Genomic DNA, 129,503 nt, shown 5'->3' with positions numbered 1-129,503 from the left:
GGGGGGGGGGTGGTCACAGGGAGTAAGGCAAATCAGAATAATCCCCAAGCCTTTTCTGATAGAGATACTGAGAAAAATAGTCTTTTGCTTCACAGCATGTGAAAGAGTGTAAAACTAGAACTGGCCATCTACCTATTTTGCAGTAGGAGAAAATGAAAGACAAACATGGAGAGAGAGAGCAAAGAAAGACCCAGAGTGCTCTCTTGCCAGAGCTGAATCTTAATTTCTAGTCCTGAGTCTCTACTTCCTGTAGCTTTTCCTTCTAATGAACTACTGCAATATTCCTCCCAATAACATCAGCCGATATTTTTTTCTTACTCTACTAGAATTAGGTTGGGGTCACCTAGAAGTAAAAGTGATTAGACATGTTGGTGCTTTCTTATTGGAGCACCCTGTGGAATTAGAGGTGAAGCAGCATCCATGTGGTTAGAGTGGACTGCCACTGGGAGAACACATTTCTAACATGGTGGGGAGTCTGGATGTGTGATTTCTCAGTGAGTCAGTGGAGATACAGAAGCTAATATTTTGATAAACAAAGTTACCTTACAAACCACCTTAACTTTGATCCACTGGCTATCAAAAAGTTTCTTTAACTTTGTTGTCCAATTGCAATTAATTGTTTTGATGCAAAAACACAGCTAAGAAAACAACGATACCACTTCACATCTACTTAGATGGCTATAATTTTTTAAAATACACAAAATAACAAGTGTTGGCAAGGATATAGACAAATTGGAACTCTAGTGCTTTGCTGGTGGGAATGTAAAAATGTAAAACGGTGCATCTGCTGTGGGAATACAGTTTGGTGGTTCCTCAAAAAATTAAACATTAAATAAACACAAAATTTCCAATAACCCAGCAATTCCACTCTTATATACTCAAAAAAAATTGAAAGCAGTGGAACTGGGTAACTCCCTAAGCCTGCTGCAACGAATTACTACAAACTTGGTGACTTAAAACAATAGAAATTTGTTCTCACTGTTGTAGTGGTTAGAAGTCTGGAATCATGGTGTCATTAGGGCCACACTCCCACTGAAGGCTCTAGGGGAGAATCTTTCTTTACCTCTTCCAGTTTGTGGTGGCTGTTGACATCCTTTCTTTAGCTTAACTAGAATAACTCCAATCTATGCCTCCATCTTTACATGGCCTTCTCTGTGTGCCCCTGGGTGTCATTTTCTATCGTTTAGAAGGACACTACCATTGGATTTAGGACCAACCCTAATTTAGGACGCTGTCATCTCAATCCTTGCCTTAATTACATCTGCAAATATCTTATTTCCAATAAGATCAATTCTGAGGCTCCAAGTGGGCATGAATTCAGGGGACACTATTCAACCTTGTACACTAATGAGAGGAATGGGCCGTGGCCTCAGACAGATTTGGATTCAAAGTCCCAAATCTGCCTCTTTCTAACTCTGTGATCTTAGCAAGTCATGCCTCTCTGGGTCTTAACACTGGAAATGTTAATTATATTCTGTCATAATATTTGGATATGGTTTTAAACATGTCTAATAACACACCTAAAAAAGTGAGGAAAATCAAGTAGTGGGAAAGAGAGGACTCTTCATGGTTTAAGATATTCTGAACAGTTTAATATTAAAAGTTGTGATACTTTGGTCCTTAGGTAATTTAGACTAATAAAGATAATGAATATATTGCTGAAATACATACTTGAAGGGGTTAATTTAAATAATAAAACAAAATTTAAAACAATTAATGGCGTTATCAGTGTCATCAAAACTGTTTTTGCTAATCTCTCATTTCAAATCCTGTTGTGAATTTATTTCCTCTAAATAAATAGTAAGTTTGAAATGGTAGTGTCTCATAATCACTTCTGTGAGCTGAACTGTGTCCCTGAAAAATTCATATGTTGAAGCCCTAACCCCCAGTAGCTTAGAATGTGACTGCATTTGAATATAAACCTTTAAAGATGTAATTAAATTAAAATGAGGTCATTAGAGTGGGCTGTAACCCAATATAACTGGTATCCTTATAAGAGGATGAATTTGGACACAGACACACACACAGAAGAAAGACCATGTGAAGACACAGGGAGAAGACAGCCATCAACAAGCCAAGAGAGCCCTCATAAAAAAATCAGTCCTGCTGAGACACTGCACTGATCTTGGACTTTTTGCCTCCAGAATTGTGAGCAAATTAATTTATCTTCTTTAAGCTGACCACTCTGTGCTACTTTGTTATGGCAGCCCTAGCGAACTGATCCATTTGCCATTCGTTTATATATCACCTTAAAATCTGAACATACTCAGATTTTTCTCTTTCCTTAAAATCAAGAACTATTCTCTGTGAAACACTATATGGATTGTAATGTAAGCACAATCTGGATACATGGCTGGTGCTTCATTGAGCCCAGTATACAGAACAAAGTGAATTTTGCCTTAGAGATAAATCTAAGCCTTTGGACCTTTCAGGATGTAGAACACTAGCCTTGACTTTGCATTTTTCTTTCTCAGTCTTTGTTCAGAGAGATTCAAAAAAAATCCCTAGGTCTAATCTCAGGCAGGGTTACACTGTTCTGTTACTATGGAAATTTAGAGAAAGGAGAGCTCACATCTGGTCGGGGGAGGGGGTAGGGAATGTTCCTTTGAGGGGGTGGTATTCAAACAGACTCCTAACAATGAGAGGAACCAGCAGCAATTAATAGGCAGTGTATTCTAGCTGGAAATAAAAGATTAAGAAAATCAATGAAGTCTGGAATATTTGGTGTTTGGAGAACTTGGGATAATCTAATTTCATTAAAGCATGTGTATGTGTAGGAAGGTGATAAGTAAAAAGGGTATTCTAGAAACCAATTATTGAAGATTATAAAGCTAAAGAATTTGGATATTTGTTCAAAGGGTAAGAGCATTTCAACAACTCACCTGGGATATTTGTTAAAAATACAGTTTCCTGAGCCATATTCTTGATTAAATAAATCAGAATCTCCACAAGTGAGTCTCCCACATGTGCATTTGTAGCTATCTCCCCATGTGTTGTCACACTAAAATTTGAGAACCACTGCAATAGGTGGTAGGAAATTATTAAAGGGTTCTAAAATTTTTTGAGCAAGGGAATAACCAAATTATGTCTATACTTTAGAATTAATAACAATAGTAGTATGGCTATAATAAAGGAGATATTATAGACAAGGCAGGAGATAGGTTTAGGAGGCTGATGCAACGGTCTACACAGAAAACAATAAAGGCTGGGATAAGGCTGGATACAAAGGGCTCTATCTTGTCATATGAAATGCATGACAAACATAGAAATACAGAATTTTATAATAATCATATACAGTAGGCCAAGAGAAAGGAAGCATCTAGGAAGACTAAGTTTGCAAGCCTAAGCACTTTAGGTACTGTTTATTAGAGATATGGTAGTCATAAGGAAAAGTTTGTTGGGCATTAACCAGAAATACATGATGGATTCAGACTGGGACATGTTGAGTTTGAGATTCTAGTAGGACACCCAGAGTAAGACATTCAACTGGCAGTGTGAAATATAGAGTCCAGGAGTGAGAAGTAAGAGCTCAAAATACAGATTCAACATTTATCTGGATAAAGATGATGGCTGAAGCAATCTGGGTGGGTAACACCTGTCTGTTGTCTATCCAACACAGGCCCTAGGGGAAAGGCACACAGAACAAGTGCGGTTTTGTTGTTTTTTTTTTTTTTTTATTTGACACAGAGAGAGCAAACACAAGCAGGGGGAGTGGCAGGCAGAGGGAGAGGGAGAAGCAGGTTCCCCACTGAGCAAGGAGTCAGATATGGGGCTCAATCCCAGGACCCTGGGATCATGACCTGAGCTGAAGGTAGATGTTCAACCAACTGAACCACCCAGTCCCCCAGAACCAGTGGGTTTAATGAGAATTTATAAACTGAAATTGTATTAGTGATATACCTTCTTGCATAGTTAAGTTTATGATAGTTTACACTATGATCTGTAACTAAAATTACACCTCTGGGCCTTCTACATAAATTTATTTAAAAACTAAAAACAAACAGCCTTACAATATAATTTTAATGAATACTACAATTTTCAGAGTAGGATCAAGTTAGAGTAACAGCCAAAGAAATGTGTCTCTTGGGACCTACCAATCCTTACTATTTCCAGTATCTTCTGAATTCATCTTTGTAAAAAAAATTTTTTTTGTGGAGTACATTCTCAATTTTCTTCATATGATGTCCATTGGTCACAACTTTTTTAATGTTTTCATTTTGACGATCTATCTTACCTTCGCTTATGTGGCTGGGTATGGATTCTAAGTTCAAAGTCATTTTATCTCATACTTGGAAGGAATTGTCCTGTCTTAGACAGCCCACTATTGTGGATAAGATGTCTGAGCTGATTCTTGTTCCTTTGTAAGGATCTTGTTCTACTATCTGAAAGCTTTTATGATTTCCTTTTTATCCTTAAGAGTTCAGAAAGTGTTATCAAAATGTTTCCAGGTGCATCTTGTCAAATTTCTTCTTCTTGGCTCTTAGGGGATTCTTTCAATCTATTGTCTTCCATTATTTTTTTTTTCTCCTTTCCAGATTCTGCTCCTTCTTCATAGAAAGTCTACTAATGCTTTACCTGCTAAATCTATCTACCATGTCCCTTAAATTTTCTATAATATTTCTCTTTAGTTTACTTATTATCTTTTGGATTGCCAATTGGTTTTTCAACCATGTCCTTTCTATCATTTACCATACCTACCGAATACTTAAATTTCGACCTCTTATTGCCTAACAGCCTTTTTTCTTTTTTCGACAACAGTGATACTTGTTTTATGGATCCAATCTCTTCTTTAATACTTATGAAGACACTAACTAGAATTTTTTTTTTTTTTTTTTTTTTTTTTTTTTTTTTTTTTTTTTTTGCATTTTCTTCTCTCAACATGAATCGTTTCTGTCTCTTGGTTGTTGTGTCAGTTAATCCTGGTCTTTTTCATACTTTTTCTCCCTTCTGTGTGGGTTTCCCCTGCAGTTTGGTTGTGCTGTTTCCCTAGTAATCCTTTCATTTGAAGGGGAGGGTGGGTTTCATGTAGGGGAATGACACTTGTCAATAAGCAGGATTCCTTGCAGGGTGGGTGGTCTGGGAACTAGTCAACAGGCAGACAGGGCTGCCATTTGAAAAAATAAGGACACAATGTATTCAGCATTTTAAGCCATGAGTTCAGCTGCTTATTCTTTTAATTTTCCTCTGTATCTATTTTTGAGGACACAAACTCTGTTCTACTTCTCAGGATCCAATACCCAAACCAGGAACTGCTCAACAATCTGCTTTATTTTGGGGAAAAATAAGGTGCTTAGTCTATTATCTTGAACCAGAAATTCTAAGTTAGTTTCTTAAACCTTATCAATTCTTTTTTAGCTAGTAGGCATGATTAAAGTTAGATAATATTCAGATACTTTGTCTTATATTCAACAGCTACAACAAACTTACCTTGCTGCTGCTGCTTTTCTTATCATCATCATCATGAAGAGAATTTATTCTTTAGTTTTAGATATAGAGAAAAATTAAGTGTGAAGTACAAAAAAATCCCATATGCCCCCTCTCCTGACAGAACAGTTTCCTCTATTATTAATGTTTTACATTAGTGTTACATTTGTTACAGCTGATGAACCATTACCATGCATTTTTTAAATTGAGGTATAATGGACATATATTAGTTTCAGGTGTACCACATAGTGTTTCAATATATGTATGTAGTGCAAAATGATCACAATTAGTCTAGTTAACACCTGTCACCATACAATCTTTTTTCTTGTGATGAGAACTTTTAAGATCTACTCTTAGCAACTTTCAACTATGCAATACAGTATTATTAACTATAGTCACCATGCTACACAATACATCCTCATTACTTATAACTGGAAATTTTTACCTTTTAATCCCTTTCACTCACTTCACCCACCTCCCATCCACCACCTCTGGCAATCACCAATCCGTTCTCTACATCTATGAGCTTGGTTTTGGCTATTTTTGGTTTTTTAGATTCCACTTCTAAGTGAGATCATACGGTATTTCTTTGAAGGTCCATCCATGTTGTCTGTCACAAATGGAAAGATTTTTATTTTTTGCTGAAATATTTCCCATTGTATATGAATGTGTATATATATATATATATATATATATATATATATATATATATATCACATTTTCTTTATCCATTCATCTATCAATGGACATTGTTTTTTCCCCATAACTTAGCTACTATAAATATTGCTGCAATGAATATGAGGGTGCATATCTTTTTGAGTTAGTGTTTTTGTGTTCTTCAGAGAAATACTAAAAGTGGAATTGCTGAATCATATGGTAGTTCTGTTTTTAATCTTTTTAAAGGAAAGTCCATACTGATTTTCCTAGTGGCTGAACTAATTTATATCCCCACCAACAGTATACAGTATACAACGGTATAAGAGTTCCCTTTTCTCCACATCCTTGCCAACATCTATTTCTTGTTTTTTTGAAAACAGCTATCCTAAACGCATGAAGCGATATCTCACTGTAGTTTTGATTTGTACCTCCCTGATGGTTAATGATTTGAGCACCTATTCATGTACCTGTTCACCATCTGTATGTCTTCTTTGGAAAAATGTCTATTCAGATCCTCTGCCCATTTTAATTGGATTATGTGGGTTTTTGCTATTGAGTCATATACCATTACCTTGCATTTTTATAGCATTTTACTGTTTACAAAAAGCTTTACTTATTTAATCATCAGAAAGCAGGTGTCCAGTAAATACTTTTGGATCACTGAATAAATTAAACAGCTGTGTATGAGCTACAATTGGGTTGTAATCAAATGCAGATGGCAGGACAAAAAATATTAAAATAACTATTCTTTTTAAGTTCAGCATCTATCATTTGCTAAATTACATCTTCCAGACTACTACTAATTCCTTGGTATCTTGATAGGGTTGACCTGCCTCACTGGAGTGAGAATTTGGTATCTAGAATATTCCCTCCCTCTGGCTCACCAGGCAACATGACTAAGCATATAATCATAATAAAAAATAAATAAAAAATACCTAAAATCATACTTTATTGAAATATTGTTTTTACAACTCCACTAATTGTAGTAACCTTGTGACACGTTATTAAAACGGTTTTATTAAAAATATATTCTTTATATTACCAATATCTGAATTATGTGAAACACTGCTTTTGAAGACCTACTCTGTGCTAAGAAAAAAGTATATTCTAACTAGCAAATATTTTTGCTAAGATTTTAGGGAGCAACCAGAGGAAGAAAATGCTCAGATATTAAAAGACTAATAAGACATCTTATGCTACGTAAATCCTCCATATAAAAAGCATCAGTGGTTTATAACCTGCATTTTCTGCTCCCGTGTGCAGGACTGAGGGAAAACAAAAAGTATTCACTCATAGAGAGCTGATCTAAAAGCTGATTTTTCATTGGGTAGAAATCCAACTGCAATGACAGCTCAGAGTTTCATAGCCTAACACTTTGTAACTACTATTTGTCTGAGGCCCTTACCTCTGATGAACTTCACGTGACAATGTGGGAAAAGGGTCTTTATCTTGATTGCTGAGGAAAAAACTTTTGCTGTGTTGTGTCCTATTCTCAAGAGACCACTAGAGGAAAAATACAGCAATAGTAAAATAAGGAAACTATCATCCTCTTCTTTTCATATATGTTCTACGTGTTATGGCCTGATTACAAAGTAATAAGGATGCCCAAAAAATAACTACCTATGAGTTCCAGAAAGGCAAGGAATAACAGAATAATACGAAGCCTGGGAAAATTGAAGTAGTAAGTGTGCATAAAAAAGCCCACTCTAACAGCCTTAGAGATTGTTCTCATCTTCATCCATCATAACCTTGGCAAAGGAAAACAAAAAGATTTGGCGGGAAGGAAATGAGTTTGTCAACTTCATATGCCAACTACTATCATAATGTTATGCACTGAGTTTTTACCTATTAAACTTTTTTTTTAACTTTTTTTTTAATGATTTTTTATTATATTGTGTTAGTCACCATACAGTACATCCCCAGTTTATGATGTAAGGCTCGATGATTCATTAGTTGTGTATAACACCCAGTGCACCATGCAATACGTGCCCTCCTTACTACCCATCACCGGTCTATCCCATTCCCCCACCCCCCTCCCCTCTGAGGTCCTCAGTTTGTTTCTCATAGTCCATAGTCTCTCATGTTTCATTTCCCCTTCTGATTACCCACCCCCCCTTTCTTTATCCCTTTCTTCCCCTACCGATCATCCTAGTTCTTATGTTCCATAGGTGAGAGAAATCATATGATAGTTGTCTTTCTCTGCTTGACTTATTTCACTTAGCATTATCTCCTCCAGTGCCATCCATGTTGTAGTAAATGTTGAGAACTCGTTCTTTCTGATAGCTGAGTAATATTCCATTGTATATATGGACCACAACTTCTTAATCCAGTCATCTGTTGAAGGGCATCTCGGCTCCTTCCACGATTTAGCTATTGTGGACATTGCTGTTATGAACATTGGGGTGCATATGGCCCTCCTCTTCACTACGTCTGTATCTTTGGGGTAAACACCCAGTAGTGCAATGGCTGGATCATAGGGTAGCTCAATTTTTAACTTTTTAAGGGACCTCCACACTGTTTTCCAGAGTGGCTGTACCAACTTGCATTCCCACCAACAATGTAGGAGGGATCCCCTTTCTCCACATCCTCTCCAACAATTGTTGTTTCTTGCCTTGTCTATTTTTGCCATTCTAACTGGCGTAAGGTGGTATCTCAGTGTGGTTTTGATTTGAATTTCCTTGATGGCTAATGATTTTGAACATTTTTTCATGTGTCTGTTAGCCATTTGTATGTCTTCATTGGAAAAGTGTCTGTTCATATCTTCTGCCCATTTTTTGATTTGTTTATTTGTTTCTCGTGTATTGAGTTTGAGAAGTTCTTTGTAGATCTTGGATACCAGTCCTTTATCTGTAGTGTCATTTGCAAATATATTCTCCCATTCCGTGGGCTGCCTCTTAGTTTTTCTGACTGTTTCCTTGGCTGTGCAGAAACTTTTAATCTTGATGAAGTCCCATAAATTCATTTTATCTTTTGTTTCTCTTGCCTTTGGGGATGTGTCATGAAAAAGGTTGCTTTGGCCGATGTCATAGAGGTTGCTGCCTATGTTCTCCTCTAGGATTTTGATGGATTCCTGTCTCACATCGAGGTCTTTCATCCATTTGGAGTTTATTTTTGTGTATGGTGTGAGAGAGTGGTCAAGTTTCATTCTTTTGCATGTAGCTGTCCAATTTTCCCAGCACCATTTATTGAAGAGACTGTCTTTTTCCCACCGGATGTTTTTTCCTGCTTTATCAAATATTAGTTGCCCAAAGAGCCGAGGGTCCATTTCTGGGCTCTCTATTCTGTTCCATTGGTCTATGTGTCTGTTTTTGTGCCAGTACCATGCTGTCTTTGTGATCACAGCTTTGTAGTACAGCTCGAAATCCGGCATTGTGATGCCCCCAGCTTTGTTTTTCCTTTTCAACAGTTCCTTGGAGATTCGGGGCCTTTTCTGTTTCCATACAAATTTAAGGACTATTTGTTCCAGTTCTTTGAAAAATGTCATCGGTATTTTGATCGGGATAGCATTGAAAGTGTAGATTGCTCTGGGTAGCATGGACATTTTAACTATGTTAATTCTTCCAATCCATGAGCATGGAATATCTTTCCATCTTTTTATGTCTTCCTCAATGTCTTTCAAGAGTGATTTATAGTTTCTAGAATATAGGTCCTTTACGTCTCTGGTTAAGTTAATTCCAAGGTAACGTATGGTTTTTGGTGCTATTGTAAATGGGATGGATTCCCTAATTTCTCTTTCTTCGGTCTCGTTATTCATGTACAGAAATGCAACTGATTTCTGAGCATTGATTTTGTATCCCGCCACGTTACTGAATTGCTCTATAACTTCTAATAGTTTGGGAGTGGCTTCTTTTGGGTTTTCCATATAGAGTATCATGTCATCTGCGAAGAGAGACATTTTGACTTCTACTTTGCCAATTTGAATACCTTTGATCCCTTTTTGTCATCTGATTGCTATTGCAAGGACTTCTAGTACTATGTTCAATAATAGTGGCGAGAGTGGGCATCCTTGTCGAGTTCCTGATCTTAAGGGAAAGGCTTCCAGCTTTTCCCCATTGAGAATAATATTTGCAGTAGGCTTTTCATAGATGGCTTTTATGAGATTGAGAAATGTACCTTCTATTCCTACACTCTGAAGGGTTTTAATCAGGAAAGGATGCTGTATTTTGTCAAATGCTTTTTCGGCATCGATTGAGAGGATCATATGGTTCCTGAGTCTTTTCTTGTTGATATGATGTATCACGCTGATTGATTTGCGAATATTGAACCAAGCTTGCATCCCAGATATGAATCCCACTTGTTCGTGATGGATAATCCTTTTAATGTACTGTTGGATTCTATTAGCAAGTATCTTGTTGAGGATTTTGGCGTCCATATTCATTAGGGAAATCGGTCTGTAATTCTCCTTTTTGAGGGGGTCTTTGCCTGGTTTGGGGATCAAGGTAATATTGGCCTCATAGAATGAGTTTGGTAGCTTTCCTTCTGTTTCTATTTTTTGAAATAGCTTTAGGAGAATAGGTATTATTTCTTCTTTGAATGTTTGGTAGAATTCCCCAGGAAAACCGTCCGGGCCTGGAGTTTTGTTATTTGGAAGGTTGTTTATCACTGACTCAATTTCTTCATAATTAATTGGCCTGTTTAAGGAATCAATTTCTTCCGGTTTCAATCTTGGTAGTTTATAGGTTTCCAGGAAGGATTCCATCTCTTCCAGATTGCTTAGTTTATTGGCATATAGCTGTTGATAAAAATTTCTAATAATCCTTCCAATTTCAATGGTGCTCGTCGTGACCTCTCCTTTTTCATTCATAATTTTAATAATCTGGGTCCTTTCTCTTTTCTTTTGGATAAGTCTTGCCAGTGGTCTGTCAATTTTATTGATTCTCTCAAAGAACCAGCTTCTAGTCCTGTTGATCTGCTCTACTGTACTTCTGGTTTCTGCTTGATTGATTTCAGCTCTAATTTTGGTCAACTGCTTCCTCGTGCGTGGATTAGGCCTGTCCCTCTGTTGCTGTTCCAGCTTCTTGAGGTGAGAATATAAAAACTGCATTTTAGATTTTTCTATTCTTTTGAGTGAGGCTTGGATGGCTATGTATTTCCCCCTTAGGACTGCCTTTGCAGTATCCCATAGGTTTTGGACTGTTGTATTTTCATTCTCATTGGTCTCCATAAATTGTTTAATTTGATTTTTGATTTCCTGGTTTATCGAGTCATTCCTGAGCAGGATGGTTCTTAGTCTCCAAGTGTTTGAGTTTCTTCCAAATTTTTCCTTGTGGTTGAGTTCCAATTTCAGAGCGTTGTGGTCTGAGAATATGCAGGGGATAATTTCAATCTTTTGGTATTGGTTGAGACCTGTTTTGTGACCCAGAATATGGTCTATTCTTGAGAATGTTCCATGGGCATTAGAATAGAATGAGTATTATTTGGTTCTGGGGTGTAGTGTTCTATATATATCTATGAGGTCCAACTTGTCGAGTATGGCAGTCAAAGTCCTTGTTTCTTTGTCGATTTTTTACATGGGTGTTCTGTCTCTTTCTGAAAGTGGAGTGTTGAGCTCCCCTACTATTAATGTATTTCTATTTATATGTCTCTTTATTCTGGTTAAGAGTTGGCTTGTGTATCTTGCTGCTCCCCTGTTGGGGGCATATATATTTATAATTGTCATATCCACTTGTTGAATACTTCCTTTAAGAATAATATAGTGCCCTTCTGTGTCTCTAACTATAGTCTTTAATTTAAAATCCAAGGTGTCTGATATGAGAATTGCTACCCCAGCTTTCTTTTGAGGTCCATTGGCACGAAAGATGGTATTCCATCCCTTTCCTTTCCTCAGTCTGAATGCATCTTTGGGTTCGAAATGAGTCTCTTGTAGACAGCAAATGGATGGGTCATTTCTTTTTATCCAATTTGCAACCCTGTGGCGTTTATGGGAGAATTTAAGCCATTAACATTAAGACTGAGTACTGAGAGATATGATTTTAATGATGCCATGTTGCCAGTAAAGTCTGTCTTTCTATCGATTGTGACTTTCTGTTCTGTATCACTCTTGGGGCCTTTTTACTTTTATAGAACCCCCCGTAATATCTCCTGTAGGGCTGGTTTCGTGGTTACAAAATTGCTTAGTGACTGGCGATTCTGAAATGTCTTTATTTCTCCATCAATTCTGAATGACAGCCTTGCTGGATAAAGGATCCTTGGCTGCATGTTTTTCTCTGAAAGAGCTTTAAAAATGCTCCCCCAACCCTTTCTCTCATTCCAGGTCTGTGTAGACAGGTCTGACATAATTCTGATACCTTTGCCTTGGTACGTGAGAAATTTCTTTGCCCTGGCCGCTTTCAATACTGTATCCTTGCATCTAATATTTGCGAATTGCACTATGACGTGACGTGGCGTAGGTTTGTCATGGTTGAGCTTGGGAGGGGTCCTCTCTGCCTCTTGGACACGAATGTTTGTTTCCCTTGCTAGATTAGGGAAGTTTTCAGCTACAATTTGTTCAAATATCTCTTCTAGACCTCTGTTTTTCTCCACCCCCTCGGGGATGCCGATGATTCTAACATTGGATCGTTTCATTGAGTCAGTAATCTCCCGTAACCTACATTCGTGGGCGTGGATTTTTTTAAGACCATCTTCTATTTTCATTTTTTCCTCTATTAACCCATCCTCCAATTCACTAACCCGTTCCTCTGCTTCTGCGACCCTGGCCGTCAGAGCCTCTAGTTTTGCCTGCATTTGGCTCATAGAATTTTTAATTTCTGTCAGATTCGCTCTCATTTCTGTCCTTAGGGATTCTATATTCTCAGTAACCTTTTCGTTAATAGTTTTTTCAATTCTACTCATCATTTTGACCATCGTTACTCTGAATTCCATTTCTGATAATTTGGTTACATCCATATCCATTATTTCTGTGGCAGAGGCCACAGACTCACTGTCTTTTCTTTGCTGGGGGTGGGGGGCTTCTCCTTCTTGTCATTCTGATGAGGAGAGGTTGCGGGGTTGTCCAGAGCCCAAATTATTGACTGGGTCCCAGGGGGAGGGGCCTGCCGCGCTGATACTCAGGCAACCCTGTTTGGGTAGAGTCTCCGTGTCCCCTGCGAAGGGGGATGGGGATGGGCACTCTCTGAGCCGGTATTTCCAGGCTTTTGTTCTCTGGCGCCTTTCCCTAGCGGTTTGCTGTGCCCCTTCTGAGACTCAGAGCAGCAACAGCCGAATTTCAGCCTCTGTCACACAACAGAGGGATTGCGGCCCGTTCTCTACTAATGTTCTGGCCACTTTAACTCTGTTACTGTTGGTGCTGCTCAACCCTGCAGCGTCCCGGGATGTGAGCCCCACACCCGGCGTCCCAGCCCTAGCGGTTTGCTGTGCCCCTTCTGAGACTCAGAGCAGCAACAGCCGAATTTCAGCCTCTGTCACACAACAGAGGGATTGCGGCCCGTTCTCTACTAATGTTCTGGCCACTTTAACTCTGTTACTGTTGGTGCTGCTCAACCCTGCAGCGTCCCGGGATGTGAGCCCCACACCCGGCGTCCCAGCCCTCACTTCCAGGGCCAGTGCGTCTCTGTCCTTTGTGTTTCTAACGCGGCCAGCCGCCAGCCACCCCGCACGCACTCCGGAAGCTCCTGGTCTCAGTCTGGATCCAGTGAGCGCACTGGGATTCCGGTGTTTCGCGAGATGCCTGGTGGCACGCACACCCGGCTCACAGTCTCAGTCTGCTGTTTTGCGGGTGCCATCCGCGAGCCCCGTCCGCGAGCCCCGCCCGCTCTCCCGTGCAAGTGGCTACCGCTTCCCGGCGCCCGAACGCGGCGGCTCCCTCCCCCTTCCGTTTATCTTCCGATATCTGTGCACGGTTTCATGGCTCCCCGCTTCGTACCTCAATACTCAGCGCTGGAGATGTTCATTTGTAGAGATCCAGATGCATCTTCCTGCATCTCAGGCTGGTTCCGTGGTTGTTTAGGCTGGTCTGGGACCTATCCAGCTCGACTCGGGGGACCGGCTGAAAAAGGTGCCTCCTACTCCTCCGCCATCTTAACTCCTCCCCCCTTTACCTATTAAACTTCTTAATATAAGCCAAGAAGCTTGACATGATATACGGTTTAGCCCCACTTCCCTCATAAATCTTTAAAATGAAGAACAGAAGAATATTTCTTAACACTGTAAAGAATATTAAGAATAACTATCTTAAACCAGGGTCTTAACAATGTACAACTAGATACATTACTTTTAAAATCAGGGACAAAACTTTGTTCTGATAATTCTGGCCATAGCATTTACATATAAAACCTAATCAAATGTATAACTCTTATAAAAGAGAAAAAAACAGACACAGACACATGCATACACTTCCAAATTCAGTCCAGTGGCAGATCCTGAAATAGTCCATAACCTAGCTATAGCCCCTCTTAGCCACAGAATGAACGAAATTGAGGAAAACACAAATAAATGGAAAGATATTCCTTATTCATGGATTGGAAGAATTAACGTTGTTGAAATGACCATACTACCCAAAGCCATCTATAGATTCAATTCAATCCCTATCAAAATTTCAATGGCATTCTTCACAGAAATAGGAACGACAACCCTAAAATTCATATGGAACTACAAAAGACCTCAGATAGCCAAAACTATCCTGAGAAAGAACAAAGTTGGAGACCTCATACTGATTTCAAGTTGTCTTAAAAAGATACAGTAATCTACACAGTATAGTATTGGCATAAAAATACTCATAATCCAATGGAACAGAACAGGAACCAGGAAATAAACCCATGCATATAAACTCAATTAATCTTTAACAAGGGTACCAAGAATACACAATGGGGAAAAACTGATCTCTTCAATAAATGGTGTTGGGACAACTGAATATCCATGTGCAAAATAATGAAGTTAAAACCTTGTATTACACTATATACAAAAATTAACTCAAAATAAAAACCTAAATGTAAGACCTGAAATCCTGTAACTTCTAGAAGAGAACAGGAAAATCTTCTTGACATTAGTCTCAGCAGCAATTTTTTTTTATTTGACACCAAAAGCACAGGCAACACCAAAAATAAACAAATAGGACTACATCAACCTTAAAAGCTTCTGAACAGCAGAGGAAAAATTCAACAAAATAAAAAGCAACTTACAGAAAAAGTATTCACAAAGAACTCATAAAACTCAATAGCAAAACTAAAAAATAAATAAATAAATTTTTAAATGAGCAAAGGACCTAAAGAGACATTTTTCCAAAAAGACTACAAATGGTAAACAGGTATATGAAAAAGTTCTCAGTATCACCCATCATCAGAGAAATGCAAATCAAAACCAGATATCACTTCACATCTGTTAGGATTGCTATTATTAAAAGATAAGAATTGCCAAGTGTTGGCAAGAATGTGAAGAAAAGGAAATCCTTGTATACTGTTGGTAAGAATATAAAACTGTACAGCTTTTATGGAAAACAGCATGGGGATTCCCAAGGAAATAAAAATAAAACTATCATACAATTCAATAATCCATCTTCTGGGTAAATAGCCAAAGGAAATGAAATCAGATCTCAAAGCAATATCTGCACTCTCATGTACATTGTAGCATAATTCACAGTAGCCAAGATACTGAAACAACCTAAGTATCCACTTATGAATGGGTGGGCAAAAATATTATGGTATACACACCACACACACAAACGGAATATCATTCAGGCACTGAAAAAAAGGAGATCCTGTCACATCTGCAACAACATGAACTTGGAGGACACTGTGCTAAGTGAAATAAACCAGACACAGAAGGACAAATACTGTATGACTCATTTATATGTAGAATCTAAAAAAGTCAAACCCTAGAGAGTAGAATGGTGGTAGCCAGAGGTTGCGGGGGGTGGGGGGGATGAGAAGATGTTGGTCAAAGGGTACAAAATGTCAGTTATAAGATGAATAAGATCTGAAGATCTAATGTACATGATTATAGTTAATAATATTGTATTGTACACTTTAAATCTACTAAGAGAGTAGATCTTAAGTGCTCTTACCATACATCCAAAAGAACAGTAACTATGTGAGGTAATGAATGTGCTAACTTGTCTGGTAATTGCTTCCCAATGTATACATGTTAAATTATCAAGTTGTATACCTTAATAATAAAATAACATGTTTGCTATTAAAAGCATGATCTATAAAAGAAAAAAATCATAAATTAGACTTCATCAAAATTTAAAACTTCACTCTTCAGAAGACCCCATTAAAATGATGAAAATGGATGCCACAGACTAGGAGAAAATATTTGCAAACCACATAGCCAACACATGACTCATATCTAAAATACATTTTTCCAGGGGTGCATGACTGGCTCAGTCAGTACAGCATGCGACTCTTGATGTTGGGGTTTTAAGTTTGAGCCCCACGTTGGGTGTAGAAATTACTTAAAAATACAAAATCTTTGAAAAAAATTTTAGAAATAATACATTTTTCCAGTTTTACTGAGATATAATTGACACATAATATTGTAGTAGTTCTAGGTATACACACACACACACACGTGTGTGTGTGTGTGTGTGTGTATAAAATTTTATTTCTTTGGTGGGGAGAGAGAGAGGGAGAGAGAGCACAAGCAGGGGAGAGGGGCAGAGGGAGAAGCAGACTCCCCGCTGAGCCGGGAACCTGACGCAGGGCTCGATCCCACGACTCTGAGATCATGACCTGAGCCAAAGGCAGAGGCTTAACTGACTGAGGTACACAGGCACCCCTAGGTGTATATATTTTTTAAATGAGAAAAATTCAACATTAAAAAAATCCAAATAGAAAATGGTTAAAAGACATGAAGAGATATTGCACTGAAGATCTACGGATGACAAACATATGAAAAGATGTTCAACATCATTAGAGAAATACAAATAAAAATTATGAGGTATCACTATTTACCCATTAGAATAGCTTAAAAAAAAGTAACAATAGCAAATTCTGGTAATGATGCGAAGAAACTGGTTATCTCATATACTGATTGTGGTAATGTGAAACAGTACAGCCACTTCGGAAAATAGTTAAGCAGTTTCTTAAAAAAACTTATATGTAGGACGCTACTCATGATAGATAGAAATGAACTATTGGTATATATAACAACTTGGATGGCTCTCAAGAGCATTATGCTGAGTGAGAAAAGCCAAAAGTCATATATTCTTCATGATTCCATTGATATAACAATCTGTAGGTGATTGATATAGCGATGAAAACAAATGAGCGGTTACCAGAAATTAAGACTAGAAGACAGGGTGGTGGGAAGAGGGGAGCTGATATAACTATTAAGAGGCAGCATAAAGGAGAGCTTTCTGATGATAGCTCAAATCAAGATTGCAGGGGTGGTTACATGTGATAAAATGATGTGGAATCATACACATTGTACCCATGCAAATTTTGTTTTGGATATTGTACTACAGTTATATAATATGTAACCATTGGGGGAACTGGATGAAAGGTACATCCATTCAGCAAGCGAATGAATAACAAAACTGGAATACTTACTATTAAGCAATAAAAATAATTACAAGCATCATGAGCTTTTGTGGGAGATGGCCATGATGGGTTAATGGATACTGAATTTATTCTCTCTGCACAACTATATACTAGCAAAATATTAAACATAACTATGTGCAGGCATTGGACAACAGTGCAGGGCTGCAATTCTTGAAAGGCATAATAAGGTTAGCTCCACAGTCACCTGGTATCATGCTTAGGGGCACTTTCCAAAACTGAGCACAGAGAGTGGAATTCAAACAGAGCAGCTGTCTCATGGTGCAGAGAAAACACACTATAATATGGGCTGTTGAGAGAGCTGGAATTGCAGTGGGATACCAAAGAGGAAATTGCATTGAAAATAGAGCTCCAGAAACCTGCATGGTGCCCAAGAACAGTGTTGTGCAATAGAACTTTCTATAATGATGAAAATATATTTTTTGTGCAAAAATGGAAATATTTAATGTGCCATCCAGTATGACAGCCACCAGTACCATGTGGCTACTGAGCACTTAAAATGTGGCAAGTGCAAGTAAGGAGCTAAATATTTTGTTTAAATTAAATTTAAACAGCTACAACATGTGGTTTGCCCTAGAGTTTGGCTGAATAAATTGCAAATATGCAGAGCAAAATTCAGTGAGGTCTTTCTGTATCTGGCTTATTTCCCTTAGCATAATATAGTCCAGATTGATCCATGTTTTTGCAAATGGTATGATCTCCTTTTTTAGGACTAATATCTATTCTGTAGATACTAGGACTAATATCTATATGCCACAATTTCTTTATCCATTCATCTGTTGGCAGTATGTTTCTGTATCTCGGCTATTGTGAATTATGCTGCAATGAATATGGGAGTGCAAATAGCTCTGATTTCATTTCCTTTGGATATATACCCAGAGGAGTGATTACCCAATTGCATGGTAGTTCAATTTTTAATTTTTTGAGAAACCTCTATACTGTTTTCCATAAAGGCTGTACCACTTTACATTCCTACCAACAGGGTTCTCTTTTCTCCATCTCCTCATCCACACTTACTTTATCCTTTTGATAACAGCCATCCTAACAGATGTGATAACTCACTGTGGTTTTGATTTGCGTTTCCCTGATTAGTGATATTGAACATCTTTTCATACACCTGGTTGGTCATTTATATGTCTTCTCTGGAAAATTATCTCACTTATATGTGGAATCTAAAAAAGTTGAACTCATAAAACCAGACTACAACAGTGGTTACTGGGGGCAGGGAACTGGAGGAAATCGGGAGATGGCTGCTGAAAAGGTACAAAGGCACAGCTATGTAGGATGAATAAGTTCTGGAGATCTACTGTACAGTATGATGACTACAGTTAATACAGTATTATATACTGGAAATTTGCTAAAAGAGCAGATTCTAGGTGCTCTTGCTACACATGCAAACTTACATGCACAATGGAAACTGAGGAGACAGATATGCTAACTAGCCTGACTACAGTAATTGTTTCACTATATGTATCAAAACACCATGTTATACACTTCAAATATATACAATTTTTATTAAAAGCAAACAAACAAAAAAACTTTGTGAGGCCTGACAGAATCACCAGGAGCTGTGAGCTGAAAGAAGTGGCAAAATGTAGATATGGTTCTCAACAACCAAAGTAGAGAGCCCTTGTTGAACAACCCAGGCTTTTACTTTAGACACAGAAAGGCCACACTTTAGGAAAGCTACTCTGCCTTTAGAACATGGTTTTTCAACCTCAGCATTACTGATAAATTTTAACAGGTAATTATTTGGCATGCAATGTTGGAAGTGAGAGGGTCTGTTCATTGTACTATGTTTACCACCCTTCCTGGCCTCTACATACTAAGTGCCAGTAGCATCCAGTTAAGCGTCTCTTGGTTTCAGCTCAGGTCATGATCTCAGGGTCCTGGGATTGAGCCCCGTGTCAGGCTCTGCACTCAGCGTGGAATCTGCTTAAGATTCTCTTCTCCCTCTGCCCCTTCACCCCCCATTCTCCCTCTCTCTCTCTAATAAATAAATAAAATCTTAAAAAGAAAAACCAAAACCGTTTCCCAACATTGCCAGATGTCCACTGAATCATAAAATCCCTCCTAGGTGAGAATCACTCTCTAGAGTAACAGCCAATCTAAAACTATCCTAACAGACTAAAACAAATTCCCAACAGGATCATGCTGAGCAATAATAAATTAACCCCCTAAAAAAATTTCTTTAAAGGAAGGGAAAAAAAAAAAAAAAGAAACTCAACAATAAAACAAATGAAAGTTTATTTCCAGTAATACAAGTATGAAGGTCAACAATTTCCCTACTTAAAAACAAAAAGTATAAAGCTAGACAAAATGGTCAAAAACTATAATTTCAAGGCACGAGAAACCTAGGGTAAATAATAAGTTGAGAACTATTTATTTCTGAAAAAAACTGCTAGAGCTTTGGGGAAAAAAACAAAAGTTGGAGCTTGTGGGATTCTTGAGTGAGGTTCTCATTCTATCCAAGTTGGTCAGTAAGGATTGTATCTTTAACAGACTATGGCTAACTACAAAAACCAACAACTCTGCCCTAAGAGGGAATGGACCTGATTCAGTGCAGCACTGTAAATCTATAGCTTTGTCAGTCAATGTGGAGGAAACCAGTTAGGTTAGGAATGGCCAGGGAAAACCTGTAGTTACTAGCCAAAAGTTATAGTCCCAGTTCTTAGAGAGCAACACAGCTGCCAGAAATTTACTTAGATGATCCTGGAAACAAGACAGACACAGAAGAGCTAAGATTAGTTCTGTACACAGCCTGTCTAACTCAGAAATGAGGCAAACACAGGAGAGACCAAAGAGAGGATGGCAAAAAGTAAAAGCCAAGGAAGACTTTGAGAACTGGCTGCAATACTGAATGTATCTCCCCCATCCCATACAGGGAGCAATTAACAGAGGGTAGAAGGTTACAGACTCAAAAGTGTTTGATGTCAACCTCTGTTTAAAGATTGGTTGACTACTAAACTATATAGAGATAGAGGCTATCCCTAGGCAGCCAGGATAAAAACTGAAATAAAGAATTTTAAAAACTGAGCGGAGACACCACAGGAGCAATAGATTCCACAGTTTGAGTCCAGGAAAGATCATAAATTAAAGAAAAAAGAAGAAAGAAACCTTATATATAAAACATAACCAAGAACTGTTACAATATATTACCTAAAATGTCTAATTTTCAACCAAAACTTATTAGACATGCAAAAAACAGACAAGTATGAAACATACTAAAGGAAAAAAAAAAAAGCAGTCACTAATGATAACTGAGTCTGTATGGACCTAGATATTAGATTAACAAAGACTTCAATAGGGTATTAAACATGTTTATAGAATTAAAGCTAAGTATGTTAAAAATGAATCAACAAAGGAGGAAATCTATATACACTATAAAAAGAACCAAATTTAAATTCTAGAGTTAATTAGAGGGGGGAAAGAAACATGAGAGACTATGGACTATGAGAAACAAACTGAGGGCCTCAGAGGGGAGGGGGGTGGGGGAATGGGATAGACCGGTGATGGGTAGTAAGGAGGGCACGTATTCCATGATGCACTGGGTGTTATACTCAACTAATGAATCATCGAACTTTACATCGGAAACCGGGGATGTACTGTATGGTGACTAACATAATATAATAAAAAATCATTAAAAAAAAAAAAGCATAATTACTCAAATTAAAAATAAAAATCATTAGATGGGCTCAACAGCAAATATGAGATAGCAGATAATCATTAATTTCAAGGCATATCAATAGAAAGTATCCAAAGAATTAAAAGAAAAAAGATTGAAAAAAAATGAGTCTGAGGAGGAGAGGAAAGAAAAAGGAGAAAAAGCTTTTGAGTAATAGCCCAAAAGTTCCCAAATCTGATTAAAAACATTAATATTCAGATGCAAACAGCTCACCAAATCCCTAATAGAATAAATACAAAGAGAATCTAGAAACACAAGAGTCAAAATGATAAAAGACTAAAAAAGTCTTCAAAGGAGCCAGAGAAAAATGACTTATCACACAGAACAATATAATTAACAATGGACTTATCAGAAATGATGGAGGACAAAGGCCATGGAAAAACAAAGTCAATGTGCTTGAACAACACACAACACACAACAACACACAACACACAACAACAAAAAACAACAAAAAACAAAAAACTTAAACCTAAAATTATCTGTCAAGTGAAACTATCATTCAGAAATGAAGTCAAAATAAAAGCATTCCCAAATACATAAAAATTAAGAGAATATGTTGCTAATAGGCTTAACCTGTAAAAGGCACTAAAGTTCTTCAGGCTGGAAGGAAAAATGCCAGGTAGTAAATTAAATACACAGGAAGGAATGAAGAATACCAAAGACGGTAAATATAAAAGACTGCATATGTTTTCTCTCTTTTCTTAAAAAAGAGGACACTTCAAAACAAAAATTATAACACAAAATTGTTGGAATATATAAATACACATAGTCAAACAGATGCATATTATAATGTAATTTATACAATGATATAGTATAAATTAAAATGGGAAAACAAATGAAGCTAAAGAAATGCAAAACTGCTAAGTTTTACTGAAATGAAGTCAGTAGTAACCTGAAAGAGGCTGAGATAAATATAGATGAATATAGAAATCTCTATAGCAACCACTAAAATAATAACTCGAAATATAACTTCGGAAGATTTAAAATGGTATGCTATAAAGACTGCTAACCCAAAATAAGGCAGGAAGAAACAGTTATAATAAAAACAACAAAACCCCTTAAGACATATAGAACACAAAACAGCAGACACAAATTCAATCTAACAATATTTACATTAAATAAGTGGATTACATATTCCAATCAAAAGGCAGAGCCTATTACACTGGATTTTAAAAACTTAAGATCCAATTATGTGCTTTCTATAAGAGACACATCTTAAAAGACATAATAAATTAATTGTTAAAAGGACAGAAAAAGATACTTATCAAATGGTATACATAAGACAGCTGAGGTAGCTATATTAACATCAGACAAAATAAACTTTAAAATGAAATATATTATTAAAAGATATTTCATAATGATAAGTAGTTCAATACAGCAGTAAAATAACAATAAACGAACATGAATCTAACAATAGAATCAAAACAGATGAAGCAAAAATTGACAGATATAAAAAAGAAATATTTAATAGAATCAGAGATATCAACACTCCTGTATCAGTAATAAAAAGAAAAACTACACAAAAATCAGTAAGATATGGGAGACTTAAACAACACTATCAACCAAGAGACATAGAATACCCCACCCAACAGCAACAGAATACACATTTGTTTCTAACACAAGGAACATTCTAAAGACAGACCATATTGTTGATCATAAAATAGTATCAATAAATGTTAAAGGATTGAAAGTGTACAAAGTATGTTTTCCATATACATCATAGGCTAACAAATCACACCCACAGGCTGAATACAGATCACTGCATTTTGTATATAAAGTTTTATTGCAACATAACCACATCTATTCATTTAGTTATGAATAAGCATCTACTGATGCTTTCATGTTTCAGCTGCAGAACTGAGTTCTGCATATGGCTGGAAAAGTTGAAACTGCAGAAAAACTTAGCAAATCTCCGAATTAGTTCAGAAAAAACAAATCTGGAAAACTCCCAAATATTCACAATTTACAAGAAACACTTCCAAATAACCCACTGGTCAATGAGGACCTTACAAGAAAAAATTTAAAATATCTTGAATTAAATGACATATCAAAGTGAAGCTTTAAATGGCTGAATTAGAAAGGAAGAAAATTCTAAAATAAACAATCTAAACATTCACCTTAAGAAGCTAGGAAAAAAGGGGCAAATCAAACACAAAGTAGAATACACTAAATTATAAAGATTCATTTATTTATGAGAGAGAGAGGAAAGGAAGAGGGAGATGGAGAGAGAGAAGGAGAGAAACAGACACCCAGCTGAGCATGGAGGCCAGCCCAATGAGGAGCTCGATCTACAACCCTGAGATCATGACCTGAGCTGAAACTAAGACTCCCAATGCTGAACCGATTAAGCCACCCAAGTGCCCCAGAATGCACTAAATTATAAAGATCAGATGAAAAATGAATGGAATAGAAATACAGAGAGAAAAATCAATGAAACAAAAGTTAATTATTTTGAAAGAACAAAACTGATAAAACCTTAGCAAAAAATGACCAAAAAAAGAAAAAGAAAAAAAAGAAATAATTATACAGCAAAATTTGTGCTTCGGATACTGTACTATTTTTATATTAATTTATGTATATTTTAAGATTATTTTATGTCAAATCTCAAAATGCTTTTGAAAGAAAATATTATAAATTTCATGCAAACAAGGTGAAAATTTAGAAATAGGCAAATTCTTTAAAAATAAACTTACCAAATAAAGAGACAAGAAATCTGGGTATTCTGGCACTTATTAAAGAAGTTAAAGCCATAATTAAAAATCTTCCCATAAAGAAAACTCCAGACCTGGATGGTTTACTGGTAATTCTTTCTAACATTTAAGAAGGAAATGTTACCAATCTTTTATAAACTTTTCCAGGGATTACAAAAAGAAGGAACAGTGTTCATAGGGAATACTACTCAGAAATAAAATATGGACAACTTATATACATACCACAGTGGATGAAACTTAGATACGGTGTTGAATGAAAGTATATTTTATGAGTCCATTTACATAATGTTCTAGAACAAGCAAAACCTCTCTACCACAATAAAAAATACTGGCCCAAGGGCCTAAGTCAGGTTGACAGGAATTGAATTAGACAGAATAGGAACTTCCTAAAGTGGCATTAAGTTTTGTGGGTTACTTATGTATAAGATGTACTTGCCAAGAACTCATTGAACTGTAAGATCTATGCATTTGATTATTTGTAAGTTACATCAATAAAATAAATGCTTCACTTAAAAAAAAAATAATCAAGCCATTGCAGATGACTGAACAAAACTCTGGCCAGTCTAGGTAAAGAAGCACATCTAGTCCTGTAACTTTTGACCTGGGAAAGCAAATATAACCAGTTTCTCTAGCGATAAAAATTGTATTCAAATTCTGCAACTTCTTATGGAGACCCTGAGAAGTTAATAGACAATGTCTTAGCAAGCCTCACAAGAAAATAAATTTGCACTGATTTTTTTTTTTTTTTAATAAAAGCAACAGTTAACACATACTGTTGAATTACAATGACAAATGAAACTAAGATTTTCGGGTTAGTATGAAAATACTTATTAAAATGACTTCAGGAATAGATGCTAACAATTTGTTTATGACATTCAGCCATTTTCTCTCCTAAATCAACATATTTTTAGTGCATCTGGTAACATTAAGAAGAAAGCCTGAGTTATTTTTTAATGATCTTTCACACTGACTCTCCTTCTAATAAAAAGATGAGCGCTAAGCAGAAGCATTATTGTGAAACCTAAAAGTTTCAGAGAGAACATGGTCCTGCCGACATTTTGATTTCAGAACTATGAAACAAAAAATTTTTGTTTTTAAGCCACCAGTATGTACTATTTTGTTACAAAGCCCTAAGAAAGTAATACAGATATACTATTTATATGTACCACAATTATCTATTATTCAATTATTTTGTTAGTGACTTAAAACATTTGGAAAAGATTCAATGAATGAACATATTAATCAAATATCTTCTAAAAAAAGAAATATCCTACATTTCACTGAGAGAGCAGTGATTCTTTTCATGTTATTAAAATATTATGAATATGGGGATCACTACAGACTGTGAACATTTGGAGAAAAATCAGAACACATGGGCGTTTGAAATGTTTATCAGATAAAAGAACACACAAAGCTGAATAAAATTTTTATTTTAAAATATCACAAATAATTATAAAGATAATGTCTCAACTGCACAAGCTGTTTTATATATATATATGTGTGTGTGTGTGTATGTGTATATATGTATGTGGGCACATATATATACACACACACACATATTTAAACTTTGCTTCATCTTTCACCTTTTTATCTGAGTAAAAAGAAGAACACTTTCCTCATTCAGGAGATTTTTGATGTTGTAATAATTACCTAGAAGTAAAGTGGTAAGAAAAAAAAATTATTTCCATAGGAATCATTTCCTTTTATTAAATGTTTAGCCATCACTAAGGCAGTTACTGTATATAGTACCAAAAAATTTTTAAAATCAGTTCACTTAACCTAAAGTCTTATTTAATTACATGAACTAAAAAATCCAAGAGCTAACCATCATCTGTGATCCATATAAGCTTTGAAAGAAATGAAAATCTCACATCATTCTGATAATGAATGCAAAGGTGAACTAGACAAGGGAAAGAAAGAGAAAATTTCTATATATCAGAAATTGACACATATTAACTGAGTTATAATAAATATAATGTGTTCACAACAATCCTGGTGCACTCTAAGGACTATATAAACACTGCTATTATTATTGTCACCTTTCATTAGAATGTCAGCTCCATGAAGGTGGGGATTTTTTCCCGTTTTGGTCACTTATGTATGCTATACTCTTAGAGCAGTGCTTGACAGACTTCTGATGAATGTTGAATAAATAAATGAACAAATTAAAAGTCCTCTTTCCAGAGGCTTGTGCTCTTTAATAGCCAATGAAACACACTATTCTGTATGTTTAAAATAACCTACTAAAGATTGCTTGACTACATAATGTCTTCTAGATAATATAGCAGAAATAATTTTCCTCCTACCTTGGATACAACTAAATATTTTTACATTTTACGATAAGCAATTCTTGTTCAATTTTTATGTACCCAAATACTAACATACTTACCTAATGATAAAATCAAAATATGTACTGGAATGAGTCACATGACATTTTGACTACAGTGCCTTCCATTAGCATGGTGCTCATGAGCAACTATATAATATTTTAACTATATGAAGGAAGATGTCTTTATTTTTCTTACCTGAAGGAACATAGAACGAATCCCCAGTTGTTATTATATAAGGTGTTTCATGTAAGGTACATAAAAGGTCACCAAAGTTAACATAAAAAACCTGTAAAATTAAAAATTAAAATCTCATTTCAAATTGAACCACCACAACAGCACACTACAAAGAAACTTAAAGGAATGTAGTAAGCAGAATAATGACCCTCCAAAGATCATCCAAAAGATATCCACACTCTCATCTCCAGAATTTGTTTTGTTACATGGGAAAAGGGACCTTGAGATTGGGAGATAGGTAAGTCTGGATTATCTAGTTGCGCCTATTCAAATCACACAAACCCTTAAAAGTGGAGAAACTCCTGGAAGCAGAAGAGAAATGAAGCAGAGGAAAACCAGAGAAATTCAAAGCATGAAAAGGACATAGACTGTTGCTGGCACTGAAGATTAGAGGGCCATGAGCCAGGAAATATAGGCTATTTCTAGAAACTGAGAATGAACTCTGGCCAATAGCCAGCAAGGAAATGGGAGCCTCAGTCCTACAACAACATGGAACTGAATTCTGCCAACAACCTGAATAAACCTGAAAGCAGATTCATCCTAAGAGTCTCCAGAGAGGGATACAGAGCTTCCAACAACTTGATTCCAGCCCTGTGATACTCTAAACAGAATACTCAGCCAAGCTCACCAGGATTCTAAGCAATATAACTGTGAGATAGTAAGTGGGTATTGTTTTTAAGTCAATGAATTTATAGTAATTTGTTAAAACAGCAACAGAAAACTAATACAAGAAGAAATTTCTTTTGTTCTTATTATTTACCAGCTTACGAAAATTCAGAACCACTGTAAATAACATCACTTAGCTATACTACAAAATAGCTAGGTTTTATATACACCTTTTTAAAGGTTACATGGTTGGGAGAAGTAATTCAACCTGACAGATCAAAGAAAGAACAAAAAGCAAAACAAATGATACATTTAAACAAGCATCAACATTAAGAAAGTAAAAGAGGATAAATCTAACTCTCAATCACAAAGGCTTCCACATTCATATTCATGGCAAATTTTGCATTTTATACACAGGTAGCACCATGGCAATGATCTGGTTTTTGGGCAACTAAAAAAACATAAACCCTTCAAACATTCAGATTCAAATTCTGAGATTCAGCCATCAAAAATATTTTGCCTCAGAAAATTACTCCTCCTCTTCCACCTCTTTTTTTTTTCCTTAACACTTTGTAAAATGAGCCTAAAATACCAGAAAAACAATACTCCTTGCCAGCCACTATTCTAAGCACTTAATTTGTATTCATTTAATGTAAGTAGCAGTGAGACAGGTACTGTTTTAATAGCTTTATACAAATGAAGAAAATGAGGCAACAGATGGGTGTAATTTCCCAAGTTCACAACGTAAATGGCAGAAATGAGATTTGAACTCAGGCACTTTGATTCCAGAATCCATGCTCTTAACCACTATGATATGCTAATTCCCTAAATAGGAAAAAAGTTCTTCAAATGGTTCCAAAGGTACTTTATAATTTAATTTAAAAAAATTTTTATTACATCTAAAAAAATTATTACATCTAAAAAAATTTTGCCTCAATTTAAAAGACAAAAAGATAAAAATATACTACCCAGAAAGTCAAGCATATATTTCTAGATTTTTTTTTTATTTATCTATTCTATTTAGCTAAGTACACCTCTTTCCAGTTCTGCAAACATTTTAGTAGGAAGGCTTTTGAAGTACACAAAAATGAATGATGAACTCCCATGAATATCTAATACCAATAACCTTCCCTGTTCCATCTCTTTACTTCCTCCATTCCATGTCATTTTGCAATAAATAACCCAGCATCATACATCATCTGTAAATATTTCAGTGTGTACTAAAAAAATCAAGGTGTTTTTAAAATTTTTATTTATTTTTTAAAGTTCTGTTCATTTTCTTTAGTAATCTCCATACTCAGCATGTGGCTTGAACTCACAACCGGAGATCAAGAGTCACATGCTCTACCAATAGAACCAGCCAGGCACCCCTCAAGGTGCTTTTTAAAAACACGACTACAAGTTTTATCACACCTAAACATAAATGAATATTTAATATCAAATACCCAGTCAGTATTAAAATTTCCAATTGTCACTTAAATGTATTTTTAAGAGTTTGTTTATCCTCTTAAATTGCTCAATGCTACAGTGGTTCTCAATTTGGGGGTGATTTCTCAATTTCAGGAGACAAGAGGCAATGTCTGGGGACATTTCTGATTTTTACAACTAGAGGAGTACTAATAGAATCTAGTTGGCAGAGGCCAGGGGTGCTACCAAACATCCCACAATGCACAGGAAGCCCCTCTACAACAAAGCATTATCGAGTCTAAAATGTCAATAGTGCTATGGTTGAGAAACGCTGAGCTATTAAGTTCTACTTGGTTCTTTTTTATTCCTTGCAACTTATTTACTAAAGAAATCAAGCAAATTTTGCTGTAAAAATCTTTGCGTAGCTGAATTTTGCTGATTACAACCCCAGGGTATCATTTGAAAGGTCATCTATTCTTTATTTCCTATAAATTGGTAGTTAGATATTAAGAGTTTTGACCAAATTCAGGTATTTTTGTTGTTTGCTTTTTTTTTTTTTTTTTTTTGCTTGTTTGTTTTTAAAGGAGATGGGAGAGGCAAGACTATTTCATACATAGTGTGGTATTCTGCCATTAGGAGGCACATAATGTCTGGTTGTCTTTTTTTTTTTCTTTTTTTTTCATTTATTTTTTCATTTATTTTTTAATTAATTAATTTTTAACCCCAGCCTCCCACCCTCCTTCTCTCCAGCAACCCTCAGTTTGTTTCCTATGATTAAGAGTCTCCTATAATTTATCTCCCTGATTTCATCTTATTTTTTCCTCTCTTCCCCTATGATCCTCTGTTTTGTTTCTTAAATTCCACATGAGTGAGCTCATGCAATAATTCTTTCTCTGACTGACCTATTTCACTTAGTATAATACCCTCTAGCTCCATCCACATCATTGCAAATGGCAAGATTTCATTTTTTCGATGGCTGAGTAATATTCCATTGTATGTGTGTGTGTGTGTGTGTGTATGTGTGTATGTACACATACATATATACACATACCACATCTTTATCCATTCATCTGTTGGTGGACACCTGGGCTCTTTTTCCCTAGTTTGGCTATTGTGGACATTGCAGCTATAAACATTGGGGTTAAGGTGCCCCTTCAGATCACTACATTTGTATCTTTGGGGTAAATCCCTAGTAGTGCAATTGCTGGGTCATATGGTCATATGGTAGCTCTATTTTCAACTTTTGGGGTTGTCTTCTTTTTAAAGATTGATACTCAATGCCTAGACAGATCCAACAGTTTATCAGGGGTTGTAAAATGGTAATATTTCATTCTACCATTCCTTTTTCATTTATTAATTGGAATATTTTTTTTAAGATTTAATTTATTTATTTGACAGAGAGAGAGACAGCCAGCGAGAGAGGGAACACAAGCAGGAGGAGTGGGAGAGGAAGAAGCAGGCTTCCCAGTGGAGCAGGGAGCCCAATGTGGGGCTCGATCCCAGGACCCTGGGATCATGTCCTGAGCCGAAGGCAGATGTTTAATGACTGAGCCACCCAGGCGCCCCTATTAATTGGAATATTTTTTAAAAGATTTTATTTGTTTATTTGAGAGAGAGAGCACAAACAGGGGGAGCATCAGAGAGGGAGAAGCAGGCTCCCCACTGAGCAGGGCGCCCGATGTGGGGCTCAATCCCAGCACCCTGGGATCATGACCTGAGCCAAAGGCAGATGCTTAACCAACTGAGCCACCCAGACACCCCTGATTGGAGTCTTTTTTTTTTTTTTTAAGATTTTATTTATTTATATGTCAGAGAGAGAGACAGAGAGAGCACAAGCAGGGGGAGTAGCAGGCAGAAGGCTGATGCAGGACTCGATCCGAGGACTCCAGGATCATGACCTGAGCCAAAGGCAGATGCTTAACTGACTGAGCCACCCAGGCATCCCTGGAATATTTCTTTTTTCTTTTTTTTAAAGATTTTATTTATTTGACAGAAAGAGAGACAGCCAGCGAGAGAGGGAACAAAAACAGGGGGAGTGGGAGAGGAAGAAGCAGGCTCCAAGCAGAGCACGGAGCCTGATGCGGGGCTCGATTCCAGAACCCTGGGATTACGCCCTGAGCCCAAGGCAGACGCTTAACGACTGAGCCACCCAGGCACCCCTGGAATATTTCTAACAAGAACAAACTTCACCTCATTTTTATTTGGTTACATAATAGTAAAGTTTATAAGAAAAGGGCAGAAAAAATGTTTGATTATTTCCCTTTATTTGCCGTATTCGTTGTCAAAATAAGTTAGCCTCCTAGAATTCTCCAAAAGCGGTGAATTAGCTTTTCTCTTTGTAGTAGTCTTTCAAACTCATGAATTTAGATATAAGGGCTATGTATCAATCCACTTGTTATTCTTTATGATTCTCAAGCTGTCACATCTTTGTGCAGTGAGAGCATCTTCAAGTTGGATCCTGAGACCTTATCACCCAATTCTAATGGTCTCTGCTAAGTTTGCTAGCAGTTATGATAAAAAACATTTCAAACTCAGTGGCACCTGGGTGACGCAGTTGAGTAGGCCCTCTGACTCTTGGTTTCGGCTCAGGTCATGGTCTCAGGGTTGTGAGACTGAGCCCCGTGTCAGGCTCCACGCTCAGTGCAGAGTCAGCTTGAGACTCTCTCTCCCTCTCCCTCTGCCCCTCCTCCCCACACTCTCTCTAAAATAAATAAATAAATAAATAAATAAATAAATAAATAAATAAATAAATATCATATATATATATATATATATATATATGTTTCGAGCTCAGCTCCAGGCCTACATTCAGACATTTCTCTAAGAAACTCTGGTTCTTTAAAGTATGTTGCTCTCACTTTTTTGTTTTTTAGTTCCAGAACATTTATTGTCTAATTTTTCAAATATTTCCACCCCTTCACTCATTTGTGTTTTTTCCTCTCTTCTCCTGGTTTTTTTGTTTTTTGCTTTTTGTTTTCTGTTCTCCACATCACTTAACTTTTATATTTTCCATTTCTTAATCTCTTCTTGTTTTTTGGGAGAGCTCCACAAGGAACTTCCACAGTTAATCTGTTAATTCTTCTGTGGTTTGATTTTAACAAATCTACTACTGCTACTATCTCCCTTTCATACAGATTCTTAACACTGACTTTGAAGGAAAGAGTTAACAGCCTGTGCTGTTTCTCCATCTGGTCCCTTTTATTTCTCAAAAGCATATATTCAAAAGTGTGCTTCATATTTTAAAAAATGTAAAAATACTCTGTTATAAAAAAAAACCTTTAATTTTCATTATAAAAAGTTAAAGGCAATATTTAGAAGAAATAAAAACTATAATAACCTGATAACATGTTATTTTTCTGTAGTTCCTTCAATTTTCATTTTTAAATTCTAATCAGAATAAAATAGAGTTTTTTATTTTCCATAAGTTTGCTTAAATATTTATCCTAAAGGTCTTTTTATACAGCTATTCTTCAAAAATAATATGCTGAAACTGATATAAAAATACTTATTGCAGTACCTGGAACATCTAAGTGCTATATAACTGCTTATTATTATATAATGACATCTTATTAAGTCAAAATATAAAATATAACCATTTCTTTCTGCAACACTTTTCAATGGTTTCTAATTTTTGCAGTTTCTATCAATGTTACAATAAACACCTATATATGTCCAGCTTCCCTAACCTTTAAATTATTTTCCAGGGAAAACATTCTGAAATGAGATTCATAAATCAAAAGGTACAAATATTTTTCCAATAATTTCTACTAGCTCAGTAAATATAAAATATTCTTGTTTTTAATGTGGATTCCTTTGAATAGTAGCCAGGTTAAATACTTTCAAACATTCACTATTTAAATTTTCTTTTGTATAATAAAGGCATTACAGTTTAATGGATAACTGCTATTATTTCAATGATGATATTTCACAATGCTTATCTTATTAATTGTTCCTTAATGATTACGCAGAAATCATCAATACTTTAGTTAAATGTGTTATTTTTACTGTTTTAATAGCACCTGGAGATCTTTAACATTTTAAGATTGGATTAAAGCATATTTTAAAGTATTTCAAATCTGATTCTAGTTATAATAATGTATTAATGAATTACTCTGACTTTCATGTGCACCTTCTTTTCTTGCCTCAATTTGCCCTTCTTTGGTAATCTAAACTCAAGGGCCCTGATGTTCTTTTTTTCTTTCTTCAGTTTACTTTAATTTTGTCAATAAAAATAACTGTTTTGAATGCAATACTCCAGTAACCCATGATATCACAGGTTCCTGAAATGTTACTTACTGAAAAATGTGCCTTAGACTCAGTATTTTTAAATGGCAGTAAAAGAGTAAATATTATCAAAATTTGGTGATATTCAAATTCTATAATTTTCAAATACAAAATGTACAAATATAACATATATATATCTCACATCAATGGTGTAGGGGCATGTGTCTCCAATGACAGAGAAAGAAAAAGACTCACCTTGAACCTCATTATAATTTCAGCCAGTAATACTGCCGCATACAGTAATACATTATTTAGTACTTACTGAAGTAACTAGCTCCTACTTCTCAGACAACTGTTAATCACATGATTCTGAAGAAGACTTTTAAAACCTCATTACTGCTAAGCTGCATGATCAGTGAAATGAAATTTAGACTTAATTTTCACCAGCTCTAATGATTTGTTTGCAAACCTACATTCTACGGTTCTTTTAAGTAAAGAATATTCCCTAAACTTTTGAATTTCAAGGTTACACTGCTATGCACAGAACAGGTACTTTTAAATAACCATTGGCTGACTGACTCTAAACAGATTCAACAGAAAAACTCTCTATGCACTACAATAATATCATTTCTGAGAAAAGAGCATTTTTAATGCCTCATCAAGTCCAATAAATCACAGTTATACTAATAGAGAAACATTAACATATGGAGAAATACACTCACCAATATATCTGAGCCAACATGCTGCTTTCCCTTTTCTTGATGTGGTCCTAATATCAATTTTCCAGTAGAAAAAATAGGTGTATCCAGTGTTTTATACACTTTCAAATCACCATGCTCAACAAAAAATTGAAATGTATCTCGTGGCCTTAGAAGATCTAAGGGAAAAACACTAATATAAATATAAAGCAACAACAATAATGTTCAATGATATAATACATACACACACATATATACAATAGAATTATTCCTAGATATAAACCTGCCTTACAAAGACAGAAGTGATTAAGGTTGTTTACTTGAGCTACAATGGTAGAGGTCAAATTTTGTCTGTCTCACAAGCTGTGGGACCAGGCAAGTTACTTCTCTCTCTGTGTCTCTGTTTTCTTTTCTGTAAAATGGGACAATAGTTTATCTATGTTAGAGTTGTGACTATCAAATGAATTAATGTGTATAAAGTATTTAAAATACTGTCTGACACAAAATAAGCATTAGGTAAGTCTTAGCTACTAATAATAACAATGGCAGAATTATTATTATTTCTATTATAGCTCAGCCAGAAAACAAAATTAGCTAAGAAACAAGAATTCCACATCTTTAAAAAGTTTAACATAGCCCACAATTGACAAACGCATCATCATAATAGATTATTTTGTACCTGCTTGACTGATTATTAAATAGCAAGATTTTTATCAAGTAAAGCAAGAGTACTTACTATTGCTCACAAATCACTATCTCTATTTTGAATTTCCCTTTTACTTATAAACCTTTACAAATATATAGTTAATACATTCTTCTGTAAACAACTTCTGTTTCCTTGGATATTTGGGAATGTTAGTAATCTCACAGATTACAGGATATAGAAAATACATAGACTCAAGAAACAGACAAAAAGTTATGAACTCCTGACAACACTCACAACTTTTCTAACCTGATACAATATAGCAATGTTTTTAGTTAAGACACTACACTAAACAAAATTTTCTGTCTACCTGTTTCCAAATAAATAATTTGATTATAAAAATAACTTTACTACTTAAGATGTTAAATGGAACCTATTTCACAGCCAAAATTTTAATTGGGAATACGATTACTGACTCTCTGGTTTGACCTATTTGTTTGGTGACTTAGGATAAATAGTCCTCAGTACTCACCAGTATAGTCAAAACAGCTAAAACATTTAAATATTTCCTGTATGTAAATATTGCCTGTTGGTAAATAGCTAAGTGTCCCCTACTTGCCCTTACCACAGTATAGCCCATCCTTCAGAACCAATCATGGGCTCATGGACAATGTACTTTTAATGCCTATTAGATACAACAGCAGGCCTCTAGAAGCCTCTGCTGGTTAAGCCTGGCATTTGTGTGGCAGATCAATGTCCTTGCTAGTCATCACCCTAAGGGTCCAATTTCCCAGGTACTATTATTGGCATCCCATGGCCCAGAAGGCTGTCTAAATCCTGCCCACAGTCCCTGCCTGGACTCACAGTAAGGGTGTATTCTGGGATCTACTAGGTAAATTGTAACAATTACCCATAAAAACCCCTGTTCCCATGTGTCATCTTGGTTAAAGAAGGCTTAGGCCCTATTGGGGGAGGCAACACTCCTGATGATAGCACCTGTACCCTAGAGGATAAATGCATTGTTCTATGTGTCCCCTAGACATTGTTTGCTATCAAAGCTCTCCCAGAGTAGTCTTCACATAGGCTACTTACTGGATTTAGACACTCTACTGGACTTTGGCTCTAAAAGAGCTGGGAAGAAAAAGAGAAAGTAGATAGGCTAGTCATCAAGCCAGCAATTTGTCCTTACTAATTATTAAATTAAGCATTTTCATTATCCCTAATCTTACCCATGGGAACAATCTCTCTTGTTTCTGGGTCCTTTACCCTTGTTGGCTGCAATGGATCTCCCAGAGGTATACTCAGATTTACCAAGAATTTATTCTCTGCAAAAGAAATATCACTGTAATACAAATCACTTACTTAAAATTCTTCTCAAAAAAAAGTCTAGTATGAAATACAACTATGGACAAGTTGGTTAAAAAAAAAAAAAAGACTGCAACAGGCATAAAAATCTCTTCCTATTTTTCTATTTATAAATGACCACTCTGATAAACAAAAATTCAAAAACCACAATGATTTAATATAGAAGCAAACATACTAAACTTTTTTTCTGTAAACCTGTTATGACAACTTTTGGTACTCTTGCATCATCAAGAATGTTTTGAATATTCTCTCAAGAGAGCTAGAAGTATGTAATATACTTCAGGAAAAAATTCATTACAATGTCTATTATAATCATAATTTGAGCATGGGAAAAGTGAGTTTCAATGACAGGGTAATACTCGTGAGGAAGTGTCTTATATTATGCTATTAATGATTTTTTTAAAGAGCAAAATCTGTTTATTTTCAGAATTTGGACAAAAGAGTGGACATTAAAAAGTGAATTCAAAAAAATAGAAAAAGAAAATACAATATTCTAAAACCTATAGGATGCAGCAAAAGCAGATGTTAAGAGTGAAATTTATGCTATAAATGCCTGTATTGAGAAATAAAGTTCAAAGAAACGACTTAACATTACACCACAAGAACTAGAAAACTTAGCTGAAACTTAGTAGAGGAAGGAAACCACAAAGAAAAATTAGAAATAAATAAAGTAGAGACCAGAATAAACAATAACATAACATTGAAAGTAATAAGCAGTTTTGTCATTTGATTTCTTATTTGGCCCAATGCTTGCTTGTGCAGTGGTGTATTGTTTATTATTTATATACTAAATATTTAATAGTTTACACTGTAGATTTTCAAGCTTTGTTTTATTATTGATCTTTAGTTTTGAACCACTGTGGTTAGAAAACATACTTGGTATGATTTCAGTCTTCGTAAATTTGTAATATTTGTTATGTCTCTTTTTATGTGGTTTAACCAGGGGATTCTTCTGTGTGTACTTGAAGAAAATGTGTATTCTATTTTTCTTGGATGGAATGTTTTATATACTATCTTTTAGAACCATATACTCTGAAATATGCTTCAAGTTAAAAATGTTCTTGTTGAAAAAAATAACTTTCACTGAGAGTACTCATTTAAAACAAAGCATAGTAGAAGGGAGGTGGGTGGGAGGATGGGTGAAGTAGGTGAAGGGAATTAAGAGTACACTTATCTTCGTGAACACTGAGTAATGATGTTTAAAATTGCTGAATTACTATATTGTAAACCTGAAACTAATATAACACTGTATGTTAACTATACTGGAATTAAAATAACTTAATAAAAAATAAAAGAAAGAAAAAAGTGAATTCACTCTAATGTATTACATCTAATGTTTTTATAAATAAATTTCAAAATTTGTACAGAGCTACTTCTCAGAGCACTATGATTTAAAATAAAATCTAAAAGTTACTTTCAGGAATAAGTTCATACTTCTTTCCTCATTATCAAGACAGATCCTTTTCCTATTAACCATTTTGCTGACTGTTCCAATGTTTCCTTTTGACTTCTTTTTAGATGATACTGTGTCTGGGGACAGTATTCCACCAATCACAAATCCTCCTGAAAGTTAAGAACAAAAAAGGTAAAGTATCATACCTGAGAAAGTAAAGATAGTGAAACAAAATTTAAATTACTTTAGCACATTTCCTTTCAGACTACCAAAGAATATTTTACTATTACTATATTCTACAGCCAGGAACTCAAACAACACAAATACCAACCAATTCCACTTATGTTTCAACTACCCTAAATTTAGATGCACTGATGAATGATCTCTGTTGCTTGAAATCAAAAGTCAGGTTGAAAAACAAAGAACACAAAAGCCAGCAATGAAATATTTATAATAATTCACATGTGAGTTTAGTTCTTTGACTTACATATATCCATCACAGAAAGGAAATAACTTTCTTGCCCACTATCTATATTTCTGTATAGAAATATGATGAGCAAATGGGATGAGAATAGTAAAGGGGAATACTTAAATCTTTGCCTCTTATAATTTTCTCATGTTCTGATCTAATGGCTTATTTTATGCAATTAAAAACCTTGTTCAATAGTATGGAATAATAACACTCTCAAGCCACACTCACACCTCAAACTGCTACCAAAGAGAGAAAAAGATAAACATTTCTATAGCAATCAGACAAATCTGTACTTGAATCTATTCTGGCCTCATTTTTGGAGGAGGATGATAAAATGAAATAATTTATGTAAATATGTAAGACAGCGCTTTGCACATAATATACATAAATAAACTGTTGCATCCTCATTATTCTTTATTGTGAGATATTAAAGTGTAGATTGGAATTTACCTGATGGCCTTCCATGATAATCTACTCGCTCTCCCCGCCAATATTCCAAAGGTTTCAATCGTGTTCTCTTGGTCCTGCGAACATTTGGTGTGTTGGAAGGCAATACTGTAAAAATATATTACAGAAAAATGTACACACATAAATGTTTAATTGGATGGTCTTTGTAATGGAAAGACTGATATTACCCTCTACAACACTAATGTTTCTAGACAAAACAGTAGAAAAACAAAATTTTAAAATATATTTGTGCTAATAGTTAAAGAAATGCCAATGAAAAACTGCTAGATTGGCAAAGATTAAAAAACTTGGTAACACCCAGAGTGAATGATATAAAAGGCACACAGAAACTCAAATATATTTAAGTAGAAATGTAAACTGACTGAAGGCAATTTAGCCATAACTTGATTCAGAATTTAATTTATAGGAAACAAATCTGCAAAAATACTCACAAAAAGAGGCAAAGCTAGAGGTGGTCCAAGATGGTAGCATAGGGAAGACCCTGAACTCACATCCTCCATGGACATACTGAACCTGCACCTACATATAGACCAATTCCTTATAAAGAACTGAGAGCTGACTGAACAATTGCTCAACAAAGGACAGAGGGACCACTGAGAGAAAGGTAGGAGAGACAAGACACAGTAGCATCTGAAACTCCACCCCAATATGATGACCAGCAGAAGGGAGGGATGTCACTGAGAAGTGCACAGATTCACCTACCCTGAGGCACAAAAACCCCAACAAACAAACAAAAAACCAGTGGTTTAAAGGGTAACTAGACTATAACTGAAGAAAATCCATTTACTAACCCTAGAGCATCTGCCAAAAAGTGGCACAGCTACTGGAACTCTCTCCAGGTCACAGGTGCTGGCAAGCACCATTGTTTACATTCCTCTACCTTGATAATGCAGATGGGAGCAGAATTCAGGTGCTCTAGCTGGCATGCTAGGGCTACCATAGCCAGACCCAGGACCCAAGCTCCAGCCATCCCCATAGAATAACACCCCACCTGCCTTGCCACATCACACCAGGGTGACCACAGCACACTCCAGGTCTAGCTGGCCACCCAAAACCGCCAAGCACACAGAGTCTACATAGGGAATATTCCTACACAAGTCCACTTCTTCAAGACCAGGAGAGGTAACTGTCCAACTTATTCATAGAAAGAAACAGAACAAAATAAGGAGACATGTTCATGCTCATGTTCCAAATGAAAGAGTAAGATAAAACTCAACAACAACAACAAAAACTAAATGAAATACAGATAAACAGTCCACATGAAAAGGAGTTCAAAGTAATGATCATAAAAATGCTCATCAAACTTGAGAGAATGGATGAACTTAGTGAGAACTTCAATAGACAGAAAATATAAAAAAGAACCAATCAGAGCTAAAGAATACGAAACTGAAAGGAAAAATAGACTAGAGGAATTAACAGCAAATTAGAGGATGTAGAAGAATGGATCAGTGAGATGGAAGAAAACACCTAAGCTGAAAAGCAAAAAAAAAAAAATTTTTTTTAAATGAAGATAGGTTAAGGGAACCCTGGGATAACACCAAGTGTAATAACATAGTACTACAGGGGCTGCAGAAGAAGAAGAAGAAGAAAAAAAGAGAAGGGCACAACACTTAACTGAAGAAATAACTGAAAACTTCCCTAATTAGGGAAAGGAAACAGACATTCAAGTTCAGGAAAAACAGAGAGCACCAAATAATATGAACCCAAGGAGGTCCACACCAACACTCATAATAATTAAAATATCAAAAGTTAAGATAAAGTAGAAATCTTAAAAGCAGCAAGAGAAAGCAGATAGTTTTACACAGGAAAAACCCATAAGGATATCAGCTGATTTTTCAGCAGAAACTTTGCATGCCAGAAGAGAGAGGCAGGATATATTCAAAGTCCTGAAAGGAAAAACAAAACAAAACAAAAAAAACCCAAAACAACAAAACCAAGAATGCTCTTTCCAGGGAAGGTTATCATTCAAAATTGAAGGAGAGATGTGAATTTCCCAAACAAGTTAAAGAAGTTCATCACCACTAAACCAGCCTTACAAGAAATATTAAAAGAATTTCTTTAAGCAGAAAAGAGAAATCCATAACTAGAAGTAAGAAAATTAGGAAAGGAAAATTTTCACTGGTAAAAGCAAACATATGAAAAAGGTAGTACATCAGTCATTTATAAAGCTAGTATGAAGGTTAAAAGACACAAGTAGTAAAAATCAATTATATTTAGAAAAATTATTTATGGGATTCACAAATAAAGATGTAAAATTTTACATCATGTACATAAAATGTGGAGGAGGGAGCAAAAACATAGTGCTTTCAAAATGTGTTGGAACTCAATCAACCATCAACTTAATATAGACTCCTATATACGTAGAATGTATATATGAACCTCATGTTAATACCATAAATAAAAAACCTGTAATGGAAACACAAAACAAAAAAAGAGAGAAAAGAATACAAGCATAACACTAAAGAAAGTCACCGAATCACGAGAGAAAAAAAAAGGAACACAGAACACTACAAAAGCAGCTAGAAAACAATGGAAAAAAATCACAGTAAGTACATACCTATCAATAATTGCTTTAAATGTAAATGGACTGAATGATCTAATCAAAAGACACAGGGTGAGTGAATGGATAAAAAATGACACCCATCAATGTGCCGTCTAGAATAAATTCAGTTCATACCTAACAACACATACAAACTGAAGTTGGGACCAAAAAAGAGCCCATACAAATGGAGGTGAAAAAAAAACCTAGGGTAGCAATAACTACATCAAACCAAAAATAACATTAAAATAAAGACTACAAGAGACAAGGAAGGGAATTACATAATTATGTGGGATCAATCCAACAAGAGGATGTAACAGTTGTAAGTATATATGAACCCAATATAGGAATACTTAAATATATAAAGTAAATATTAAAAGACACAAAAGGAGAAACTGACAGTAATACAACAGCAGTAGACTTCAGGGGTGCCTGGGTGGCTCACGGGGTTAAGCATCTGCCTTTGGCTCAGGTCATGATCACAGACTCCTGGGATCGAGCCCCATGTCGGGCTCACTACTCAGTGGAGAGTCTGCTTCTCCCCTTCCCTCTGCCCTTCCCCCTACTTGTGCATGCATACGCGTGCTCTCTCTCTCTCTTTCTCTCTCTCTCTCAAATAAATAAATCTTTAAAAAAAAAAAAAAAGAATTGTATTAGCAGATAACATGATACTATATGTGGAAAACACAAAAGACTCCACCCCAAAAATTGCTAGAACTCATACAGGAATTCAGTAAAGTGGCAGGATATAAAATCAATAGACAGAAATCATTTGCATTTCTATACACTAACAATGAGACAAAAGAAAGAAATTAAAGAGTTGATACCCATTTACAATTGCACCAAAAACCATAAGATACCTAGGAATAAATCTAACCAAAGAGGCAAAGGATCTGTACTCAGAAAACTATAGAGTACTCATGAAAGAAATGGAGGAAGACACAACGTAATGGAAAAACATTCCATGCTCATGGACTGGAAGAACAAATATTGTTAAAATGCCTATGCTATCTAGAGCAGTCTATACATTCATTGTAATCCCTATCAAAACACCATCAATTTTTATCACAGAACTGGAACAAATCATCCTAAAATTTGTATAAAACCAGAAAAGACCCTGAATAGCCAAAAGAATGTTGAAAAAGAAAACCAAAGCTGGTGGCATCACAATGTACAATGCCAGACTTCAAGCTCTATTACAAAGCTGTAATCATCAAGACAGTATTGTACTGGCACAAAAACAGACACATGATCAATAGAACAGAACAGAGAACCTGGAAATGGACCCTCAACTCAATGGTCAACTAATCTTTAACAAAGCAGGAAAGAATATCCGATGGAAAAAAGTCTCTTCAACAAATGATGTTGGGGAAATTGGACAGCCACATGCAGAAGAATGAAACTGGACTATTCTCTTATACCATGCACAAAAATAAGCTCAAAATGGATGAAAGATCTACATGTGAGATAGGAATCCACCAAAATCCTAGAGGAGAACGTGGGCAGCAACCTCTGTGACCTTGGCTGCATCAACTTCTTGCTAGACATGTCTCCAAAAGCAAGGGAAACAAAGATAAAAATGAACTACTGGGACTTCATCAAGATAAAAAGCTTCTGCACAGCAGAGGAACAGCTGACAAAACCAAAGACAAACAGAATGGGAGAAGATATTTGCAAATGACATATCAGATAAAGGACTAGTATCCAAGATCTATAAAGAACTTGTCAAACACAACACCAAAAGAACAAATAATCTAGTCAAGAAATGGACAGAAGACATGAACAGACATTTCTGCAAAGAAGACATTCAAATGGCCAACAGACACATGAAAAAATGCTCAACATCACTTGGCATCAGGGAAATACAAATCAAAACCACAATGAGATACCACCTCACACCAGTCGGAATGGCTAAAATTAACAAGTCAGGAAATGACATGTTGGTGAAGATGTGGAGAAAGGGGAACCCTCTCACACTGTTGGTGGAAATGCAGGCTGGTCTAGTCACTTCTGGAGTTTCCTCAAGAAGTTAAAAATAGAGCCACCCTACAACCCAACAATTATGCTACTAGGTATTTACCCAAAGTATACAAACATAGTGATCCAAAGATGGACCTGCACCCCAATGTTTATAGCAGCAATGTCCACAAGAGCCAAACTATGGAAAGAGTCCAGATAACCATCGAAAGAGGAATGGATAAAGAAAATGTGGTGTATATATATACAATGGAATATTATGCACACATCAAAAAAATGAAATCTTGCCATTTGCAACAACGTAGATGGAATTAGAGGGTATTATGCTAAGCAAAATAAGTCAATCAGAGAAAGATAATTGTATGATTTCACTCATATGTGGAATTTAAGAAACAAAACAGGACTATAGGGGAAGGGAGGAAAAAATAAAACAAGACAAAATCAGAGAGAGAGACAAACCATAAGAGACTCTTAATCATAGAAAACAAACTGAGAGCTGCTAGTGGAGAGGGGGATGAGGGGATGGGGTAACTGGGTGACGGGCATCTTAGGGTGCTGGAATGAGCACTGGGTATTATATAAGACTGATGAATCACTGACCTCTACCTCTGAAACCAATAATACATTATATGTTAATTAATTGAATTTAAATAAAAAATTTTTAAAAAGACTGATGAATCACTGAACTCTACCTCTGAAACTAATAAAACACTATGTTAATTAATTCAATTTAAGTAAAATAAAATTTAAAAAATAAAGAAAAACGTATTTTTTAAAAAAGCAGCAGCAGCAGCAAAAAAAAAAAAGTAGTATCAACGAACTGAAACTCTCATAATCATTACAACTTTGGCTGTAAAATACTTTGGTTGTTACAGTTTATCATAACCATCTAGCTGATTTTCTGTTGGAAGTATTTCTCCTGGATTCTCAAGAGCTAGTTTTTGGAGTCAAATATACATACTAACTTTACCATGCACTAGTTGTGAAACATCACAGAAGCTAAAGCCACTCAACCTCTCTAAAGTGAACTGCAGTTTTTTCCATCTGCCTAATAAAAAATAACAAATAAATAACAGAACCCACCTCATGGAGTTTTGTGAGACGTAAATTAATATAATGTTGTAAAATGCCTGATATATAGCAATTCATTAAACATTAGCTATTACTGTTTTTTTAACTTTATTTAACTTACTTACTTATTTAAGTAATCTCTGCACCCAACATGGGGCTCGAACTCATGACCCCAAGACCAAGAGTCACATGTTCTTCTGACTGAGCCAGCCAGGTGCCCCACTATTACTGTTTTTTTAAAAAAAATGGATAAAGCTGTATTTATAAGAATGTTCATGGTAGTACTATTTATATTTAGAAAACAAAAACCAAATTGAACACCATCTAAATGCTTCACAATAGAAAACTTACAATCGGGGTAGTTATATGTGCATGTGTTTGTGTGAATACACATAAACCCACTCATTTTATCTGAACAATGCAAAGTTCTATATACTAAGCTGACCTTGTTGGCTATATAATCAAATTCCTATGCTTTTACTATTTCTGTTTGCTAGAAGTTTCCAATTCTGAAAGTAATTTATTAAAATCTCCCAGTCTAACTACTGTTTAAGTGCAAATCTTGTTTTTTTAGTTTTTCCTTTATACATTTTATAAGCATTTATGATTTTTCTAACTACTTCATTAATTTTTTATCACATGTCCTTCTTTATTCTGTTCAGCACTTTCATTTTTACCTTAAATTCCACTTTGCCTAATATTAAAATCACACTATTTTCAGTAGTCTACCTAATTTTTTGACAATCTTTTATTTTTTAACCTGTTTTAAGTGTTTCTTATAAACACATATATCAATTTGTACTATTTAACCAAATCTGAGATTCCCTACCTTATTAGAGGAATTCAATCCATTATTTAGTGTAACAAGTAACACATTTCCTTTTATTCCTTCCATCTTACTTTGTATTTAACTAGTTATTTTACATCAGTACCTCTTCTTTCTCATTTGAGCAAATGACCATATGTTTTTCCTCCCCTCCCTTGGTCATTTCAAAATTTTGCTGTGCTTTTTCACTCTAATATTGGTCACATTTCCATTCTTGACATTCAAAAATCAAACTCTCATTTCTCCATGATTATATTAAAAACTATATTCCTTACCAAGATATGCTATCTCTCCTTTTCTCATTCAATAAAATAAAACTTTTAGACTACTTTTACTACCACTCTTCTGCCCCTACTCTTTTCCCTACCATATGAAGTTTTAATTAAAGATAGTATGGATTTCAAGGTTTTTGTTTTTTTTTAAAGATTTTATTTTGTTTATTTGACAGAAACAGCCAGCGAGAGAGGGAACACAAGCAGGGGAAGTGGGAGAGGAAGAAGCAGGCTCTTAGTGGAGGAGGAGCCTGATGTGGGGCTCGATCCCAGAACGCTGGGATCACACCCTGAGCTGAAGGCAGACGCTCAACGACTGCGCCACCCAAGGCGCCCCGGATTTCAAGGTATTATTACAAAAGTCATTATTTAGCACCTATAAATTCCCATTCACATTAGCATTAGGTAGTAGTTACACCCTAAGGTAATCAGCAATGATTCACATCCTTGTGTAATAATCCCCTCCCCTAAGATGGATGTGGGAACTGTGACTTTTTTCTCATCTGCAGAATATGGCAACAGTGACAGGGAATCACTATGATTACATCATAATTATATATATGACAATATATGACATTATACATATAAGACATGATCTAGCAGAAGCAGAGAGAAATTCTTCCTTGCTGACTCTGAAGAACCAAGGGGCCATACTAGGAAGGAGCCTATGGAAAGGGTCATGTGGCAAGGAACTGCAAGTAGCCTTTAGAAGCTGAAAGTAATGGCCCATGGCTGACAGACAGCAAGAAAACAGGTAACTCAGTCCCACAGTTTCAAGAAACTGAATTCTAACAACCATATGAGCTTGGAATAAGACCTCAAACCTCATGAGACCACAACCCAGGCTGACACTGTTGATTGCAGCCTGTGACTCTTGATCAGAGGACCCAGCTAATCTGTGCCTGGGCTTCTGACCCAAAGAAAATATGGATAACAAATAAATGTGTGCTGTCTAAGCCATTAAATTGTGGTAATTTAATACATAGCAACAGAAAAAAATACACATTATTTAAATTTAACCACATACATTACAAGAATTATTCCTCACCACTGTTTCCTCTTTGGAGTCAGTTTTGTTTATACACTTGATTAGACAGAATACCTTACATGAGTATTTTACCAGGAGGATTTAGAGTCAACTCAATTTTTGCATTATCTGCAAAGTAAAATTCACTTATCAGAAAGGAAACTATCTTGGACTGGACTGTAATACATTTCTTAAAATAGACTAAAGATGTTATTTTATTCTTCCAATATTACACAGATCAACAGTACTAGTCATTTTTTCTCCCTTATATATTATTTTTTCTGTCTAGAAGGTTCTCTATATTCTTGAAATTTAGGAATTTTATTCACTGATGTCTAGAAGTTTATGTTTTTCAATAATTTTGACTGGCCATTGGCAAACTCATTCAAATTGCGGATTTAAGCCATCTTTAATACAGGGAAGTTTTCTTTAACATACTTCTTTTAACTCTTTTCCCTCCTTCACCTGTTTCTCTTTTTTGGAAATCCTATTATTTGCAGGTTTTCTCAGCTGTCTCCATATTATTTCCACTGTATACCTTTTTTCCTAACGATATCCAGCTTTTCATATTTCGTCTCTGAGGAATTTTTTCCGTATCAACACCAGCTACTAATTCAGCTCTCAGCAAGTGATTACTGTTTACTTTCACTTCATCTACTAACTTTTTAAATTAAAAAATTGGATTTTTCAGTCCCAGAAAGTTTTCTATGCTATAACTGAAACTCTGAAAATGCTCATATTTCTTTTATTGTTAAAATTGTTACGCATCTACTACAAAAATTCTAGCTCACCAGCAGTTGACTACTGTTCATAGGCATGATGCTTGATTTTCCTGTCTCTAGTTGCTAAAGCCGCTGCTCAGGAACATTTTTATTTCTGTTTCCCTACTTCTGACTAGTTATCATTCCACTTCAAGAAGGCATTAAGCACTAAGGTAGAACAGTCTTTCTTCATATGGGCCCACAAAATATTGACAAAATGTGAGTTTTTGGTTGAAGCAATTTGAGGAAGCTTCACTCCTAGTGGTTCTCTTCAGGTACAAGTGCAGGAGCACTCACAACTTCAGGCACAGAGAGAAACATAAAAGGCCACTGCAATCCCACATAGGTGAGAGGTCCCATGAATCCTGACTGGCAAATATACCATTGGGAACCAGAGAGTTTTAATCCTCCACGGCCTCTCCATGGCTTCCCTAGCTCCCATCTTTGCCCACTTATTCCAGCTACTGCTTGTTTACAAGTGAACTGGATAAAAATGGGAGTTGTCAGGGATGTTATGTACCTAGCAGTTATTATTTACAGAATTCTCCACCCTGACTTCTTACTCTAGGTGAAATCATGCTCCTTAATATGGGGCAAAGAGTGAGAGGGACACAGATTTATAAATGAACAATAAAGATCATCATTGGCCTGTGATGACTTACTGTGAAATTCATAAGAACTAAACAAATAGTTTTAATTTATCTGCCAATTAATCCAAATACTTCCTCCCTATGTGAGAAAAATTAAGTCCTATTTAGTAACAGAGGTTTTATAATATGAAGATATTAAAAGAGAGAAATAATCTTACCTAACTTGTGATGTATTTTATTCTCTGGTATTACTGTAGATATTTTTACTCTTGAGTCACCTGCAAAATACAAATGATAATACCATGAGCAAAGTTTGCTAATTCCACAATGAATTAAACTGTGTTAGTTCTCAGTTTCAATGTAAGTATTTTAATTAAGTTTAACCTGACAATCATGTTATTACTTCTTTTACTTTTTACTGCTGAGGAATAAAGACTAATGAAAAACAGTGTAACATTTCTCTAGATCTTGCTACAATGTGTATGTCTAAAGAGTCTAACAGTTAAAAATAACAAAAAAAATTAGCAAGTTTTCCGGACTTCAGGTGAAATAAGCCACTTAGATTTAAAATGTAGGTTGTAATACAGAACAATCAATATGCTAATAATGTAATATATGATCTTTCAAGTTCTAAAATAGTACAAGTATACTAAATTTAGCAGTGTGCCAATTAGGCCAATTTTTCAACTTTCTTATTGAAACAGCATCTAAACATAGCTGCCATTAATTCTTTTTCTTCCTCTGCACAAATGTCGTTCTTTATCAAGAAGCAGAGTCTAATTCCCTTTTCTCTGAATTCCTTAATTCCCTGAATCTCTGCTGATCTTAATGGCTTGTTTGACTATCAGAACACAACAGAAATGACATTCTGGGACTTTAAATGCTAAGTCCTAAGACGATATGCAGGTTCCACCTGGGTCTCTTAGAACTTCACTCTGGAGAAAAACACCCTGTATGAAGTCTGACCACCCCAAGACTGCCATGCTGTGAGGAAACCCAAGCTAACCACATGGAAAGGCCATGTGGAGAAAAAAGATACTCTTGGCCAGCCCTCAGTTGTTCCAGCCACCCCAGCTTAGTAGTAAATATGTAAGAAAAAAGTCACCCTGGACTTCCAACCCAGTTGAGCTTTCAAATGACTCCAGCCCCAGCAGCTTGCATTTAAGTTGAATGCATGAGAGAGAGCCCAAGTGAGAATTACGCAACTAAGGCAAGTCAACCCACATAACGATTAGAGATAAATCAATTGTACTAAGCCACTAAGTTTTGGGTGTTTGTTATGGAGCAACATGGAACTGGGATACTTAACGTCCATAAATGACCTAAAACTTCTGACACAATTTTACATGTAATATACATTTCCTGAAAAGTAAGTCTAAGCTTTCATTATATTCTCAAATCAGTCCATAATAGCAAAAGACTGCTTATTTTTTATTTTTTTATTATGTTATGTTAGTCACCATTCAGTACTTCATTAGTTTTTGATGTAGTGTTCCATGATTCATTATTTGCATGTAACACCCAGTGCTCACTGCAATACGTGCCCTCTTTAATACCCATAACCAGACTAACCCATCCTCCCACCCCTCTCCCCTCTGAAACCCTCAGTTTGTTTCCCGGAGTCCATAGTCTCTCATGGTTCATCTCCCCCTCTGATTCCACCCCCCCCTTCATTTTTCTCTTCCTTCCCTTCCTAATGTCCTCCATGCTATTCCTTATGTTCCACATATGAGTGAAGCCATATGATAATTGTCTTTCTCTGCTTGACTTATTTCTCTTAGCATAATCCCCTCCATTTCTATCCCTGTCGATGCAAATGGTGGGTATTCATCCTTTCCGATGGCTGAGTAATATTCCATTGTATGTATGAACCACATCTTCTTTATCCATTCGTCTGTGAAGGGCATCCGGCTCCTTCCACAGTCTACCTATTGTGGACATTGCTGCTATGAACACTGAGGTGCATGTGCCCCTTCTTTTCACTACTTCTGTATCTTTGGGGTAAATACCCAGTGGTGAAATTGCTGGGTCATAGTGTAGCTCTATTTTTAATGTCTTCAGGAACCTCCATATTGTCTTCCAAAGTGGCTATACCAACTTGCATTCCCAACAACAGTGTAAGAGGGTTCCCCTTTCTCCACATCTTCTCCAACATTTGTTGTTTCCTGCCTTGTCAATTTTTGCCATTCTAACTGGCGTAAGGTGGTATCTCAGTGTGGTTTTGATGTGAATTTCCCTGATGGCTAATGATTTTGAACATTTTTTCATGTGTCTGATAGCCACTCATATGTCTTCATTGAAAAAGTGTCTGTTCATGCCTTCTGCCCATTTGACTTATTTGTTTTTTGGGTGTTGAGTTTGAGAAGCTCTTTATAGATCTTGGATACCAGCCCTTTATCTGTAGTAGCATTTGCAAATACCTTCTTCCATTCCATGGGTTGCCTCTTTATGTTGTTGACTGTTTCCCTTGCTGTGCAGAAGTTTTTTTATCTTGATGAAGTCCCAAAAGTTCATTTTTGCTTTTGTTTCCCTTGCCTTTAGAGACGTGTCTTGAAAGAAGTTGCTGTGGCCGATGTCGAAGACGTTACTGCCTATGTTCTCTAGAATTTTGATGGATTCCTATCTCACATCAAGGTCACTTATCCTTTTAGAGCTTATCTTTGTGTATGGTGTAAAAGAATGGTCTAGTTTCATTCTTCTGTATAAAGCTGTCCAATTTTCCCAGCACCATTTATTGAAGAGACTGTCTTTTTTCCGTTGGATATTTTTTCCTGCTTTATCAAAAATTAGTTGACCATAGAGCTGAGGATCCAAATCTGGGCTCTCTATTCTGTTCCATTGATCTATATGTCTGTTTTTGTGCCAGTATGATGCTGTCTTGGTGATCACAGCTTTGTAATATAGCTTGAAATCAGGCAACGTGATGCCCCCAGCTTTTTCTTTTTCAACATTTCCTCGGTGATTTGGGGTCTTTTCTGGTTCCATACAAATTTTAGGATTGTTTGTTGCGGCTCTTTGAAAAATGCCATTGGTATTTTGATCAGGATGGTGAACCACCCTTGCATCCCAGGAATAAATCCCACCTGGTCGTGGTGGATAATCCTTTTAACGTACTGTTGGATCGTATTGGCTAGGATCTTGTTGAGAATTTTGGCATCCATATTCATCAAGGATATTGGTCTGTAATTCTCCTTTTTGATGGGGTCTTTGCCTAGTTTTGGGATCAAGGTAATGCTGGCCTCATAGGATGGGTTTGGAAGTTTTCCTTCTGTTTCTATTTTCTGAAACAGTTTCAGGAGAATAGGTATTAGTTCTTTAAATGTTTGGTGGAATTCCCCTAGGAATCCATCAAGCTCTGGACTCTTGCTTTTTGGGAGATTTTTGATCACTGCTTCAATTTCATTACTGGTTATTGGTCTATTCAGATTGTCAATTTCTTCCTGTTTCAGTCCTGGTAGTTTATAGGCTTCCAGGAAGGCATCCAGTTCTTCCAGGTTGCTTAATTTATTGGCATATAGTTGCTGATAATAATTTGTAATAATTGTTTCTATTTCCTTGGTGTTAGTCATGATCTCTCCCCTTTCATTCTTAATTTTATTAGTTTGGGTCCTTTCTCTTTTCTTTTGGATAAGTCTGTCTGGTGGTTTATCGATCTTATTAATTTTTTTAAAGTACCAGCTTCTAGTTTCGTTCATCTGTTCTACTGTATTTCTGGTTTCTAAATCATTGATCTCTGCTCTAATCTTTATTATTTCTCTTCTCCTGCTTGGTTTAGGTTTTATTTGCTGTTTTTTATCCAGTTCCTTTAGGTTTAAGGTTAGTCTGTGTATTTGGGATTTTTCTACTTTTTTTGAATGAGGCTTGGATGGCTATGTATTCCCCCTTTAGGACCACCTTTGCAAATCCCATAGGTTTTGGACCAATGTGTTTTCATTCTCATTGGTTTCCATGAATTGTTTAAGTTCTTCTTTAATTTCCTGGTTGACCCAAACATTCTTTAGCAGGATGGTCTTTGGCTTCCAAGTGTTTGAATTCCTTCCGAATTTTTTGTGATTGAGTTCGTTTCCAAAGCTGTGGTTTGAAAATATGCAGGGAATATTTTTTGGTCTTGGTGGAGACCTGATTTGTGACCCAGTATGTGGTTTACTCTGGAGAATGTTCCATGTGCGTTCAAGAAGAATGAGTATTCTTGTTTTAGGGTGGAGTATCTATGAAGTCCGTCTGGTCCAGTGTGTCATTCAAAGCTCTTGTTTTTTGTTGATCTTCTGCTCAGATGATCTCTCTGTTGCTGAGAGTGGAGTGTTGAGGTCTCCTACTATTAAAGTATTATTATCAGTATGTTTCTTTATTTTGGTTAACAGTTGCCTTATGTAGCTGGCTGCTCCCATGTTGGGGGCATAGATACTTACAATTGTTAGATCTTCTTGTTGGATAGACCCTTTAAGAATGATATAGTGTCCGGGGCACCTGGGTGGCACAGCGGTTAAGCGTCTGCCTTCGGCTCAGGGCGTGATCCCGGCGTTATGGGATTGAGCCCCACATCAGGCTCCTCCACTAGGAGCCTGCTTCTTCCTCTCCCACTCCCCCTGCTTGTGTTCCCTCTCTCACTGGCTGTCCCTATCTCTGTCAAATAAATAAATAATATCTTTAAAAAAAAAAAAAAAAGAATGATATAGTGTCCTTCTGTATCTCTTACTATAGTCTTTAGCTTAAAATCTAATTTGTCTGATATAAGAATTCCTATCCCCTCTTTATTTTGAGGTCCGTTGGCATGAAAAATGGTTCTCGATCCCCTCACTTTCAGTCTGGATGTATCTTTAGGTTCAAAATGAGTCTCTTGTAGACAGCATATCGAGGGGTCATGTCTCTTTATCCAATCTGCATCCCTGTGCCACTCCATGAGACCATTTTGGCCATTCGCGTTGAGAATGATTATTCAAAGATACGATTCTAGTGCCATGATGTTGTTTCTATAGATTGTCTTGATTCTATAGATTGTCTCTGTAAATTTCTGGTCTGTATTACTCTTGGGGTCCTTATTCTTTTATAGGAACCCCCTTAATATTTCTTGCAGGGCCGGTTGGTGGTCACATATTGTTTCAGTTTCTGCTGGTCTTGGAAGCTCTTCATCACTCCCTCCATTCTGAATGACAGTCTTACTGGATAAAGTATCCTTGGCTGCAAGTTCTTCTGATTTAGTACCCTGAAAATGTCTTGCCAGCCCTTTCTGGCTTGCCAGGTCTCTGTGGACAGGTGTGACCTCATTCTGATGTTCCTCCCTCTGCGCGTAAGAAATCTCTTTCCCCCTTGCCACTTTCAGAATTGTTTCCTTGGATCTAAGATTTGCGAGTTCTACTATTATATGTTGGGGTGTTGGTCTGTTCTCATTGATCTTGGGAGGGGTCCCCTCTGCCTCTTGGACATGAATGCTTTTTTTTTTTCCCCAGATTAGGGAAGTTCTCAGCTCTGATTTGCTCAAATACATCTTCTAGACATCTCTCTCTCTCCACCCCCTCAGGGATCCTAATCATTCTGACATTGGAACGTTTCATGGCGTCATTAATCTCTCAGTCTGATCTCTTGGGCTTTAAGCTGTTTTTCCCAGGCCTCCTTGGTTTCTTTTCTATCTTCTTATCTTCTAGCTCACTAATTCGTTCTTCTGCCTCGTTTACCCTGGCAGTCAGAGAATCCAGTTTAGACTGCATTTCATTCATAGCATTTTTAAGTCTGGCCTGATAGATCTCATTTCTGTCCCCTTAGAGAGTCTATATTGTCACTAATATTTTTCTCAAGCCTAAATCTCAACTTCATAATTTTTACTCTGCAGCCTATTTCTAACATCTTGCTTATAACCATATCCATTAGGTCTATGGCAGAGGCCACAGTCTCTGATTCTTTTCTTTGTTGGGGATTCCTCCTCTTAATCATTCTATTGGGAGGTGGTTGAGGGAATGTAGAGTCCGAAGTATTAACTACGACCCAAGTAAGATGCATCTGTTTTATAGGGACCCTAGGGTTGTTGTCCTCTTGTTCTTCCAGCCTTTCTTCTGGGGGAGGGCCCTGCCACGCTGTTACTCAGGCAGCCCTGCTTGAGCAGAGTTGCCCTGCCCCCTATTGCGGGGGCTCACTGAAAACCAGTTTTTTGGGCTTTTGCTGTCTGGCGGCTTTCCATGTCCCTTCCGAGAGTCAGAGTAGAAGTGACCGTATCCAAACCTCTATCTCAGAACAGAGAAATAGTAGTTTGCTTTTCACTGAGCTCTCCAGGACATACAGTCTCCATTTCTGTCTACGCTGCTAAAAACTGGAGCCTCCCTGGTTGTGCACTCCACACCAACACTCCCTGAGGTTGATCCCAGGGCTGGGCACATCTGTACTTACCCTTTATGCTTCTAAAACCGCGAGCCGTCCCCGGTTTACATGTGCCCACCCGCAGCTCCTAGATCCTGTCAAGGGGCTGGACTAAAGTCCTTTCCCCGCCGCTTCGGGTCTGCGAGTCTGTGCCTGATCCCCAGTGCAGCATACTTTTGCACTCCAGTGTTATATCACCTTCCCAGTGCCAGCTTATGACGGCTCCCTCCCCCTTCTGTTTATCTTCCAATATCTGCCTGAAGAATCATGGTTCCACCCTTCATACCTCAAGACCGTAGAAGGTATTCTGTTTGTAGAGATCCAGCTATATATTCTTACATCTCAGGCTGATTTCATGGGTGTTCAGAATGGTTTGGGAGAGATCCAGCTAAATTCAGGAGACCGGTTGAAACAGGATCCCTTACTACTCCGCCATCTTCCTCCCTCTCACAAAAGACTGTTTGAAATGACTGAACCGGGGTACCTGGGTGGCAGGCTCAGTCAGTTAAGCATCCAACTCTTGATTTCAGCTCAGGTCATGATCTCTAGGTCATGATACTGAGCCCCGAGTTGGGCACCATTCTGAGCATGGGGCCTCCTTTAGACTTTCTCTCTCTCTCTCCCTCTGCCCTTCCCCACCCTGCTTGTGCATGCATGTACTCTCTCTCTAAAAAAAAAAAAAAAAAAAAAAAATTAAAATTAAATGACTGAATTAGATACATTATAAAATTGCTGGCTAAGAAGAAACTTCAGTGATCATAAAATCTAATTTCCCTGTCCAGAACTGGCAAATCTATAGAGATCTATACAAATTAAAAGTAGATTAGTGGATGCTGTAGGCATAGGAGGTATGAGAGGTGAGGGAATGAAAGGTGCCTGCTAAAGATAAAGAATATGGGGTTTCTTCTGGGGATGATAGAAATGTTCTAAAATTTATTGTGGTGATGGTTATACACCATTGAATCATATCCCACTAAGGGGTAAATTTTATGGTATGTGAGTATCTCAATATATATCTCAATAAAGCTGTTACCAAAAAACACCTAATTTCTCATGCAATCCCCACTAGAAAAAGTATAGGGCTAGTCACTGCTTGAAAATTCTCCCATAGCACTGAGCTGTGGGAAGCAGCTGATGGGATCAGAGAAGGAATGAAGCAAGTAAGTAAATATACAAAGGACAGTCCACTGAGAGAGCCTAGAAGCAATGATTTCCCAGTAACAGTGAGCACACCAAGCACCCAGATCTCAGTTTCTAAATGCCATTCTCCACTAAAAAGAACCAGGTTCCTTAGAAGTAAGTGATTCGAGAATGGAAACTGGGGAAGTAGACCAGAACGTCTTAAGCCAAAAAAAAAGAGAGAATATTCAAAAAATGGCAGAAATATAATAAAAAGACATAAGGACCAGTTGAAAGGACCAAATCTGGCACAATTTGAGTAGCAGAATAAATGAAAGAGATTACAACCATCAAATAAACAGGAACCCAGTAGCAGCCCATAATTATATAAATAAACAAATGAGAGAAGGGGTAAGAAAAGCTATTTCTTACAGAATGCCACTAATTAATAGGCAGGAATTACGAAAATAGAACAGCACAATTTGGTATCATCATTAGGGGCCGATGATTCGAGTGCGAGTCTTTAAAAGATGCCAAGATTGGTGTGAAGGTTTGAAAAGGAACACATTATTTTATAGCATCAGAATATCACACCACAAATTACCAAATTATAAAATTATATAATTTTATAATTTACCAATTATAAAAGAGAATAACCATCTCTTTAGAGTAGAGATAATAACTTAAACAGGTAATCAAGATTAACATCACCAGCAGGAGATGGGTAAATACTGTGTCTCCTGATGTGATGCACAAAACACAGCATCATTTCTGTACTACTTCTGTCACATGTGCATGGCTGGCATCTGATCAGGAGGAAACATCAGAAAGCCTCAAGTAGAAAGTTATTCTAAAGAATAAAATCTGTACTCTCTCAAAAAAATATAAAGGTCAGGAAAGTTAGAAAATGCCTAATGAACTGTTCCTTATTGAAGGAAACTTAACGGACAGGAGAGCTAAATGCAATCTATGATCCTTAATTGGATCCTGAACCAGAACACTAATGGAACTGCTGGTGAAATCTGCATGGATCAGTGAAGGAATATTAGTGTTATATTAATGCTGATTTGGTTAAAGTGTCCAAGTGTCCCAACACTGTATGTTCTTGTCTTACATTATATCTGCATACACTTACACATAACACTATGTCTGCAACTTGTTCTCAAAGAGTACAGAAAAGGCTAATACTAATAGCCAAAGCAATCTTGAGAAAGAACAAAGCTGGAGGTATCACAATACCAGATTTCAAGATATACTACAAAGCTGTAGTACACCAAAACAGTATGATACTGGCACAAAAACAGACACACGGATCAATAGAATAAAAGAGAGAACCCAGCTATAAACTCATCCTTATATAATCAATTAATCTATGACAAAGGAAGCAAGAATATACAACAGGGAAAAGATAGCATATTCAATCAATGGTGTTGGAAAAAATGGAGAGCTACATGCAAAAAAATAAATAAAAAAGAAAAGACCACACTTTCTTATACTTTACACAAAAAATAAACTCAAAATGGATTACCGACCTGAAAGTAAGACCTGAAACCATAAAACTCCTAGAAGAAAACAGAGGCAGTAATCTCACTGACATTGGCTGTAGCAACATTTTTCTAGATATGTTTCCTTGGGCAAGGGAAACAAAAGCAAAAATAAACTATTAGGACTACATCAAAATAAAAAGCTTTTGCACAGCAAAGGAAACCAACAACAAAATGAAAAGGCAACCTACTGAATGGGAGCAGATTATTTGCAAATGATATATCCAGCAAGGGGTTAATATTCAAAATATGTAAAGAACTTAACGCAATACCAAATAATCCGATTTAAAAATGGGCAGAGGACCCGAATAGACATTTTTCCAAAGAAGACATCCAGGTGGGCAGCAGACACACGAAAAGATGCTCAACATCAGTCATCAGGGAAATGCAAATAATGCATAATGAACTACCACCATATACCTGGCAGAATGGCTAGAATCAAAAAGATAAGAAACATGTTGGTGAGGATATAGAGGAAAATGAACCTTCATGAGTATTGGCAGAAATGCAAATTGGTGTGCCACTGTGGAAAACAGCATGGAAGTTCCTCAAAAAAGTTAAAAATAGAACTATCATGTAATCTAGTAATTCCACTACTCAGTGTTTACCCAAAGAAAATGAAAAGACTAACCTGAAAAGATATATGCACTCCTCTGTTTACGGCAGCATTATTTAAAATAGCCAAGATACAGAAGCAACCCAAGTGTCCATCCATAGATGAATGGATAAAGATGATGTGGTATGTATACAAACCACACACACACACACACACACACACACACACACACACACACACAGTGGAATAGTACTCAGGCATAAAAACCGTGACAACTTGCCATTTGCAACAACATGGATGGAATGGATAGACTTAGAGGGTATAATACTAAGTGAAACAAGTCAGTCAGAGAAAGACAAATACCATATGATTTCACTCGTGTGGAATTTTTTTTAAAGACTGTATTTATTGATTTGAGAGAGAGAGAGCATGAGAGAGAGCACGAGCAGGGGGAAGGGGCAGAGGGAGAGGGAGAAGCAGACTCCCCACTGAGCAGGGAGCCTGATGCGGGACTCAATCCCAGGACCCCAGGATCATGACCTGAGCTGAAGGCAGATGCTTAACCAACTGAGCCACCCAGGCACCCGACTCATATGTAGAATTTAAGAAACAAAACAGTTGAACAAAGAAAACAAGAGACAAAGAAAACAGACTCTTAAATACAGAGAACATACTGGTGGGTGCCAGAGGAGAAGTGGGTGAGGGATGAGTGACATAGATAAAGGGGATTAAGAGTACATTTACGATGAGCACTGAATAAAGTATAAAAATGCTGAATCATTATATTGTATACCTAAAACTAATGTAACACTGTATGTTAATTATACATACAGGGTGTGGAGCCTACATTAAAAAAAAAAAATTTTTTTTAAAGGCTAATGATAAGAAACTTGTATGAACATATATGTAGCAGAGGCAGGGAGGGAGATGGAACAAATGTTGTAAAATGTTGACAACTGTGGAATCTGGGTAAAGCAGATATGGGATTTCAGGGTAAGTTTAAAATTAATAATTTCTAAAATTTAATAATTTAATTAATAAATTTAAAAATTTCCAAAAAATTATTTTTTTTAAAGATTTTTTATTTATTTATTTGCCAGAGAGAGACAGCCAGTGAGAGAGGGAACACAGCAGGGGAGTGGGAGAGGAAGAAGGAGGCTCCCAGCGGAGGAGCCCCACGCGGGACTCGATCCCGGAACGCCGGGATCACACCCCGAGCCGAAGGCAGACGCCCAATGACTGCGCCACCCAGGCGCCCCCCAAAAAATTATTTTTAAAAACAGCAACAGAGATAACTCCTGAATTTCAAATACTAAAGAATCCTAATAAGCATGGAGATAGAAGAAAACAGGTTACCTACAAAGAAAACAAGAAATAAGTCTGCCTTTAAATTTCTACTCATAAGCATTAGCTATTGTGAGGCAAAAGATAAATAGCCAGCTAGTTTAAAGGAAAAAAGATTATGACTCAAAGATTATTTTTACTATTAAACTGGTTGTAAAAAAAAAAAAAAAAGATTCCTGAGTTCTTGCTGGCATATGTGAGAATGTCTACCAACTATACAAGGAAGTAACAAGGCTATCTGTAAGTATAAATGTGTTAAACATTTATTAAAGGCAAAAATACTGACAGAAAAAGTTAAAAATAAAAATTCAATCACGTACTGTTTCTAAACCACTTTGTTTTAGTTCTGTAGGAAAGGTTAAGTAAAAAGATGAATAAAAATATTAAAAAGAACAATGAACCAAAAGAAAGCAGGGGTCACAATATTAATATTAGACAAAACAGACTGCAAGGTAAAAGCACTGTAACAGGATCAAGAAGATAAATTTGACCAAAGCAGGTACATTCCATATAAAGGCTTACATGCTTTAGTAACAGTGCTGAAAGGTACAGAGCAAACACTGCAGAAAATAGGAGAAAAAAAGCAGACCATTGCAGTGGAAAACACTTCACTTCAACTCTGGCAGTCTTCAGCAGATTTCACAAATCACAAGCAAGGATATAAAAGATCAAATTAATATCTAATGTAACACGTTCAATTCTAAGATCCTATTCTTTTCCCCAAAAACTGCTACTTCCCCAGTAGTCTCCAAATCAAGTAAGGACAACACCATTCTTTCAGGTGCTCAAGCCAAAAGCCTTAAAGTTATCCCTGACATCTCTCTTACATCCTACATCCCATCAGGAAACCCTGTTGATTCTATCTTCAAAAATATCCAGGGGTGCCCTGCTTCTTCCCCTCCCACTCCCCTGCTGTGTTCTCTCTCTCGCTGTCTGTCACATAAATAAATAAAATCTTAAAAAAAAAAAAAAAATATCCAAAATCCTACTACTGCTCTCCACCTTTCACTGCTACCACCCTAGTCAAAGCAAACTCTCACTGGGATTATTAATGTCTCACCAACCAGTCTCCCTGTTTCCAACCTTACACCAGCCCCCTCAAACTCACCAGTCCTCCCCTAACACAGCAGCCACAGTCATTCTGTTTATAGGTCCATCATGTCTCTCCTCTGCTCAAAACCCTCCAACGCCTTATCATCTCTCTTAGGAAAAGCCAAAAATCCTTAAAATAGCCTGTAATATCCTATGTGATCTTCCATTCTTGTTATCTCTGTGACATCATCTCCTACTACTCTATCCCTCTTTTCTTTTGCTCTACCCAGTCTCCTTGGTGTTTCGCCATCAGACTCATTATCGTATCTGAACAACTGCCCTTGGTCTTCCCTCTAGCTAAGGCATTATTTCCTCATACAGCTACACGATTTGCTTCCTCATCTTTTTCATATTTCGCTCAAATGATCACTTCCTCAGTGAGGACTTTTCTGCCCATCTACCTAAGAATGTAACTGCCATTTCCCACCACAAAATCCCTGCTTTATTTTTGTACTTTCAATTCAGCAAATCATAAGTTTTGCTATCTTTTTTTTATTGTCTTCTATCCTGGTCCCCCAGAAAGTAAGCTCCAGGTGGACAGAAGTTTTTGTCAGTTTTGTTCACTACCATATCTGCAGGCTCTAGAAGGATACATAGTAAGTATTCCATAATATTCAACAAATTTTTAAGAGTTCTGGGGCACCTGGGTGTAAGCATCTGCCTTCGGCTCAGGTCATGATCTCAGGGTCCTGAATTTTATATGTTCTAAGCATACTATAGATCACAAAGAAAATAATAAATTCAAATAATAATAAATTCAAATAAATTCAAATTCTTAATTCAAATAATAAATAATACAAGCCAAAGTTCCCTAGAACAATGAAACGAAACTAGAAATTGTTAAAGAACAAAACACTTCAGAATAACAGCCAACATTATGTTTTAACATAAGCCAGATATTAAACTAACAAGAAAGCTATGGGATTGGAAATGATATCTCCATTTTACATATAAGGATGCTGAAGGTAAGAGCAATGAAGTTTTTAACTCAAGATAACATAATAAGTAAGTAGTAGAGCTGGGTTCAACCCCAGGGACTCTGGAGACCAAGCTCTTGGCTAATATAGTCTTTAAAAAACTCCTGGCTCAAAGAAAAATCACTGTAATTTAGGGTATACTACTGTAAGAATATAACATTTGGGGCAGCCTGGGTGGCTCAGTTGGTTTAGTATCCAACTCTTGATTTCGGCTCAGGCCATGATTTCCAGGTTGTGGAACTGAGCCCCACATCAGGCTCTGCGCTCAACAGGGAGTCTGCTGGAGATTCTCTCTCCTTTGCCCCTCCTCTTGCCCCTCCCCCTGCTCACGCTCTCTCTCTCTTTCTCTAAAATAAATGAATAAATCTTAAAAAAAAAAAAAAAAAGAACACAACATTTAAAAAGCTATAAAATTGGAGCACCTGGGTGGCTCAGTCAGTTGAGAGTCCGACTCTTGATTTTGGCTCAGGTCATGATCTCAGGGTAGGGAGATCAAGGCCCAGGTGGGGCTCCACACTCAGTAGAGAGTCTGCTTCAGACTCCTTCTCTCCCTCTCGCTCTGCCCCAACCCCACTCACACTCTAAATAAATAAATACATACATACATACATAAAATCTTTTTAGAAATTTTTTAAAACAAATAAATAAAAAGCTGTAAAATTAAGCCAAAACTGTACTCAGGAAAATTCATTGTTTTTTCAAATAAAAAATTTTTTATCAAATAAAAAATAGAAAAATAATTAGAGAAAGCATTCAACTTAGAGGAGAAAAATAATAAATCAAAATACAGGGAGAAAAAAATAATTTAAAAGGAAAAACAAAGGGGGTTCCTCACTGGCCCAGTTGATAGAGCCTGCAACTCTTATCAGGATTGTAGGCTCAAGCCCCACATTAAGTATAGAGATTACTTAAAAATAAAATCTTTAAAAAAACAAATTCCACCTTCCTAGCATTTCAAGAGATGCAAATCAAAAGGAAAAACAGGGGCGGTGTGTGGCTCAGTCAGTTGAGTGTCCAAATCTTGATTTTGGCTCAGGTCATGATCTCAGCGTTGTGAGATCAGCTCTAAGCTCAGCAAGAAATCTGCTTAAGATTCTCTCCCTTTCCCTCTGGACACCCCACCCCCCACTCATGGGCACACCTGTGTGTGTTCTCTCTCTTCCTCTCAAAAAAAAAAAAAAAAAAAAGAGAGAGATCCCAATTTTAAAAAATAAAAGGAAAATGAATTAGTGAATTAGGAAAGAAAAAACAGTGTAACAGATTAAATTCCAAGCACACATTCTTTAGCAGCATAAAAATTACAAAACTATTAAGAGGCATTTTAAAAACTTTACTATGTAAAGTTTCAAACATATTTAAAATAGAAAAAATGATATAATGAAACTGATACACCCATCATACAGCTACAGTAATCAATACATGGCTTATCTTGCTTCGTTTATACCCTTAGCAGCTTAACGCTTTTATTTTTTTTAAAGATTTATTTATTTATTTGAGAGAGAGAGAGAAAGAGAAAGTGTGTGGCAGTCAGAGACAAAGGGAGAGGGACAGAAAGTCTCAAGCAGACTGCACTGAGCATGAGCCCAATACTGGGCCCTATCTTACAACCCTGAGATCATGACCTCAGCTGAAATAAGAGTCAGGCACCCAACCAACTGTGCCATTCAGGCGCCCCTTAACATTTTTCAATACTAGAGTAGATACTTTAAATGTCAATTATTTCATTATGTTCTACCTCAAAGAAAGGACTGTCACTCTGTCATTCTTTCTCTTTCTCTTCCTCCCTCTATCACATAGGTGTAAGGTCTTACAAATCTCTAAAGACATAGTAAGGCTCTTAAGAGTAAGTACTCAATACACATTTGCAACTGGTGATAATTTATATAAAACAGCACACCTTACTTTGTATGCATAATGCCATAAACATCAAGACAACAGACAATAAATAATAACCTACTTGAACTTTCCTGAAATTCCTTGTCATCCACATCAGAATTATTCTTTCCAGGTTTTAAATAATTCTTCAACTTGAAAGGTCCACTTTAAGATAAAAAAGTAAACCATCAAATTTGTGCTTTTATAATACATGTATCTAATTATCTACCCTAATTTTTCCCCCCAAAACTACCAAAGGTTTCCTTCTTATAAAACCAACAGTGATGTTACAGATCACCAAAAATATATTTACATGCTACATAAAACAAAGAATCTATAATTTAATCCTATAACTGTCAAACAGAACAAATACTGAATTTTATAACCTTTTAAACTTCATGAGTCAATTATAAATTTTAAATCAACTCAAGTAACACCCCTTGATAAAAATCAAATTATAAAAATATTAGAAATACATCAGCTTGTCATAATTTAAAAATACAGTAAAAAACAAGTGGAATTTAAAATATACTCCAAAAATTGCTCAGAGATAATTCAGCTTATTCCAGTCCTAGATTCCTTTCCTTCTATTATGAACCCAGGATAGGCCTAGTAGTCATAACCCACCTTAAAGAAATCTTAGCCATCACTTAAAAGTCTTGAGAATCTGTTATAATTTACCATTCCTTCATTTTAAAAAAGGGTATATGACTTCAGATATTATAAGAGTAGGTTAATTTGGTTTGTTCACTGAGTGTACCTGTTTTAAACACATACCACAAATTCTTAAATACTCCTCTTTTCAAGAGAGAGAGCCTAATCACCCGTTCCTTGAATGTGGTCTGGACTTAATGACTTGTTTCTAACAAACACAACGAAGTGGAAGTGACAGTATGCAACTTCAGAGACTAGGTCATTAAAAGGCAATTTTAACCTCCATCACAGTCACACTTTCTCTTGGATCACTCGCTTTATAAAAAGCCAGCTGTCATATTGAACAGCCCTATGGAGAGGGCCACATGACAAGGAAGGCCTACAGCTAACAGCCATGGGAGCAAACTACCTTATAAGTAGATCTTCCAGTCGCAGCCAAGCTTTCAAAGGACCGCAAACCAGGTAGGTATCTTGAATGCTACACCTCATTAGAACCCCTGAGTAAGAACTAGCCAGCTAACCCAGACTTCTGGGCCACAGAAACTATGAAACCATAGATGCTTGCAAGCCACTATTAAAGTTTGGGGTAATTTGTTACACAGCAATGAGTGACTCATATAATAAGTAAATCCAATTATCCTTAGAACACAAGCATACCTTCCTTCCAAAACTGAAGTCTTGGGCTCTTCAGAATCCAAGTTAGATTCTGCTGGCGTCTTGCATGTAAATCCCTTGATCTGAGACTTCAGATGAACATTCTGTCCAGTCATATTATCTTGATCTTTTGTGCTTCCTGTACTTCTGTGAAAATGTAAAGTATAAAACTGTTTTCATTTCTCCATAAAATATTTCTTCCAGAAACAATACACATTGAGTAGACAATATAATACTGGCTGTAACAAATATTAGAAAACCCTGTTCAGGTCCTAGGACTTACAACTAGCTTAGGAAGAAAATCTGATTCTAGGACCCACTAAGAAAAATTCTGAAATTCTACAGACCTGGCCTAAGATAGAGGTGATGACAGGTGGACGCAAGGAGACATTACCTACAGACAGCATATGATATAGATTACACATTTAACCTATCATTTTTTTGAAATCCACAAACAACTGAAATTGTTTTCTTTGACACCCCTAGTCAGCCTATTGAGGAACAACAGGGTACTAAAACAGACTCAGGCTCATCTCTTTAATAGCTAACAGCTAATCAGTTTATCTCCAATATATGCAAATAGGACACACTATTCCCAGACTGTATAATTTTTCTCTTCTCTCGCATTTCTCTTATAAGTCCTATGTTTCAATTTGTTTCTTGACTCAGTTACCAGCCTACCCTTATCATATGTGAAAAAATAATTTGCATGCAACATAACTAAAGAACATGCAGACTTTGGTCCTATAATCACAGCGTAAAGAAATAAAAGGGATTATAAGAGAATACTATGAACAATTATACGTCAACAAGTTAGACAACCTAGATGAAATGGATAAATTCCTAAAGACACACAAATTACCAAAACTGACTGAAGAAGTAATAATCTCAAAAGACCTGTAACAAGAGAATGAATCAGTAATCAAAAACTACCCAGAAAGAAAAGCCAGGCCCAAATGGTTTCATTGCTGAATTCTACCAATCATTCAAAAATACAAATTCTTCACAAACTCTTTCAAAAAACAGAAGAGAACGTCTCAACTTACTTTATGAAGCCAGGATCATATTGATACCAAAACTGGACAAAGACATCATAAGAAAACTACAAACCAAAAAAACTCAACAACATACTAGCAAAAGAAATCTAACAATGTATAAATAGAATTATACATACATCATGACCAAATGGGATTTACACCAGAGATGCAGTTTGGTCTACTATCCAAAAACCAATTAATATATCAGATCAATAATAAACAAAAATCACATCATCATATCAGATGCAAAAAAAAAAAAAACACTTAACGAAATCCAACACCTTTTTATGATAAAAATGCTCAACTCAACAAACTAGGACTAGAAGGGAACAGCCTCAACCTGTTAAAGGGTATATATGAAAAACTTACACCTAGCAATATACTAAATGGTGAAAGACTAGATGCTTTCCTCCTAAAATTTAGGAACCAAACAAGGAAGTCTGCTGTTGCCACTTCTATTAAACACTGTACTAAAGATTTTAGCCAGGGCAATTAGGCAATATAAAACAAATAAATAATAGATTGGAAAGGAAGGGTAAAACTTATCTCTATTCACAAATGACATGATTTTTATACTCAGAAAACCCTTGAAATACACTAAAAAGCTATCAAAACTAAATGACTTCAGCAAGGTTGCAGAATACAAGATCAAATACAAAAACCAATTGTATTTCTATACACTTGCAATGGACATTCAAAAATAAAATTTAAAAAGCAATTCTATTCATAATAGCATCCAAACAAATAAAATGTTTAGGAATGAATTTAACAAAAGAAGTATAAAACTTATGTTCTGAAAACATTGTTGTAATAAGTTAAAAAACTCAACAGATGGAAAAACATCCTGTGTTCATGGATCAATAGATTTATTGTTAAAATAGCAATATCCCCCAAACTGATATATAGATTCAATGAAACCCCTATCAGAATCTCAACTGATGTCTTTGTAGAAATTGACATGCTGATTCTAAAATTTATATGGAATTGTAAGGAACCCAGAATAGTCAAAACAATCCTGAAAAGGAAGAATAAAAAGGACTCATACTTCTTGATCTCAAACCCTTATCATAGGAACGGTAATCATGACAGTACAGTACTGGACCAAGAACTGATATACAGATCAAGAGAAAAAGTTGAGAATTCAGAAGGAAACATATATGTATGGTCAACTGATTTTCAATAACGGTGTTACGACCATTTAATGGGGAAAAAATAGTCTTTTCAATAAACATTTATGGGACAACTGGATAGTCATATGGAAAAGTTGAACCCTTACTTCAGAAATACACAAAAATTAACTCAAAATGGATGAAAGACCTAAATGTAAGAGAGATAAAACTATAAAACTCTTAGAAGAAAAGATAGAGACAAATCTTCATGAACTTGGATTCTTAGATATGACATCAAAAGTATAAGCAATAAAAAGATAAAATAAACAGACTGGACTTTATCAAAATTAAAAGCTTTTGTGCTTCAAAGGACACCATTAAGAAGCAAAAAGACAACCCACAGAATAGGAGAAAATATCTGCAAATCCCTTATTTGACAAGGAAGTTGTATCTAAAATATATAAAGACCTCTAATGACACAATTAAAAAACAAAACAAAACAAAAAGACAACCCAACTAAAAACAGGCTGAACACATCTTTTTCCAAAGATTTTTCCAAAGATTTGCAAATGGCCAATAAACACATGAAAAGATGCTCAACATCATTAGTCATCTGGGAAATGCAAATGAAAACCACAATGAGATACCACTTTCATACCAACTAGGATGGCTCACATCAAAGTCAGATAACAACAACCGTTGGCAAGGATGTAGAGATACTGGAACCCTCATACGCTGCTCAAAGAAATGTAAAATGGTGCAGATGCTTTGGAAAACAGTCTTGCAGTTCCTCAAACAATTTAAATATAGAATTACCATATGGCTCAGCAATTCTACTCCTGTGGAATGAAAACATATGTCCACATAGAAACCTGTACACAAATGTTTATACCAGCATTATTCAAAAGAGCCAAAATGTAGAAACAACCCAAATGTCCATCAATGAATGAACAGATAAACAAAACATGGTATAAGCATAAAATATTATTTAGTCATAAAAATTAATGAAGTACTACTGAAACATCCTATAACATGAAGGAAACTTGAAAATATCCAAACAGGAGGCACCTGGGTGGCCTAGTCAGTTAAGCATCTGACTCTTAGCTCAGCTCAGGTCTTGATCTCAGGATCATGAGTTTAAACCCCACTGGGGGGGAAGACGGGAGAGAAAATATCCAAACAGAAAGAAGCCAATACACTGGCGCCTGGGTGGCTCAGTCATTAAGCGTCTGCCTTCGGTTCAGGGCGTGATCCCAGGGTCCTGGAATCGAGCCCTGCATCCGGCTCCCTGCTCCACTGGGAGCCTGCTTCTTCCTCTCCCACTCCCCCTGCTTGTGTTGCCTCTCTCACTGGCTGTCTCTCTGTCGAATAAATAAATAAAATCTTAAAAAAAGAAAGAGAAGAAAGAAAGAAAGAAAGAAAGAAAGAAAGAAAGAAAGAAAGAAAGAGAAAGAAAAAGAAAAGAAGCCAGTACAAAAAAACTCACACTGTAGGGTTTTATTCAGGTGAAAATCCAAAATGTAAAATCTATACTAACAAAAAGTATATTAGTGGTTGCTTAGAGCAGTGGGAGAAGGAATAGGGAAATTCTAACTAAAGGGTACTGGCTTCTTTGTGAAGTACTGAAAATGCTCTAAAATTGACTATGTTGATGGTTTGCACCTGTGAATATACTATAAAACCATAATTGTACACATTTCATGACTGAATTGTACGGTATGTGAAGTATCCTTCATAAAACTTTTTAAAAAGAAATCTACCGTAATGAGCTTCTGTTCCATCTGGCTTATAGAAATAATAAAGAAATTAAGTGAATAAATTTGAATGAAAGAAACTCAGTGGAAATTGCTTACACTTTAAGTGCTCTAGCTCTTAAAGTTTGGTTTATTTTGTTCCCAAAAGGTTTTAACAGGGGAAAAGGAAGTTAGATTGTAGTTTAATTAATGCTCATGGTTATAAAAAAGCCAAACAAAAAATATCACTTTTAAACAAGTTAAAAGTTTCAATATCTATTATATACATGCAGAGAGAAGTAACTCACGTAACATTTCTAATCAGGAAGATGCCTTAAAAATTTTTTTTAAAAAAAAAGAACACTCCTTAAACAAATTATCTGTTTTGGCTTAAATACTATTATCCATTTCCTCCCTGATTTCAACGTGTGTGTGTGTGTGTGTGTGTGTGTGTGTGTGTGTCATAATACTCTAGTATTGAAAAGGTTTAAATTTATTTTCTCCCAAAAAACCTACTAAGTTTTAATTTCTAAAATTCCTCTACTGGTTTTAATGGTGACAATAACATCTCTGAACATTATAAAATATAAAATTATGTACCCAACTAAGTTAAATAATAATAATGATAATAGGTAATACAGTTAAGGTCTTTATTTTTTTTAAGGTTTATTTATTTATTTTAAAGAAAGAGCACAGAGGGAGGGGCAGAGGTAGAGAATTTCAAGCAGACTCCCCACCAAGCGGGAGTTCATCATGTGGGGCTCAACTCCACAACCCATGAGATCATGACCTGAGCTGAAATCACAAGATGGACAATCAACCAACTAAGCCACCCAGACTCCCCCATAATGTCCTTTTTAAAAAAGTAATTTTTTTTTAATTTTATTTATTGAGAGAGAGAGGTAAGAGAGGGCACACGAGTGGGGGGAGGCGCAGAGGGAGAGAGAGAATCTCAAGCAGACTCCCCGGTGAGCACAGAGCCCAATGCGGGGTTCAATCCCACAACCCTGAGATCATGACCTGAGCCCCAATCAAGATTTGGAGGCTCAACCAACTGAGCCACCTAGGTGCCTGGGAATTAATTCTTACAGTGCCATAAATTATAAGAACTCAATGCATAACCTTAAGTTGTGTTTTCAAAACCTTTAGTTAACTTTAAGACTTTAGATTAGTATTAAATTACGTTAATAATTAATCTTTGGATACGTGGACAATTCCTAAGCTAAACAAATACAAAACTGGTTTCTAAACATAGTTCTAATTTACCTCTGTCTCACACATTTTAAAATGACCATCAAACAGACTAAAAACATATCAATGCCTTCAGATGCTAATATACAATTCACGTTAGCCACTATAAAAACAATGTTAAAAGGTTTATGTAATATGTACTTGGACACAGCAATAGCTATCTAGTTCTTGATTACCTACTTTGATATCCCTAATTTCCAAAGGAAACAAAAGCTGGTTGCTTAGAGGTTGAAAATACTTGAGACTACACTAAATAAAACAATTACAGAAAAATATAAATAACATACACAAAGTAATGAATATGTTTTATATATCAAATCAATTCTTATAATTTATTAAGAAGGTAAAATCAACACAAATTATATGCTATCTGGGGAGTCTGGGTGGCTCAGTCAGTTAAGTGTCTGCCTTCAGTTCAGGTCCTGATCTCAGGGTCCTGGGATTGAGTTCCATATCGGCCTCCCTGCGCAGCACGGTGTATGCTTCTCCCTCTCCCACTGACCCCTGCTCATGCTCTCACTCACTCACTCGCTCTCTCTCAAATGAATAAAAGAATTCTCACACCTTGCTATGTGATTATAAATCAGGCCAACCAATTTGGAGAGTGATGCAGCAGTATTTAGGCAAGTTAACATGTACATACCCTAAAATGCAGCAATTGTACTTCCTGTATATGTAATACTACAAGGACTCTCTCACACATATGCAGAAGGAAATATGTCTAAAATGTCCACTCAAAAATCATTTTTCAGGATGGCTGGGTGGCTTAGTCGGTTAAGTATCTACCTTCGGCTCGGGTCATATAACCAGGGTCCTGGGATCAAGTCCCGCATTGGGCTCCCTGCTCAGTGGGGAGTCTGCCTCTCTCTCTACCTCTATCCCTCCCCACTGCTCATGCTTGCTCTCTATCTCTCAAAACAAAATCTTTTTAAAAAATCATTTTTCATAGTGAAAAATTGTCGAGACTAAATACATCGTACACCTGAAAATATAACACTATGTTAATAATACTTGAAGAAAAGGAAGAGTAGCATTTAGAAATAAATAAAAATTACCATTTAAAAGAATAATAGCAAAAGTGGAAACCACCCAAATGCTCACCCTTTAATGAATGGATAAAAAGTGGTATATTATTTGCTATAAAAAGGAATGAGTACTTAAAAAAAAGAGAGAAACTAAATATTTTCATATAGCCATACAAGGTGTTAACTATAAACTCAACCAGCCACTTGTTTTTTTATATATACTGAGAGCTAAGAATGGTTTGTGTATCTTCTAAGGTTACATCTTAAATGATTATTTAACTACAGACATAACTGTTTCCATTTTGCCTTTTGGCCAGCAAAGCCTAAAATATTTACTATCTGGTCCTTTAAGAAAAGTTTGTCAACCTCCACTCTTTATAAAGGAATAAAAATAAATCATTTATCAACATGAATAATCTCAAAAATGAACTGTGGAAAAGAAGCAAGTCACAGAAGGATGTGTATACTAATAAAACCATTTTTATAAACTTTTAAAACCATACCACATGCTGTTCATATATACATGCACACATAGGAAAAGTATAAAAATATCCATGAGAATGGTAACTACCAAATTTAGTATATAGGCTACCGCTAACAAGAAAGAAGAATGAGCTCAGCAAAGGTACACATGGGATTTCAATGGTCACTATATTATATTTCTTAAGTGAGGTCATGGGGGAATCAGGTGTTACTTTTTTTTTGTAAACCTGAAATATTTTGTAAACCTGGAAAGTGGTATGGAAATGGTGTGAAAAAGTTAGAGAGAATGTGTATGGGATTTTTTTTCTGTACTACAATGACATACACTACTATATTTTAGGGCACTATAATTTATTTCCATACATACCTAACACCTTGCAGTTTCTCACATATAATATGTATTATTTGTTGAGTAAATGAAAGAATAAATACTATGTCAATAAGCAAAAATATGCAAGAACAACACCTAACTCCCTAGGTTGTTAGGACTGATAAAAATTCATTGAAAGTTCCTAGCAAATACTTGGCACATAACAAGCACCCAAAATATGTTAACTATTATCATCTTAGGGGGAGAAGTATTAAGATGTATACTTAATTATTGAAATCATATTAACCTCACTTAAAAGGAAGCAAATCAAACTATAAATTAAAAACGACTAAGGTGTGCCTGGCTGGCTCAGTTCGTTAAGAATCTGCCTTCAGCTCAGGTCATGATCCCAGGGTCCAGGGATTGAAGTCTGCTCCTGCTTCTACCTCTCCCTCTGTCCCTCCCCCAGCTCCTGTGCCCACTGTCTCTCTCTCACTCTCCTCTCTCTCTCTCCCAAATAAATAAAATCTTTTTTAAAAAAATGACTAAGATGGTTAATGATACTGAAATTAAAAAATTAAATACATTTTTTAAAATGACTAAAATGTAAATTTTACGTGTTTTTACCACTTTTTTAAAGAAAATAACTCTTAAGTGATGATAATACTTATTAAATATATCACTCACATCCCATGTACTATATTATTCCCCTTTTTAATATGATGAACCAAATTCAGATTACTATTTTGCCCTGGGGCATCCTCCAACTAACAGTTGAGTATGGATTTACAACCAGGTTTGCCAGACGGCAGAGACCTTTATGCTAATACTGTTTCTCCATAAATGATTAAATGACATTGACAAACTATTAAATGCTGAATAGCAAAAATAACTATATTGTATAACTAACAGACGTTACCCAGAATGATCAAGATTTTTCTTCTTAGCCAGGTTTTCCTCATTATTTTCCAATGACTCATTCTGGAAGCAACCAGAAATTTCATCACGGTCAATAATTCTTCCAGAATCTTTAGCATTTAAAAACTCCTGTGCTCTTGAGCTGCCTGAAGTAGTTCTCTTCTGCCCTTTAAATGGAATAGTTTTTTCCTCAATATTCTTAGATGATTGATTTGATTTTTCAGCAGGTTTTCGTCTACTGTTGTGACACACTGACAATTCATTTCTTCTTGAAGAATTGCTATAAATAAGACCTGAAGGATTCAATGATAACCTAAAGTTAGCATAATGTTTATCCAGATTATCGGGCTCACTGAAATACCAACATTATTTATTTACATGTAAACACACACACATACCAATCTCAAAGGCTCTGTTTTCAAATTAAATTCATAAACTATGCAGCTTTTCAACACCTTTAAATTTATCACAAGCTTCCAAAACCATTCTCTGTGTCTCTGCCCACTACTCTTTTGGCCATCCTTAAGATTCTGTCATTTCCCAAGCTTCCAGCTTCAGTTTCTCACTCTATATGTACCTACTTTGAGGGACCCTTCTACTCTTAACTTTAATTACCATGTAGATGCTGGTGTCATAATATTCACCTACCACTCTCCCCCAAATCTGACCCTCTGGTTTTAGTTCCTATCTTAATAAAAAGTATAACTATTTACCCAGACACCTACATCAGAAATCTGAGTCATCCAAGACTCCTGTTCCTATCCACAATCAAATCCCCTAATCCTGTCATTTCTACATTCTTAATACCTCTCAAATCCACTTCTTTCAAGCTCTATCATTGGACCCTCATCATTTCTTTTTTTTTTTAAGATTTTATTTATTTATTTGACAGAGATAGAGACAGCCAGCGAGAGAGGGAACACAAGCAGGGGGAGTGGGAGAGGAAGAAGCAGGCTCATAGAGGAAGAGCCTGACGTGGGGCTCGATCCCAGATCGCCGGGATCACGCCCTGAGCCGAAGGCAGACGCTTAACCGCTGTGCCACCCAGGCGCCCCGGACCCTCATCATTTCTTAACCAGATTACTAAAGCACCTCTTAGTCTCCCTTTCTCTAGCCTTGCTGTTCTTCAATCCATTCTTCACACTGCTTCAAGAATCATCTTAAGAAAACACAAGGTGCGTCATGACAACCTTGCTAAAATCTTTTAGTGATTATAACTTAAGGATTAAGTCCAAATATGTTCAATAATTTATTTCTACACCTAGAGTATTTACTTCATTAATCAAAATTTTCAACATTCTCCTCCAAATAAAAACCCAAAAAAGCCAGCAATACTGAACTACCTGCATTTCTCTAAAGCACTGGTTCTTAAATTGTTGGTCCTTAGACCAGCAGGATCAGCATCACTTGAGAATTTGTTTCAAATGCAAATTCTCAGGCTTCACTTCAGACCTACTAAATCAGAAGCTCTGAGGAGAGCCCAATAACCTGTGTTTTAACAAGCCCTCCAAATAACTCTGATAAAACAATTTTTAAAACATTAAACTCTCAGCTCCAGATCTCTGTACATGCTACTCTACTGGAAACATCCCATCCTTCCTCCTCATCCCACCCAATCACTCAGCTGATTTCTAATTCATCCTTCAGGAAGCTTTCCCTTATTCCCATGCCTAAATTAAGTAGCTCTCTCTCAACCCTTTAAAAATATTTATCATCCGTTTACTTATCTTTCTCTTCCAGCTGACTGACAATTCCTTGAGACCAAGATTGCTCTTTTACCTATCTATATTCCCAATGCCTAACACCAAGGGCAGGAAGGACTGTGGTGAAGCAATTTTTTCCAGTCTACTGAGATATAATTGACATATAACACTGTATAAGTTTAGGGTACACAACATAATAATTTTATATGTATGTATGTATTGCAAAATGAATACCAAAGAGTAAATCTTAAAAGTTCTCACCAAAAAAAAAAAAAAAAAAAAAGTTTAACTAGAGTGAGAAATTTAAGAAGGTGCTCACTCTCAGAGAGTCATACAAGTACTGAACCTGAATTCACACAACCCTGAGACAAGGTGCCTCCTCAAGTTTCTCATTCTCTGTTACTCATTTGCCCCATTCTAGTACTGGCCCTGCCTATCACCACATTCCTGCCTCACAGCATAAATGTTTCTGAACATACATGAAAAAGCAATAGGGCCACACATCTACTATAGGCAGCCTGCTTGCATATTAGGGAAATAAACAACGCATCAACAGTCAGGAAACCTGGGTTCTACTGTTTTCCAGTTTTAGCACAAAGGTCTATGACCTTAGGGTGCAAGTCATGTTGCTTTTTTGAGCTTCAGACTTTCTTTTCCTAGCAGATGAAGGATGTTTTAACTATGAGATCTATAAGCATTCCTCTATTTTTGTGACTCCCTAACTTGATCAGAAACTCAACATCTGTTTCAAGACTGCTACATAAGTCTTTTTTAGTAAGTCTCAGAGTCCTAGAAAGCTTATCCAGGCTTTGTAAGATTTTTATTTACCCATATATTTACACACTCATCTGCTACAGTACAGTTTCAGGCACCTGGGGCAGAAAGGTGAGTTCCTCAAAGCAGTAACAGGAGTAGATAATATTTTATATACTAATTACACGCCACTTAGTCCTTATAATGAGGTAGAAGGATTTGTAATCATGTTACAGAATAAGAAACTGAACAAAACAACTTACCCAAAGTGGAGAACTCATAATTTAAACTCAGATCTAAGTCCAAAATCCAAGGAAGGCTACAACAGAATATTTCTTTCTACTATCAATCAAGGATCCCAGTGACTCAAAAATTCATAGCAACAAGGCCTCAGATGTAGTGCCATATTTGTTCTACTCTCACTTATTGATCTAAATACCACAGAGTAAACAGTATCTGCATATGTAAATGTTACCTTATCATCTACCATCTTTTCATGATTACCTCCTTTAAAAGATGAAAAATGTTTCCAAAACAATAAATGTTTCACATTGTACAGAAAAGAGTTGGCATGGCAGACATAAGAATGTTAGACCTGCTTGCAAAGTTAGTTCTTGACTAGCATTTGGGAACTTTAATTTCGGAGGGTTCCCATCGTTTCCTAACTGATAAATGTGGTTTAGTGTGCCTAAAGTGCTTTGCAAAAAATATGATTTATGTCAAAGACTTGCTTTCCTTCAAGGAGTCTGGAATTTTAGTATTTGCTAGGCAGAGGGTGCCTAGGTGGTCACCTCCAGTAAAAGTCTCGGGCACTAAATCTCTAATGAGCTTCCCTAGTAGGTAACATTTCACACACCCATCATAAGTATTTATTGCCAAAAGAACTAAGTGTCTCTGGTATGAATCCATTGAGGACTCCTTCAGACTTTGCCAATGTACTTTTTCTCCGATTTTGCTTTGTATCCTCTTGTAGTAAGGAAACTTCAGACTTCCATTATCACTTCTCTCACTTCACTTTCACCTGATGGCCTTGCTTACTACTTCACTGAGAAAACAAAAAAGTCAGAAGAATACATATTCATCTTCTCACCATCAACTCTACCAAAGTACTTCCATCTGTGTACTGCATCACAGGCCCCTCCTTACCTATCTAAGGACTGTGATCCTATATTTATGCTCTAACTTTCTAGGAGGTTGGTTTTTGTGGGGGTTTTTTGTTGTTGTTTTTTTTTAATTCAGGAGTCTTTTTTAAGTTTTTATTTAAATTCCAGTTAGGAGGGGCACTGGGTGGCTCAGTCAGTTAAGCATCTGCCTTCAGCTTGGGTCATGGTCCCAGGGTCCTAGGATAGAGCCCAGCTTGGGGCTCCCTGCTTAGCAGGGAGCCTGCTTCTCCCTCTTCCCCTCCCCACTGCTTCTGCTCTCTCTCGCTATCTCTCTCTCTTAAATAAATGAATGGTATCTTTAAAAAAAAATTCTAGTTAGTTAATATACAGTATATTTGTTCAGGTGTACAATATAGTGATTTAACACTTCCATACATCACCCAGTGCTCGTTAGGACACGTGCACTACTTAATCCCCATCACCTATTTAACCTGTCCCCCTACCCACCTTCCTTCTGGTAACTATACGTTTGTTCTCTATAGTTAAGAGTCTGTTTCTTGGTTTGCCTATCTGTCTCTCCTTTTTTTTCCCTTTGCTCATTTGTTTTGTTTACATTCCACGTGAGTGAAATCATAGGTATTTGTCTTTCTCTGACTGACATATTTCGCTTAGCATAATACTCTCTAGTTCCATCCATGTCATTGCAGATGGCAAGATTTCATTCTTTTTATGGCTGAGTAATATTCTGTTGTGTATGTGTGTGTATACCACATCTTTATACATTCACCTGTCAAAGGACAGTGGGGCTGTTTCCATAATTTGTCTACTGTAGATAATGCTGCTATAAACATCAGGATGCATGTATCCCTCTGAATTAGCATTTCTATATTTTTTGGGTAAATATCTAGTAGTGCAATCACTGGATCACAGCTATTTTTAACTTTCTGAGGAAGCTCCATACTGTTTTCCACACTGGCTGCACCAGTTTGCATTCCCACCAACAGTACAAGAAAGAGGGTTCTCTCTTCTCCACATTTTATGAGGTTATTTTAAATGAGCAGATAAACTGACATAACATTTTGCACATTACAAAAAAAAAAAAAAAAAGACCTTCCTTTGACCCCACATCTCTATGTTCCCTTATCTTACTATCTCTCCTTCCTCACGTCCTACTCTTGAAACCACTTCAATCAGGCTTTTGGTCTGATCATTCCACAGAAACCATATCTATCAAAGTGACCAACAACTCCATATGGCCAAAATTATAGTCAGTTCTTAACTCTCATCTACTTCAAGCCATCAGCAGTATTTAAGAGTTCATCACTCAATTCTTAAAATGCTTTCATTACTTTGCTTCTATAACCCTAAATTCTCTTCTTTTCCTTTAACCTTACTAACTGCTCCTGTTTAGTTTCTTTTGGTGGATCTTCCTTCCCCTCTCGACCCCTGACATTGGAGTCTCCCAGGACTCAATCCTTGGCTTGCTTTCTTCTCTAGTTTAGGCTATCACTAGGTGATTTCAGGGAGTCCTAAAGTTTTAAATATCACCTATATATTGATAAGTCCCTAACTATATGTCCTCCCAAATCTTTCCCCCTAACTTTAAACTCATTTACCAGGCTATTTCCTCAATATAACTACTTTGATATCTAATTAATTTATTATAACCTGAAATCTTGACATCCTTTCCAAATCTGCTTCTTTCATACTTTCCCTCATCTCAGTAAACAGCAGAGCTCCCTTATTCTATCTGTTCAGGCAAAAAAAAAATCTGAGTCATCCGAGACTTCTGGTTCTCTTTTACTCCAATCTGTTAGTACCAAATCCAACCACTTTTCATCTCTTCCCTCCAACAATCTCTTAACTAGTGCCCATGCCCTAGTTTCCTCTCTATTTAACAGTAAGAAAAACTCTTTCAGGGGCGCCTCGGTGGCTCCATCGGTTGAGCATCTGCCTTCAGTTCAGGTCATGATCCCAGAGTCCCAGGATCTAGCCCCAAGTCGGGCTCCCTGCTCGGTGGGGAGTCTGCTTCTCCCTCAGACCCTCACCCCACTTGTGTTCTCTCTCTCAAATAATAAATAAATAAAATCTTTTTTAAAAAGTCTCAATTAAAAAAAAAAAAAAGAATAATTCTTTTAAAAGAGGACTCAATCAAGTCACTTTATTGCTTAAAATCTTTCAGTGGCTTCCCAATACACTATCTAAACTATCACAGCCTCTCTGACTTCATCTCTCCTGGCTTACTCATCTTTAGCCATAATGGCCTTCTTGAATTCCTCAAACATGCCAAGTATGCTCCATCAGCACCTTTAGAAATACTGTTCCTTTGGTCTGAAATGTTACACACCAAGTTATTTGTATGGTTCCCCTCTTCATTTTTCTGAGATATGTGCTCTGAAAGATCAAAATGGACTCTTTTTACTACCTTTTATAAAAACATTATTCTGTTCTATCTTCTTATCCACTCCCATTTCTACCATCTACTTCTCTTCTCTATCCTTTATCTGCTTTATTTTTCTTTATTGCCTATTACTGCATGAATTATACACTTATGCTGCTAGTCTTCCTCCACTCAAATATAAGTCCCATGACAGGAGGGCTTTGTTTTTCCACAGCTATATCCCTATACCTAGAATATAGTATATAGCAGAGCCCAATATCTTCACACTTCACTGTTTTAATATTTCTATTAATGACCCAATTTAACTTTGTCCTCATTAGATTTTCTACGGAAAATGGAGTATAAATCAAACATAAAGCCTCTTATAGAATGACTTTTTGGAGCTCTCAATGAACATCATTTAAATAAAATACTTACTCTGTTCTGACTTTACCACCCACCAATTAGATGGACGCCTGGAAATTCTTCGACTTCTTGTAATAGTTGAAGTCACTTCGTCAGGTACAAGTTTATTCTTCTTGGACCCACTGGGAAAATGCTTCTTTTTATATTCCTTATCTTTTTTCTGATTCTCTGTATAAAGACCATTAGTGCTATTTTTCTTGTTTCCTAAATTAAAGAAAACCATAAAAAAGAATTTACAATCTATGGAACCAAAGAGTTTTCAGAAAATCACAATAGGTTAAAAAAAAAAAACTCTCACTTATAGGAATGTCTTAAATCTATTCTGTGGGCTTCTTTCATCTCTCTTTTTTTAAAAGTCAAATGTTCTCGATAAGATCTGTTTCTGTCAGTTAAATGTAAACTTCTCACATTGCTTGATAACTAACATATACTCCTGAGCCAAAAAGTTGAGTATACTCTGAAAAAGGAAAAAAACATAGCTTCTTCCAACTACTTCCCAGTGTCCCAAGTTAAAAAAAAAAAAAAAAAAAGGTAACCACTGCTTCTCTGTTTTGAATTAAATCATTATTTTGTCAATATAACTTTTGAAAGAAGAGATTTAAAGCGAGGTTCCAATAAAGAGATGTTCCTATATGAAGGAAAAACATTATTTTTGTGAATAGAATTTAAAAAAAGAAAAGAGAGGGGCGCCTGGGTGGCGCAGTCGTTAAGCGTCTGCCTTCGGCTCAGGGCGTGATCCCAGCGTTCTAGGATCGAGCCCCACATCAGGCTCCTCCAATAGGAGCCTGCTTCTTCCTCTCCCACTCCCCCTGCTTGTGTTCCCTCTCTCGCTGGCTGTCTCTGTCAAATAAATAAAATAAAATCTTTAAAAAAAAAAAAAAAGAAAAGAGAATGAGATGAAACAATGAATATGGCAAGCAATACGTAGATAATGGAAAGGTTTGGTGTCAGCAATAACCTCATTTCACTACCATGACAAATGGGTAAAAAAATAATCTAACAGAAGGGTGAAATCAATTCTAGTTGTTTTTTGTGGCTGACAACCAGGAGAAAAAAAATCAGGGAAATAAATACAAGATATTTCAATACAAATATTACAGCTAAGAGGGGCACAATCACCAAAATGGAAAATTTCTTCTTCTCAGAAATAGGTTTAAAATATTAGGTGTTTATAAACAGAACAGAAAATTTTCTTGATCATCAAATAAATCAAGAAACCATTGGGGCGCCTGGTTGGCACAGCGGTTGGGCGTCTGCCTTCGGCTCAGGGCGTGATCCTGGCGTTATGGGATCAAGCCCCACATCAGGCTCCTCTGCTATGAGCCTGCTTCTTCCTCTCCCACTCCCCCTGCTTGTGTTCCCTCTCTCGCTGGCTGTCTCTATCTCTGTCGAATAAATAAATAAAATCTTTAAAAAAAAAACAAAACCATCATTTATCAAGCAACTGAGACAAAGATTTCTGGTCCAAAGAAGGAATTAAATTCATATCAAGTAGGAAATATTCATGGAGTAAACAAATACATAAAAGTATGTAAGACCAATAGAGCAGGTATTATATATACTCACATAATTAAATATGAAACTATACAGAACTTCTTAAAAAGATGAAAGGAGATCATAACACAGGTTAAAATCTGGAAATATGGGAAATACAAGACCAGACTTTCACTAAGAAGGTAAATTTGGGGAAATAATTCAGATGAAGATGATATCTAAAGCAAAGGAATAATTTTCTCAAGGCATGAATATAAAGAGCAAAGGGCAAACTATTAAATGGGGAATATGGAAAGAATCGCCAAAATCTGTAGATGAAATGAGGAAAAGTAATCCATAAAGACATAGAAGGAATTCAAACAAAAAAACAGGAGAATCAGAATATTACAGCATCAGAAATTAGCTAGCGTTTAATTAGGCTATAATGAAAACTACATCTTGTCATCTTTACAGTATGTAGCATATATCATTGTGTTTGGCACATAGGCTTGAAATATGAATTCAGGTGAACCAATGTTATAGTGGACAATGAAATTGGCAAAAGTATTTCCCAGCATAGGCTATTTTAGATAGGATCCAAGTTTTTGATACACCAAGTACACTTCACAGATCAGCTGTTTCAGCATCACCTGGGAGAGACTGTTTAGAAATACAGAATCTTGGGGTGCCTGGGTGGCTCAGTTGGTTAAACGTCCAACTCTTGATTTTGGCTTAGGTCATGATCTCAGTATCATGAGCTTAAATCCAGTGTCAGGCCCTGTGCTTAGCTGGGAGTCTGCTTGTCCCTCCCCCTCTCTCTGCTTGCTCTATTTCTCTGTCTTCCAAATAAGAAAGACAGAAAGACAGACAGACAGACAGACAGAAAGAAAGAAAGAAAGCAAGAAAGAAAGAAAATGGGAAAGAAAGAAAGACAAAGAGAGAGAAAGGAAAGGAAGAGAGAGAAAGAATCAATCAATCTTGGGCAACACCTGAGATCTACTAAGCTAGTTTATGAATCAAAATGTTAGGAAAATTCTCAGGGAATTCAAATGCATATGCAAGTCTGAAAAGTACTGTTCTGCTGTTTTAGTCATTCTCCCAGTTAAATCTGATTAAGGAGTAGAGAGATAGAAAATGAGACAAATTATGTTGAGATCCCTTACAGCAGTATAACCCTCTGAGTCCAGTTTGAGAATAAGTTACAAGATTTGGCAACTCTGAATTTGAGATAAAGAGAATGATTTATGCTTATAAAAGGAGTAAAAGAAAAATATTAGCCTTAATGATCTGAACCAGGCATGAAAAAAGAAAGAATATACTTTACCAATATTGTGCTTAATATGGGAATCAATCAATATGCTAGAAGTGATGAGAATGGAAGATATTGGAATAGCCACCACAGATAGCAAAAACTCGACAATAAAGAACACATTTTAGGGAATGAATATAGATAATAATAAAAGGTCAGTTCACAAAACACTAAAGCAAAGACAGAGAATTTTCAACATGATTGCCACTGATTAGTGGGTTTAAGGAATTATCTGTACAGTTGCAAGAATCCTCACCAGTAAGCATCATTTTCAGGCCTCCTGTATGTCCACCCTCATTTCTCTTCTCCAACTCCTTTTCTTCTATTTCCCCCCTTTTTTCTTTCCCTTATCTTATCAAAAGTATCCTAAAGACTTTATTTATTTATCTGAGACAGAATTAGAGAGAGAGAACAGGGGGATCGGCAGAGGGAGAGAGAGAAGCAGGCTCCCCAGTGAGCAAGGAGCTCGACGTGGGGCTTGATCCCAGAACCCCGGGATTATGACCTGAGCTGAAGGCAGACAATTAACCAACTGAGCCACCCCGGCACCCCCTCAGGAACTGTTCTAACAAACGAGAGGTGCTCGTGATGACAGAAATTGCCCATGTTCATGAATAAACTTAAAAAAAAAAATTATTGTGAACAATAATTTAGTGGAAAAGAATCTGAGGAGGAAAACACTATCATGAAAGATTTATTCAGACAGTGACACAGAAAAAGAATATCATACAAAGTCGAAAACAAACCAATTAATTATTTCAGAAAATAATTCCAGATCAGGGAAGATCAGAAACCGAATGACAAACAATTTAGAAAACTAATAAATAAGAACACATACAGAAGATACAACTGATGTATGAACAGATGGTATGTGGAGAGAGCTGACTTAGAACTGAGGGGACATATGTCCTAAGTAGGGCAATGGCCAGAAAAAGAGGTGACCTAGAAGTGATACATTTCTATTACTGTAGAAAGGTATCATATTATGTATCCTATTATGCATATCAAATTTTGCATATTTACATGTAAAGGAGTATCATTCTCAAGGGGGGACTTGTTTTAATAAACACAGCAAAATTATTCATCCAAAATAGAGTAATACTTCTGTCATTAATAATAATGTATTCCAATGACCCATAGAGATAATTGCTAAGGCTAAGATCTGAGGGATATTTTAGGAATAGGACAGATATAGCTCCTGTTCTCATAGAACTTTTCGTCTAACTGCCAGAAGGAAAGATGGAAATTTAGCAAGTAATTATATGTTTGATAAAATAAAAAGGATGCTATTGGAACATATATAGGAACACACTGGGATAGGGAGTAATAATCAAGTAAAGTGATATTTAAACTGAGTACAAAGCTTGGTAGGGGAAAGAGAACATTTAGGAAAATTCTTCTAAGCAAAAGGTACAGCATTTTAAATGGCCCACAGTTGAAACAGGAGTTTGTTCATGGAACTGGAAGAACTTCATTATAAAGTAACCAGGAGATAAATCTGGAGAGTAGAGAGAAAACAGAGGGTATGTGCATAAACTGCTACAATAATCTAAGAAATAAATGACTCTAACTTGGCAAGGAGAACAGCAAGAGGAATAGAGAGCAGTAACAGATATGAAAGCTACAGATGTGAAAGTCAAACTTTACACAGGTTGCTAAAGAGGAGTCAAAGATGATTTGGGTTTCTTTCCTGAGCTACTAAATTTACTATGGTCCCATTTATGAAGATAGGAAAACTAAAGAAGGAGCAATTTTAGAAGAATTTAGTTTCTAATACATCCACTTTGAGAAGCCTAAGAGACAGGGGACGTGGAAAAGTTCACTGCCTCAACATAAACCATTAGTTTAGGCATTCCAAATTTGTCAAGTGCCTTTTGAATTAAAGAAAAAATATCTTCAAAGTAAAAATACCCTTGGAATTAAATTATTTTTATATTATTAGTCTTTGAAAACCGATATGGTTAGCAGAATAATATCTTTCCAAAAATGTACTCACCCTAATCCACAAAATCTGTGAAAATGTTACCTTATATGGCAAGAGACTCTGCAGATTTGACTAACAGTATAAACCTTAAAATAGGGAAATTATCCTGAATTATCTAGACTGGTCCAATCTAGTTATATGTGTTCTTAAAAGTAGTGGTCAGAAAGACAGGACAATGGAAGAAGAGGCAAAAGAATCTGGAAATGTGAGAAGGCTGGTATTTCTGGCTTTGAAGATGAAAGAAGGGAACCATGATGCAAGGATATAAACAACTTCAAGAGGCTAGAAAAAGACAAGGAAACAGATTCTCTCCTAGAATCACCAGAAAGAAAAGCAACCTTGTCAACACGTTGATTTTAGCTCAGTGAGATCTATTTCAGACTTGTGACCCATAGAACTACAAGATAATAAATGTGTGTTGTTTGAAGTCACTAAGTATGTGGTAATTTATGACAGTGACAGAAAATTAATACAATTGGTAATTAATCAGACATTATATTCACTAACCAATCTAGATTAAGAAGAATTTAATATATCTGAAAATCAGTGTGAAGAATTTGGCAGGTACTTAATAAATGCTTAACATTTATAATTAGTAAGTATACTTGTATCAAGTATACTTAATAAGTATACTTGTATCAAGTATACTTTCTTGATACAATGTTTTTTCCTAAGAACTTACAATAAAGCAAAATTTAAACCTTTAAATTTTATGAATTAATATTCTACTTAAAGGACTAATAAAAAAAAACTTTCCTATAACATAACTTCACTTTGGTCAGATTCTTTATATTTTCTTAAAATTGTCAGCTGCTAATGAGGAAGTTGAAAGAAAGAAAGAGAGAGAAAGAGAAAGAAATCCAATAAAAATAATATGGGGGGCACCAGGGTGGCTTAGTCGGTTAAGCATCTGCCTTCAGCTCAGGTCATGATCCCAGGGTCCTAGGATCAAGACCAGCTTTGCCAGGCTCCCTGCTCAGTGGGGAGTCTGCTTACCCCTCGCCCATAAGCCCCTCCCCCCTGCTCGTGCTTTCTCTCTCTCAAATAAACAAAAACCTTTTAAAAAATAATAATAATATGGGACATGTCAGACATTTACAAAGAGAGGTCCAAAAATAGAAAAGGTGGCTTTTTTCCCCTTTATTTTAAGCAGAATTTTTCAAATACACAAAGGTACACACAGACAAAACTGAAGTCTGACAGCTATTATTTCAGGTGATATAAAGTCTATGTTGTAGATTACACAAAAAGAAAGCTAAAATAATTGAATAAGTAATAACTAAAGTGGAATTTCTTTTCATAAAAACTACCTTAAATACTATGCTTTAATATATACTCTTTCTCCTTTCTGTATCAGCAATATTATATTATATTATATTATATTATATTATATTATATTATATTATAGTCATCTAGAACCTCTAAGTACAAATACAATTCTAGTGAAGAAAGTTTTCTGGTTAGCTAATAGTTTTTTCAAATCAGTATCGAAAACACTTTCACTTATTTCAAAACTTCTTGATAGTGCTGAAAAAATATAGGCTCTAACGAGGGGACAGATCCTGAGCCAGTATTTTTGAACCTTGAGTGTCATCACCTAACTTACAGGATTGTCAAAAAGGATTAAATTATATTTTGTACAAATAAAGCGTCTAATACATTTGTTAATGTATTCCAAAGAAATTCTGTAAGAATAACTACCCTTTCTATTACTTAAAAAGTGGTACAAAGAACGTAAATGAATCTTTTCTTCATGACAGTGTCATCATTACAAACCTCAATCACTACAATGATGACATAAAGAGCGCAGCCATACTCCAACTTTGTCTGAGACAATCCCAGTTTATGTTTCCTGTCCTGACATCTCCTCTCATTCTCAAGTGTCCCAGTTTGGATGATAAATAATATAGTGATCCAAGATAAAAAGATCTATTGAGATATTACTTAGATAACTGTTCTCTGTAATTCTATTATTATCCTGCGAACACATGTGTATATCTGCTAGTCTACAGACACTACTAGATTGATTTTTTTTAATGGTGATAATTGTGTCTTAGTTATCTTTGTAATTTCAGTGCCTAATACAGTGTCTGGCAATTTACTGAATGTTAGATAAATGAGTAAATGAAGGAACAGAACAGTATGAAGTTTTACCCTATAAGAAATAGCCCCATACTATCTTGGGTTTTTTTTTCCCCCCCAGTTTATATTTTAATAAACCTCAAAGAACATATGATGTCCTATTCATATTCTGGTAACCATCTGGTTTACAAGCCTTTTCCCTTCACTTTTCCCTTTATATACGCTGCCACCTTAGAAGCTACACAAAACTCAAGTAACTCAGAATTGAATTACATGTAAAATAGAGATGCTAGAAAACAGTCTATAAATTTAGGTTTACCTTGCCTACTTCCTAAAGCTAAATAGAAATATCACAAAAACATAAAGTGGTAGAATAATGTTCACAGTTATACTTAATATAAAACACTTACCCACAGGCAGCATCTGTTTTTGGAAATATCAACATTTATTATCTCTTCACATTCTTCCATATTTGTCTGAATTTCTCTGTAACTTACCTTGGGTGATATGTGACATATTTATATTTTTATCTTTAGATTGTTCCATATCGATCTGTTCTTCAAGTACATTGTCCTTAAATTTTCTTCTCTGTTTTTGTTTTATAGTCCTTTGCTTTCCAGATGATTTCTCTACATTCTCATAATTCGTTTCATATTTTGTAGATCTATCACGATTTTCTAGTTCATCTGTCAAAGCACAACTCCTACCCAGTCTTTTTTGTTCAGAGGGCTGAGATTTCTCTACTGGGTAAGCTGTGTCAGAATATTTGCCACTTGTCAAAGTTGTAGGTGATACATTGTGATGTTTTTCTCTTGACTTCTTACTTTGAAGGAGTGCAGAGCTCTCTGCAGGGTATACTGTGCATTGTTTCAGAGGCCCAGCCTTTCTGGGTACAGTAATCCAAGATCGACTGGCAAAACTTTTCTCTGATTCATCAATTATAAATTCATCCTCTAACAACTTTAGGTCATTTGAAGGAGATGAATGAAGTGGAGCAGTCACTATATGCCTAACAATAGGACTAAAACAGGATGTTATAATAAATAATAGCTCAAAAAATAAAGTTTTTACCTTTGCTTTGTGAAGAAAATAATCTATGTAAGAAATAAAATCTATGTATCTTTTAAAGAACAATGCACATCTCAATTTTCCCTTACCTTGAAAATCCTCCTCTTCTTTTACATTTCTATAATACCTGATTATACTCATTTTTAACACTAACGAGATCACAGAAATTTAGAGCTGGAAGGAAGCTTAGACATCAACTAATGTAATACCCACCCAACCCATTATATATACTGAACAGCTAAAACCCAGAAATGTGTTAAACATGGCCCAGACACATTGACGGATGGTCCAAAAATGCATGCCATTATTATATATGTTATACTAATTATATGCTTGTTTAGACGTATAGATGTCTCTTAAGGGCCAGATTTCTTCACATCCAAAACAAGGTTATTTCCAAAACATCTTCAAGTCTAATATTCTAAGAAAACTCTACTAAATTATGCACTAAATTATATTATGTAAAAATTCATTCCAAGTTTGAATAATTCACATACGTTTTCAAATAAGTTTTAATATTACAATCATGGTATAGAAATAAATTGAAAGTATTTAGAAAGGCAGGCAAATTGGGATTAAACAGCATCTCTTCCAATTAGTTGGGAAAGGTTTCTAGAGAAGGAAGGAATTATTTAAAGGATAGTAGTCTGATGGACTCTTGCATTCCCTTCCTTTTTATAGCAACAGCCTCAAGCAAACCACATACTGAAGTGAGATATGCATAAGTAAAAACTCAGGGTAAACACCTAAATTCTAAAGCTAGCATATGCACTCCTGTTTCTGCCTTTTCCGCTTGAGTAAGGATGCTTAACCATTGTGTCTGCTTTTTCTGTCTTTTTACTAATTAAGACATACAAAAAGATTATGAAGTGAAAATGCCTTCTCTACTTCCCTAATCTCAAACCCTTGATAACTGTTATAATGTAAAAACAGTACACACACATACATACACACAGACACACACGTGTGTGTGTGTATATATATATATATATGTATATACACAGAACGTATATATATATACACACACACACACACACACTAAGAAATACACTATCTTCTAATAGGTAGAGTTTTGCAAGTTTATTTAATTAGAAAACTCTAGAAAATCTAATGAAAAACAAAGTCAATATAAACAGAAAACCACAATGAATAAATGCTTAAACAGAAATGTTACTTTTCAACATTTAAAGAAATAGCCAATCTGTTATAAATAGGTTTAATGTGCTTTACTGTATATAACTCATAATTTTATATCTGTTAGTTTTTATATATAAAGAAGTAATGCTAAGAATTTAAAAATTAAGCCTTCCTAAACCAGCCAATAAGAATTCTCTAGGGGTGCCTAGGTGGCTCAGTCGGTTAAGCATCTGGTTAAACATCTGCCTTCCGCTCAGGTCATGACCCCAGGGTCCTGGGATTAAGCCCCGCATCAGAAAGCCCACTATTCCCTCTCCCTCTGCTGGCCACTCCCCCTGCTTGTGCTTGTGCACGCTCTCGCTCTCTGTCAACTAATTAATAAATAAATAAATAAATAAATAAATAAATAAATAAATAAATAAATAAAAGAAGTCTCTAAATCTGCTCCTCTATTCTACTTCAAGGGACTTCCATAACATAAAGATTATTCAAACTGAAGATATCCTTAGGAAACAACGCTGACACTTGCTTCAGACTGAATGACTATATACTTCCAAAATTCATAAACTGAAACCCAATCCCCAATGGGCTGGTATTGGGGGGTGGGGCCTTTATGAGGTGATTAAGTCATAAGGGTAGAACACTCATGAATAGAATTAATACCCTCATAAAAGAAGCCTCAGGAAGCCCCCTTGCCACCTTCTGCCATGTGGTTATATAGCAAGAAGACAGCCATCCATGAACCAGGAAGCAGACGTCACCAGAAAAGAAAAAGGAGACTGGCATATGACAAGGGAAAATGGTATGCCAAAACAGGGACAAATGCAAATGTGTATGACCAAGTTGGCAGAAACAGTTAACTAGGGAACACAAAGGCCATAAATACCAGCAGACAAACCTGAAGCTTCTATAGGCCAATGGTTCCCATCCCTAGCTGCCATTAATTATAGTTAACTGCAATTTGAGCTACAGATCAGAATCACTGTGTGGACACTGTAGAACCTCTGAAGGTTTTTAAGTAGGCAAGAACAGATTAAAGTTTATTTTAGGACTATACTTTTATTAACACAAGCAGAAGAAAAGGAAAGAAGATTTAAAGCTCTTAACAGTGAAATACACCCTGACGTAATTCTATTTCTAAATACTGCCTTCATTCTTTGATATCATACAGACTAGAAAGTGCTAATGAGCAAAAGCACTGAATAAGCAATGAAAGCAATGAATGCTGAATAAACTTTCTTTCACGTTTAATTTAGTAAGTATTTAATGATGGCTTTGGGGGTGATTTGCTGGTAAGAAACTACACTCTCCTTAGGGTTAGGCATAATTGCAATTAAAATTTGCACCAATTAAGATGAACTTTTAGTTAAATAGCATTAAGAATCCTTGATATTGTTCACAGAACATAAAAGAAAAATGTCTCAAAAGACAGTTGCTTAATAACTCACCTGGATTCACTTTTTCTTTTTACAGTTTCTAAAAATAATGTTGAAAAACTCTTTTTAGTTTGTGGCTGAATTTCATCTTCTGAATCTGGTACTCTTTTCTCAGATGTTCTTGATGATTTCCTCTCTTTTTCTTCTGATATTTTATCCTCTATTTCTGATACTTTATTTGCTATTTCTACTTTCTTCAACGCATTTTTATCTTCAAAGTTTAACCTAAAAGGTTAAAAAGAAGGCAAGCTGAATACTCTCACAGTTTGCTGAGTCAGGAGTTTTCCTGAACTCCCTTTCAGTAATAATACAGAGCACTTATAAAATTTTTCTCTAGGCCTTTATTTAAAGCCCGTAAATTCTGATTTGAAATCTCTTAAAATACACAAGGCAATTGCTCAGGATAATTACATTTCTCATTTGTCAATGGAAAAAAGTAAGAGAAAAGACCAAGGAAATCTGTAGCATAGAAGACTAGTTCTCAAACATTTAGTATGATTTTGAATCATCTGAAGAATCTTATTAAAATGTAGATTCTGATTTTGTAGGTCTAGAATAGGGTTTGAGATTCTATATTTCTAACAAGCTGCCAGATAATGCATTGCTCTTGATCCTGAGCTGCATACCACATTTTGAACAGCAAAATCTTAGAATGTACTTAACTCCTTGGCTCCAAGAATTACACAAGACACTAGACAGACATTAATTATACTCACTGCAAAAGTCCCCAATAGCAAAGGTCTTTGAATGATCTACTTTGCTTCTTAAAGGCCAAAATGAGCCCCAAGAAATAGACATGAATTTACCACAACTTATCCTCAAAATACTTATCCTTTGCTACATATAAATGACCCGATATATACCTACCACTGTAATTACAAATGACATAGAGAAAATACTCTTAGGAAGTTACAGAAAACATATTATAAGAAGAAAATACTTTTTTCCCATAGATTATAGAAATGTTTACCCATAAACTTCTCTGAAGTATACTTCAAGCCTTCCTTATTAAATATAAACTGAATATAAACTGAACTGTTATGCCCTTCTCATGTTAATACTCCTTAATACTTACCATAAAATACATTAAAAATAAATTAATAAATTAATAACTAACTTAAAAATTTTTATGTAGGATTCATATTATTTCAATAAATAAAAATTCACCTTTTTCTGGTTTTAAAAGAAATCTCTGTACTTGAAGACAATGTATTTACTGAATTTTCAGAAGTGTAGGTCTCTTTTTTTTGGGCAATAGATGGACTTGCATTTTGTGATATACAAGCTTTTGCATCCAAAAGAACATAAGGTGAGCCAACAGATAAGTATAATTCCTCATGGGCTTCACTGTGATGATCTTTTCTTTTTTTACCTGACATTCTTCTCAAGTCAGGTGTATTTTTAGAACCAACATCAGTTGCCAAAATTTGCTGATGAACTTCATGGCCCTGAACTAGAAGAAAATTATATGAAGATATTAAAATTTTTTAAAATAATAATATTAGAACCAAATGTGCTTTTTAAAATTCAGCAGCAATAACTAGAAATAGTTTTCATAAGACTCACAGTTCATTAAGTTTACAAAGACCTATGATTAAAATACGTAAGTGCTTTAAAAGTTCTAATTCATGAAATTAATGAATATAAAGACGTATTTGTTCCATGCTCTGAAGTTTTGAAATGACAAAAATTTTCAAACAGAAAATTCACAATTCTATGCATAGTCAATTTACCCAAGATTTAAATAAATCTATACACAGCTAAAATAATGAAGTAATGCTAGAGAAATTATGAGATTTAATCTTTAGGTTAAGAGTCAGTAAACTAGTAAGGTGGCTAGACAGCCACATATTTATACATATATATATACACATATAGAGACATAACAGATATGTATAGAGATATATAAAAGATTTGTATGTGTGTATATATATGTAAAGGTATACATATAAAAATACTCTTTAGACATAAAAGTTTATATACATATACATACATATATATGTACCTTCATATGTGTATGTGTGTGTGTGTGTGTGTGTGTGTGTGTGTATATATATATATATATATATAAAGAATATACATATTCTCTAAGCCTTATTACCTTCAAATATCAAAGAAAAAGTACAACTGTTGGGGAGTATTCATATTGATTCATACTACTAAAAAGCAAAGATTACAGGCATCTGAGTGGCTTAGTCGGTTAGGCGTCTGACTCTTCATTTCAGCTCAGGTCATGATTTTAGGGTGATGAGATCAAGCCCCAAGTCAGGCTCCGCATAGAACACAGAGTCTGCTTGGGTTTCTCTCTCTCCCCCCCTCTGCCCCTCTCACCCCCCCACACACACTCTCCCTTTCTCCCTCTCTCAAATAAAATCTTTAAAAAAAAAAAAAAAGCACAGATTAAAAATTTTAAATAAATTAAAAAGGGGCTTTTGGAAGGTTATGGAACAAGACAGCATACTTAGTTTTCTCTGCTTTTCCCTCTAAATACAACTAAACTAAATTCCTGGTAATTATCCATCAAACAACAATAACAGAACTCTACAAGCTGGAAGGAAAGAGGTATATTTGCTAGGAACCTCAAGCCTTAAGCAACAAAAGATAGTACGGTAAATCCTCTGGGTTTTCCATTTATCTCCCATGTATCCCCAGACTGAGATCTAGAGGGGTGTGCAATCCAGAACCACAAACAAGCATAGGGGAAAAAAATACCCTGCATTCTCTGGCAAAAAGACTTAGAAAAGGGAAACACAACAGAGACCTAGTGGGGAACCCCAACTCCCATTCCACAACCTGGGCCACTAAATACTCCATTCTGCCGTGGCCTTGTAAGAGCAGCAAAGCCTTAGGCCATGCCAGGCCCCACTCCATAATTTCTACAGGACAGCAATAGCAGAGGAACAAAGTCCTAGACTAACCTTGTCCCTGGACCAACCCAGTCCCCACTTCAACAATCAAAGACAGCAGGTCATATGATCCACAAACAGCTGCAAAGTAGTGAAGGCTTTGACCTCCCCAGCCACTGTTTCACAGACCAAAGTAACAGTCTCACCCACTGTTAGTATCGACAACCCAGGTGTTACTTCACAATGAGGGCCCCAATGGGCAGTCTAATCTAAGGCAGGAAGAACATAAAAGAACGCTACCTCCCCCATCCTGTCCTCTACTCAGTCATTTAAGAAGATCCAACAGCTTCTGACCCCAACCCCCATTTGAGTGAATGAGGACATGGGGTACTCAGGAAAGCACCTTCCATTCATCTGACACAGCACCAGCAAGAACTGATGAGGAATCTCAGCAGCATAAGGAAACGAAACAGACCAAAATACCACTGGTTAGGACTCTAAACACTTAACTGTCAATGGAAATAAAATCCACAAAAGTAAGCAAGAACCTACATATTAACCAAAACAAGGCAACTACATACTATAACAAACAATTTAAATACAATCAGGAGTCTCCCAAAATAATAACCAAAATTTCAAGAATACAATCAAAATGACTGATTATACCAAAAACCAGAAAAACACAACCTGAACAAGAACGATATGATCAATGGACACAAACAGACAAGATGAATCGAATGTTGAAATTTAATAAGAATTTTAAAGCATCATCATAAAAATGTTTTAGCAATCAATTATAAATTGACTTAAACTCTCAAAGAAATGAGTTACAAGGAAAACCAGTTTTTTAGATTTTAATCATTCTTTTAGGTGTGCAGTGGTATCTAATTATTATTTTAATTTAAAATTCCCTAATGACAAAAAAAAAATCCCTAATGACAATGATGAACAAATCAAAGCCACAATGAGATATTACTTCATACCCATCAGGATGGCTATTATCACAAAACACACACACATGCACAGAAAATAACAAGTGTTGGTGAAGATGGGGAGCCACCGCAACCCTTATGCACTGCTGGTAGGAATGTAATATGATGCAGCCACTTCAAAAAACAGTTTAGTGGTTCCTCAAAAAATGAAAAATACAATTGCCATGTGATCCAATAATTCCTTTTTTTGGGTATATATCCAAAAGAATTGAAAGCAGAGACTGCAAGAGATATTTGTACACTCGCATTCACAGCAGCATTATTCACAACAGACAAAAAGTTGAAAGCACCCAAATATCCATCAATGGATAAATGAATAAAACAAACTGTAGTAACAGATGGATCTAGAAAGTATAATACTAAGTGAAATAAATCAGTCAGAGAAAGACAAATACCATATGATTTCACTCACACGTGAAATTTAAGAAACAAATGAACATATGGGGCGTAGAGGGGAAAGAGAGGAAAACCAAGAAACAGACCTTTTTTTTTTAAGATTTTATTTATTTATTTGACACAGAAAGAGAGGGAAAGAGTAAGCACAAGTAGGGGGGAGTGGCAGGCAGGGGAGAAGCAGGATCCCCACTGAGCAAGGAGCCTGATGTGGGGCTCAATTCCAGGACCCTGGGATCATGACCGAACCGAAGGCAGATGCTTAACCAACTGAGCCACCCAGCCCCAAGAAACACACTCTTAACTACAGGGAACAAACTGATGGTTACCAGAGGGGAAATGGGTAGGGGGATGGGTGAAATAGGTGACGGGGACTAAGGAGGGCACCTCTGATGAGCACCAGGTGTTGTATGGAAGTGCTGAATCACTATATTATACACCTAAAACTAATACTAGATTGTATGTTAAACTGGAATTTAAATAAAAACTTTTTTTAAAAAGATGAAAATCTAAGATTCTACATATACCATTAGAATAAAATAGACCTTTTAACCAAAACAAGGTAAAAAACTATAAAAGTCACACATCTGACAATTAAAATAAAAAATCTTACTCATCATATGGTTAAAGATACTATAAACAAAATCTGTAAAAGTCAAGGGATCATTTGGAAAAATATCTGTCACACTAATTACAGATCAATAGTTATAGATACTCAATTCAAAGACCTTTCATTAACAAGAAATAACTAATGGACAAAGGATATGAACAGACAGATAAAAGGAAATTCAAATAGCCAACAAATATATAAAAAAGTGCTCAAATTCAGAGGCTATCACAGATACAGACACTAAAGTGACAATGAGATCATGTAATACTGATCAAACTGGCAAAAAAGAAATAGTAAATGATCTATGAAGTCAAAGGTACTTCCCTACATTGCTGGTGTAAAAGAAAATTGTAAAGCCTCTTCTGAAAGCATGCACAAACATGAATGCATACATTTATATATGTTTTCATCAAAGGTTACCTCAGCAGAACAATGGGAATAATAATTAAGAGTTTTACTTTTTTAAATCTTTGAGGCTTACTTCAAATGAAGGACTTTTCTAATTTAAAAAATGTAAATAAACTTTTAAAAGTTGCAGCAACATATAACTAAAGGAAATAAGAGAGGAAAAGAACACTAACCACGTACATCCAAATATTGAAATCATGTTGTATACTTCAAGCTAACATGTTACATGTCACTTGTACCTCAGTTAAAAAAAAAAAAAAAAAAAAAAAGATGCTCAAGAAGCCCATGGAGAATGCCATGTGAGAAGGAACTGAGGCTTCCTGCTCAAATCCAGCAGCACATGAGTCATCTTGGAAATATATCCTTAGCCCCCATCAAGCCTTCAGATGACTGCAACACTAGCCAATATCTTGACCTCATCAGAGATTTCACGCCAGAACCATCTAACTAAGCTGCTTCTCAATTCCTGATCCACAGAAACTATGTAAGATATTATTTATTATTTAAAAAAAAAGACATCTATTTGAAAACTCTTAAAACTATAGCGCCTTAATAATTCTTATTTAATGTCTCTTACCGTATCCTAATAATCAATGTTCTTACCACTAAAACAAAGAAGCGAATATTCAAATAAAGTTCATTATTCATGTTTAAAAAAAAACAAACACTGACCACTCTGCCTAGGCTGACCCGTGAGTTTGTCATTCAAGCCAACACATGCAACACCTTCAACATCTCTTTTTAATTATATTAAGCAAATAACATCCATGGGGATGCCACCGACCTGATCTGTTGACAACTTCACTTGGTTCTACAATGAACTGCAGAGAGGCTTCTTTCTTCCTTAAAGAAACTGGAACTGACTTCGGATGAGATTTCTCGCACTGAGCCTAAAAGATATATAACATTAGATCTATTAAAAATTAGTAATTCTGATTAAATACATTTGTTTTTAAATTGGAAAAAAAAAAAAACCAAGTATTTAAAAACAATAAACCAGCTGGTAAGGCTGCATACTGAAGTAACTACTTTAGAAAACAATTCGGCATTATCTGGTAAAGTTAAAATTTCAAATAACCTAACACGGAAACAATGCTGCTTGTGAACAGCAAAAAACCTATTCTTTTTTTTTTTTTAAGATTTTTTTTTTATTTATTTATTAGACAGAGATAGAGACAGCCAGCGAGAGAGGGAACACAAGTAGGGGGAGTGGGAGAGGAAGAAGCAGGCTCATAGTGGAGGAGCCTGATGTGGGGCTCGATCCCATAACGCCGGGATCACGCCCTGAGCCGAAGGCAGACACTTAACCGCTGTGCCACCCAGGCGCCCCGCAAAAAACCTATTCTGACAGTAAATTGGATAAATTATTGTATCGTCCTATAACAACATTACGCATTCAACAGTAAAATGACTAAACTACAACAGAAATAAATGACTGTTAACCAAAAAAATCAAGTCACAGAAATATGTCATAATCACACTTACATAAAGTTCAAAGTAGATGCATGTGAAACTATATATATATTTTTTAGAGAGTCACTCAATGGAGGAGTTAATATAGCAGGGCTGATCATCTAAAGAACTTGCTTACAGGGCTAGCCCTGGGCTGGCACCTGGGGACTTGGCTTTCAGAAGGTTTCCTCCACTACCAGCTGATAAGGTTGTGCCTACTATGCCAGCTGCCTAGACTGTGTAAAAATTTTATTTATAGTGAACACCTGCTTTTTTTTCCTTTAGGGAGTATAGGATCGTGGTGGCCAGAGGGTGCCTATGTAACCAGCCCCCAGTAAAAATGGGTTAAGCCTCAGAAGGCTTCCCTGGGCAGAAAGACAGTACGCGTTTCACTGCTGGAAGCAACAAGTGCACTCTGTCGGACTCTGCTGGGAATGTAGAAAGCCTGACAAGGATTCCTCCAGACTCTGCCTGATGTGTCTTTTTCCTTTACCAATCTGGCTGTGTATCTTGACTACATGGCTATAATAAATCTCAGTCACAAATACAACTATATGATGAGTCTCATGAGTCCTTCTAGTGAAGCACCCAACATGTGGATAATAGTGGGACCTCTGTCAGAGGTAGGGGAGGAATGGTAAAACTAAAATAAAGGATGGGAATGATGAACAGAAAATTCAAGATAGTGGTTACCTTTATGCAGGGAGAAGAGGCAGAAGAACAGGTTCAAAAAGGGACACATTGATGCTGCAGAAGTATGGATATTTCCTACACTGAGGGATGGGTACAGAAGTGTTCATTTATATTATTTTTAATACCTTACATAATATATATTTTCTTTTGTAAATCTGAAATATATCAAGTCATAAATTTTAAAAATCTAGACAAGGGAACGCTCATTCATACATTGCATGTGGGAAAGAAAACTGGTAAACCATCTTGCAGAAAAAATTGACAATATTTAACAATTTCATTTGAAATGTGCACATCCTAGAGAAATTCAGTTCACAACATGTGCGCGAGGAGGCATGAACAAAGATGTATATCACTGTGCGTCACAGTAATAATGAATAGATGGAAACAAATCTACCAGTAGGGGTACATATAAATAAGGAAGCCACTGCACCGCTGTTCAGTGAATACACTATGGAACTCAATTACATAAAGAAACAAAAGCAAGCTTTCACTATATTCTATTCCTCTTAAAACCTCATTAGGATTTTTTAAAATGTATAAACCCAGAAGTATGAGGAGAAAGAGAAGGGAGTAGATGGGAGATGTCAACAAACTTTTCTTACATTGGAAAGCAGATCAGCAGCAACTAATCAGTCCAGAGAGAGCAGAAACATGCTAGCAATGGAGAAAACGCAGAAGGAGAAAGATTTATGTTTATGGAGGAAATGATAAGATCATTAATGGGATGTGTAAGGCACCTCTAAAAGAGGGGTTCCAAGTGAGGCCTACAAACAGAAGTTGTTAAAAGTAAGTACAAGAAGCAGTCAGAGTCACAGAGCCTCTCCTCTTCCAATCCTGGCATATTAGATGCTTACTCTCTTGAATTTCAGGATCAGAGAGACTATAGACTCACACCAGCTTAAGGTAGACTGATACAGTAAAAACAGAGATATTAAGTGGAAGCATTCAAATTGTACCTTCCCTCTGCCCCACCTGGCTGAGAACATTTGTAGTTAGAATCAGACTCCCAAGCAGGAGACATTTGTCAGAAAAACCTATCAAGCCAAGTTTAAAAAAACCTGTAGATATTAATACCCGGACATTCACAATGACGTCGCCCAGACAGATCATAGCACAGGAAAATCTTCCAAGGCACAAATTTTACTATGCAAATAGGACTTCCTATCACCATTTTAGTTTTCCACTCTTAACTATGAAGAGACCACTAAGATTCACTGGACATCGGACTCTAGTACAAAAAGGCAATAAACAAAGTAAGCAAAAAAGGTACTTGCAGGAAACAGAAACCATAAAAAGAAATCTTAATAAGAAGAGTTAGAGGAATCTAACATCAAGGAATATCATGAAATTTCAAATCACTAAAAGCGGGGACACCTGGGTGGCTCAGTCGGTTGAGCGTCTGACTCTTGATTTCGGCTCAGGTCACGATCTCAGGGTTGTGAGATTGAGCCCCGTGTCTGTATCACTGTCAATATCCTAGTTGTGATACTGCACTACAGTTTTGCAAGATGTTACCTTTAGAGGAAACTAGGTAAAGGGTACATGGGCTTGCACTCCATTATTTCTTACAGCTGCTTATAAAACTATGATTATCTCAAAACAAAAAGCTCAGTTAAAAAAAAAAGCAGAGTTTCCAAAATCATTTTATAGAAATCTCCTTTTAGGCAGATTGGACTGAAATGAACAGATCCTCACACTGTCAAGGATTGAGCTGGGTCAGTCTGAGATGAAATTTTAGTCTGCCCTATTCTTCAGAATGAGGTCTCCTGGGAAACTGAGAGCCAGGTGAGTCACCTTAGCCCTTAAATATTAGGAGACATCAGTCCTGTCCCTTGGGGGGTTTTGTTCAACTTTTTAGCCTCTTGCCTCAGACTGCTTCAAAATCTGGCAAGTGCCTACTTGTGGTGGGCCCCCGGCCTGCAACAGGATTTTGCCTTCTTAGCAAAGCAAGACTATATATTTCACTCCACCTTTCTGGTCCAGGATTCTGTGCCACCCCCAGAACTTACAAATGTTCTTTAAGGAAAGTGCCTATCCATTTGGAACATCCCTGGAATCCAGTTTGTCATGCCATCCCAGCACAGCTGACAAAAACTGTGCCTTCCCACATGGACTCTCTCTGTGTGGGCCAGCAAAAAACCCTCAGCTTTTGCACCAATTGAGCTAATACTCTCAGGGAAGAAAATGACTAATAATCATCAACTCATCTCAAGATTCTTCTCTCTTTGGAATTTTATCTAGCCTTTGTTCTTTCCACAGCTTCCCATGGCTCTAAAAATAGAATTTGTTTGCATTTCATTTTTTTTTTTTAACTAGCTTTTACAGCAGAAATGTTGGCCTACTGCAATCTGTCCCATCCTACCTAGAAGTGAAACCTCTAGCATAACCTTGATACCAAAGCCCTATAAAAACATTTTGGGCAAAGAAATAAAAGATAATAATGTTCATGAACATAGATGCAAGTACTTCAAATATTAGCAAACTAAATCAAAAAAGGTTAATACTTTATGACCAAGTCAAATTTATCCCAGAAAACTTAAAGTTGATTTAACTTTCAAAAAACAGTATTATATAATTTATCACATTAAAGAAGGTCTCTCAATTCTGAAAGAAATGGATCTGTTTTCATTCCTTGAAACCAAAAAGCTATATATAGCTGACCCATGAACAAGGATTTGAACTGTGAGGGTCCACTTATCCACAATTCACAATTTTATTCCAATCTGACTAAAAGGAGATTAGGTTTCTTTCTATCTTTCTATAGAAAGAATATGTAAATCTATTTTCTTTTCCTTATAACTTTTTTTTTGTAAGATTTATGTATTTATTTATTTGACAGAGAGAGACAGCCAGAGAGAGACGGAACACAAGCAGGGGGAGTAGGAGAGGAAGAAGCAGGCTCCCAGCAGAGGAGCCTGATGTGGGGCTCGATCCCGTAACACCAGGATCATGCCCTGAGCCGAAGGCAGACGCTTAACGACTGAGCCACTCAGGCGCCCCTCTCTTCCTTATAATTTAACACTTTCTTTTCTCTAGCTTTATTTTTTTTTAGGATTTATTCATTTATTTTAGAGAAAGAGGGTGGGAGAGGGATAAAGGGAAAGGGACTGAATCTCAGGCAGACTCCATGCTGAGTTCAGAGCCTGACGTGGGGCTCAATCTCACAACCCTGAGATCATGACCTGAGCCAAAACCAAGAGTCAGATGATTAACCAACTGCACCATGCAGGCGCCCCTCTAGCTTACTTTATTATAAGAATACAGTATATAATACATATACAAAATACGTGTTAATCAACTGTTTATGTTATCAGTAAGGCTTCTAGTCATCAGTAGGCTATTAGTAGTTAAGTGTTTGGGGAGTAAAAGTTATAAGTGTGTTTTCAACTTCATGGGTGGGTCCGCAACCCTAACCTTTGTGTTGTTCAAGGGTCAACTATATAATTAGGTGTTTATACAAGTTTCTAAAGAATATTATTTCTAGCACTACATAATTTTTCTCTCCAATTTGTATCATACTTTTGAATAACTTGTCTTTATTCATCAGCTTCACAAACTCTATTTGAAAGTTTGCTGTTTTGTAGAGTTAGGTCAACCTATCCTCTTAAGATATAACCTTTTATAAAAGACTGATTCTCCTTATAGCAATAGATTAAATTTTGTTTTCAGAAAATAACCAAATTTGCCAACCTAGATTAGGAACTTCAGCAGTTGCCCACTTTCCTAAAAACCTAATTCAACTATTATTTTAGGAGGGGTGAAAAATGATTGTGTTAATTTGATAATTCCACACCCAGACCTCCGATTTCAAACGTCAAGTCAAAATTTTCACAAAACACCTCTAAATTATAAAGAAAGTGAGTGGGAATATAGGACTCCCTTTTAAGAATAAGACTTAAAAACAACTAAAATAGACTTAACTATATTGTGTAATGCTTCATTCATTAAAATATTAAAGCTATACCAGCTCTTCTTTTTGACTTACCTCTTTGCTTGGTGACTGAACACAAATGTCTCCTATTTTAGGTGTTGAATAAAGCAATGATTTTGTAGCATTTGTGCTAAAATCATTGGCAAGACCTTAAAAAAAGCAAAAAAAAATTTAAATAAATTCAGTATAAAATCTTTTGGTTACAATTAAAAGAAGCCCTACATGAAATATGAAGAAGTCTGTCAACTCTTTAAAAACAATTAGTTTAAAATTAAGTACAGGAAATGACAAATTATTCTCATTTTTGCTACTATTATCCTCAGTGTAACAAGAAGTACATAAAGGATTGCACATGTACTCAACATTTCTGGGAAAATATTTTACATATATTTAAATGTAGAATGCATTTGCTGAATTTAATATTAATATGACAAATTTATATTTTCATCCAACCCAACCACCAAAGTCCATCTTGAGAACGCCTTACTATTTTCTTCAAAACAGTCTTGTAAGATTTCCAGTATGTTCTGGCCTTGCTTCGTATTAATGTCAGGTGCTCTAATAAGAAGGAATGAAGGGAAAATGTTATATATCATTTCCAGAAAATATCTGCTATTTATGTTACCATCTACTTTGAAAATGTCGTATCTAATTATAAAATGTTATTTTACTTAATGGGAAAAATACCACCTTTACTATCTGAGGACAAAACAAGTACTTGCAAGTCCAAGAGTTTCAAGAAAAGTATCTGAAGCAGTATGTCGTTATCTACATTAACAACTATATTCCTTAATTGAAGAGCTACATCTAAAGCCATTTTAGACTATTGCTGTATCTAAACAAGAATATAGATGGTTTTAAACAAATCCAATCAGTACTAAAACACTTCTTTAATAAAAACTCTATGATCACAAGTCCTAACAGCTCCAAGTAACAGTCTTCCCTTCAAGTTCTCAAATGCATTTTTGATTTAATATTATTAACCTTAACAGCAGCTTATGAATCAGTATAAATTTTTCATTGTGGTTTCACATGCAGTTGTAAGAAATAATATAGAGGAGATCCCTTGTTCACTTTATCTAGTTTCCCCCCAATGGTAACATTTTGTAAAAATATCCTGTACTACCACAATCAGGATACTGATATCAATACAATCCCACTAATCATATTCAGATTTCTCCAGTTCTACATATACAGTTGACCCCTGAACAATATGGGTTTGAACTGCATGGGTACACTCATACACAGATTTTTTTCAGTAAACATACTGGAAAATTTTTTGGATATTTGCAACAATTAGAAAAAAATCGCAGACGAGCCACGTAGCCTAGAAATACAAAACAAACATTAACAAAAAGTTAGGTATATCATGAATGCATAAAATACATGTAGATACTAGTCTATTCTATCATTTACTACCATAAGATACACACAAATCTATTATTAGAAGTTAAAATTTATCAAAACTTAGCCACACAGAACATACATGGTGGTATTTGTAGTCAAGAGATAAGAACAAATGTAAAGATGCAGTTTAAATCATAATGGTGTAAAATTAACCATACTACATGCTGTACTACTGTAATAATTTTATAGTCACTCCTGTTGCTATTGTGGTGAGCTCAAATGTTAGTGAGTAACCCCTTAAAATGCCATCTAACACTAATCATCTCTGAATGAGTTCATCTTCTCCAGTAAATTGTGGGTTGCAGTAAAAAGTGATTTCTCACAGTTCTCCCATTTTTCATTATGTTTAGTGCAATACCATAAACCCTGAATAACACCAGAGAACCCAACAAGGTACCACTAGTCATGCTGGAAATGCTCCCAAGAAACAGAGAGATGTCATGATATTACAAGAAAAAGTTGAATTACTTGATATATACCATAGATTGAAATCTGCAGCTGTGGTTGCCTGCCATTTCAAGATAAATAAATGCAGCATAAGGATTACTGTAAAAATAGAAAAGGAAATTTGTGAAGCTGCCTTTGCAGCTATGCCAGCAGGTCTAAAACTTTGCATCTTGCAAAATACCTTTTTATCATGTACTGAAAATGCAGCTTTTATGTGGATTGCAGGACTTGTTATAAGAAAGGCATAAATACAGATTCTAATATGGCTTGAGAAAAAGCAAAGTTATTGTAAGATATCTTAAAGCAAAAGGAAGGTGAAAGATCTAAAGCTGGAGAATTTAATGCCAGAAAAGGATGGTTTGACAATTTAGAAAGAGACTTGGCTTAAAAAAAAGTCAAGATAACACGAGAAGAACCTTCTGTCGAACAAGAGGCAGCAGGCGAGTTCCCAGTTGCCGCAGCTTAGGTCATGATCTTGGGGTCATGAAATTGAGCTCCCCACTCAGTGCAGAGTCTACTTAAGATTCTCTCCCTTCTCCCTCTGTCCATCCACTGCCCCCACCGCTTGTGAGCTCTCTATCAAAATAAATAAATAAATAATAATAATCACTAAAGGGGCACCTGGCTGGCTCAGTTGGTTGGGCTTCCGACTTTTGATTTCAGCTCAGGTCATAATATCGGGGTCATGAGATTAAGCCCCACATTGGCCTCCATGCTGGACATGGAGACTGCTTAAGATTCTCTCTCTCCCTCTGCCCCTTCCTCCCTCCTGCTTGCATGCCTGCCTGCACACACACTCTCAAAAAAAAAAAAAGGGCACCTGGGTGGCTCAGTCAGTTAAGAGTCCGACTCTTGTATATATGGACCACATCTTCTTAATCTAGTCATCTGTTAAAGGGCATCTCGGCTCCTTCCACGATTTAGCTATTGTGGACAAGGCTGTTATGAACATTGGGGTGCATATGGCCCTTCTCTTCACTACGTCTGTATCTTTGGGGTAAATACCCAGTAGTGCAATGGCTGGATCCATAGCGTAGCTCAATTTTTAACTTTCTAAGGGACTTCCACACTGTTTTCCAGAGTGGCTGTACCAACTTGCATTCCCACCAACAATGTAGGAGGGATCCCCTTTCTCCACATCCTCTCCAACAATTGTCTCTTTCCTTGTCAATTTTTGCCATTCTAACTGGCGTAAGGTGCTATCTTAGTGTGGTTTTGATTTGAATTTCCCTGATGGCTAATGATTTTGAACATTTTTTCATATGTCTGTTTGCCATTTGTATGTCTTCATTGGAAAAGTATCTGTTCATATCTTCTGCCCATTTTATGATTTATTTGTTTCTCGCGTATTGAGTTTGAGAAGTTTCTTGTAGATCTTGGATACCATTCTTTTATCTGTAGTGTCATTTGCAAATATATTCTCCCATTCTGTGGGCTGCCTCTTAGTTTTTTTTGATTGTTTCCTTGGCTGTGCAGAAACTTTTAATCTTGATGAAGTCCCACAAGTTCATTTTATCTTTTGTTTCTCTTGCCTTTGGAGATGTGTCATGAAAAAGGTTGCTTTGGCCGATGTCGTAGAGGTTGGTGCCTATGTTCTCCTCTAGAATTTTGATGGATTCCTGTCTCACATCGAGGTCTTTCATCCATTTGGAGTTTATTTTTGTGTATGGTGTGAGATAGTGGTCAAGTTTCATTCTCTTGCATGTAGCTGTCCAATTTTCCCAGCACCATTTATTGAAGAGACTGTCTTTTGTCCACTGGATGTTTTTTCCTGCTTTATCAAAGATTAGTTGCCCGAAGAGCCGAGGGTCCATTTCTGGGCTCTCGAATCATCGAACTTTACATCAAAAACCAGGGATGTACTGTATGGTGATTAACATAATAAAAATATTATTATAAGAAAAAAAATAAATGATAAAATGGTAAATTGGTATTAAAAAAAAAAAGAGTCCAACTCTTGGTTTTGACCCAGGTCATGATCTCAGAATCCTGGGATCAAGACCCTAGTCGAGCTCCCCTCACAGCAAAGAGTCAGCTTGTCTGCCACTCTCTCTGCCCCTCTCCCTGCTTACACACATGCGCTCTCTCTCTCTCTCTACAATAAATAAAGCTTTTTTTTTTTAAAGGAAGGAAAAGAAAATCACTGAGGAGAAAGGAAATCTGCCTAAACAGATTTTAATGCAGACAAAATTGTCCTATTCTAGAAAAAAATGTCATAAAGGACATTTATTAATAAGGAAGAGAAGCAAGCAAAGGATAGGCTAATTCTACTGTTTTGTGCAAATTCAGTCAGGTTTATAATTAGGACTGACTTTACAAAGCTGCTAAACCCCAGCTTTGAAGGAAAAAGATAAATACCAGCTGCCAGGTTATGGGTTGCACTATACCAAGAAAGCTGGGCAACAAGAACCCTTCTTATGGACTGGTTCTATCAATGCTCTGTCTCTGAAGTCAGGAAGTATCCTGCCAGTACAGGCCTGACTTTTAAAGTTCTTATGATACCGAACAATGCCACTGGCCACCCAAAACCCCAGGAGTTCAATACTGAAGGAGTCAAAATGGTATACTTGCTTCCAACACAACTTCTCTAATTCAGCGTCTAGATTAGGGGGTCATAAGGACCTTTAAGACTCATTACACATGGTTCTCTAGAGAAAGGATTGTCAATGCTATGGAATATGGAACAGAGACAACATCATGAAAGTCTGGAAGGATTACAGCATTGAAGATACCATTACTGTTATGGAAAAGGTATGAAAACCATCAAGTCTAAAGCAATAAATTCCTCCTGGAGAAAACTGTGTGCAGATGTTATATACGACTTCACAGGATTTATGATAGAGCCAATCAAGAAAAATCATCAAAGAGATTGTGAATATGGCAAAAAAGGGTTTCAAAATAAGGATCTTGGAGAAATTGAAGAGCTAACAGACATCACACCAGAGGAATTAACAGAAGATGACTGTATGCAGATGAGCGCTTCTAAAACAGTACCAGATGATGTGGAAGAAGATGTAGAAGCACCACCAGAAAACAAACTGACATCAGACAATCTGATAGAGGCTTCCAGTTACTCAAGACTGCTTTTGACTTCTTTTATGAGAGGGACTTTCTATGATATAGGCATACAGACAATGAAACTAAGGTAAACAGCAGAAGGATTGGTACCATATAAAACCAATTCTAGAGAAACGAAAAAGCAAAAGTCAGACAAAAATTATGATATAATTGCATTAAGTTACACCAAGTATGCCTATCTCTCCTTTTACCTCCTCCACCTCTTCTGCCTCTGCCACACCTGAAACAACATCACCTCAACTCTTTCTCCTCCTCTTCGGCCTATTAAATGTGAAGATGATGAGGATGAAGATCCTCATGATGATCCACCTCCACTTAATGAACAGTAAATAATCAGCATGCCATTAATAAACTGCATATATGTGTATGTCTTCATGTGAAAATCTAGTAACCATATGGCAAAATGTATAAGACATTTTTGTCGTTGTCATCATCATCGTCTACGTATTCATTGTGTAGAACATCTTGGGCAAAACTTGTATGGAAGTGGATAGCCTATCCTTACATAGGCATAAGGTGAGTGATATTTAATATAAAATTAATAATGTGTTATCTCACTGCCTTATAACTTTCCTTTCAAAGAATTATATTACCATACAATATGTCTCTCCTTACAGGTAAGGGGTTTTATAAAAATGTAACAATGTTTCTAAACTATATTATGAATACAACTATAATACCATATGCCGTAAAAATTTTATAACAATTCATAAATCATATTGATCACACCAGGCTACCATAAAGTAATCATATTGCTGCTGCTTTATCAATACCTGTTATACCTGTAAATAAACAGGAATCTTTTTCACATCATTTTTTCATGTCTGATGTCTAATGCTAGTAATATATATAACATCTACAGTGTTTTGTTTCATATAAGACTATATTAATGGAGGTAATAACAGACGATTCCTCTTGTAAACAGACAATAAAAACTTACTGTCATCAATACAGTACAGTACTGTAAATGTGTTTTGTCTTCCTTATGATTTTCTTAATAACATTTTCTATTCTTTAGCTTATTTTATTACAGAATACAGTATATAATATACAGTATACAAAGTATGTGTAGACTATGCTATTGGTAAGGCTTCCAGGCAACAGTAAGCTGTTAGAAGTTTTTGGGGAGTCAAAAATTATGCGAGGATTTTCAACTGTATAGGGGTCAGCAACCCTAATCCCCAAGTTGTTCAAGGGTCAACCGTACTCGTTTACGCGTTTATGTTCGTACTTAGTTCTGTGCAATATATCACATCTGTAGGTTCAGACATCATTACCACAGTCAAGATACTGAACAGTTCCATACTACAAAGATCCACTATTGCCTTTTTATAACTTACACCCACATTATCCTTTAGCCTCACCAAATAAGTTGCACCTTTGTAATATTACCATTCAATTAGAGTGCTTTCCCCATGGCTATCATTTATTCAGAACTAAGACTGCCTCTTCCTTTTTTTTTTTTTTTTAAGATTTTATTTATTTATTCGACAGAGATAGAGACAGCCAGCGAGAGAGGGAACACAAGCAGGGGGAGTGGGAGAGGAAGAAGCAGACTCAGCGGAGGAGCCTGATGTGGGGCTCGATCCCATAACGCCGGGATCATGCCCTGAGCTGAAGGCAGACGCTTAACCGCTATGCCACCCAGGCGCCCCTAAGACTGCCTCTTCCTGATCCATAATTTATCGGCTGAATTTCTTTTCTCACTGCCGCTAAGTCACTACACAGCTTGCATTAATATTTCTGTTAATATAAAAATCACTAAGTAGACTATACTTTATCAGTGGACACGGAAATCATTATATTAGAAGTAATTTTTTCCCTTTTCATTTAAAAATCACTTTCTGAAGACAGAAATAAAAGTGACCTTAAAAGCTTAAATATATAACTCACCTGGGAGGTCGGCAAAATCTTCTTCTGTAGTCATTTTTGAGATGATCCTAAAAGAAAAGTAAATCAACCAACTGGTGAAAATTTAAGTTCTTCATTTATTCATTCAGCAAGTTTTGGTAATTGCCCATTATAGTATAAAGAGGAATTCATCTGGATCAAGTGAAAGAGAACTTACCTCGTATCTACTGTTTCAAAATCTTTGCTCACCCTGGGATTTATTCCGTCTTTCTCCTTTTCTTCCACCTGCCCCCATACCTTTTCCACCATCAAAATCCCAACTACCTGTCCTTCTAATAATTCAAATTGGTTAACTAGTAATATCTACTTATCTCCTTTCCTTGCAGGCAGATCCCTCTTAAAAATAGTTAAGCACTAAAATGACATAAAACAACAATGAAAAAGAGAATGGAAGACAGGACCATCTATTAACAAACAAACTTAACAAATTTCTAGAAGATGGAAAACAAATGGACTATGTTAATTGACGAAACAGAATAAAAGCAGTAGCAGCCAAAAGTAAGCTCGGAGGATCCAGTTTTTGATGAGGAGTAAAGCTGATCTGCCCAGGAAAAAGCCATAACAATGAAGAACTAGGAAAACTCGAAATATGAAGGAGGAAAGAGTGAGAAAGGGAATGAACAGAAAAACAAACCCCCTATCTCCTACCCCATAAATACAGAGCTAACTGGCTAACTGAATTTAAATTAAAAAAAAAAAAAACACAAATCTAAAAAATTGTATTCTATTGTCTCAGTCTTAAATATCACCAGCATCTATGGATCACCAGACATTTAAAAGTCCCTAAACAACACAGGGAAATCAAGATATAAATTTTAAAAATGGAAAAAAAAAAGGTCGAAAAGAAAACTGAAACCAAGAATGAGAAAGAAGAGCATACCCAACATATAAACCTGTTGAATTATTGTGTCGTACATTTGAAAGTAATGTAACACTGAGTGCCAACTCGGCTTCTATTTTTTTTTTTTTTTTTAGTTTTTTTTTTAAAGATTTTATTTATTTATTTGTCAGAGAGAAAGAGACAGAGCACAAGCAGAGGGAAGGGCAGGCAGAGGCAGAAGCAGGTTCCCTGCTGAGCAAGAGCCCAATGAGAGACTCTATCCCAGGATTCTGGGATCATGACCTGAGCCGAAGGCAGATGCTTAACCAACTGAGCCAACCAGGCGTGCCTAGATGGACTGACTGATTGATTTGAGGGAGAGTGAAAGAGGAGCACGAACAGGTGGGAGGGGCAGAGGGAGAGGGAGAAGTAGGCCCTCCGCTGAGCAGAGAGCCCAACGTGGGACTAGATTCCAGGACCCCCGCGATCATGACCTGAGCATAAGGTAGATGCTTAATTGACTGAGCCACCCAGGCGCCCCTCAACTAGGCTTCTATTAAAAAACAAAAGGGAGAGAGAAAGAAAACATAAAAACAAAAAACAAAACTCTAATTAGTACCTTCAAGAGAGATTTGAAATACCGGACTCATAAAACAAAAGTGGTATACTATAAACACTGAGACCAAGAAAAATTCTTAATAATTAAAAGCATGAATGCCTAAAATAAAAAATGCAATAATTATGAAAAAGCTAAGAATATCTCTACGAGCGGGAAAAAAAAGACAAAAAATGAAGAGAAAGTAGAAAATGGGAGAAAGAATCAAACAAAGAAGATCTAAAAATCTAACTTCTGACCAACTGTTATTCCAGAAAGAACAAAGAAAAAGAGAAATACGCTAAGAAAATACACAAATTCCCTAAATCTGTAGGGTATAAATAGCCAGCATGATGAATTTAAGAGGATCCACACCTGGGACATAATAGTGAAATTTCTGAAAAATCCTAGAATGCTTCCAGAAAGAAAAAAATCATTAATCCAACAAGGAAGCAACCCCATCACTGGGAAAAACAGGGAAAATAAAACACAGAGACATGCTGATTTTGGAAGTCGAGAGTGTATCTGAGATACTTAGGGTCCTATCTTTTAATTGTAAAATCAATTCTAGTTGAAAACCGGGTAATAGGATGAACAGCATGCTTTAAAAAATATTATCAATACCAAATATTTATTGAGCCTCACTTTTACTTGGCTCAAATGGGATAGAAATGACCCCACCACACATAAACACTCTCTTTACCCCACTCATGCTCTGACATCCTGAGATGAGCCACCCTCCTGACTGCACTCAGGCTCCAACACAGGACTCTGGGCCATTGTAGTTTCCCACCCACGAGGACCCCCTACCTTGCTTGGCCCCACCTAAAGGTTTTTAGATTGAATTATTCAACAAGATGAAGACCTCTATTCGATTTTTAAAAACTTGAAAGCAGAAACTTTGTAATAAGCTAGTTTATATTCTTCCCTGAGCCTTGTCTAGTACATTATACACCACACAAATACCATTTTTTTATGTTTTCGATATGCCAAATAAGTAAGACCAAAAACTTAGAAGATAAAAATGTCTTTCTTTAAAGAAGGTGAGATATACAAGGATAATGATTATAGAAGGTTGACTGAGGGCATGAAAAGCAAGAAATGCAGTCAGTATGAGAACTGAGACTAATTTCAACCAGTGTAAGCTTCCCAAATTTTGAACAGCAACATCCTCAAGAAAGAAGAAATTCATAAAAGAAAGGCACAGATCACAATGAGGAAATATATTTATTAATATCACTGATGCTATTATCAATCACAGATTTTAAATCCATGCCAACATTTATCCAAATAAAACACTGATCATGGTTTAAAAAAAAATTAAAAAGGATAATGAGAGGACAAGCAACAGGCTGGAAGAAAATATTTGCAAAAGACACATCTGGTAAGGACTATTACCCAAAATATAGGAACAATGCCTCAAACTCAACAATAAGAAAACAAACAGCCCACTTAAAAAATAAATGGCCCAAAGACCTTACACCTCAAGGAAGAAGATGTACAGATGGTAAATAGGCATACGAAAAGATGTTCCACATCAGTCATCAGGGAAAAGCAAAATAAAACAATGAGATACCACTGTACCTATTAGAATGACCAAAATCTGGAACACCGAGAACTCCAAATGCTGGTAAGGATATAGCACAACAGAAACTCCCATTTATTTTTGAATGCAAAATAGTACAGCCACTTTGGAAGAGTTTGGCGGTTTTTACAAAACTAAACAGACTCTTACCATGACTTAGCAATCGTACTGCTTGGTATCTACCCAAGGGAGTTGTCCACACAACAATCTGCACACAGATGTTTATAGCAACTTTATTTATAACTCCCAAAACTTGAAAGCAACCAGATGTCAATTAGGTGAATGGATAAACTGTGGTACATCCAGACAAGGGAATATTATTCAGCACTAAAAAGAAATGATCAAGCCATGAAAAGATATGAAGGAACCTTAAATATGTAATACCAATCTGAAAGTCAATCTGAAAAGGCTACGTATGTATTATTCCAACTATATGACATTCTCGAAAGGACAAAACTATGAAGATGGTGAAAATATGACTGGTTACCAGAGCTGTGTGGGAAGGAAGGAGTAAAAAGGCAAAACACAAAGGATATACAGGGCAGTGAAAATACTCATGACATGATACCATAATGATGGATACGTGTCATTAGATTTTGTCCAAACCCACAGAACGTACACCACCAGGAGTGAACCCTATTGTACATTATGGACTTCGGGCAATAATGATGTGTTGATGTAGGCTCATCAGTTGTAATAAATGTACCACTCTGGTGGGGGATACTGATGATAGGGGTGGCTAGGCATGTGTGGGGGAAAGGGGATATGGATAATCTCTGCACCTTCCTGCTTAGTTCTGCTAAGAACCTAAGACTGCTCTAAAAATATAAACTCTTTTAAAAAAGGAACCGTGGGCATTTGGTAAATTTTATTCCCCTCCTCTTCCTCAATGACAATGGCTTTATTCCCTTTAATTCTACGTAATGTAAACAATGTATGTGCTCACAGTAAAAAGTATGCGGCATCCTTTTATACATCTTCATGCAAACAAGCATACATTTATAACTTTACATAAATGGGAGATCACTGGTGAAGATTTTCTTAAAAGGGGAGAGATAAGGTAGAAAATACACTAGGGCAGGGGCTGATATGGGTTTTATAATATACAGAAACCATAAGCAAAGTGTGAAATATAGAATACTGAATACCAAGGGAGTTCAGAAACGGAAACAAAAAATGAGTGCCCGCCCCCTTCAGTCATTCCCACCTTAAGCACCTTTTAACAGCTCCTTTCAGAAAACTTTATCAATAACAGATACCTATCTACAAATAGTCTGCTTCTCCAGACCATCAAGTCCACACTTTTAAGGCATCCCAATACTTCTATGGACAGAAAATTATTTGGGTGACTAAGAAGTAAGAGGCCAAAAAAAGCAGAAATCACAAAATTCTCTGAAGAGAAAGATGCCATGACAACCGAAATTAAAAGAAACCCTGAGGAAACAATACAAGGAAATTAACTCTAGCTATCGGCATACGATCAGTGTTGATCTCAAAAAATTCGCGAGCTTTCCCACTGAAATCTCCAAGAAGCCAAAGCACCGTGTAAACATTTAATTCTCCCCCGCCCGGAGCGCCGTGCCAGGTGCGGCCGAGCTCGCGTTCGCCGGAAGCGGCAAGAGCCTGCACTTACCAGACCTGACGCAGCCATGTTCCGACCCGGCCCCGGGAGTCTGGCACACAAGTCCTCGCGGGCGGTAACTCGAAGAAGCCTAGCACCGACAAAAGTCGCGGGAGGAGCGGTTATACTGCTCCCCAGGAGCTTTCCTGAGGAGGGAGACGGCAAAATCGAGGGACCTGCGAGCCACTAAGCGCGCTACCGACGGTCCTCAGCCATTGGCTCGGCCCTTCACAGGCTCCGCGCCCAACAAACTCCGCGGTTTGAAACGGTCCACACATGCGCAAAACGAGCGTCGCAACCCAATAGAAAGCCGTTACGGGCCCGCCCCTTCCCTGGGCGCTCCAACAGTCCCGCCCTTCGCAGCGCCCACCGAAGCCCCGCCCCATCTTTCCCGTAGCCTCGCCCTCCCTTTCTCTTAACGCCTGATCCTCCTTCGCTGCCCAGCCAAGCGGAAACTGAGCTTAAAGCTGGAGTTTTACTTAGCTAGACACCGTCTCGAGAGCAGCCTTTGCCGATGAGCCCGATGTAAAACTTGTCAAGGGTTCTATTATACAGTAAAAAATAATACTTGGAAGGATAAGAGGTAAAAATTGCAGCAGTTGTTTGAAGAGAAATATTTCACTGTGCAGACTTGTCAACCACTTCAAGCGCATCTATGCATCAACTCTGAAAGTAATAATAATATAATAATGATGATGACCATGTATTCTTTTTTCAAATATGTGGATAATATTTTCATGAAGCATTGCCAACAAAATGACCTAGGTAAATATATATCATTTAGGTATAATGTCCTGAAAGGAGTCCTTATCAGGAGTTTTGAAATCTACTCAGCCATTAGCAATCTCATCCAGGACAAATTGTGGCACCATTCTGGCTGTTTCCTTAATACAGTTATATAATGGAAGAGTTAAATTAGATGCTCTGAAGACTTGACCATTTTATGAATCTATGAAACTTGTGTTCTATTTTTTGTGATTTAATAAAAATTTGCATAATTTTAAACAGAAAATACTTATTGAATAAATTCATTAATCAAGAGTTGAGCTAATAAGCTTTTTAAACTTGTAATGATTTAACAAATGTTATCACCTGCTAAGAGTTTTTTATTTATTTTTGGTAGGGAAGAGAGGCTATAAACTCTGCAATCAGGCTGGATTCCATTCTACTCCACAAATTCTGCCATAGTGGGCAAGTTAATTAAACTATTTCTTTCTCAAGTCCCTTGTCTGTAAAATGTCTGTAAAATTGCTGAGATATTGGATTAATTCCTTTTGATATCTAAGTGAAATGCCTGGAACGTAGTAAGAATTCAATAAATAATGCTTGGTATTATTACGGAGTTTTTTACTTGATCTAGCAGAAGTTTTGCCAATCAGACCACATAATATAATTTGCTGCTTTCACATTTGGAATAGATTATAATAAAAACTATCATTTACTCAGTTCACATTGTATGCCAAGTTTTTCTCTTAATGCTCTCCATGCAATAATTTATTTAATTCTTAGAACATTCCTATTAAGAGAAGATGACTAATATCCCCCATTTTACTGACAACAGAACTGGGACAGTGTTTAAGTAACCTGCCCCAAATCGCACTACCATTAAAGGGCAAAACGGGGGATGAACCCTGGTGTTCTGACTCTAGAATTGAGCAGTTAATCGCTACACTCTTTTTACCTCTCAGTGAGAAATTTTAGCAAGCTCAATTACATGTGTTAAAGTTCCACATGTAAAATGATTTCCACTGGAGACAGTGACTCTCAGAGGTATTTTGAGAAACGTGACATGGTGTAAAATGCCGGGCACAAGGGGTGTTGGTGATGAACTGGTCTGTTCTACAGAGAAAATGGAGCAGCACCGTTATGAAAACCAAAGTTATGGAGACACCACTTTTCCCAAACAAACTTTTTAGTTCCCTCTGCATCTGTCCTACTATTTAATAGCTCCACCATGTTTTTAGCATCCAAAAATAGAGTTGCTAGATAATTGACTGATGTTTATAAAACCTTCCCACCAAAATGCATCCAGATCACTCCTTATGAACTTCTATGAACTGACTAAATCTTGAAGTTTTCCATCACAACTACTTAACCTAGGTAAGGAGTGTGTGTGTATGTGTGTATGTGTACCAGTCTATGGAAGTATGTATATTAGATGTATATATGGGAAATAAAGTATCCAGAAATTTAACTTGAGGGGTACTAGAAACTTTTAGTTACTTAGGATTCTATGTAGACAATTTTAAATTGGTAATTGTTAAAACTATTTTAAAGAATATTTTAGACTTTAAAAATGGCACTCTAAAAATGAATTTGTTCTAGAAATTGTAACGCAACTGCTATTAAAACTTAAAATTTGCCTTATTCATAATAAACCCAAAGTAGTAATATGTCCATCAACTGGTTAATAAACAAACTGTAGTACATCCATACAGCAGACTGTTCCTCAGCAATAAAAACAAACTACTGATTCAGGCAACAACTCAGATGAATCTCAAAAGCATTACACTAAGTAAAAGAAGCCAGACATCAAAGACAACCTGCTATATGATTCCATATATGTGACTACATAAAACTATACAAATAGAAATTAGACCAGTAGTTACCAGGAGATGAAGTTGGGCATTGAAGACACAACAAAGGCCATGAAGGAACTTTAAGCTGGTGGAAATAGTCTATGCCTTGATTACGATGGTGGTTATAATACTCTAATGTTTTTGTCAAAATTCTCAGAACTGTGTCAAAACTCTCAGGATGACTTTTGCTGTAAATCATACCTCAATAAACTTGACCTAAAAAATTAAGGATGTTAGAGAGAATGTTAACAAACCAAAGTAGGCCCACTCCTTGGTGAATTATATAGTCAGGCTACCCCAGGTAGAGTAGCCTCACAGGGTCAATTTTATTTGTACAAACAAGGAGACCACAGGGATTAATTTCCAAAAGAGTGTCTCCCAAATGAAGAACAGCAGGCTCCTCTTATTAGGATTTGGGATGAATATTCAGAAGGGATGTTAACATTATAATGGAATTGAGGTCGCCTCTGGCACTTCATGTTTCAACTGTGCAAACTCAGGGGGTCAGGTCAGTAGAAAGAGAGAGATATCAACCAAATGCAACGTGTGAATTAGGGTCAATCTGATTCAAAACAAAGAAGCCATAAAGAGCGTTAAAGAATAGAAAACTAAAATAGTAATTGATTATTAAACGACAGGGAAATGTAAAATTTTCTTAGATATTATAATGCTATTGTGTTGAGAATGACCTTATTCTTTTAGGATAAGGATATACATATTTAAGTATTGAGGGTTAAAATGCAATGTTTTTAAGTACTTTAAATTGGTTCAGTTAAAAAAAAAAAAAAAGATAGAGGGGTGCCTGGCTGGCTCAGTCAGTGGAACGTGCGACTCTTGATCTCAGGCTTGTTAAGTTCGAGCCCCAATTTCCCTGTAGAGATTACTTTAAAAAATTAAATCTTAAAAAAAAAAAAAGAGAGATATAGTTAAAGCAAATATGGCAAAATGGTAACAATTTCTGAAACTACATAGTAGATGTGTAGGTGTTTATTAATACTGCTTTTTTAGCTTCTCTGTATGTTTGAAACTTTTCATAGTAAAATGAAGGGCAAAGTGGCATTAATAAAATTGCAGACGTTCTCAGAATTTTTGCAACAAAAAATTCTGCAGAAGTCAAAAATGAAAATGTTAGCAAATTACTGTAAGAGAATTTTGTCAGAAAAAATTACACTCCAAAAATCAATTTGTAAAAATTATAGACGTTGCAATTATAACTTAAAAGTTGCCGAAGTGTTATTTGTATAATTTTAGAGTTTATTTTTTGGAGTGTATTTTTTAATGTAGCATTTCAATTTTTAAAATTCCTTACTGCCAAATGTTATTGCATGTGTTAAGTACATTCTCTTTAAGTAGCCTTTTCTGACAAAATTATCCTCAAATGGAAAGGCTCTAAGACTCTAATTGCCACATTAGTAAGTGTGCTTGCAATATGCAGGTAGGTGGCAGCAACGTTCACCAAAAAGCAAAACAAAACAAAAAAACCCCTTGGGTTAAAGTTCCGCATGAGTTCTTAATTTGAGAGTGTTGTGTAAAAGGCTTTACAGTTACCTCTGTGCCAAGTGTTTGATTCTTAGTTGCAATTGAATTCTATTACATATACGTTACTCTTAACTAGAACACAACCAGTACCGCTTGTTGGGTAGGTAGAGAATGTGACTCTGGATCTCAGAGTTGAGAGTCAGAACCCCACCCTGGGGATAGAGTTTACTTACAAAAAATTTTTTAAATAAATAAATAAATAGAGGAACAAAACAAATACACTATTCTCTGGATCTGCGCTTTTGTAGCCTATAGTTTACTTCTGGTCAACATAATTCTTAAAAAGCAGATTTTGTCATTTAAAATACATTTAATTTAGATTCACTATGTTGTACACCTGAAACTGATGTAACATGTGTCAATCATTTACTTCAATTTAAAAAAAAGAAAACTAAAAAAAAGCACAATTACATTTTCAAAAGCTTAATAATATACTTTCTGCATTATAATTTTAACGTAGCAAAGACTTACATTATTTTGGTGGTACTAGGCAAATATTTAAATAATGAATGTTAATATTTATTGACATGGAAATGTGCTGTAGATACACTATATGAAAAATACAGTTTATCAAACGATTATATAAATATACACAAGTAGAGAAAAGGTACCCAAAAATGATGGCACCTATCCAAACAGTGCTCATGGTGTATGGTGGACTAGCATGGGATTTTCATTTTCTTCTTTATTCCTAAAGGCTTGTTTTTTCTAAAACTTATATAAGTAAGCTTTCCATTTATGAGGGAAAAATAAATTATTTTTATTTAAGTGTTTATAGAGCATGATATATATTTGTCAATTCAAGTGCCTGTAGAGATTCATAAACAATAAAGTGCCCACACTGTAGCTTGTAGGCAATACCTAATCCTAAGAGATTTAAGGGGTGAAAGAAGTAGGAAAATAAACTGCAAGTGAAGACATGAAGCAGAAATGACATGCTGTTGACACAGAGAAAAATTGTCAGATATCGTAGAGTGTTCATGTTTGCAAAACAGAATGATGGAGCACCTTCAATGTTAGCATAATTTTTCACTTTTTCCCGTAGATAGTGCAGAACTATATAGATCAGGGGTCAATTCTATAGAATAGAATTCATAATAGCTAATTTAGGCCCAAAAGGGGATCTACTAATAGGCATTTATTGGTTTAGAGAATTGTTGGGAGGGATGGAGAAATACTGTATTTGGAGCTGTCAGGAATGATTCCCAAAGACACACTACGCAACTGAACCACCAAAAGCCGGCTGCTGCAAATTGAAAACCTGGGAAGCTGATGCTGATCCTGGGGTCTCCAGAACCGTGCTGACGCCGCATAATCAGGAAGTCACTGCAGTTAAAAATGCCATGTCTAGGGAGCCACAACAAATAAGAAGTCTCCATGATCAGGAAGCTTCCTAATTGCTTCTGGCTCCAGAAACACACCATACTTCTCATGAAAGGTATCAGAAAACTGATGTTCCACGCTTTGACTATCACCACCATGAAACCAGTGATCGGATACTGGGACTTCTGATAGTATTGCCACAGAAAAATGAGATGTCTACCAACCACACCTCTCTCTAGAAAAAAGAAAAATGTCCAAACTAAGAATAAATTCCGACTCCGTTCTTCCTTGCTATTATGGAATGCATCCCAACTCCAGCTGCAGAAAAGTCTGCAGAAGATATTTTAGCTTTTCAGCCTCTGCAGTAAAGAATGGCACACTGGAAGGGGCTGGAATGGATATTGAGCACCAATCTACCTTATCCCATAAAACAGCAGTAGTGGATCTTAAATGAAGTGAAAAGAAAGAAAAATATAGACCTAACCTTTCTATACATTGACCTTAATGGGGTTAAAACCAAATGCATTATTGCTCTGCCTTCCAAACTATCATCCTATCTGGAATTTTGAGTTTTTATTAAAGCTACTATTATGCTATCACTTACATCATTTAGAAACCGGTATGTGTCCTGTATCTATGTGACATCCAAGAAATATTTCTCAGTAATATAAATTACACCCTACACTACAAAAATAGAACATATAACTGTAAAAACTCTTATATCTTAGATGCAACTCTTTGTACTAAAAATTGTGTTAGCAAATTAAACCACTCTGACAGAGCTAACTAATATCACTTCTACAACGATTCCTCTCCTTTTTTTTTTTTTTTTTTGGTCCCAAATGACCTAGTAATAATATTTTTTGAGTAATAATGACTCACCATGGCACAAAGTATTCCACAGAGTCATTAAAATTAAAGCTGTATTCTTCAGTTATGGATTGTAAACATAAATATATTCAATTCAAACATCTTCAAAATTTACTGCAATGAATTGTGATGAAAATGGCAATAAAGCATCAATAAACATTAAGTGAAACAAAGGTCAGAAATCAGAAGTACATGGGGCGCCTGGGTGGCATAGCGGTTAAGCGTCTGCCTTCGGCTCAGGGCGTGATCCCGGCGTTATGGGATCGAGCCCCACATCAGGCTCTTCCGCTATGAGCCTGCTTCTTCCTCTCCCACTCCCCCTGCTTGTGTTCCCTCTCTCGCTGGCTGTCTCTATCTCTGTCGAATAAATAAATAAAATCTTAAAAAAAAAAAAAAAGAAATCGGAAGTACAGGAGAGGGGTTGGAAGCTCCTATATAGACTTATTGATTGAATCAATTCTGATAAGTGGATGATCAAGTACTGTAGAGAGCCTTAACCGCTGTAAAAATGTGAATTCATTCATTTGAATTGCATTATAACATGGATGACTCTAAAGGGTGCTGAGATTTGGGTTTTCTATGAGTTAATCTTACACTCCATTTAAAGTTGTTGAATTGTACTAGCCATGTATCCAATGTATAACAAACCCCTATGACACAGATACTGATGATGGCTATAATAATTGAACTTAGTGAGTGCGTAGTAATTTGATAATCACATGATTGTTCTACATGGCAACAAAAGAACCCTATGTCAACCAAAGAAGCTTCTGTCACAGCAGAGGCTAAGAACTCCCAAATTAGAATTAGATTTTCTAGCTGGAAGCTATTCATTTAACAAATGGTTACTGCAATCTACTTCTTATAACTTCAACTTCAACACAATCCCTGTATTCGAAAAACTCAGTTTCCTGTTGATACAGAATGTATACCAATAACTAAAATACAACAGAAAAAATATTTTAATAAAATATCTGCAAGGTGCTATAGAATGCAGGATGAGAGGGGCGCCTGGGTGGCTCAGCCTTTAATAGTGTCTGCCTTCAACTCAGGTCATGATCCCAGGGTCCTGGGATTGAGCCCTGCATTGGGCTCCCTGCTTCTCCCCCTCACACACCCCTTGCTTGTGTTCCCTCTCTCGCTGTCTTTCTGTCAAATAAATAAATAAAATCTTAAAAAGAGAGAGAGAGAGAGAGAGAGGATGCAGGATGAGAGCAATGAACTTTCTCCTTGGAGATGGGAAGGCTTCAGGAAATCAGGAAATTGTCACAGACAATTTCAATGGAAGCCTTGAAGGATGGGTAGGAAGTTGTCATTTTTCACAAGAAAGAAGAGCATCCAAACAAGATATACAGTGATTGGAAAAGTATGAGGAAATGGGAAAGACCGTGAAGTATTGAGACAATTGAGAGTAAGAGAAGTTACTAGAGCACATTGTTTGGTGCTCAATATTAGTGTAGAATGACAAAAATGAAAGAATGAATCTCAGAAGCAGTGAGAATCCATCAAAGTGTTTTAAGCAGGGAGTGACTTGATTAGACTGCATTTTAAATGAATCAAAGAAGAAAAAGTGTGAAAAGTAGATAACTGAGAAAACTGTTGCAGTTCTGGAGGTAAGAAGGGAAGAAGCTGTGAGCCCAGATAAGTTAAATGGTTTGTTCAAGGTCTCAGAGCCAGAGCTGGTTAGTAGCAAAGTTGCCTTTTCTCTCTACACCCAAATACTTTTTCTACTATGATTCCTGACCTACAAATCCATTATTCACCACCTAAAATTTGAGATATCTCTAAGAGCATTTCCATTGTAACGACGCAGTTGTACTATGATGTTGGAAACTATGGACAGGTCTAACTGGCTAATCCTGTTGCAGCAGGAGTTTTGCCATCTTGGAGTCATTTTTTTCAGGAGACATAATTTGAACATTGGTCTATTAATGATTAATGTGACTTGCAAATCAGCAAACCAAACAAACAGGCTGATAAATTGGTTTTTCTTTAATTTTGCTTTTTTTTTTTTACAGGTAAGAGAGACATAATTAACTAGATGCTTATTTCTCAGAAATATTCCTATGTTTACATTTTTCTAGAGACATTTTTTTTCTCCCATGAAACTCCCTGGCCATAAAGCCAGTAACTGCTTTTCTCATATTCCAACTACTGCTAGCTCTAAGTATTTTGCCTCCCTCCCATTTTTCTTTCCATTCTCAGTTCTCATCCATGTTTCCCTCCCCCTGTGGTTGTGTGCGTTATACCAGCTACGAGCTGCCAAGAAGGTGGACTAGGTCATTTATCAAATCAGGAGGTTTTCCTTTGTCATTCAATTTATTTTCCTATTCAAACTAAAAACTAGCATGGTTTTATCTGAAAAAAAAATATGCTGGACTTATATTTTATCATCGGAAGTTTTGAGTAATAATGGGAAGCAGGTCTTAATATAATTTTGAATCTTCAACTCCCAATTTCTGTTTCAAACTATTTTCATTTTGGTGATGCATTAAACACTCTCCTCTGGTTTACTGATAGTCAGTCTATATTGCTATACCTCACTTTGTAGACAATTTAGCTGTGCATATCTATAAATGCATGTCCAGTGGAACCTGCACTGGTGGGGAAAACCATGTGATGTCTCCACTAGGAAAGGAGGAACAGACTGGAGATTCCTGCCTTATTTTGATCTCTAAGAATCAGCTGGTCTAACTTGGGCGAATGCTCAGGCCTGGGCTATACTAAATCTAGAGTAAATCTGAAATACAGAGGGTGAAATAAGAAATGGTGGAACATCTCAGGATCCCTGCAAAACATACCAGAATTCCTTCCATTGCTCCCTTCTCCCATCATTCTTTGCACAGTGCTGGGCCAAATCCAGTCTCTCAAAGACCCTTTACCCCTTTACCACATGCAACTACTGAATGCATTTTGGCCCCAGTGTAGCTCTCTAAATCTCACCAGATAACTGTAGAGACCCCATCTATGCATCATAGCATCAGTGATCCACAACTCAGAAAGCATTAAAGAACAAAATAAAAGTTTGAAATATTGTAGCTTTCTCTGCCAGACAGATTTTGCCAAATATCTACTGGTAATCCACAAACTCAAAATTCTTATTGACAAAAAAGTAAAAAACCCCATGTTCCCATAACTGTGGTTTGTATTCAGTGGACCATCAAAGTGGGCATGGGATAAGGAACTCCATTTTTTTAAAAAATGTAAGCAAGGCTCAGACCTAAAAGATTTATAACACAAATAGTACTAATAAAATTATCCTGTGAAATGATTTTTAATGAAGTGGAGTTAATTCAAGTCATGTCTTTGAGGTATGAAAATGGAAAGCAAGAAATAAAAAAAAAGTGGAAGAAAACAAATGTGACCTTGATGACTCCTCCAAAGTCCATAATCACCACATTGGTTCTTTTCATCCCCTGGTGATGTTAATCTTCTGTTTATTTTGCTACTGTAATCCTAATTCTAAATTTACCCAGAGATTGCCCTTTCAAAGTTGGTCTATGCCTGTTCTTTCTCACCTCACAAAAAGTAAAGGAAAAAAAAGTGTGTGTGTGTGTGTGTGTGTGTGTGTGTGTGTACTGTTTGTGGTTAAATATCGAGTTGGGACTTCCTCTTTGAACAGTTGCTTTTTCCTCTCACACAAAGGAGATCTCATTTTGTTTGAGACTGGATATAGTTGAAATCAAACCACACACCGAGAGGGTATGATGGCTAAGAAGCCCCCGAAACCAGCCCCTCGCAGGATCTTCCAAGAAAGGTTAAAGATTACTGCTCTACCTTTGTACTTTGAAGGGTTTTTGTTAGTCAAGAGGTCAGAATACCAGGTAAGTCCATTGATGATAATGTTAAACTAGCAGTTTCTGTCTGAATATAAAAGTTATTTCATGGTGATTTGATGTGATGTTTCTGTTGCGATTAAACCCTCTTCCGTGAGTTCAGAAATATGATGCCAATTTTGCATAATTTAAGGCAACGTATGGCTTAAAAACATACATACATATATATATAACTGTATTATATATAACATTCTAACATTGTTACTAATGTAAAAAAAATCTAATAAGCTACATTTCCAAAGAATTTATTTAAACATTAGAGAAGATTTCAGCTTAGAAGATAAAATGTTTCCTATATTTTTTCTGCAATTTACTAGTGTGCTTCCACGATGACGTGTACCATTAAGATAACATATTATGACTGAAATTAAGCCCTTTGCTCCTACTCTCAGTTATTTGAAGTATACAAATAATGAGAAAATTATTTTTAATAGTAAACTTTTGTAAAAAATTATGAAAATGATAAAATTGATACTGTGTAGCATTATGCATAGTTATATATTCTAAAAACACTAACATAGTGACTTGAAAAGCTAATATGTAGGTACAATGTGGGTAATATGTACACTAAGCTACATAAATACATTCACTCTAAGAAAATGCAAAAAGCATTTCATATTTTTAAAATGTAAAAATGAAAACTTATAATTAGTTAAAATCAGTGTTTTTAAAATACCAATTATGGAGAATTTGAAATTAAAGAGAGAAATAAACATGAAAGTGCCTGTTACTAATGAAAAAAGAAATAAGTTAGGTCAAATTTTATGAAATTTTAATAGTAATAAAGTAGAAAAATTGTTTCAAGAAATGTCATAAGAAATGTTTAATAATGATAATAAGATATTTTCTGAAGATTTATTAACAAAAAAATTGTGTATGTGAAAATATCTGCAATAGCACATTCGGGTTTTTTTTGCAAAGACATGGTAGTTTACATTCTGTTATGGGTGTTAAACCTGTATCAGTAAATTTGGCAGCTACATTAAAATATTTTTTCCTTCCTCCCTTATGCTTTTAAAGTGAATTCTATCTTGTTACAATGCGTTAGCCACATTGTTACACTTCGCCAAAAAACTGGAATTGGGAAAACAAAATTTCTCATTTGTAATTTAAATTTGGTTATTTGTTAAATGTCTATCAAAGTATTTATAAAGCTGTTTCTGATATTGAGGTTTTAAAAAAATAATTAAAGAAGGCATTCCATTGGTATGGTTAACAGAAAGAACAAGGATTTTAAAGTCAGTAAAATGTCTTTACCTAATGGTTTTGTCACTTGAACAGCTTGTGATCTTGTACAAGTTACTCTATCTCCTTGAGATTCAATTTTCTCAAACTACAAAATGGGAAAACTACAACTCACCACCAACAGGTGCTCAATTAATTTATTCATTCAAGCAACGTTTATTGTATGTCTCCTATGCACCAAGCATCATACTGACTTCTAGAGAATATAAACATAACACAAAGACCCTACCTTCAAGAGACTTAGTTTATAGTAAGGAGTGATGACTCCCTTACCTGATTGCTACTCTACCTTTTCTTAGAAAGCATGCTTTGAAATGGAAAGAATAAACTATACGTGTAAATATTTCTGATGAAATTAGCTTGTATTTCCACTTGCATTCATGGCAACGTATCTTTTACTTGTATGTCAAGGAGAAGAGAGCAAGAGGATGATAATAATATTGACTTACAGGGTGGTTTCAAGGATTAAAGAGATAACATATAAAATACCTGGTTTACCCTAAATATTAGATTCACTCTCCATTTATTATTTATCATATTCTTATTCACATATTAAAATCAGTTTTAAGTCCATAAGTACAGTTGACCCTTAAGCAACATGGATGTGAACTGTGTGGGCCCACTTACGTTTGGATTTTTTTGATAAATACAGTACAGTGCTGTATATGTATTTTTTCTCCCTGGTGATTTTCTCAATAACATTTTCTCTTCTCTAGCTTACTTTATTATAAGGATACAGTATATAATACATATAACATATAAAGTATGTGTTAAACAACTGTTTATGTTACTGGCAAGGCCTCTGGTCAACAGTGGGCTATTAGTAGTTAAATTTTTCTATTCCAGATTCAAAAGTGAAACACAATTTTCAACTGTGCAAAAGGGTCAGTGCCCCTAACCACCCCCACCCCCACCCCACCGTGTTGTTCAAATGTCAACTGTTAATATGGCTCAAAGGAAAGCCACAGGGCTAGAGTGCTAGAAAATAAAAGCTGGGAGAAAAAGCTAAGGAAAATAGTGGCATTTCTAGGCAAGCAGCAGCAAAGTGCCAGGGAACCTTTGAAAGTGAGGGTGAGTCAGGGGGAATAAAAGGTTATCTTTAAAGAAAACGGGCTAGAGGAAGTTGGGATGCTCTGCAGAACATTAAGTGGGGGTCTTTGCTGAAGGAATTCAAAACATTTCAGCTAGAGAAAATATAACCGAGGAATAATCTGGTCTGTAAGGAGATCATACAGTTAGAGGTCTTTCTTAGCTGTTTTGTAACAGGGGCACTTTTAAGAATTTGAAGAACGTTGCCCCTAGGAAAAGGTGTCAACATACACCATTTTAAATGCAATTCCAGAAAGTCCATGGATTCCAGGTCAAGAACCCATTAAAAATATATAATCTTTATGGAAAAGATAATGTGGGAAGATTTACTTAAGCCACAACACTAGAATTTTGGATTGATCAGGAAGATTTACTTGATAATAAGAGGTATTAAGTGCCACGGCAGGACACCAATGAAAGCACAGTTCATAGAAATGGGGGAAATTCTCATTTTTTTGGACCTGTTTGAAAATAAGAGAGAGCTTGGGCAATATCTCATAGTTTCTTCAGTCTGTGATATGCTAAATTTTTTAATGTGTATGTCTTCTTATTAGCCTGAACATAAGATAATAGTCATCATAATAGTATCAAAATAACATTTTTCTGACTAGTCCCCTAACTGCCACTAATTCATGGAGAAAAATTTTAGGGCTATCTCAATTGTGTCCTTAAACATAGTTCTCTATGCTGGTAACCTCCAAATATTTTAAATAACACACTCCTTTCAAGAAAACATTTTTGAGCACAGATCTTTAATATAAGAATATAAATTTATTTAGAAATTATTTATCATACTCCTGTACTAATACTTCAAGAAAATTATTTCATATACACAGAAAAGGAATTAAGAATGATAAATAAAAGATAATTAAGTATCCTAGAAGTTTCTTCCCCCGTGGGATTATCTTGCACATCTCTGGAGTTTACGTGCCCCACTTTGGAGACCACTATACAACATCCTTCCTTGAGCAAAGGTACTTGACTTGCTCACAGGAAAAAGAATCAGAACTTTTTATTGGGGAACACGGGATAGAAAGGAGCGTAACTGGATTTTGCATTCAACCCATTTTTACTAGTTACATCAATGAGAAAAGAACACTAAAGAGCCAGGAGATATAAATATCAGTCCAACTATGGAAGATGAGCAAGTCTCTTAAATCTTTTAATCTGTTTCCTCTTTTGTAAGATAATTACTCTCTTGTGGAACTGAATGGGTTGCTGTGATGATCAAATGGACTATATAATAATGGGTATATTTTTTGAGATATGGACATATGATAGATACCATGCTAGTCTCTTAATGTCCTGTTGCTCTGATCCTCACAGTAACTGTTCTGGGTAGGAATTATTTTATTCACTTCACAGGTGAATGAGTTGTGACACAAAGGTTATGTTCCAGGTCCCTCATCCATTAAGGAGGCTAGCTTGGATTTTATTGCAAAGCATTTGACATCATGCTGCCTCTCGAACTAAACTAATTCCATTTGATTGTGGGGTTCCAAAGGTTGGGGGAGATTCTTTATCATATTGGGCTCAACAGTAGCTCCGTAGACTTTCTAAAACATTTGTAATTGAATAAAAATGAGATAATGGCCTTAAGGTCACTATGTAAGGTCAGCTAATAATTATGAAGCTAGCGATAAATTCAAAATCCTACTTCAGTCCCTTTTCTTCAGAAATTCAACACAAATTATTGCTAAAAAATAAAAGAACTGTGTGCTAAATATATTTCATTCAAAAATGTGTTCTTCAAAATTATTTTTAAAATATTTACATATCTCTACAGATATAAATATATACCGAGGTGTTGATTATTGAGGTTGATATTTACAGATGACTCAGATTGTACTGATATGTTCATAAGAGCTTATCAGAAACTGAATCGAGACTGTGATCTCACATTCTGAATACAAGTTTGATCTGTTCTTAGGTTTGTGGCTGTGGTTGGAGTTCACAGGACCTACTACTATTTGTAATCTTTCTTTTCCTCCAGGCTGCCTTTACTATCAACTCGGTGCCTTTGTTCTTCCTTCTTCCCCCACTTAATAAACCCTCTTTAATCCTTTCCATGAATCTGTATGTTTGTTTACCAGTAAAACTCTTTTTTAAAAGATTTTATTTAGAGCTGAGGAATGAGAGGGGGAAACAGGGGGAGGGAGAGGGACAAGCAGACTCTGCTGAGCACAGAGTCCTACACAGGGCTCCATCCCAAGACCCTGAGATGACGATCTGAGCCAAAACCAAGAGTTGGACGTTTAACCGGCTGAGCCACCCAGGCGCCCCAACCAGTAAAGTTCTTATTTTTCCCTGATTAATTCTACTCATTTCATATCATTCTCTCATGACTGAACACCTCTGTAATTTTTCTTAGAAGCACAGGTAGATGTCTGTCTGTACACACAGAAAAAAACTCAATAAACTGTGGCTATTAGTGATTTTAGTTTTTCTATCTATGGCAGGTTAATACTCATGAGGCTAATTAAGAAGATGAACAAAGTGTAAACTTTGACTTCGGGGTTTTCTCTTGTTTTCTTTTCCGCCAAGAATCATAGAATCTCCAGTTTGAACTTGATCTTAGATGCCATACTCCAGTAAAACTACACAACCCGTGATTAAGTTCTCCAACTAAAATGCCTGCATTCTGATCTCTTCCCACTCTCCCTCACCTCCGTTCTAGTTCCAAAATACAGTGTAGCTTTGACTCGCTCCTTGCATTGCAGAGGCTTACCACTAGAGCGGAATGTGAAAGCCTTAAAAAGAAATATGATTTAAAAAAAACCTTCCCTCCTCAAATTTGAATTAATCTATTATTAATCAAAAGTTAAACCTGAGAAAATTCAAATATTTTCTAGGCTCTCATGGTTTTTACAGAACATCTGCCTGATCATAGAGACAGTATATATAAGCAACTTCTCAAGCCAGATATCTTAATGTAGTTTTCTATTTCTCTATTTAAGACAATATGAAAACACCCTTTCATAGTATTTGTGAATGGCAATGGGTTTCATTATTCTGGTTCACAAAATATTCTCCCCTTCTTATACATAAGCCCATCGAAAAAGGCCTATTTTGGACATGTTTAGAGGCCACCACTGTCATACACACACATACATAACCATGTGCAAAAAATATCATATGGATAATGAAAAACGCAAAGTACCTGTTAATAATGTGGGTGATGCAGCAATGCTTTTTTTTTTTTTTTTTTAAGTGGCTAACATTTACGGAACACTTGCTGTATCCCAGGTCCTGTGTGCTTTATATACAGTATTATTCCATTTAATCCTTAAACAACTCTAAAAAGCAAGAGTAGGGGGCTGGCGTCTACCTCTATTCTTGGTCCCTTAATAGTGCACTCTCGTATGGGAGACACAGTCGTCATCATCTACACCATCATCGTCACCGTTATAGTTCAGCACTTTTAATACATTCACAAAGTTGTGCAACGTCACCATGATCTGGTTCTAGAACATTTTCATCATGCTAAAAAGAAACCCCATTAGCAGTTACTCCCACTTCCCCTGCTCTGTATATTTTTATATCCATTTGTGGGGATTTTTTTTTTTTGTCTCCTGAGTATGAAACCAGCTAAAAATTAAGTTAGAAGAATCCCACAAAGATCAGTTAGGTACTTTTATCATCAATAAAATCTATCAATATGTGGTTTAGATTTATGGCCAAAACAATGCTAACACTTTACCCCAGATTTAGGTAGGCTTAAGCTACCTTGAGTCACTCACTGACTCAGTTTAAGAGCCTGCCTCTCTTGGAGGCCCTTTGCTAACATGGCAGGACCAGAGCAAACTGCCCACTTGCTCCCAGTAGGTTGAGCAGAGAGAGAACAGAAAGGGGCTAAGTTGAGCATATTGTCTCCAACCTCACCTATTAGATCTCCAGTCCTACTGTCTGCGGAGGAGATAATTCACTCTATTGCGCTGTGCAGGGTAGATAGGAGGGCATAAGAAGGCAGCAAAGAAACCAGGCAAAGTGCTATCGCAATGCCAATAACAAACAGTTTGTATATGAAAAGAGGGAAACAAAAGATTTCTGATGGGGTTGAAGGCAAGATTTGTTCTCTGGCCTTATTAAACAGCTTGACTCTGAGATATGTCAGGTAAATATTGGGCATCTGGATTTCAGACAAGAGGAAGAATCTCCAGTCTCATAATTGCTCCTTTGGGTGCCATCTGTTGGCTCATCCTTCAATCCTATGGCCCCTTTGAATTGGTCTTTTCTGTGTTAATTTGTTCTTGGCTCAGGAGGCATCAGCAGGTTCCATACATTACATTATAGCCAGCTGTCAATTAGGAGGCAGGATGGAGTGGAAAGACCACAAGGCCCGGACGAAGAAACTTGTGCCACGTTCCAGCTCTGCCCGTGAGGTAGATTGCTACAGTAATACTACCAATTTGTTCAAGCCTCACTGTATGTATTTCCCTTTGAAATGTGACTTTTCTGCTTTTCCATAAAGAGATTGCATTTATTTTTCTACCCCTTGAAATGTGGACTGGGTCATCCTTTGGTAAATGTGACAAAAGCAGATTAGAAAGTACTTACACATTGGGCCTTGCCCTCTCTTGTTCCTGTTCACATGCCAGCATGTTAACAAATCTAGGTTACCTGACTGGAAATAAAACCCTATGGAGTGAGACTCCAGTTGTCTCAGTGGGGGAGTTTCCAACACTAACAACCACTTCTCTGATTCTCTGGACACCAAGTGGGTGTTCAACAATTCAGCTGAATTCTGACACTACTTGTCCAGATGTAGTGCAGACCCCATAGCTTAATTAAGGGCTCAGTTCCACAAGGCTGCCCTCCACTTCAGTCACCAACTGTAAGTTCTAGACCTCCTATACTTCTGACAAACTCACCATAAGTCAAGAGTTCCTGGGACGCCTGGGTGGCTCAGTCGGTTAAATGTCCGACTCTTTGTTTCAGCTCAGGTCATGATCTTAGGGTTGTGAGATCGAGATGGATCCCCAAATTGGGCTCCATGCTCAGTGGGCAGTCTTCTTGGGATTCTCTCTCTCCCTCCCCCTTAGCTCCTCCCCTTGCTAGCTTGCTCTCTTTCTCTAAAATAAATAAATGAATCTTAAGGGAAAAAAAAATAGAGTTCCCATGACCTCCCCCTAAGATGTGCTAATTTACTAGAATGGCCCACAGCACTCAGGAAGACACTTTACTTACATTTACTGGTAAGGGATACAAAAGAACAGGCAGAAGAAGAGGTACTTAGGGTGAGGTCTGCAAGGGTCCCAAGCACACATGCTTCTGTCTCTATTGAGTTGGGCCGCACTACCCTCTCAGCATGTGAATGTGCTCACCAGTTAAGAATCTCATCAAATCCCATTGCTCAAGAGTTTTTCTGAAACTTAACTCTCAGTCTACCCCCTTTTTTTCTAGAGGTCGGTGAGTGGGGCTGAAAGTTCCAACCCATTAATCTGTTGTTCTTCTGGCCATCAGATCTACCCTGAAGCTATCCAGGGGTCCCATCTGAAGCCACCTCACTGGTATAAACTCAGGCATTATGTAAAGGGGCTCATTATGAATAACAAAATCACTCCTGTCACTCAGAAAATTCCGAGTTTTGGGATCTCTATGCCAGGAACTGGGAGACAAAGACCAAATATATATATTTCTTCTTGTATCACTCTCAGTTCTGAATCCCAGCTAAGACGCCAGGCAAGTGAGTGAGGCCACCCTAGACCAGCCACAGTGAAGTGTACTCAAAGAATCACCACCAACCACAGAATGATCACAAATAGAAGACGTTTGCTATTTTAGTCCGCTACGTTTTAGGGTAGCTTGTTACACAGTAAAAGCTAACTAAAATAGCACCTTATCAGGCATGAAGAAAAAGGGAGACATTAGTTCTACTAAGAGCATGAGGAAGATGGTGGTTGTAGTTTAAAATGAATTTAATCTTGAGCTTCCGGGGAGCCAAGGCAAATCAAAACAAGATGGGTTGTAGAGTTCCCATTATTTGAGAAAAGACGTATATAAATTCTGAAGAGGTGACAAACATCTTGCTGGTCAAAAAAAGGATAAACGATATGTCAGTATTAAAGAGACACAAAATACCATAATATATAAAAGTATCTTCACATTTTATAAGCAAAAGAAAAAAATTTCATGGAATTCCCTTATATTAATCTTCAATATAAGTCAAGATGATCCAACATGTTATAAAAATTGAGCTTATTAAACCCTAAGGAAGGAATGATCAACATATCTATGAAACTAGAATTTTAAAAAACATACTTTTGAAAAGAGCTGGGTATGAAGGTAAATCTTTAGATGTGGAAGGATTTTATTCTCAAAACCCCCTTGCCATTCTTTCATAATACAGCCAGTCTTCATATAAAATATAAATTCCCCTTATTTAAATAAATTTTCACTTGAGTGAAATGAGACTAGGTTATTTAAATTTTTTATACTTAAAAAGTTGTTATTCTATAGAACCCATAATAATGTG

The 129,503-nt window shown here is 36.2% G+C and overlaps 2 protein-coding genes across 7 annotated transcripts in view; one reads left to right on the top strand and one right to left on the bottom strand.

Moving 5' to 3' along the window:
* Positions 1-22,708: 22,708 nt before the first annotated feature.
* Positions 22,709-110,851, bottom strand: CENPC (centromere protein C). Of its 2 annotated transcripts, none has more exons than XM_008708701.2 (19): positions 110,560-110,851; positions 105,909-105,955; positions 99,571-99,641; positions 99,138-99,232; positions 93,789-93,894; positions 88,923-89,208; positions 87,768-87,980; positions 84,612-85,135; positions 77,279-77,470; positions 70,903-71,194; positions 63,039-63,182; positions 61,810-61,892; positions 47,091-47,150; positions 37,792-37,896; positions 36,911-37,039; positions 35,341-35,436; positions 33,493-33,647; positions 26,495-26,585; positions 22,709-25,619 (listed from the first exon to the last, which is right to left on the bottom strand). In XM_008708701.2, exons 1-19 carry the CDS (start codon positions 110,575-110,577, stop codon positions 25,549-25,551), a joined length of 2,778 nt encoding a protein of 925 aa, XP_008706923.1. In that variant the 5' UTR covers positions 110,578-110,851; the 3' UTR covers positions 22,709-25,548. The 2 variants fall into 2 exon arrangements, with proteins under 2 accessions (XP_008706923.1, XP_008706924.1); XM_008708702.2 differs by having other exon boundaries at positions 63,039-63,179.
* A 9,629-nt stretch (positions 110,852-120,480) lies between these two features.
* STAP1 (signal transducing adaptor family member 1) overlaps positions 120,481-129,503 on the top strand; it is a 44,628-nt gene continuing 35,605 nt past the window's right edge. For all 5 annotated transcript variants that reach the window (XM_008708698.2, XM_040625028.1, XM_008708700.2 and 2 more), the window contains exon 1: positions 120,481-120,682. In XM_008708698.2, the coding sequence (XP_008706920.1) occupies positions 120,563-120,682 (120 nt within the window). In that variant the 5' untranslated portion in view covers positions 120,481-120,562. The remainder of the gene's footprint in view (positions 120,683-129,503) is intronic.

The sequence above is a fragment of the Ursus maritimus genome, unplaced genomic scaffold, assembly GCF_017311325.1.
Source record: "Ursus maritimus isolate PB19 unplaced genomic scaffold, ASM1731132v1 scaffold_8, whole genome shotgun sequence".
Taxonomy (NCBI): Eukaryota; Metazoa; Chordata; class Mammalia; order Carnivora; family Ursidae; genus Ursus; species Ursus maritimus.
This window is presented reverse-complemented; position numbering and strand designations above follow the sequence as displayed.

What these genes read in the sequence shown, in the direction of transcription:
- CENPC (XM_008708701.2), bottom strand. An exon ending in TCTTTTAAAACCAGAAAAAG is followed by an intron (nt 87,981 to 88,922) that starts GTGAATTTTTAT and finishes TTAACCTTTTAG; the next exon opens with GTTAAACTTTGAAGATAAAA. An exon ending in AAGAGAGATTGTTCCCATGG is followed by an intron (nt 33,648 to 35,340) that starts GTAAGATTAGGG and finishes TTTTTCCCTTAG; the next exon opens with ATCTTCTAAGGCCACGAGAT.